Below are 144,179 nucleotides of genomic sequence, written 5' to 3'. Positions count from 1 at the left end.
CCTAACAGGGACTACAACTCCCAGCATACACACACACCTAACAGGGACTACATCTCTCAGCATACACACACCTAACAGGGACTACAACTCCCATCATACACCCACACACACACCTAACAGGGACTACAACTCCCAGCATACACACCCACACTCACCTAACAGGGACTACAACTCCCAGGATACAAACACACACCTAACAGGGACTACAACTCCCAGCATACACACACACACACACACACACACAAAACACCTAACAGGGACTATAACTCCCAGCATGCACACACACACCTAACAGGGACTACAACTCCCAGCATACACACACACACCTAACAGGGACTACAACTCCAAGCATACACACAACTAACAGGGACTACAACTCCCCAGCATACACACACATCTAACAGAGACGACAACTCCCAGCATACACACACCTAACAGGGACTACAACTACCAGCATACACACACCTAACAGGGACTAATACTCCCAGCATACACACACACCTAACAGGGACTACAACTCCCCGCATACACACAAACACACTTAACAGGGACTACAACGCCCAGCATAATCACACACCTAATATGGACTTCAACTCCCAGCATACACACACACCTAACAGGGACTACATCTCTCAGCATACACAAACACCTAACAGGGACTACAACTCCCATCATACACACACACACCTAACAGTGACTACAACTCCCAGCATACACACCTAACATGGACTACAACTCCCAGCATACACACACACCTAAAAGGGACTACAACTCCCAGCATACACAAATCTAATAGGGACTACAACTCCCAGCATACATAAACACACACCTAACAGGGACTACAACTTCCAGCATACACACACACCTAACAGGGACTACAACTCCCAGCATACACACACACCTAACAGGGACTACAACTCCCAGCATACACTCACACACACCTAACAGGGACTACAACTCCCAGCATAAACACGCACACCTAACAGAGACTACAACTCCCAGCATACACACACACCTAACAGGGACCATAACTCCCAGCATACACACACCTAACAGGGACTACAACTCCAGCATACACACACATCTAACAGGGACTACAACTCCCAGCATACACACACCTAACAGGGACTACAACTCCCAGCATACACACACCTAACAGGGAGTACAACTCCCAGCACACACACACAAACACACACACACACCTAACAGGGACTACAACTGCAAGCATACACACACACACACACCTAACAGGGACTACAACTCCCAGCATGCACACACACACACACACACCTAACAGGGACTACAACTCCCAGCATACACACACCTAACAGGGACTACAACTCCCAGCATACACACACACCTAACATGGACTACAACTCCCAGCATACACAAACGTCTAACAGGGACAACAACTCCCAGCATACACACACCTAACAGGGACTACAACTCCCAGCATACACACACCTAATAGAGACTACAACTCCCAGCATACATAAACACACACCTAACAGGGACTACAACTTCCAGCATACACACACACCTAACAGGGACTACAACTCCCAGCATACACACACCTAACAGGGACTACAACTCCCAGCATACACACACACCTAACATGGACTACAACTCCCAGCATACACAAACGTCTAACAGGGACAACAACTCCCAGCATACACACACCTAACAGGGGACTACAACTCCCAGCATACACACACCTAATAGAGACTACAACTCCCAGCATACACACACCTAACAGGGACTACAACTCCCAGCATACACACACACAAACACACACAAACACCTAACAGGGACTATAACTCCCAGCATGCACACACACACCTAACAGGGACAACAACTCCAAGCATACACACAACTAACAGGGACTACAACTCCCAGCATACACACACATCTAACAGAGATGACAACTCCCAGCATACACACACCTAACAGGGACTACAACTACCAGCATACACACACCTAACAGGGACTAATACTCCCAGCATACACACACACCTAACAGGGACTACAACTCCCATCATACACCCACACACACACCTAACAGGGACTACAACTCCCAGCATACACACCCACGACTCACCTAACAGGGGACTACAACTCCCAGCATACACACACACCTAACAGGGACTACAACTCCCAGCATTACAAACACACACCTAACAGGGACTACAACTCCAGCATACACACACACAAACACACACAAACACCTAACAGGGACTATAACTCCCAGCATGCACACACACACCTAACAGGGACTACAACTCCCAGCATACACACACACACCTAACAGGGACAACAACTCCAAGCATACACACAACTAACAGGGACTACAACTCCCAGCATACACACACATCTAACAGAGATGACAACTCCAGCATACACACACCTAACAGGGACTACAACTACCAGCATACACACACCTAACAGGGGACTAATACTCCCAGCATACACACACACCTAACAGGGACTACAACTCCCAGCATACACACAAACACACTTAACAGGGACTACAACTCCCAGCATACACACACACCTAATATGGACTTCAACTCCCAGCATACACACACACCTAACAGGGACTACATCTCTCAGCATACACACACACCTAACAGGGACTACAACTCCCATCATACACACACACACACACCTAACAGTGACTACAACTCCCAGCATACACACCTAACATGGACTACAACTCCCAGCATACACACACACACCTAAAAGGGACTACAACTCCCAGCATACACAAACCTAATAGGGACTACAACTCCCAGCATACATAAACACACACCTAACAGGGACTACAACTTCCAGCATACACTCACACACACCTAACAGGGACTACAACTCCCAGCATAAACACGCACACCTAACAGAGACTACAACTCCCAGCATACACACACACCTTACAGGGACCATAACTCCCATCATACACACACACACCTAACAGGGACTACAACTCCCAGCATACACACACATCTAACAGGGACTACAACTCCCAGCATACACACACCTAACAGGGACTACAACTCCCAGCATACACACACCTAACAGGGACTACAACTCCCAGCACACACACACACCTAACAGGGACTACAACTTCCAGCATACACACACACCTAACAGGGACTACATCTCTCAGCATACACACACCTAACAGGGACTACAACTCCCATCATACACACACACACACCTAACAGGGACTACAATTCCAAGCATACACAAACAACTAACAGGGACTACAACTCCCAGCATACACACACATCTAACAGAGACTACAACTCCCAGCATACACACATCTAACAGGGACTACAACTACCAGCATACACACACCTAACAGGGACTAATACTCCCAGCAAACACACACACCTAACAGGGACTACAACTCCCAGCATACACACACACACACACACCTAACAGGGACTACAACTCCAAGCATACACACATAACTAACAGGGACTACAACTCCCAGCATACACACTCATCTAACAGAGACTACAACTCCCAGCATACACACACCTAACAGGGACTACAACTACCAGCATACACACTCCTAACAGGGACTAATACTCCCAGCATACACACACACCTAACAGAGACTACAACTCCCAGCATACACACAAACACACTTAACAGGGACTACAACGCTCAGCATACACACACACCTAATATGGACTTCAACTCCCAGCATACACACACACCTAACAGGGACTACATCTCTCAGCATACACACACACACCTAACAGGGACTACAACTCCCATCATACACACACACCTAACAGTGACTACAACTCCCAGCATACACACCTAACATGGAATACAACTCCCAGCATACACACACACCTAACAGGGACTACAACTCCCAGCATACACAAACCTAATAGGGACTACAACTCCCAGCATACATAAACACACACCTAACAGGGACTACAACTTCCAGCATACACACACACCTAACAGGGACTACAACTCCCAGCATACACACACCTAACAGGGACTACAACTCCCAGCATACACACACACCTAACATGGACTACAACTCCCAGCATACACAAACGTCTAACAGGGACAACAACTCCCAGCATACACACACCTAACAGGGACTACAACTCCCAGCATACACACACCTAATAGAGACTACAACTCCCAGCATACACACACCTAACAGGGACTACAACTCCCAGCATACACACACCTAACAGGGACTACAACTCCCAGCATACAAATACACACCTAACAGTTACTACAACTCCCAGCAGACACACACACACCTAACAGGGACTACAACTCCCATCATACACACACACACCTAACAGGGACTACAACTCCCAGCATACACACACACCTAACCGGGACTACAACCCCCAGCATACACACACCTAACAGGGACTACAACTCCCAGCATACAAACACACACCTAACAGGGACTACAACTCCCAGCATACACACACACACACACACCTAACAGGGACTATAACTCCCAGCATGCACACACACCTAACAGGGACTACAACTCCCAGCATACACACACACACACACCTAACAGGGACTACAACTCCCAGCATATACACACACCTAACGGGGACTACAACTCCCAGCATACACACACACTTAGCAGGGACTACAACTCCCAGCATACACACACACATCTAACAGGGACTACAACTCCCAACATACACACACATCTAATAGGGACTACATCTCTCAGCATATACACACACCTAACAGGGACTACAACTGCAAGCATACACACACACACACACCTAACAGGGACTACAACTCCCAGCATGCACACACACACACACACCTAACAGGGACTACAACTCCCAGAATACACACACCTAACAGGGAACACAACTCCCAGCATACACACACACACCTAACAGGGACTACAACTCCAAGCATACACACACAACTAACAGGGACTACAACTCCCAGCATACACACACCTAACAGGGACTACAACTCCCAGCATACACTCACACACACCTAACAGGGACTACAACTCCCAGCATAAACACGCACACCTAACAGAGACTACAACTCCCAGCATACACACACACCTAACAGGGACCATAACTCCCAGCATACACACACCTAACAGGGACTACAACTCCCAGCATACAAACACATCTAACAGGGACTACAACTCCCAGCATACACACACCTAACAGGGACTACAACTCCCAGCATACACACACCTAACAGGGACTACAACTCCCAGCACACACACACACACACCTAACAGGGACTACAACTCCCAGCATACACACACACCTAACAGGGACTACATCTCTCAGCATACACACACCTAACAGGGACTACAACTCCCATCATACACACACACACACACACACACCTAACAGGGACTACAATTCCAAGCATACACACACAACTAACAGGGACTACAACTCCCATCATACACCCACACACACACCTAACAGGGACTACAACTCCCAGCATACACACACACCTAACAGGGACTACAACCCCAGCATACACACACCTAACAGGGACTACAACTCCCAGCATACAAACACACACACCTAACAGGGACTACAACTCCCAGCATACACACGCACACACACACCTAACAGGGACTATAACTCCCAGCATGCACACACACCTAACAGGGACTACAACTCCCAGCATACACACACACCTAACAGGAACTACAACTCCCAGCATACACACACACCTAACGGGGACTACAACTCCCAGCATACACACACACTTAACAGGGACTACAACTCCCAGCATACACACACACATCTAACAGGGACTACAACTCCCAACATACACACACATCTAATTGGGACTACATCTCTCAGCATATACACACACCTAACAGGGACTAATACTCCCAGCATACACACAAACACACTTAACAGGGACTACAACGCCCAGCATACACACACACCTAATATGGACTTCAACTCCCAGCATACACACACACCTAACAGGGACTACATCTCTCAGCATACACACACACCTAACAGGGACTACAACTCCCATCATACACACACACCTAACAATGACTATAACTCCCAGCATACACACCTAACATGGACTACAACTCCCAGCATACACACACACCTAACAGGTATTACAACTCCCAGCATACACAAACCTAAAAGGGACTACAACTCCCAGCATACATAAACACACACCTAACAGGGACTACAACTCCCAGCATAAACACGCACACCTAACAGAGACTACAACTCCCAGCATACACACACACCTAACAGGGACCATAACTCCCAGCATACACACACACACCTAAGAGGGACTACAACTCCCAGCATACACACACACCTAACAGGGACTACAACTCCCAGCATACACCCACACACACCTAACATGGACTACAACTCCCAGCATACACACACACACCTAAAAGGGACTACAACTCCCAGCATACACACACACACCTAACAGGGACTACAACTCCCAGCATACACACACATCTAACAGGGACTACAACTCCCAGCATACACACACCTAACAGGGACTACAACTCCCAGCATACACACACCTAACAGGGACTACAACTCCCAGCACACACACACACACACACACCTAACAGGGACTACAACTCCCAGCATACACACACACCTAACAGGGACTACATCTCTCAGCATACACACACCTAACAGGGAATACAACTCCCATCATACACACACACACACACCTAACAGGGACTACAATTCCAAGCATACACAGACAACTAACAGGGACTACAACTCCCAGCATACACACACATCTAACAGAGACTACAACTCCCAGCATACACACATCTAACAGGGACTACAACTACCAGCATACACTGGTACGGCCCACGCCATCACCCCACTGACGCAGAGGATCCACCACCAGTGTCCTCGCTGCATACCAGTCCGGATCCTGACAACCATATGACCTGGAATCGCCAAAAATCTCCGGTCTGAATTGACCAACATGGGGGGGCCTCAGGAGCCCCCCAGGCATTGGCACAGGATGCCTGCTGAATGATTTCAGCAGGAATCCCGTTCCGTTCACCGCCCGGTTACCGGAGGTGACCGGAAACCCTGAGGCCGTACAGGTACGCCCTTGGTCCTAGACAGGTTAATGATTTAATCTAAAACTCCACTTGCTGAATTCTGCAAGTGTAGATTTCAATTGGCGTCCGCCGCCAAAATCAGTTTTCTTCGTACGTCCCTCCTGACATGATTTTCTCTCAAAGCTGCAGTACAATGAACGCTGACATGAAGATCTCTGTAATAACCTTGTGCATCTCTGCTTCCTTGTATGAACCCTGTGCATCTCTGCTTCCCTGTATGAACCCCGTGCATATCTGCTTCCCTGTATGGACCCCGTACATCTCTGCTTCCTTGTATGAACCCCGTGCATCTCTGCTTCCCTGTATGAACCCCGTGCATATCTGCTTCCCTGTATGAACCCCGTGCATCTCTGCTTCCCTGTATGAACCCCGTGCATCTCTGCTTCCCTGTATGAACCCTGTGCATCTCTGCTTCCCTGTATGAACCCTGTGCATCTATGCTTCCCTGTATGAACCCCGTGCATCTCTGGTTCCCTGTATGGACCCTGTGCATTTCTGCTTCCCTGTATGAACCCTGTGCATCTCTGCTTCCCTGTATGAACCCCGTGCATCTCTGCTTCCCTGTATGATTCCCGTGCATCTCAGCTTCCCTGTATGAACCCCGTGCATCTCAGCTTCCCTGTATGAACCCCGTGCATTTCTGCTTCCCTGTATGAACCCTGTGCATCTCAGCTTCCCTGTATGAACCCCGTGCATTTCTATGTCGCTGTATGAACGCTGACATATAAATGCACAGTGTTCATTCAGTGATGTTCATGTCCTGTACAAACCCCATTCATTTCTATGTCCTCTTTATGGGGCTAATGAACACCCCAAGAAAAAGCAGAAGCCAGCCCAGGCAGTTCATCCCCCCCCCCCCTTGCAGCCCGAGGAAACCTGCGTTATACACAGCACATTAATATATATATATATATATACAGCGTTATACACAGCACACTAATATAACTCAGCACTGGTTGGGATACACTGGCATACACACACAAAAGGGACTACAACTCCCAGCAAGTGTCATTCAGGAGTCTTCAGTCTGTGGTATAACACCAGCATGCTGCCTCTGTAGTTTCCTGGGAGTTATAGTTCACCACACCGATACAGGTGCATACACCAGTGTTTACCAACCAGGGTGCCTCCAGGTGTTTCAAATCTACAACTCCCAGCATTCCCTGGTTGGGAAACACTAGCATACACACACCTAATATGGACTACAACTCCCAGTATATACACACACACACACACACGTAACAGGGACTACAACTCCCAGCATACACACACCTAATAGGGACTACGACTCCCAGCATACATACACCTAATAGGGACTACAACTCCCAGCATACACACACCTAACAGGGACTACAACTCCCAGCATACACACACACACCTAACAGAGACTACAACTCCCAGCATACACACACACCTAACAGGGACTACAACTCCCAGCATACACACACCTAACATGGAATACAACTCCCAGAATACACACACCTAACAGGGACTACAACTCCCAGCATACACACACCTAACAGGGACTACAACTCCCAGCATACACACACCTAACAGGGACTACAACTCCCAGCATACATAAAACACCTAACAGGAACTACAACTCCCAGCATACACACACCTAACAGGGACTACAACTCTCAGCATACACACACACCTAGCAGAGACTACAACTCCAAGCATACACACACAACTAACAGGGACTACAACTCCCAGCATACACACACATCTAACAGAGACTACAACTCCCAGCATACACACACCTAACAGGGACTACAACTACCAGCATACACACACCTAACAGGGACTAATACTCCCAGCATACACACACACCTAACAGGGACTACAACTCCCAGCATACACACACACCTAACAGGGACTACAACTCCCAGCATACACACACCTAACATGGAATACAACTCCCAGCATACACACACCTAACAGGGACTACAACTCCCAGCATACACACACCTAACAGGGACTACAACTCCCAGCATACACACACCAAACAGGGACTACAACTCCCAGCATACATAAAACACCTAACAGGAACTACAACTCCCAGCATACACACACCTAACAGGGACTACAACTCTCAGCATACACACACACACACCTAGCAGAGACTACAACTCCAAGCATACACACACAACTAACAGGGACTACAACTCCCAGCATACACACACATCTAACAGAGACTACAACTCCCAGCATACACACACCTAACAGGGACTACAACTACCAGCATACACACACCTAACAGGGACTAATACTCCCAGCATACACACACACCTAACAGGGACTACAACTCCCAGCATACACACAAACACACTTAACAGGGACTACAACGCCCAGCATACACACACACCTAATATGGACTTCAACTCCCAGCATACACACACACACCTAACAGGGACTACATCTCTCAGCATACACACACACCTAACAGGGACTACAACTCCCATCATACACACACACCTAACAGTGACTACAACTCCCAGCATACACACCTAACATGGACTACAACTCCCAGCATACACACACACCTAACAGGGACTACAACTCCCAGCATACACAAACCTAATAGGGACTACAACTCCCAGCATACATAAACACACACCTAACAGGGACTACAACTTCCAGCATACACACACACACCTAAAAGGGACTACAACTCCCAGCATACACACACCTAACAGGGACTACAACTCCCAGCATACACACACCTAACATGGACTACAACTCCCAGCATACACAAACGCCTAACAGGTACTACAACTCCCAGCATACACACACCTAACAGGGACTACAACTCCCAGCAAACACACACACCTAACAGAGACTACAACTCCCAGCATACACACACCTAACAGAGACTACAACTCCCAGCATACACACACCTAACAGGGACTACAACTCCCAGCATACACATACACACCTAACAGTTACTACAACTCCCAGCAGACACACACACACCTAACAGGGACTACAACTCCCAGCATACACACACCTAACATGGAATACAACTCACAGCATACACACACCTAACAGGGACTACAACTCCGAGCATACACACACGTAACAGGGACTTCAACTCACAGCATACACACACCTAACAGGGACTACAACCTAACAGGGACCTAACAGGGACTACAACTTCCAGCATACACACACACACCTAACAGGTAAAACAACTCCCAGCATACACTCACACACACCTAACAGGGACTACAACTCCCAGCATAAACACGCACACCTAACAGAGACTACAACTCCCAGTATACACACACACCTAACAGGGACCATAACTCCCAGCATACACACACACACACCTAACAGGGACTACAACTCCCAGCATACACACACATCTAACAGGGACTACAACTCCCAGCATACACACACCTAACAGGGACTACAACTCCCAGCATACACACATAACAGGGACTACAACTCCCAGCACACACACACACCTAACAGGGACTACAACTCCCAGCATACACACACACCTAACAGGGACTACATCTCTCAGCATACACACACCTAACAGGGACTACAACTCCCATCATACACCCACACACACACCTAACAGGGACTACAACTCCCAGCATACACACCCACACTCACCTAACAGGGACTACAACTCCCAGGATACAAACACACACCTAACAGGGACTACAACTCCCAGCATACACACACACACACACACACACACACAAACACCTAACAGGGACTATAACTCCCAGCATGCACACACACACCTAACAGGGACTACAACTCCCAGCATACACACACACACACCTAACAGGGACTACAACTCCAAGCATACACACAACTAACAGGGACTACAACTCCCAGCATACACACACATCTAACAGAGACGACAACTCCCAGCATACACACACCTAACAGGGACTACAACTACCAGCATACACACACCTAACAGGGACTAATACTCCCAGCATACACACACACCTAACAGGGACTACAACTCCCCGCATACACACAAACACACTTAACAGGGACTACAACGCCCAGCATAATCACACACCTAATATGGACTTCAACTCCCAGCATACACACACACCTAACAGGGACTACATCTCTCAGCATACACAAACACCTAACAGGGACTACAACTCCCATCATACACACACACACCTAACAGTGACTACAACTCCCAGCATACACACCTAACATGGACTACAACTCCCAGCATACACACACACCTAAAAGGGACTACAACTCCCAGCATACACAAATCTAATAGGGACTACAACTCCCAGCATACATAAACACACACCTAACAGGGACTACAACTTCCAGCATACACACACACCTAACAGGGACTACAACTCCCAGCATACACACACACCTAACAGGGACTACAACTCCCAGCATACACACAAACACACTTAACAGGGACTACAACGCCCAGCATACACACACACCTAATATGGACTTCAACTCCCAGCATACACACACACCTAACAGGGACTACATCTCTCAGCATACACACACACCTAACAGGGACTACAACTCCCAGCATACACACACCTAACAGGGACTACAACTCCCAGCATACACACACCTAACAGGGACTACAACTCCCAGCACACACACACACACACACACCTAACAGGGACTACAACTCCCAGCATACACACACACCTAACAGGGACTACATCTCTCAGCATACACACACCTAACAGGGAATACAACTCCCATCATACACACACACACACACCTAACAGGGACTACAATTCCAAGCATACACAGACAACTAACAGGGACTACAACTCCCAGCATACACACACATCTAACAGAGACTACAACTCCCAGCATACACACATCTAACAGGGACTACAACTACCAGCATACACTGGTACGGCCCACGCCATCACCCCACTGACGCAGAGGATCCACCACCAGTGTCCTCGCTGCATACCAGTCCGGATCCTGACAACCATATGACCTGGAATCGCCAAAAATCTCCGGTCTGAATTGACCAACATGGGGGGGCCTCAGGAGCCCCCCAGGCATTGGCACAGGATGCCTGCTGAATGATTTCAGCAGGAATCCCGTTCCGTTCACCGCCCGGTTACCGGAGGTGACCGGAAACCCTGAGGCCGTACAGGTACGCCCTTGGTCCTAGACAGGTTAATGATTTAATCTAAAACTCCACTTGCTGAATTCTGCAAGTGTAGATTTCAATTGGCGTCCGCCGCCAAAATCAGTTTTCTTCGTACGTCCCTCCTGACATGATTTTCTCTCAAAGCTGCAGTACAATGAACGCTGACATGAAGATCTCTGTAATAACCTTGTGCATCTCTGCTTCCTTGTATGAACCCTGTGCATCTCTGCTTCCCTGTATGAACCCCGTGCATATCTGCTTCCCTGTATGGACCCCGTACATCTCTGCTTCCTTGTATGAACCCCGTGCATCTCTGCTTCCCTGTATGAACCCCGTGCATATCTGCTTCCCTGTATGAACCCCGTGCATCTCAGCTTCCCTGTATGAACCCCGTGCATCTCAGCTTCCCTGTATGAACCCCGTGCATTTCTGCTTCCCTGTATGAACCCTGTGCATCTCAGCTTCCCTGTATGAACCCCGTGCATTTCTATGTCGCTGTATGAACGCTGACATATAAATGCACAGTGTTCATTCAGTGATGTTCATGTCCTGTACAAACCCCATTCATTTCTATGTCCTCTTTATGGGGCTAATGAACACCCCAAGAAAAAGCAGAAGCCAGCCCAGGCAGTTCATCCCCCCCCCCCTTGCAGCCCGAGGAAACCTGCGTTATACACAGCACATTAATATATATATATATATATACAGCGTTATACACAGCACACTAATATAACTCAGCACTGGTTGGGATACACTGGCATACACACACAAAAGGGACTACAACTCCCAGCAAGTGTCATTCAGGAGTCTTCAGTCTGTGGTATAACACCAGCATGCTGCCTCTGTAGTTTCCTGGGAGTTATAGTTCACCACACCGATACAGGTGCATACACCAGTGTTTACCAACCAGGGTGCCTCCAGGTGTTTCAAATCTACAACTCCCAGCATTCCCTGGTTGGGAAACACTAGCATACACACACCTAATATGGACTACAACTCCCAGTATATACACACACACACACACACGTAACAGGGACTACAACTCCCAGCATACACACACCTAATAGGGACTACGACTCCCAGCATACATACACCTAATAGGGACTACAACTCCCAGCATACACACACCTAACAGGGACTACAACTCCCAGCATACACACACACACCTAACAGAGACTACAACTCCCAGCATACACACACACCTAACAGGGACTACAACTCCCAGCATACACACACCTAACATGGAATACAACTCCCAGAATACACACACCTAACAGGGACTACAACTCCCAGCATACACACACCTAACAGGGACTACAACTCCCAGCATACACACACCTAACAGGGACTACAACTCCCAGCATACATAAAACACCTAACAGGAACTACAACTCCCAGCATACACACACCTAACAGGGACTACAACTCTCAGCATACACACACACCTAGCAGAGACTACAACTCCAAGCATACACACACAACTAACAGGGACTACAACTCCCAGCATACACACACATCTAACAGAGACTACAACTCCCAGCATACACACACCTAACAGGGACTACAACTACCAGCATACACACACCTAACAGGGACTAATACTCCCAGCATACACACACACCTAACAGGGACTACAACTCCCAGCATACACACACACCTAACAGGGACTACAACTCCCAGCATACACACACCTAACATGGAATACAACTCCCAGCATACACACACCTAACAGGGACTACAACTCCCAGCATACACACACCTAACAGGGACTACAACTCCCAGCATACACACACCAAACAGGGACTACAACTCCCAGCATACATAAAACACCTAACAGGAACTACAACTCCCAGCATACACACACCTAACAGGGACTACAACTCTCAGCATACACACACACACACCTAGCAGAGACTACAACTCCAAGCATACACACACAACTAACAGGGACTACAACTCCCAGCATACACACACATCTAACAGAGACTACAACTCCCAGCATACACACACCTAACAGGGACTACAACTACCAGCATACACACACCTAACAGGGACTAATACTCCCAGCATACACACACACCTAACAGGGACTACAACTCCCAGCATACACACAAACACACTTAACAGGGACTACAACGCCCAGCATACACACACACCTAATATGGACTTCAACTCCCAGCATACACACACACACCTAACAGGGACTACATCTCTCAGCATACACACACACCTAACAGGGACTACAACTCCCATCATACACACACACCTAACAGTGACTACAACTCCCAGCATACACACCTAACATGGACTACAACTCCCAGCATACACACACACCTAACAGGGACTACAACTCCCAGCATACACAAACCTAATAGGGACTACAACTCCCAGCATACATAAACACACACCTAACAGGGACTACAACTTCCAGCATACACACACACACCTAAAAGGGACTACAACTCCCAGCATACACACACCTAACAGGGACTACAACTCCCAGCATACACACACCTAACATGGACTACAACTCCCAGCATACACAAACGCCTAACAGGTACTACAACTCCCAGCATACACACACCTAACAGGGACTACAACTCCCAGCAAACACACACACCTAACAGAGACTACAACTCCCAGCATACACACACCTAACAGAGACTACAACTCCCAGCATACACACACCTAACAGGGACTACAACTCCCAGCATACACATACACACCTAACAGTTACTACAACTCCCAGCAGACACACACACACCTAACAGGGACTACAACTCCCAGCATACACACACCTAACATGGAATACAACTCACAGCATACACACACCTAACAGGGACTACAACTCCGAGCATACACACACGTAACAGGGACTTCAACTCACAGCATACACACACCTAACAGGGACTACAACCTAACAGGGACCTAACAGGGACTACAACTTCCAGCATACACACACACACCTAACAGGTAAAACAACTCCCAGCATACACTCACACACACCTAACAGGGACTACAACTCCCAGCATAAACACGCACACCTAACAGAGACTACAACTCCCAGTATACACACACACCTAACAGGGACCATAACTCCCAGCATACACACACACACACCTAACAGGGACTACAACTCCCAGCATACACACACATCTAACAGGGACTACAACTCCCAGCATACACACACCTAACAGGGACTACAACTCCCAGCATACACACATAACAGGGACTACAACTCCCAGCACACACACACACCTAACAGGGACTACAACTCCCAGCATACACACACACCTAACAGGGACTACATCTCTCAGCATACACACACCTAACAGGGACTACAACTCCCATCATACACCCACACACACACCTAACAGGGACTACAACTCCCAGCATACACACCCACACTCACCTAACAGGGACTACAACTCCCAGGATACAAACACACACCTAACAGGGACTACAACTCCCAGCATACACACACACACACACACACACACACACACAAACACCTAACAGGGACTATAACTCCCAGCATGCACACACACACCTAACAGGGACTACAACTCCCAGCATACACACACACACACCTAACAGGGACTACAACTCCAAGCATACACACAACTAACAGGGACTACAACTCCCAGCATACACACACATCTAACAGAGACGACAACTCCCAGCATACACACACCTAACAGGGACTACAACTACCAGCATACACACACCTAACAGGGACTAATACTCCCAGCATACACACACACCTAACAGGGACTACAACTCCCCGCATACACACAAACACACTTAACAGGGACTACAACGCCCAGCATAATCACACACCTAATATGGACTTCAACTCCCAGCATACACACACACCTAACAGGGACTACATCTCTCAGCATACACAAACACCTAACAGGGACTACAATTCCCATCATACACACACACACCTAACAGTGACTACAACTCCCAGCATACACACCTAACATGGACTACAACTCCCAGCATACACACACACCTAAAAGGGACTACAACTCCCAGCATACACAAATCTAATAGGGACTACAACTCCCAGCATACATAAACACACACCTAACAGGGACTACAACTTCCAGCATACACACACACCTAACAGGGACTACAACTCCCAGCATACACACACACCTAACAGGGACTACAACTCCCAGCATACACTCACACACACCTAACAGGGACTACAACTCCCAGCATAAACACGCACACCTAACAGAGACTACAACTCCCAGCATACACACACACCTAACAGGGACCATAACTCCCAGCATACACACACCTAACAGGGACTACAACTCCCAGCATACACACACATCTAACAGGGACTACAACTCCCAGCATACACACACCTAACAGGGACTACAACTCCCAGCATACACACACCTAACAGGGAGTACAACTCCCAGCACACACACACAAACACACACACACACCTAACAGGGACTACAACTGCAAGCATACACACACACACACCTAACAGGGACTACAACTCCCAGCATGCACACACACACACACACCTAACAGGGACTACAACTCCCAGCATACACACACCTAACAGGGACTACAACTCCCAGCATACACACACACCTAACATGGACTACAACTCCCAGCATACACAAACGTCTAACAGGGACAACAACTCCCAGCATACACACACCTAACAGGGACTACAACTCCCAGCATACACACACCTAATAGAGACTACAACTCCCAGCATACATAAACACACACCTAACAGGGACTACAACTTCCAGCATACACACACACCTAACAGGGACTACAACTCCCAGCATACACACACCTAACAGGGACTACAACTCCCAGCATACACACACACCTAACATGGACTACAACTCCCAGCATACACAAACGTCTAACAGGGACAACAACTCCCAGCATACACACACCTAACAGGGACTACAACTCCCAGCATACACACACCTAATAGAGACTACAACTCCCAGCATACACACACCTAACAGGGACTACAACTCCCAGCATACACACACACAAACACACACAAACACCTAACAGGGACTATAACTCCCAGCATGCACACACACACCTAACAGGGACAACAACTCCAAGCATACACACAACTAACAGGGACTACAACTCCCAGCATACACACACATCTAACAGAGATGACAACTCCCAGCATACACACACCTAACAGGGACTACAACTACCAGCATACACACACCTAACAGGGACTAATACTCCCAGCATACACACACACCTAACAGGGACTACAACTCCCAGCATACACACAAACACACTTAACAGGGACTACAACGCCCAGCATACACACACACCTAATATGGACTTCAACTCCCAGCATACACACACACCTAACAGGGACTACATCTCTCAGCATACACACACACCTAACAGGGACTACAACTCCCATCATACACACACACACACCTAACAGTGACTACAACTCCCAGCATACACACCTAACATGGACTACAACTCCCAGCATACACACACACACCTAAAAGGGACTACAACTCCCAGCATACACAAACCTAATAGGGACTACAACTCCCAGCATACATAAACACACACCTAACAGGGACTACAACTTCCAGCATACACTCACACACACCTAACAGGGACTACAACTCCCAGCATAAACACGCACACCTAACAGAGACTACAACTCCCAGCATACACACACACCTTACAGGGACCATAACTCCCATCATACACACACACACCTAACAGGGACTACAACTCCCAGCATACACACACATCTAACAGGGACTACAACTCCCAGCATACACACACCTAACAGGGACTACAACTCCCAGCATACACACACCTAACAGGGACTACAACTCCCAGCACACACACACACCTAACAGGGACTACAACTCCCAGCATACACACACACCTAACAGGGACTACATCTCTCAGCATACACACACCTAACAGGGACTACAACTCCCATCATACACACACACACACCTAACAGGGACTACAATTCCAAGCATACACAAACAACTAACAGGGACTACAACTCCCAGCATACACACACATCTAACAGAGACTACAACTCCCAGCATACACACATCTAACAGGGACTACAACTACCAGCATACACACACCTAACAGGGACTAATACTCCCAGCAAACACACACACCTAACAGGGACTACAACTCCCAGCATACACACACACACACACACCTAACAGGGACTACAACTCCAAGCATACACACACAACTAACAGGGACTACAACTCCCAGCATACACACTCATCTAACAGAGACTACAACTCCCAGCATACACACACCTAACAGGGACTACAACTACCAGCATACACACTCCTAACAGGGACTAATACTCCCAGCATACACACACACCTAACAGAGACTACAACTCCCAGCATACACACAAACACACTTAACAGGGACTACAACGCTCAGCATACACACACACCTAATATGGACTTCAACTCCCAGCATACACACACACCTAACAGGGACTACATCTCTCAGCATACACACACACACCTAACAGGGACTACAACTCCCATCATACACACACACCTAACAGTGACTACAACTCCCAGCATACACACCTAACATGGACTACAACTCCCAGCATACACACACACCTAACAGGGACTACAACTCCCAGCATACACAAACCTAATAGGGAATACAACTCCCAGCATACATAAACACACACCTAACAGGGACTACAACTTCCAGCATACACACACACCTAACAGGGACTACAACTCCCAGCATACACACACCTAACAGGGACTACAACTTCCAGCATACACACACACCTAACAGGGACTACAACTCCCAGCATACACACACACCTAACAGGGACTACAACTCCCATCATACACACACACACCTAACAGGGACTACAACTCCCAGCATACACACACACCTAACCGGGACTACAACTCACAGAATACACACACCTAACAGGGACTACAACTCCCAGCATACACACACGTAACAGGGACTTCAACTCACAGCATACACACACCTAACAGGGACTACAACCTAACAGGGACCTAACAGGGACTACAACTTCCAGCATACACACACACACCTAACAGGTACTACAACTCCCAGCATACACTCACACACACCTAACAGGGACTACAACTCCCAGCATAAACACGCACACCTAACAGAGACTACAACTCCCAGCATACACACACACACACACACACACACACCTAACAGGGACTACAACTCCCAGCATACACACACATCTAACAGGGACTACAACTCCCAGCATACACACACCTAACAGGGACTACAACTCCCAGCATACACACACCTAACAGGGACTACAACTCCCAGCACACACACACACACCTAACAGGGACTACAACTCCCAGCATACACACACACCTAACAATGACTACATCTCTCAGCATACACACAGCTAACAGGGACTACAACTCCCATCATACACCCACACACACACCTAACAGGGACTACAACTCCCAGCATACACACCCACACTCACCTAACAGGGACTACAACTCCAGCATACACACACACCTAACAGGGACTACAACCCCCAGCATACACACACCTAACAGGGACTACAACTCCCAGTATACAAACACACACACCTAACAGGGACTACAACTCCCAGCATACACACACACACACCTAACAGGGACTATAACTCCCAGCATGCACACACACCTAACAGGGACTACAACTCCCAGCAAACACACACACCTAACGGGGACTACAACTCCCAGCATACACACACACTTAACAGGGACTACAACTCCCAGCATACACACACACATCTAACAGGGACTTCAACTCCCAACATACACACACATCTAATAGGGACTACATCTCTCAGCATATACACACACCTAACAGGGACTACAACTGCAAGCATACACACACATACCTAACAGGGACTACAACTCCCAGCATGCACACACATACACACCTAACAGGGACTACAACTCCCAGAATACACACACCTAACAGGGACTACAACTCCCAGCATACACACACACCTAACACGGACTACAACTTCCAGCATAAACACACCTAACAGGGACTACAACTCCCAGCATACACACACACCTAACAGGGACTACAACTCCCATCATACACACACACCTAACAGGGACTACAACTCCCAGCATACACATCCACACACACCTAACAGGGACTACAACTCCCAGCATACACACACCTAATAGGGACTACAACTCCCAGCATACACACACCTAACAGGGACTACAACTCCCAGCATACACACACACACCAAACAGAGACTACAACTCCCAGCATACACACACCTCACAGGGACTACAACTCCCAGCACACACACACACCTAACAGGGACTACAACTCCCAGCATACACACACACCTAACAGGGACTCTAACTCCCAGCATACACACACCTTACAGGGACTACAACTCCCAGCATACACACACACGCACCTAACAGGGACTACAACTCCCAGCATACACACATACACCTAATAGGGACTACAACTCCCAGCATACACACACACCTAACAGGGACTACAACTTTCAGCATACACACACACCTAACAGGGACTACAACTCCCAGCATATACACACACACACCTAACAAGGACTATATCCTAGCATACACACACACCTAACAGGGACTACAACTCCCAGCATACACACACACACACCTAACAGGGACTACAACTCCCGGCATACACACACACCTAACAGGGACTACAACTCGCAGCATACACACACACCTAACAGAGACTACAACTCCCAGCATACACACACACCTAACAGAGAATACAACCCCCAGCATACACACACACACACCAAACAGGGACTACAACTCCCAGCATACACATACACACCTAACAGTGACTACAACTCCCAGCAGACACACACACCTAACAGGGACTACAACTCCCAGCATACACACACACCTAACAGGGACTACAACTCCCAGCAAACACACACACCTAACAGGGACTACAACTCCCAACATACACACACACACCTAACAGGGACTACATCTCTCAGCATACACACACATCTAACAGGGACTACAACTCCCAGCATACACACACACACCTAACAGGGACTACAACTCTCAGCATACACACACACACCTAACAGGGACTACAACTCCCAGCATACAGACACCTAACAGGGAATACAACTCCCAGCATACACACACCTAACAGAGACTACAACTCCCAGCATACACACACACCTAACAGGGACTACAACTCCCAGCATACACACACCTAACACGGACTACAACTTCCAGCATACACACACCTAACAGGGACTACAACTCCCAGTATACACACACCTAACAGAGACTACAACTCCCAGCATACACTCACACACCTAACAGGGAATACAGCTCCCAGCATACACACACCTGGCAGGGACTACAACTCCCAGCATACACACACACCTAAGACAGACTACAACTTTCAGCATACACACATACCTAACAGGGACTACAACTCCCAGCATACACACACCTAACAGAGACTACAACTCCCAGCATACACACACACACCTAACAGGGACTACAACTCCCAGCATACACACACACCTAACAGGGACTATAGCTCCCAGCATACACACACACACACACACACACCTAGCAGGGACTACAACTCCCAGCATACGCACACAGTAGGCACCCCCCCTCCTCCTCCTCACATAGAAATCATCCCCAAGCAGAGATTTATTCCCAGACCCTGCAGTGTATGAATCCCCAGTCTGTGTACAGTAAACACAGACAGAGTTGAGTGGAGATGAGGAGCGCTGCTCTGGCTTCTAGACCTGTGTCCTCCGAGGGGAGATGCGGGAGCTGTGCTCCTCTCACCCCCTGCTCTGTCTTTCCATGGAGATTTGCATCCTCAGGGAGGGGAGCTCAGGGAGCGGAGATGAGGGAAGGGGCGTGTACTTCTCCCCATGAAGATCTGCAGCCTCAGCTCAGGGAGATGAAGGAAGGGGCTTTTACCTCCTCTCTCCCCTTGCTCTGCCCTCCCCAGCTCTAGCTTCGGAAATCTTCGGAGAGCTGGGGGAGGAGCGGAGGCAAGGATTCACAGGGTCCTCTCTGTATGGCACATGTATAGCCAACAGAGAGGAGGAGTCTGCCGTCCCTCCCCAGTACTCCACCTGTATGCGTGCTCCCGAAAGGGAGCGCAGCATACAGGAAGAAGGGCGGAAGCTGGCCCGGCCAGGCTTCTGATGACTTCGTGCCTGCCGGGCCACGCCCACTTCCTTCCCTTGTATACTGCTCAACACTGTTTTAAACAAAAATAAATACAGGGATAGAGATAGTTACAGTCAGGGACAGATGGGGAGGGGGATTAGGGAAAGTTTAGTTGATGATAGGTGCTCTTTAAATTCACACTGGTGAGTGATCGGAACCAGTTGAGTTTTTTAGACACCATGGTTCAGAAAGATGACAGAGGGGGTCTCAAGACAGATTTATTATGAAAGGAAACGGATCGGAATAGCTTATTACATTATACGAGTCCACATCCCCAGTCGGTTAAAAAATCCATTCCCAGGGCACAAAGACAGAGAGTACAATGAATAGTTTCAGATCCTGAGCTGAGAGAGGCTAGATTAAGAGAATTGGAAGACAAATTTCATCAAAGAGGGTACCCCGAGGGGGTTATTGAGGAAGCTAGAGCCCCCATAAACAGAGATAGGGACCTTAGAAAACAATCCAGAATTCCCTTTGTACGGCAATTCCATCCATTAGTCCATAAAATAGATTCCATTGTTTGTAAACATTGGCAGGTTCTGAGAGATTCATAGCCTAAAATACAGGAATTTGCGAATCCACCATTGATCTGCAATAAGAGGGCCCCTAATTTGAGGGACAAGTTGGTCCGAGCAGATATGGGTTCGCAAAAAAAAATTTGAACTTAAACAAACAGTCCTTAAAAGTCAACGTAAGGGCACTAACCCGTGCCTACACTGTGCACAGTGCAGTAATGTTATCAAAAGTGACACCTTATTATACCCACATACAGGAGAAGCTATCAAATACAAAATTTTCAACACCTGTGACTCAAAAAATGTCCGTGCAGTCTCCTATACATTGGGGAAACAACCCAGCGTGTGGGAGACCACATTAATAGACATAAATCATCCATAAGATGTAAGAATTTGTTGTACCCTATTCCATTTCATTTTGAGAAGGCAGGACATAATATATTGCAATTAAAATTTCAGGTGATAGATCAGGTTCAAAATCCCAGGAGGGGAGGTGACATTAAATCCCTCCTTAGGAAAAAGGAAGCCTATTGGATCCACCGCCTGTCTACCTTGGAACCAAGAGGATTGAATAGGAACTATGAGCTCTCTGTATTTTTGTAGAGATTATCATTTTTTTTTAACACTTGGTTTTTCTACTAATTATAGATACTTCGGTGATGCAACATGACATGCAAGAAATATGAGATCAGTATCATAATCATATTATATTATTTTGTACACATTCTTGGTCGGGATATTGGACCTAAGTGAAATAAGTAAAAGTAGCATGTTATTTGTTTACATACAAGTTGGTATCCATAACAATTACTGAAACAGGAAGGGGAGTGGCTTATGTGTATATATAATGCGATGCTTACATATTGTTGTATGTCATTCTGAGAAAGGCTAGCAATGTGTGACTATCTACTATCGTGTGAATAAACATGCTTTCATTTGCAAAAGGATATTGTGAGTGCCAGGATTTTTTCACCTTCTTAGTACCCAGCTTTTCCGCGGGCACCACTATAGACCCGAGTGCCGACCCTTCCCACCCTGTCTCGTGGCGGCAACAGGTAGAACCTCACCAAAGTAAACATGCTGCCGGAGTCCAACAGTGCTACCACCACAGAATCTTCCACCTTGTCCCAAATCCTTACACCCCCAACACAACAATGGGTCGGGGTCTTGATGGAACACCTCCCAACTGCCTGGGCAAGGGGGGGACCTCCTGGGTTTAACAGCCCCTCTTGTAATTTCCTGGTGGCCTAATTTCGTTCCACCAGGTCTACCATCCCCAGTGCATTGCTAGGGGACACCTGGCCAATCCAGCTCTGGAGGGATTAAGGCAGAGCCCTCCAGAACATACCGGCCAGGAGATGGTCTAGCATGGCAGTGGGACACAATACCTCTGGCTGCAGCCATTTTTGCAAGCATTGTAATAGGTCGTGGTATTGCGGCCTAGTAGGCTTAGCCGGCTTATACTTCCACTGGCATACCCGCTGGGCCCAAACCCACACACTTACCCCCAGTCTGGCCAGGATCTCACCCTTGACAACATCATAGTCGACAGCCTGGTCGTCAGAAAAGTCAAAGTACGCCTGCTGGGATCCAGACGACAGGAACAGAGTGATGACCTCAGCCTACTGCTCTCGGGCTAACTTCTCCCTCACGGCCACTTTTTCAAAGACCGCCAGGTAGGTCTCGACATCATCCGAGGGGGTCATCCTGGGCATCGCCATCTGAACCGCTTTCCTGGCGTCATGGTTGGTCCGGGTCATAACTGCAGCTTGTAGCGCCATTATGTGCTGCAACAGTAGCTTGTTAGTCTCCTGCTGATGCTTATTGGACTCCTGTTGTTGCTTGGAGGACTCCTGCTGTTGTCTGTTGAACTCCTGTTGTTGCTTGGTGGACTCCTGCTGGAGCCTGTTGGTCTCCCGCTGTTGCAAGTTTGCCTCCATGAGTGTTTTTATAACAGCCTCCATTTTGGTAACACTGCGGTCACTGGAACACTGCTTTGCCTTGACTCTCTGGAGAAAACGCTCCCACTGTACGGTCAGTCACTTGTCGGCAGGATCCGAGCCCCTAGCAACAACTCCAATGGGTTAACAGCGTGCTGCAACTCAATTACTGACCTCACTGCGTTGCCCGAATTCTCCACCAAATGTGATAACTCGCTCTTGCAGACAGGTGCAGTTGCAGTATAGAGGAACGGAAACAGGACTTCAACTCAAAGTTCTGCGTTTTATTCACATTTGGCAAACAGCAAATAGTCTTTAAATGCAGAACAAAGGAAAAAGTAACAAAAGTCCACCTCTATTCCTTAGGTGTTCGTTCACACCTGAGTCCATGCCATGCAGCATCAAGCAAGTCTTTTCCAAGCCTCCAGGCACTCTGCTAACCAGTTTCTAAACTCTCAGGGAAGAAGTCCACACTCCCCTCTCTCTGTCAGTGTGAGCTGCAACTAACAAATCCCCCTCAGCTGGTTAAGCAGACTGCCTTTAAGGCCAACAAAAGGCGGCCTGGATTGTGGGGAATGACCCCCACCCAACACTTGACTATTCCCAGTAAGAGCCGTTCCGGATCGGCCTTCCAGCCATACTATAGCAACAGTGTAAGTCTGAATCGCAGCACAGACACTAGATAATTATCGGCTCTTATTTCACCAAGGCCAGGAGCCTTGGTGACACATATCGCGCATCAACCACAATGCCCTTCACCTTCTCACAGCTGCTACATAATACAATCTAAAATCTGGAACAGCTAGTCCTCGTTGTTTAGTTCCTTGCATAAATAACCTAGTTTCATTCTTGTTTTTTTTTCCCCCTTTCCAGACCATTTCTCTTTCCATAGCTTCAATTTCTTTAAAAATTTGTTCTCCCGACCATACTGGACTATTAGACAGCACAAACAGAATCTGAGACAGGATTATCATCTATAATAAACAAATCCTATCTGCCATATTAAGTGGCAAACCTATCCAAATTTTGATTTTTGTTTTTATCTTTCTCTGAATAGGCCAGACATTTAGTTCCACATACTTTTTTACATCCCTTCCAACAGTTATTCCCAAATACCTAAATGTTTCTCCCTCTCCTATTATCTTCAATCTCGTATGAGATATTTGTTTATCCAATGGCATCAGTACAGTTTTATTCCAATTTATGCTCAAACCCGATTTTTCCCCAAACTCTTCTAATTTCTCTATGATACCCTCTAACACCTGTTGCAAATTTCGAATGTATAACAAGATGTCATCTGCAAAGAGTGATATTCTGTCCCCTGTCCCCCGACATCAAGACCCCTCCACCGTTTCCATATTTCTTACTCTTGTTGCTAATGGTTCAATGTAAAGGGCAAAGATGGGGGGGGGGACAGGGGGCAGCCCTGTCTAGCTCCCCTAGATAACTGAAATCCTTCTGACCGAGCCCCATTTAGCAAAACTACTGCCCTAGGGGAACGATTCAAAATTCCCATCCACTTCATAAACCCTTCTCTGAACCCGTATCCCTTCATTACAGTCCAAAGGAAGGAGCACTCCACCCTATCAAAGGCCCCTTTATCTTTAACAGCTGCTATCACCGTTTTATCTTTTTCTTCTTTTATAAACTTGGCTAACCATATTCCCAGCTTTCCCCCTTCCAGATATCTCTTCTGCTCAGACTGGAATATTACTTTTTTAGCCTTTGCTGCTACTAGCTATTTATACCTCCCTATTGCCTCCTCCCACTCTCTTATATCTTTTTCTAGTCCGGTTTCTATAAAATGCTGTTCTGCCTCTCTGAGGCTGTTCCATCATTAATCTCGAAATATGCTTGTATTTTATCACCTATTTCACTATCTTCTCCCCATACTTCTATCCAGAATGGATCTATTCTCATGTTTATCTGCTGTGTCTTTTTAGTTGCCATTTGAAGCATTAACGGTGCATGATCCGATATACTCTGGGGTTCATATTTTAGATCTTCTATCCATGGCATGATCTCCTTATCACCCACAATCTTATATATAGGCGGGATAGTGTTTTCTTGGATTTGTTATAACATGAATATACTCTCGGGTTTTTCTCTCTCCAGTAATCCACCCATCCTAATTCCACCACTATTTTTTTTAAATCCTGTTATTCCACCATTCAGACTCTGTCTCCCTAACTTTAGCCTATCTTTTCCTTCATTAATTACTGCATTAATGTCACCCATCACCATGATTAGAATACCTCCTTTATCGTTAGCATACCCATGTAATTCCTTAAATACTCCAGATGAGAAGGGGGGTGGCACATAGGTGAACAGCAGTCTTCTTCCCTCCCAATTCAATACCAGAAACACATATCTTCCTTCTTTATCTACTTTTGAATTTAACACTTCTACCTTCAACCCTTTATGTATTAACACACTTACCCCTTTAGAGTAACAGGTGTGAGTTGAGTGAAATTGCTTTGCAATCCATTTTCTCTGTAAAATCTGGGTTTTGTCCATTGTTAAATGTGTCTCCAATAGACAAATGATACCTGGTAAATGTTTATCTATCACTTTATAGACCGCCGTCCGCCACACCCTATCCGCCGTCCGCCTCACCCTATCCGCCAACCCCCTCACATTTCATATCAGTACCCTCATTCAAGTAGTAGGAGAGAGAGTCACACACAAAAAAAAAAACAACAACCCCCTTCTGCTATCCCTCCCCCTTCCTTTGAAATTGTCATAAACATTTTCCGACAATTTCTCCATCTTGAGCCCCCCCACCCGGCCAGCCATCTTATCCATTTCTCCCATTAACTTAACTACATTTCAATATTTGTTTACACGAGAGATTGGCTTATTACATTTACTTGATCCCTTCCTTTTCCAGCCATTCATTTGCTTCCTCTACTAAGGCAAAAAACCATGACCTATCTTTATGTATCACTCTTAGTTTGGCCAGAAATAATAATGAGCACCTAATGTTTACTTCTCTTCTTCTCTTAACCTCTTTTTAACTTGTAAAAAATTTAACCTAGCCTGCTGAGTTGCCCACAAATAATTTGAATACAGCATTATTTTATTACCGACAATTTCTTTATCTACTCCTCAAGCTGCCCTCAAAATCGAGTCTCTGCCTGCTGCTGATAGTAACCTAACCAAAATGTTTTTTATTTTTATAATTGTTTATTTGAAAGTTTTTTTTGTATTACAACAATAACACAATATAACGAAGAAAGAAAGTCAACATAATCAACTGCAGTACAAGACATTCTGATGATGGAAAGAACATAACATCTTCAAATAATAATACAGCATTACTTGGATGGGCACCTGGTGGAGGAGGTTTTTACGGCACCCTGTGCGCCCCCTCTACTTCAAATAGATTGGAAAGGCCTTGTTTGTCAAAAATTTTTAATATCCAGTTCTTTACAAACCCTTGGCAATCTTCTCCTTCGTTTTTTTCTGGGATCCCAACTATTCTTATGTTTGATCTTCTCCCTCTATCTTCTAAATCTCTCACTTTGGCACTCAGTTCCTGACACATCTTTGACAATTTACCCACCTCTCTCTCTCTGTCTCGTCTACCTTGTGTTCCATCCCTTTGGCTTTCTCTTTTACCTCATTCAGTCTTTCTCTAACCTCTTCTATCTGGTTTTGAACCTCCCTTATTGCTTCATTTGTTTTTTCTACACCCTCAAATATTTTATTGAGCATTACTTTAGTTGTTTATTCCTCCTGATTATCTTCTTTTATCTCCTCCTCAGAGTCCACTACTGTTTTTTTTTTCCGACTCTTGTTGATTCGCCTTTTCTCCTTTAGTCCCTGGAGATCTAAAGAATTTACCCATTGAGCTTCCACCCACCTCATCATTCCCCTTCTTCTTTTGATGGGTCGATGTCCAATTCCCTGACATGCATTTGGGCACCGAGTCGTCTTTCCCTGCGTTCTTTTTCCCACGCATTATTCTATCCTCCAGAACCGTCTTAATCGTCTCACTTGATGGTCATCTTTACCGTCTCCTCACTCTCACCTTTCCACCAGACCACCCTAACAGATTAGCTAAGCCAAACCCACCGTTATTTTAACTCCAATAACTCCCCAATTGACCTCAGTTACTGTATACCGTTACCGGATCCTACAAATCATATGTTAAATATTCAGGTACAGAGGTGAAATTCCAAACTCCAGGTCCCTAATAGCACAATATTTTACATTTCTGATCTCAATAGTTAGTGGAAAGTTCTTGTATACATACAAAACATTTTAGCCTAGCAATGAAAGATTATCATTGAAAGCCCCAAAGTTTGTTATTGAATATTAAAGCATGGAGAAAAATTAGTTAGTCACTTAAAATTATACTGCATCAATTCTAAAGTTCAGCAATTGTTTGCAGCTTTTATATAGGTGTAGATTATAGCCAAAAGCTGATGTTAATACTCCAGGGTCCGACACAACAAAAAGAAAATAGAAGAGTTGATCACAGATTGTAGTACAACAGTACAAAAGTGGAAGCCAACTTAGCAGGTCAAGTTATTAACTATTTGTGAGAGGGGTCTCCAGAGAACACAACTAGCTGTAAGTTCAGCCTTTCTTGTAGGGGCCGGCAGATGTACACTAATAGTGAAGCATCCCCCTCATCAGGGTCTAGCAACCCCCTGTAACCCACATTTAAGAAAAAAAGTCCCCTCTCAATTAGAAACATCCATATCCAAAGAACTTTTTTAGTGCTTTATTTTTTTAGTCCCACTGAGTCCCAAGGGTTTATACACAGCACTCTGGAGTAGAGATGAGCGAACTTCCAGTAATTTCAGTCCTAGGAGAGAGTCTCCTAGGACTGTATCCACCTTTTCCAGCCCACCGGAGCACCTGAAAGCTGAACTAATTTATGCAGGCTAGTCATAGTCTAATGAGTCCTTGACAAAGCCGAGTCCATCAGTGAAACGTTGGACAGGCTAACAATGCGATTTTAATCAGCAGAGTGTAATACCGACAATACCTCAGTAGTACTTCCAATTAAATGCACATCTCTCATCTAGTGACCGCTGCGGCGATACAGTTACTATGCAGCATATCACATGCTAATGTTACGTGTGATGTGCATTCTGACACTCAGAAAAAAGGAGAGAAAAAAGCTAGTGGCCATGAATTATTGCACACCATCAAACATGATCATATATAATGGATGTTTATTATACACAAATTATCACAAAGACCCGAGAAAACACATATGATTAAAACCATTTAAAACAGAAATGACACCTGGGTTAGGGAAAGTAATCCCACTCCCCACCCCCCTCGGCCCTGCTCCAATAGTAATGTGGTATGAAGATATACTATAATACACAAAAACACCCACAAACCTGCCTGTATGCACCAAGCTGCTGCTATGACACAGGTCGTAGCCTATAACAACAAAAAAGGGGGAAAAAAAACAATGTAAAGTGCAAGTGCAAGCTTATGAGGAAGATATAGTACCACTATACTAGATATACCCAAACAATCAAAAAAAGTGTACTAGTGTCATGTAAAAAACCTTCAAGCAATGTGCAGACGCCGATACAAACAAAGGCAGGGCAGGTAGCAACCATAGCAAAATAAAGGAAGTATATCACCACGGGACATTTCAACAGTTTTCATCCAGGACACACACGACGGGGTATCCCAACAGGACAGTTTTTGTGTATCCGTCGCAATTGTGCCAAGATTGATGATTTTAAGAGACATGCAGGGGAGCTCACTGACCGATTGAAGGATAGAGGTTACCCGAAGAAGGTGATTTCTAGTGCATACCAAAGAGCAAAGAACACTGGGAGGGAAGATCTCTTGTAACCACGTAGGCGACTGAATGATGAAAGTCTTCGTTTCGTGACGGCATATAATAATCAATGGGGTCGGATTCGCGACCTTCTGAATAGACACTGGGGCATACTCAAATCTGACCAACGGGTTGAAAAACTGATTACTTCTGCTCCGATGTTGACAGCTAGGAGGGCACGCAATTTGAAAGACATGCTCACAAGGAGCCATTTAACTGAGAAGCAGGGAACGAGACAGCCTTATGTTGGATCATACCCATGTGGGGAGTGTTCGATTTGCCAATATGTGGAACCCACTAGGGAGTATGTACACCCTGGGGATGGCTCAAGACATGGGCTACGACACTACATTAATTGTAAGTCACGGAATGTAGTTTATGCTATTGTGTGCCCCTGTCAACAGGTGTATATAGGTCAGACAACACAAGAATTACGTAAGAGGATACAGAAACATCTGTCTACCATTACCCTGGCAGAAAGGGATTTCAGAAGCGATCGCACATTGACATCAGTGGCAGCACACTTCAGGAACAGACACTCAGGTAGGCCTCGGGGGATGAGGATTGTAGGGTTGGAAAAGGTATCCTGTGGGATTCGGGGGGGAGATGTTGCCCCCTTCCTTTTGAGGCGGGAATCCAAATGGATTTTTGACTTAAATACAGTTATGCCACAAGGCCTCAATGAGGAGTTGTTGTTTACCGTTTTTTTGGGTTGAGCATGTGTTTTTATTATTTTAGATAAAATATTATTTACTTATGTCTCCCTTTCTTTTTTTTTTCCCACATTTTTACATACATTCATATTTATATTTCTCACATATGGGTAGATAGATCCAGGTTCATACATTCATTCACACTTACACTTAGTGCAGTTTTTCTAATAGTTTGTCCGATTACGGTTCACTTCCTCTCTCTATCTTCCTCTCTCTCACACACATTTTTCCTTTTTCTCTCTTTCATGTTTTTCACCGTTGCATATTGTTACGCCGAGCGCTCCGGGTCCCCGCTCCTCCCCGGAGCGCTCGCAGCGTTCTCTCATTCACAGCGCCCCGGTCAGACCTGCTGACCGGGTGCGCTGCGATATTACTCCCAGCCGGGATGCGATTCGCAATGCGGGACGCGCCCGCTCGCGATGCGCATCTCGGCTCCCGTACCTGACCCGTTCCCCGTCTGTGTTGTCCCGGCGCGCGCGGCCCCGCTCCTTAGGGCGCGCGCGTGCCGGGTCTCTGCCATTTAAAGGCCCGCTGCGCCACTGATTGGCGCAGCAGGCCTAATCAGTATTCTCACCTGTGCACTCCCTATTTATACCTCACTTCCCCTGCACTCCCTCGCCGGATCTTGTTGCCATTGTGCCAGTGAAAGCGTTTCCCTGTGTGTTCCTAGCCTGTGTTCCAGACCTCCTGCCGTTGCCCCTGACTACGATCCTTGCTGCCTGCCCTGACCTTCTGCTACGTCCGACCTTGCTCTTGTCTACTCCCTTGTACCGCGCCTATCTTCAGCAGTCAGAGAGGTTGAGCCGTTGCTGGTGGATACGACCTGGTTGCTACCGCCGCTGCAAGACCATCCCGCTTTGCGGCGGGCTCTGGTGAATACCAGTAGCAACTTAGAACCGGTCCACCAGCACGGTCCACGCCAATCCCTCTCTGGCACAGAGGATCCACCTCCAGCCAGCCGAATCGTGACAGTAGATGCGGCCATGGATCCCGCTGAAGTCCCACTGCCAGTTGTCGCCGACCTCACCACGGTGGTCGCCCAGCAGTCGCAACAGATAGCGCAACAAGGCCACCAGCTGTCTCAACTGACCGTGATGCTACAGCAGTTATTACCGCAACTCCAGCAACAATCTCCTTCGCCAGCTCCTGCACCTCCTCCGCAGCGAGTGGCTGCTTCCGGCCTACGTTTATCCTTGCCGGATAAATTTGATGGGGACTCTAAGTTTTGCCGTGGCTTTCTTTCACAATGTTCCCTGCACTTGGAGATGATGTCGGACCAGTTTCCTACTGAAAGGTCTAAGGTGGCTTTCGTAGTCAGCCTTCTGTCTGGGAAAGCTCTGTCATGGGCCACACCGCTCTGGGACCGCAATGACCCTGTCACTGCCTCTGTACACTCTTTCTTCACGGAGATTCGAAGTGTCTTTGAGGAACCTGCCCGAGCCTCTTCTGCTGAGACTGCCCTGTTGAACCTGGTCCAGGGTAATTCTCATCCAATTCCGTACTCTTGCCTCCGAATTATCCTGGAATAATGAGGCCCTCTGCGCGACCTTTAAAAAAGGCCTATCCAGCAACATTAAAGATGTGCTGGCCGCACGAGAAATTCCTGCTAACCTGCATGAACTTATTCATCTGGCCACCCGCATTGACATGCGTTTTTCCGAAAGGCGTCAGGAGCTCCGCCAGGATATGGACTTTGTTCGCAACGAGGCGGTTTCTCTCCCCGGCTCCTCTCTCCTCTGGTCCTCTGCAATCCGTTCCTGTGCCTCCCGCCGTGGAGGCTATGCAAGTTGACCGGTCTCGCTTGACACCTCAAGAGAGGACACGACGCCGCATGGAGAATCTGTGCCTGTACTGCGCCAGTACCGAACACTTCTTGAAGGATTGTCCTATCCGTCCTCCCCGCCTGGAAAGACGTACGCTGACTCCGCACAAGGGTGAGACAGTTTTTGATGTCAACTCTGCTTCTCCACGCCTTACTGTGCCTGTGCGGATATCTTCCTGGATTCCGGATCTGCAGGAAATTTTATTTTGGCCTCTCTCATAAACAGGTTCAACATCCCAGTGACCAGTCTCGCCAGACCCCTCTACATCTTTACCAAACTGGACTTAAGGGGGGCTTATAATCTCATCCGCATCAGGGAGGGGGACGAATGGAAGACTGCATTTAACACCAGAGATGGACACTTTGAGTATCTGGTCATGCCCTTTGGCCTGTGCAACGCCCCTGCCGTCTTCCAAGACTTTGTTAATTAAATTTTTCGTGATCTCTTATATTCCTGTGTTGTGGTTTATCTAGACGATATTCTGATTTTTTCTGCCAATTTAGAAGAACACCGCCAGCATGTCCACATGGTTCTTCAGAGACTTCGGGACAATCAACTTTATGCCAAAATGGAGAAATGTCTCTTTGAATGTCAATCTCTTCCTTTCCTAGGATACTTGGTCTCTGGCCAGGGACTACAAATGGACCCAGATAAACTCTCTGCGGTCTTAGATTGGCCACGCCCCTCCGGACTCCGTGCTATCCAACGTTTTTTGGGGTTTGCCAATTATTACAGACAATTTATTCCACACTTTTCCACTATTGTGGCTCCTATCGTGGCTTTAACCAAGAAAAATGCCAATCCCAAGTCCTGGTCTCCACAAGCGGAAGACGCATTCAAACATCTCAAGTCTGCCTTTTCTTCTGCTCCCGTGCTCTCCAGACCTGACCCATCTAAACCCTTCCTATTGGAGGTAGATGCCTCCTCAGTGGGAGCTGGAGCTGTCCTTCTACAAAAAAAATCTTCCGGGCATGCTGTGACTTGTGGTTTTTTTTCTAGGACCTTCTCCCCGGCGGAGAGAAACTACTCCATCGGGGATCGAGAACTACTGGCCATTAAATTGGCGCTTGAGGAATGGAGGCATCTGCTGGAGGGATCAAAATTTCCAGTTATCATATACACTGATCACAAGAATCTCTCCTATCTCCAGTCTGCCCAACGACTGAACCCTCGCCAGGCCAGGTGGTCGTTGTTCTTTGCCCGTTTTAACTTTGAAATTCATTTTCGCCCTGCTGACAAGAACATTAGGGCCGATGCCCTCTCTCGTTCTTCTGATGCCTCTGAAGTAGAGGTCTCTCCGCAACACATCATTCCTCCGGACTGTCTGATCTCCACTTCTCCAGCCTCCATCAGGCAAACGCCTCCAGGGAAGACCTTCGTTTCTCCACGCCAGCGTCTCGGGATTCTCAAATGGGGACACTCCTCCCACCTCGCAGGCCATGCGGGCATCAAAAAATCCTTGCAACTCATCTCTCGTTTTTATTGGTGGCCGACTCTGGAAACGGATGTTGTTGATTTTGTGCGGGCCTGTACTGTCTGTGCCCGGGATAAGACTCCTCGCCAGAAGCCTGCTGGTCTCCTTCATCCTCTGCCTGTCCCCGAACAGCCTTGGTCACTGATTGGTATGGACTTTATCACAGACTTACCCCCATCCCGTGGCAACACAGTTGTTTGGGTGGTCGTTGATCGATTTTCCAAGATGGCACATTTTATTCCTCTTCCTGGCCTTCCTTCAGCGCCTCAGTTGGCAAAAAATTTTTTGTACACATTTTTCGTCTTCACGGTTTGCCCACGCAGATCGTCTCGGATAGAGGCGTCCAATTCGTGTCTAAATTCTGGAGAGCCCTCTGTAAACAGCTCAGGATTAAACTAAACTTCTCTTCTTCTTATCATCCCCAATCCAATGGGCAAGTAGAAAGAATTAATCAGGTCCTGGGTGATTATTTACGGCATTTTGTTTCCTCCCGCCAGGATGACTGGGCAGATCTTCTACCATGGGCCGAATTCTCATACAACTTCAGAATCTCCGAATCTTCTGCTAAGTCCCCATTTTTCGTGGTGTACGGCCGTCACCCTCTTCCCCCCCTCCCTACCCCCTTGCCCTCTGGTTTGCCCGCTGTGGATGAAGTGACTCGTGATCTTTCCACCATATGGAAAGAGACCCAAAATTCTCTTTTACAGGCTTCATCCCGGATGAAAAGATTTGCCGATAAGAAAAGAAGAACTCCCCCCATTTTTGCTCCCGGAGACAAGGTATGGCTCTCCGCTAAATATGTCCGCTTTCGTGTCCCCAGTTACAAACTTTGACCACGCTATCTTGGTCCTTTCAAAGTCTTGTGCCAGATTAACCCTGTCTCTTACAAACTCCTTCTTCCTCCTTCTCTTCGTATCCCCAATGCCTTCCATGTCTCTCTCCTTAAACCACTCATCATTAACCGCTTCTCTCCCAAACTTGTTTCTCCCACTCCTGTTTCCGGTTCTTCTGACGTCTTCTCCGTGAAGGAGATTTTGGCCTCCAAGACGGTAAAAAATTGTTTCTGGTGGATTGGGAGGGCTGTGGCCCAGAAGAGAGATCCTGGGAACCTGAGGACAACATCCTGGACAAAAGTCTTATCCTCAGGTTCTCAGGCTCCAAAAAGAGGGGGAGACCCAAGGGGGGGGGGTACTGTTACGCCGAGCGCTCCGGGTCCCCGCTCCTCCCCGGAGCGCTCGCAGCGTTCTCTCATTCACAGCGCCCCGGTCAGACCTGCTGACCGGGTGCGCTGCGATATTACTCCCAGCCGGGATGCGATTCGCGATGCGGGACGCGCCCGCTCGCGATGCGCATCTCGGCTCCCGTACCTGACCCGTTCCCCGTCTGTGTTGTCCCGGCGCGCGCGGCCCCGCTCCTTAGGGCGCGCGCGTGCCGGGTCTCTGCCATTTAAAGGCCCGCTGCGCCACTGATTGGCGCAGCAGGCCTAATCAGTATTCTCACCTGTGCACTCCCTATTTATACCTCACTTCCCCTGCACTCCCTCGCCGGATCTTGTTGCCATTGTGCCAGTGAAAGCGTTTCCCTGTGTGTTCCTAGCCTGTGTTCCAGACCTCCTGCCGTTGCCCCTGACTACGATCCTTGCTGCCTGCCCTGACCTTCTGCTACGTCCGACCTTGCTCTTGTCTACTCCCTTGTACCGCGCCTATCTTCAGCAGTCAGAGAGGTTGAGCCGTTGCTGGTGGATACGACCTGGTTGCTACCGCCGCTGCAAGACCATCCCGCTTTGCGGCGGGCTCTGGTGAATACCAGTAGCAACTTAGAACCGGTCCACCAGCACGGTCCACGCCAATCCCTCTCTGGCACAGAGGATCCACCTCCAGCCAGCCGAATCGTGACACATATATTATACATACATATACCATATAAATATAAATAATTTTTTTATTTTTTTTATATATTTTTTGTGTGAGCAAGTGTGTGTGATTTTGTATTTTTCACTTTGTTTTATATTTCCCTTTAGTACAATAATTAAAAAAATTTTTTCCTCTATATTCTTTTATATTGATTATAAAAAAAAATTTTTTGTTGTATTTAGCCATGCACATCCTTGACCACGGGGATACCTACATTACAGCACTCATCCTGGGACTTTAATTTGGATACTTGGAGGAGGGTTAGTTTACTCTCCAGCAGCTACAAGGGGCTCCTCTACCTAGTGGGAGTATTCTGCTCCGTATCAAGCCTCCCCAGATTCCAACGGGCCATATACATCCTTGACTATGGGGATTTCTACATTACAGCACTTATCTTGGGACCTCAATTTGGATACTTGGAGGAGGGTTAATTTACTCTCCAGCAGCTACATGAGGCTCCTCTACCTAGTGGGAGGATTCTGCTCTGTATTAAGCCTCCCCAGAATTTAATGGGGTGAAGTGTTTCTGTTTATTTCTTGCGAGTGATATATGGACAATCGAATGTGGTGGAACTTGGGGTGGAACATCTTACATTCCTTTATGGAGCGATCCTGAATATAGATTGGACTGTGCCTGATCTTTTGGCCTATTATGTGGTCTTAATTAGCACTACTCTTGAGAACTACAGAAGAATATTGAAAGGGACTCTGTTGCCGGATTGGACCTTTTTCTTGCCTCTCTTTTGTTTTTCCACATATATGGAAGCGTCTATTTGACGCACCCGAGGATGCATACTCCTAAGATACAGGATAATAGTGCCTTTATGTTATCATATAAAGTTGGTTGTGATGCATTTTTCGGGAGATATGTTGTATTTTATTTATATTGTCATGGGTTATATACACTCCGTTGCATTGCTCCTCCTGTTGTCCATAGTGTACACCAATGGTGGACATTAGGCAGTCTAATATACTTTTTGCACCAATCCCCATGTTACTGATTATTGGGGGTTTATCATTTATTATTTTTGCATTATGTGACTTAATGATTATTATTGTTCTAACCGTATGTGCAGGTGCAGGAGGGAACTCTTTGTGCAGGCGCAATTGTCACGGGCTGGGCACTGACAAGTGCACTGGCTCGACCTTGTTTGATATGCTGCGCAAGCGCACCAGGTTTTTACTGGTGCGCAGTGTAATGTAGGCGCAGCGGTTCATACTCTGCCACACTTACGGCGGAGGTGAACGTGCTGCCTGCCCCATTTCCGGCGGCAGTGACTTTGGTGAAAACATGGAGGATTGGTGCAACTGAGGTATTACGCGGTCTATGGACAGGTGAATGTGATGATTGTTATAGATCTAGCATTATAAAACTGACCTTGGAGAACTCATTATCACTTCTGATGAAGCTGCTGTAGTGAGCGGCGGAACGCATAGAGCGAGTTGGTTTCCCCCCCCCGGCCTGTGGTGATATACTTCCTTTATTTTGCTATGGTTGCTACCTGCCCTGCCTTTGTTTGTATCGGCGTCTGCACATTGCTTGAAGGTTTTTTACATGACACTAGTACACTTTATTGATTGTTTGGGTATATCTAGTATAGTGGTACTATATCTTCCTCATAAGCTTGCACTTGCACTTTACATTGTTTTTTTTCCCTTTTTTGTTGCTATAGGCTACGACCTGTGTCATAGCAGCAACTTGGTGCATACAGGCAGGTTTGTGGGTGTTTTTGTGTATTATAGTATATCTTCATACCACATTACTATTGGAGCAGGGCCGAGGGGGGTGGGGAGTGGGATTACTTTCCCTAACCCAGGTGTCATTTCTGTTTTAAATGGTTTTAATCATATGTGTTTTCTCGGGTCTTTGTGATAATTTGTGTATAATAAACATTCCTTATATATGATCATGTTTGATGATGTGCAATAATTCATGGCCACTAGCTTTTTTCTCTCCTTTTTTCTAGATATTTGTATTAGTGGTCCTTTTTTGCACCCAGGTATATTTATTGGCGGTGCCCATTGTTTTTCTTCTTTTTTGCATTCTGACACTCAATCATTAATGCAGTAGCATCGGATCGGTAGCACTCTGTGTTTTTAAACAAGTTTGCACTTTTGGGTTTTATGCTCTACGGAGCTTAATAAAGTTTATCATTATTAGTGGGGGTATCCTATTTTGAGGAATTTAGTCTGAAGATTTACCCTCAGTTGTGTTAAATAAAATATTGCATTGACATAAGTATTCAGACCCTTTACTCCGTATCAGTTAAAACACCTTTGCAGCAATTACAGCCTCCATTCTTCTTGAATATGATAACACAAAGTTTGTACACTTAGATTTGGGGATTTTCTGTCATTCTTCTCTGCAGATCCCCTTAAGCTCTGTCAGGTTGAATGGGGACCATCAGTGAAAGCCATTTTCAGATGCTGGATTGGGTTCAAGTCAGAGCTCTGGCTGGGCCACTCAAGGACATTCACAGAATTATTTTGTCTTGGCTGTGTGCTTAGGGTCATTGTTTTGTTGGAAGATGAACCTTTGGCCCAGTCTAAAGTTCTGAGCATTTTGGATCAAGTTTTAATTGAGAATATCTCTGTACTTTGCTCCATTCAGCTTTTCCTCAACCCTGATCAGTCTTCCTGTCCCAGTCGCTGAGAAACACCTCTACATGCTTTACTTTAGGGATGGTATTGGTCTGGATGATGTGCAGTGTCTGGTTTCCTTCAGACATGACGCTTAGAATTGAAGCCAAAAAGTTAAATTTTTGTTTCAGATCAGAGAATGTTGTTTCCCAGTCTGTGAGTCCTTTATGCATTTTTTGCAAACTCCAGGCTGGCTTCTTTCTGGTCACTCTGCCTTAACCCCTTAACGACGCAGGACGTAAATGTATGTCCTGGTGCGGTGGTACTTAACGAGTATAGAAGCTGTGCAAAAGTGTTCAGCTCACCTCCGTGTCCTGCAGCGCATGGACTAGTGTGGACCGCACCACAATAAAGTATATAGAACAAAAACGATGTCCAGCGCTGCTCCCGTATAAAACAAATTCCTTTATTTTCTCACATACACCATGGGTACAGAAGACAGGGTAGTCACAGGTGATGCGTTTCAGCCCTTCAGAGAGCCTTAGTCATACAACAAATATGAGCAAAATAAATCTATTTATAGGGTTGAAGGGGAGTTTCCTCCCACAAGGTAGGTAAGGTATCCTCCCCTTCCTACCAGGTGCAAACGTGCTGATATGTGAATGAAATGTAACTATTCATGCACCGTTGCACCCTATACATCTAAATAAAACTGCATATCGTTATTGCATACATGATCAAGTGATTCCTGGGAATGATCACCACAAAAATAAAATAAAATAACATAAACTTATACCATAATTATTACCTTCTCCCAGGAGCACTCATTGCCGCATGTATTACCGCATGATGTGCACAGGTTGTTAAAACCTACAACTAACATGATGCGTCTTCTACAAAAAATATCTTAACCTTAAGGACACATGATGTACCGGTATGTCATGTGTCCGCTCCCGATCTATAACGCAGGGCCACGGCGTGATTTTTTAAAGGCAAGGAGGAAAAAACGAAAATGCAAAATCGGAAAAACCCTCGGTCCTTAAGGGGTTAAATAAGGTGCTCAATATCCGCAACATGGCTTTATATAAATACCAAGAGCATACATGTTGGTTCTGATGTGGTACATAAACATGAGTAATTATGAAAGAAATTATTAAAATTCTCGGAAAAATAAAGATAAAAATAAAAAGTAACTGATATAAGAGGAACGCCATGTACAAACACATACTATGTATCCTGAGTCGATACACATAAATTAAATTCACCGATATAAATGTATGTGTAAAGAAGGCAAATTAGATAACAGTGTGGATATATGCCACACTATCGCATAAGTAAAACATTTTGTGTAGTGTGGCATATAACTCCGGGCAATATAGCAAAATAGAAAACCAGCAACAACCAGAAAAAATATTATATATACCATTGGATAATGAACAATTCACCTAATCAAGGGATTATTCTGTTTTATTATATATCTAGCTAGCCTAGATGAATATTATCAAACTTAATAATGCAAGATGGTATCTAAACTTTTATTTATGACCTTTCGGCATACGACTATCTAGTTTCAAAATCCAATAGACCTCGCGATCCACCTCTGATTGGCACTGCGATCCTCTCCAAACCCTATTACTCTAAGTGATCCAGTGTTCCCTGCATGCTTTTCTGCGCAATGTCGGGACACCATTGATACATGCCGAGAGTTGAAGTGCAGTATGTCGGATTGAGGACATCTTTCATAATTACTCATGTGCATGTACCACATCACAACTAACATGTAAGTGCTTGGTATTTATATAATGCAATGTTGCTGATATTGAGCACCTTATTTAAGATATTTTTTGTAGAAGACGCATCATGTTAGTTGTAGGTTTTAACAACCTGTGCACATCATGCGGTAATACATGCGGCAATGAGTGCTCCTGGGAGAAGGTAATAATTATGGCATAAGTTTATGTTATTTTATTTTATTTTTGTGGTGATCATTCCCAGGAATCACTTGATCATGTATGCAATAACGATATGCAGTTTTATTTAGATGTGTTTGTGTGGAGATAAATGAATTGTATAGGGTGCAATGGTGCATGAATAGTTAAATTTCATTCACATATCAGCATGTTTGCACCTGGTAGATACCTTACCTACCGTGTGGGAGGAAACTCCCCTTCAACCCTATAAATAGATTCATTTTGCTCATATTTGTTGTATGACCGAGGCCCTCTGAAGGGCTGAAACGCGTGACTACCCTGTCTTCTGTTCCCATGGTGTATATGAGAAAATAAAGGAATTTGTTTTATACGGGAGCAGCACTGGACATCGTTTTTGTTCTATATACTTTATCGTGGTGGTTAGAGATGAGCGAACTTACAGTAAATTCGATTTGTCACGAACTTCTCGGCTCGGCAGTTGATGACTTTTCCTACATAAATTAGTACAGGTTTCAGGTGCTCCCGAGGGCTGGAAAAGGTGGATACAGACCTAGGGGACTCTTTCCTAGGACTGTATCCACCTTTTCCAGCCCACCAGAGCACCAGAAAGCTGAACTAATTTATGCAGCAAAAGTCAGCAACCGCCGAGCCGAGAAGTTCATGACGAAATGAATTTACTGTAAGTTCGCTCATCTCTAGTGGTGGTACTTAACGCACCAGGACATACATGTACGTCCTGTACATGACCGCGAGCATCGGAGCGATGCTCAGGTCATGCGTGGCAGTTCCCCGCTGCTGATAGCAGCCAGGGACCCGCCGGTAATGGCCGACATCCGCGATCGTGCGGATGTCTGCCATTAACCCCTCAGATGCCATTATCAATACAGATCACAGAATCTGCGGGAGTGCGGTCAGAAAAATGCATGATCGGATCGCCTGCAGCACTGCCGTATGGAGGTCCCCTCACCTGCGTCCGTTCGTCTCCCAGCATCTTCTGCTCTGGTCCGAGATCGAGCAGACCTGAGCAGAAGATCGATAACACTGATCAGTGCTATGCCTTATGCATAACACTGAACAGTATTAGCAATCAAACGAGTGTAAATATAAAAGTGTAAATATAAAAGTTAAAAAAGTTAAAAAAATTAAAGTAAAAAAAATGTGAAAAATCCCCTCCCCAAATAAAAATGCAAATTGTCCCTTTTTTCCCATTTTACCCCGAAAAAGTTCAAATTTTTTTTTATAAACATATTTGGTATCGCCACGTGCATAAATATCTGAACTATTAAAATATAATGTTAATTTTCCTGTATGGTGAACGGCGTGAACGTAATAAAAGAAAAAAGTCCAAAATGCTGCTTTTTTTAATAAAATTTTATTCCAAAAAATAATTGATAAAAAATGTATTAAAAGTTTTACATATGCAAATGTGGTATAAAAAAAAAGTACAGATCACGGCGCAATAAATGAGCCCTCGTTATAGGTTATAGGTCAGCAAAATAGAGGGACTTTAAATGCAATAATTTGGTTAAAAGTTTGCGATTTTTTTAAAGAAATACAATAATAGAAAAGTATGTAATCATGGATATCACTTTAATAGTATTGACCCACAGAATAAAGAAAACATGTCTATTTTACCGTAAAGTGTACAGTATGAAAATAAACCTTCCAAAATTAGCAAAATTGCGGTTTTCTTATGAATTTCCCCACACAAATAGTATTTTTTTGTTTGTGCCATACATTTTATGGTAAAATGAGTCATGTCATTACAAAGGACAACTGGTCGCGCAAAAAACAAGCCCTCATACTAGTCTGTGGATGAAAATATAAAAGAGTTATGAATTTTAGAAGGCGAGTCCTTAAGGCCCAAATGGTCTGAGTCCTTAAGGGGATAAAACACAGATTGGTGAAGTGCTGCAGTGGTTAAATTGGTTGTATTGCTTAGCCCCAGCACCAAGAGCATGTGTGTTAGGTCTTTATGTGGTATCCATTGTGACAATTACCAAGCACAATTGTACATGTTTCCCTCTTACTAGTAGGGGAAGCAGTCATGACCATTAGTTACATCTGCTTCCCATTTTTTACATTTACACATATAATAGGTTTAAGCCAACTTTCAATACAAGGTGGGCTTGCACAAAGGCATTGTAACTGGGCTGAAGATCAACATGCCCAGGGCCAGATTAAGATCATCATGGGCCTGTTGCTGTGTATACAGTTATATCTATTGATGTCTTCTATGTTTGGAGTCATTCTCTTTCCCTTTTATTCTGCATCTCACTAAGACGGGCATGAAGACTTCTCCCAAATGCGGCTTGTATCTGCCCCCATTGGTGTACCATGAAGTAATAATGTCCCCACCAATATTGTCCTATGTATGCCCTCTCACTAATAATTCCCCAAATATACCCCCTCACAAAAAATGCCGCTCCTTTGCCACCCACTCACAATGGCCTCTACTGTTCCCCTGACTCAATAATAAAGCCCCTATTGTGACTACATTCACAAATAATGCCCCTCCTTTGCCACCCACACAAAAATCCACCTTTGTGCCTTCATGCAATAATAATGCCTCCTGTGCCTCCCCATATAGTAATATTGTCCCCTGCCTCCCTTTGCTTCCATATGGTAACAATGGCCCCTGTGCCACCATGCCATAAAAATGCCATTTGTTTCCCATTTAGTAATAATCCCCCTGTGCCTACATGTCATATTCATAATAAAAGTAATGCCCCACATTCCCACAATATAGTAATAATGCCCCCTGTGCATCAACAGAAAAAATGAAGTCCTAATTGCTATGATGATTGAAGCTGTTGTTTCTCTGACCACTTCTGCTGCTGCAGCCTGTGAGCCAAAGGCAAGGATCCCCTGGCAGATGCAATGATGTCATATAATTGCGCTGGCAAACCCGGGGATCACAATCAGGCAACTGGCAGGTTTATGGCTGAATGGTGGAGCGGGCATCTTACAGCTTCTACAATGCCATTCTGTATCCCTGGATATTTAAGGCATTGGGCTAAAAAGCTGGGCATTTTGCCTGGGTTGCCTAGTATTAGAAACGGGCCCTGGAGCTGGGCCAATTTTCACGTAGGGGCCTAGAACTGTAGTTCCAACAGCCCTTATGTTAATCTGGCCCTGAACGTGCCTTGTATGAGGTGATAGTGGGCTGCATAGGGTGAAATGTGGCTGACATAGAGGGTATTGTGGCTGGTATGGGCCATTTTGGTTGTTATTGGGATTAAAGCAAGGAAACTGGAAAGCAAAGTATACAATGTTCCCTCATAGCTGGAATAACCCTTCTATCAGAGCCAGCAGCATCTCCTTCTGGCAGCCTCAGCGCATCTGCTCCCTCCCAGTAAATGCTCTTTACTTCCTTCAGCAGCCAGTGCTGGCACTTACAGATGACATGGTCCCCAGAGGGCTATTTAAAGGGGAACTTTTCCTGACAGCACTGTCTGCAGAAGGTGCATTTTATTAATGTTTGATCCAGACTCTGACCCTGACCTTTGCATCAGCTCTGGATTCTCCTTCAGATTAAGTACTTGTAATCCTGACCTCCTGGTCAACCCCTCCTGGCTCAGTTCCTATATCCTGACCCATTGTACGTGCTACTATGGGGCACAACCTAGTAATCTACAATTCTTTAAAGTTTTAAATGTTGCAATGACATGTCAAACGTTAATAGGATGGCTACTAGGGAAGATAATGAGGGTTATTCTGGGTTATTGGTACTATTCCAATGTTCCTTTGTGACCCACAATCTTTTGTCAGTAAGGCTGTTTCTGCATAGTGCAGTGCAGGAATGAGACCTCTAAACAGGATTTTGTGAAAAACTATACTAAACTCCTTTTTGCAAATCCACTGAAATACAAATGCTTGAATACAGCTTTGTTGTTACAACTTTGGAGTCAAAAGAATAAAGATTTGGTTACTGCAATTTTAAGTGCAAAAATTTTGCGCGCTGCTCTTTATGAGGTGCTACTAAAAAACCTGCCCTTAAAATAGCAGCAGAGATGTCTGGCAGAGGCTTACCCCTCCTCTCTCCATTCAGAACAGCAATTTTTTTGTATGGGTATCTTAACAACTTCTGCTCTTTATGTTTTCAGTCAAAACAAGGAATGTCACTGTTACACAGAAAACCAATATAGAATACTCTGAGACATACGAAATATACTATTCTAATACTTTTGACGTTTGAGCTAATAGCTGGATACAAAAATGACACAATTGTTGATATGTCTGATGTGTTTATTTTTAATATTTGTCAACATTTGATATCTAAATTTTCCAGCTGTGGGTTGTTCTTCAATATTGGGGTGGACTTTTTTATTCTGAACGTATCTCAGGGCACTTTTAGATGGGCTGCAGATACTGATCGCTGATCTCAGTGATTGGGACTTGTTTGCTGACCCTTCCCAAGGCTGGATCAACTCTTTAAATGCTTCAATTTCGGCGACACATCACCTGTTTGCAATCAGCTGATGAACGAGCATTTGCACCTTTGTTGGCTGATTGCTGGCCCTTTTACATGGATCGATTATTGGGAACAATTGTTTTTAGGAACACCCATGTAAAAGTTATTTTATAGTCCTTAACATATGTCGAGTCTTACCCCAAATACTTTGACACTGGACACTTGAGCATAATAGCATGCATAGACAAGTACATACCAGGCTCATTGGATAAAGCTGCTGTTATCAGGTTGAAGTCTAGCCACAAGAGTGTAAAAGAGCACAATAATCCAAAGTTTGTCAGATTGAAATTAACTACTTAACAGCCAGCATGCCATACCCAAACAAATATAGGCAAACAGTATAGACCTTAACTACATAGTTAGCCATTTTTAAGTACACATTACAGTTTATACTTTATTAATGTCAGCAAAAGGAGGAAAGGTTAACTATTTGCTACCCTATCCTAATCGGAGGAGTTAATGTCAGGCAGAGGCGTGAGAGGGGAGTGGAGGAGGCAGTGTCCTTAGAATACTCAGCAGGCTTATAAATAGAGTGAGAGCATTAGACTAGAGAACAGATCTCACACCTCACAGCCTGTGGCCATACAACAGTTCTGGGAGCTCTCCTGATCTGCAGTTCTGTGCCAAGGGGAAACTAAGAAGAGCAGACATGTGTGAGTCATACTCCAAGGAGAAAACCATTGAAATGAGGAAACGGCATATAGGGTGAGTACAAATAAAATACAATCTTGGTTCATAAATATAATATCTTCTTATACAGCGTCAGAGATATTGTTTTACTGTAGAAAATAACCAAGATAAAGATTTTATTATATAGGGGCATAATGATTTTGTTCTGCATGATAGCATATGTAACTATTTACTTGTATACGTTACATAGCAATATAAGATTACAGACATTTGACCCACGAAGATTGAAATTTATACAATGATTCTTACAAACTCAAGAAATAATGTAAGTGTCCACTTAACTCTGAAGGTGACTTAGATTAAATGGTAAATAGCAGTAACATTAAAAGGCAGGATGCCAAAGCACTGGGTCAGGGTACCCAAAATTAGATGAGTCCTAATAGCGGACAATCCAGGGGACCTAAAACAGAACCTGGTGTACACAGATAACAATCATCTGTATTTATTATGTGCTGTCACCCCTAAATAGATCACCTATAAGAATATTTATGGTATTATATTTTAGAGTGTTTCAATATAACTGTTTGCTACATAAGAGTTAAACATAGCAATAAAGTCAGTAACATCTGTGGTGGAGAAAGCTGCAGCACACAAACCACAAGTGAGGCATTTCCTAAAAGAACCAACACAGCAGTTCACTGAGTTCATTATAAAAGGAAGAAGGCGGCTCACATTTCTGCATATATAAACACATATGTTCCATAGTTTAAGAAACAGAGAGGGATAACTTCACTTCCATGACCACTATTTGCAAACTGCAAAACTTTTCTTATGAAGGAATGATCAGATCCAATATCGTATCCTTGAGATGTTTAATAGTTTGTAACATTGTGCTAGAAAACCAGCTATAAACTTATTTCACTGAAGGCAGACCCAAAAAGGACTAAACAGGTTATGTGGTAGAATCATCCTCAGGGCTAATTCTTCTACAGTACAAAGTGTTATTTGTACTGTGCCAAGAAATACACAAGGTACACATAGACCTAGCCACCAAGCAAGAAGGCACAATTTACACCATCTGTTTTGCCCCATGTATTGCTTCTCATGATATCAAAAGTTGCCGGCCTTCTACAGTCAAGCAGCCAGGGCTGTATGTCATTAGCTCCTTTGGGCCTGTGCCTAAGGCTACAGGGCTGAGGGGGCAGCACTTAATTGAGTAAAAATATGATAAATACTATAGTTGCTGCCACCACGCTGTGGTCTGAAGAAAAAAAATATTTCCACCCCTCTGAAGGTTGGAGAATCACCCTAATGGGTTGTATACACAAGCGGTGCACTCCGGCTCTCCCAAGGAGATTCATGGAGGAGGTGGGTTGACCCCAACTTTGTCCACTAAAAGAGCCAAAGGAGGAGATGGTGGAGGTCCCAGTGGTTGGACCCCCTGCGATCAGACACTTATCCCCTATCCTTTAGATCGGGGATAGATTTTCTTATACCGGAGTAACCCTTTAATATCTCTGATGCAGGGCATTTGAGTAAGGAAACTAACTAAACAGGGTGTAAAATCCTCAATAATGTGTGTCTTGTGAATCACTTTTAAGAGAGAAGAAAACAGAGGTAACTTCTATAGATGTTATGAGCAAAATGTTAATCTTTACTTTATTCAAATTCAGTATCTTATGCCTGAGATCTTATATATATTGTGTAACCGTATTATATAAAAAAGAGATGATGATAGATAGATAGATAGATAGATAGATAGATAACTTTCCTTGGATAATTTGTTATTTACTAGAATCTATGGTTCTGCTTATGGAGTAGAAAAAAACAGGCTAAACATGGGGTAATCTCCCGCCTTCCCCACATCTTGTTTTTTTGCTCATCATAGCTTTAATAATGTGGTAATGGTAAATGTCAGCTAGTCAACTAGAGATGAGCGAATTTACAGTAAATTCGATTCGTCACGAACTTCTCGGCTCGGCAGTTGATGACTTATCCTGCATAAATTAGTTCAGCTTTCAGGTGCTCCGGTGGGCTGGAAAAGGTGGATACAGTCCTAGGAAAGAGTCTCCTAGGACTGTATCCACCTTTTCCATCCCACGGGAGCACCTGAAAGCTGAACTAATTTATGCAGGAAAAGTCATCAACTGCCGAGCCGAGAAGTTTGTGATGAATCGAATTTACTGTAAATTCGCTCATCTCTATTGTCAACCATCTCATTCATTTAAAGCCAGTGGCAGTCCATGTCAATGAAAGAAAATGAGAAGTTAAACAGGAAATTCCACATTTCTCATAGCTAATAGCAAGGTTCTGTAACTCAAGAGACAGAGAGAGGAAGCTCCAGGGAAAACAAAGATGATACCAAGACTCCATGGTGATGGGTGACAACAAGCTTTCTTATGGCAGCCTTTTCTCTGCGCTTTACATTGAAGGCACAACTGTGGGTCTAGGTCCAAACATTGCTTCCCGCAGTTGATTTGTAGAAAGGCTGAAATCTCACATTTCAATTAAAAACCAGCAATAATGGAAAAAACAGCAAACCCTGTAGACGGACTCTCTTCACTGCCAACCAGTTGCTTTTCATTTGAGCAGAAGCCTCACATTGTAAGCATTTCCTATGCTCTCCTCGTTCCAAACCTCCCAGCCAGTAAACAAGCGGGTTGTTGCTTAGTAAAAGCTCATTTTAATGATTATAAACAGCTGAAGTAGCAGCTAAGACTGTCTGCGCAACTCCGGTATGTCCATAAAGACCTGAAGGGCGGATTTTTATTAAGTCTGGAAACTTTTAAGAAAACCACTCTATGAGGCTTCAGGAAAGTCCATCAATCCCAATGTATGTCCTGTCTTCTTGAGTATAAGGGTATCTTCTTTATAGGGATTTCATTTGCATTGTTTATTTTATTTTATATATTCTCTTTTATATTTTCCTGGTTTATTGTAAGTAACTCTTTTTTTTTATATTATTGTTGTAAGGTTCAATATATATTTTAGTGAACAATCCAAAAAATAATGTTGATATAGAGAATCATAAAAGGCATGTCATTTTTGAAGACATACGGTTATCCAGGATTAGGAAAACAAACCTGAAAAACCGCCCCGCCTCTGTCCTCAGGCTGTGTGTGGTATTGCAGCTCAGTTTTATTGATGTCCGTAGAAATCAAGTTGTAATACCACACACAATCTGAGGACAGGGGTGGTGCTGTTTTAAAGGGGTACTCCGCTGCTCAGCGTTTGGAACAAACTGTTCCGAATGCTGGAGCCGATGCCGGGAGCTTGTGGCATCATAGACCCGCCCCCTCATGATGTAACATCCTGCCACCTCAATGCAAGTCTATGGGAGGGGGCGTGACTGGCGTCACGCCCCCACCCATAGACTTGCATTGAGGGGCGGGGTGTGACGTCATGAGGGGCGGGCTATAATGTAGAGAGCTCCCGGATAACCCTTTTATAGAACCTTTCGGGAAAACAGCTTTTATCTCCTGGCCTTAACATGATAGGCACAGCCCCTCTCTCATACCAGGCAGCATGGTAACCCAGATATGATGCCAGTTAGGCTCTCTGATTGTTGTGCGGACTGGAGTGACTATCTCTCCATAACTGTATGAGACGCTACAAGTCTACAGTGTAGAATGTAAAGTGCAAAAATGCAACATCTGGACTTCTCTAATAAACAGAAAAGATAAAGCTGGCCTGGTATAATATAAAATGCAAAGCCTCAAAAGACTTGCTCGACCATCTTTCAATGTAGTAAAATAAGAGAGATAATAGTATTCACCAAGTACAGGATTTCAGCTCACCGTATAGCCTCCACAGTCGGCTGAAACTTTGCATTATGTGGCATGGATGACTGTATGATTCCTGCCCCTCTCTCTTCTCTTGGACTTAGCCTATGAGATAGTGTTTGTATGAATTCAAACTTTATCAGACTGGTGTCTGGAATATGTCCTGTTATTATTGGTGAAAGACTATTTGTCTGTTATTTATCCTCTGTGACGGCTGACTGCAGTTATTTCGTGCTCTACAACCAGTCTGATCTGGTTTTGCACACACCAGGATAAAGAGCTAAAGGGAGTAGTCTGTGAAAGGGACAGATGAGAGACGCTGAGTATTGTGACTACAAGAGACATTTCTATTCCTCTTCTTCGGTTTTATTGTCTTAGAGCTCAGCTCATAGCTTGGGTTGTGGCCCCTACATTGATATTAAACAGGATACTGCTTGTTTTCAAAAGATCCCTACAACAAGCTTAGATCTTATGTTTCTTCAGACTTCTAGGCAATGTAAACTTTAGAATACTTTACTTTTCCATATTGTTCTGTGGGGCCTCTCTTTTTCTTCTGGGTAGGGCACTCTGCCTAACCTCATAGCCTAGTGCTCTCATGTGACCATGGCCCTCAATGTTTAACCCCTTAAGGACTGAGCCTTTTTTCACCTTAAAGGGGTACTCAGGCCCTTAGACATCTTATCCCCTATCCAAAGGATAGGGGATAAGATGCCTGATCGCGGTGGTCCCGCCGCTGGGGACCCCCCGTGATCTTGCACACAGCTGTCACGCCCCCTCCCATAGGCTTGCATTGAGGGGCGGAGTGTGACATCACACAGGGGCGGAGGCGTGACGTCACACGCTGCCGGCCCCATGGTTGCCTGTAATCAGAGACGGAGCGAACATGCTCCGGGGACTGATTTTAACTGGGGTGCTGCGTGCAAGATCATGGGGGTCCCCAGTGGCGGTGGCGGGACCCCCGTGATCAGGCATCTTATCCCCTATCCTTTGGATAGGGGAGAAGATGTCTAAGCTCCGGAGTACCCCTTTAAGGGCTGAGCCCTTTTTTGCAATTCTGACCACCGTCACTTTAAGCATTAATAACTCTGGGATGCTTTTACCGATTATTCTGATTCTGAAATTGTTTTTTCGTGACATATTCTACTTTATTTTGGTGGTAAATTTTTGTTGTTACATCCTTTCTTGGTGAAAAATCCCAAAATGTCATGAAAATTTTGATATTTTGAAATTTTTCTAACTTTGAAACTCTCTGCTTGTAAGGAAAATGGATATTCCAAATAACTTTTATATTGATTCACAAATACAATATGTCTACTTTATGTTGGCATTAGTGTTGAGCGGCATAGGCCATATTCGAATTCGCGAATATTCGCGAATATATGGACGAATATTCGTCATATTCGCGAATATTCGCATATTCGTAATGTTCTCTTTTTATTTTCGCATATGCGAATATTCGCGTGTGCGAAAATTAACATATGCAAAAATTTGCATATACAAAAATTGACATAAGTTAAAATTCGCATATGCGAAAAGTATCATATGCACATTTTCGCATATGCGAAAATTCGCACACCAGTCTCACACAGTAGTATTAGAGCCTTCTTACACCACATAAGCTGGAAGCAGAGAGGGATGATCACTGTGATGTGTACTGTGAAGAAAAAAAAAAAAAATTCGTAATTACGAATATATAGCGCTATATTCGCGAATATTCGCGAATTCGCGAATATGCGATATTCGCGAATAAAATTCGAATTGCGAATATTCGCGAGCAACACTAGTTGGCATCATAAAATGGACATATTTTAACTTTTTAAAAACATTAGAGGGCTTCAAAGTATAGCAGCAATTTTCAAAATTTTTATGAAAATTGCTAAATCTGAAGGGACAGATGTTACAGAACTACAACTCCCAGCATGCCTGGGCAGTCTAGGCATGCTGAAAGTTGTAGTTTTGCAACATGTGGAGGTCTACTGTTTGGGCACCACTGTAATAGTGGTCTCCAAACTGTGACCCTCCAGATGTTGCAAAACTGCAACTCCCAGCATGCCCAGACAGCCTTTGGCTGTCTGGGCATGCTGGGAGTTGCAGTTTGGCAACCACTAGGAAGGCAGCGGTAAAGATTGCTTTACTGACACCATTCTTGATGATCCATGCCGTTGCCTCCCTACCTGCACCGCTGATCTCCGCTGATGCCACCAATGATCGCCGGTCCCCACCGCATGTTCTCCCCCCGTTCTGCCCGACATCCAGGGGTGGGCATACTGGGGGTTTTCATGGTAACCCCCCGTCTTCAACTGCCATTGGTCAGTACTCAGTGCTGACTAATGGCAGGGGATAGGAGGAGGTTGCACCACTGCAACCTCGATCCTATCCCTTAGGATGATCGGGGCTGTCACTGACAGCTCCAATCATCCCTATTTTCCGGGCGATCGGGTCACCAGAGACCCGATCAGCCCGAAATAGCAGAAAATCGCATTGACATGAGATTTCCTGCGATCACCGATATGGGGGGTCTCAGGACCCCCCTCAGCAATGTGCCGGGATGCCTGCTGAATGATTTCAGCATGTCCGCATGTCCCCGACCTTGGACATGCTATAAATATGTCAAAAGCTTAGATCAGTGGGGTTTCAGGTGCTGAGATGATCACTGTTTATTCCCACTATTCCCTTGGTACTGAAGATCTTTAGAAAGTTTATTAGCTTATTTTTATCATGCAAGGAGACAGCGGGGAGATAAAGTGCTCAGGTGACCCTTACCGATGTAACCTTTTGACATGACTCTATGATACGTCATGATATGTTTTCTTACATAGTACCTGTCATGATCTTGTAAAATTTTATAATCCTCCCAGTTCACTGCCCCCATCATGATAAACTACCCTCTGTCTTTATTATTTTTTTTTTCTACCTTGATATTGCTCTGTATTTTCTGCTCAATCAGATTCACAGACTGGAAAGGGGTGATAGCCAGTAGGCGTGACATCATCTGAAGCCATACAGGGGAGAACTTCCTCCCTCACTCTGCTACATACAGCTCAGAGCAGTTCAGTGTGAGATGAGCAATGATTGGCTAAGGATGTATCCCCCCCCCCCCTTCAGCACTTCAGACTGCATTTCCTAATTTAGGACTAAAGAGTCCAAAGTCTGTGCAAGAGATGGGGGGGAAACGTGCTCTGGACAAATAGGGAGACACCTTGTGGCAGCTTTTTTTAAACACAAATAAAACATAAAAAGCTTTTTTTTTTTTTTTTTTTAAACAAAATACTTTAAAAAGATTTTTTTATTTACCAAAAGGAGTGCAAAAACTTTGACAATGCCCATTTAAAGGACAGTTACATTTTAAAGTGTTGTTGTTATTTGTAAATACTTTTGCCATGTCCTGAGATGCCCTCCAATCATAAGTTATAGCCAAGTGAAGCATGCAGCAGTGTGCTTCATCCCTGGGCTGGCTGCCTTATCTAACTGACTACAGGCTTTATAGACTATAACGGAGCCCATCTCCTGAAATGAACTGGATGGGGCATAAGGCCATATGCTTTACCGGGGTATAACTAATGATTACAGATAGCGAGTTAAAGTGGTGTGATCTAAACTTTTAACATGTCTGGTCAACATGTCAAAAGTTCAAGTGTCATTTGAAAATCTTTGCATATATCAATAGTACAAACAAATAAAAGAAAATTTGTAATATATTTTTGTCCTCTGTCTATGGAGGGGATAGGAGGACCACCACTGTGAGAATTGCAAATTAGAGGTGAAGCCTGCAGAGCAGAAATCTGCTGAAAGATGCCTAGTACTAGTTATACAATGCCCAGAAATAGTGCTGATCCTTGTGTGTACACACAGTGCATGTTATCCTGAAAAGACACCTGAAATGACAGGTACGCTTTCAGTTCTACCTATACTTAACATGAGACATTCATCCATTCAGCACTACTCAAAATTGAATACTATACACAGGCATTAGTATCAACACTGGTGTCCCACCGTTCAGTGAGGATATATGTATTTGTGATTCATGTTGTATGGATCTGTAATATGGTGTTATAGGTTCACACTTTATGTGCACCCAATACACTGTAGTTTAAAGGGGTATTCCAATAATTTTTGTGTGACGCTTTTCTCACAATTCTTCTGTGATTTTCACCCCAATATTTATGTTTAACAGCATACAAAATGACTGTTGTCTTAGATTGTTCCCAGGTTGCAATGCGGCCGAGACCTGACATCACTAGTCAGCTGACGACAGGGAGCATGTTTGCTTCAATGGGTAGAGCGATCGCTTGGTGGGAAAGAGATCAATCTGCAGCTGTAGGCACCCTGATTGAAAACCACAGGTCTTTTGAATGGATGCAGCTCATTTATGTTTCAATGGGTGGGGTGGCTGATGTGTGGGAGGAAGGAAAAGGGAATTATGGGATTTGTAGTATACAAAAAAAAAAGAAAACTCAAACAGGAAATACCAGTTCACAAAAAGCTAGCACAGTGTTATGGTAATCTCACAACATAGCCATTTAGCCCCAAGACAAGCGCAGATCCTTACTAAGCATGTCCATTACTGTCTGCCAGGTACGTACTAAAATCACCTTATGGTGGATAACCCCTTTAAATAAATTACACTATCCACTGAATAGCCTTAAGCAGAAGCAGGATAAAAACAAGTTAAAGGTTATGGACACATTTGAAAGGATTTTTTATTATTGCTTTGCTCTCCAATTGGTGTAAAAAATATTGTTTTCCAATAGGTCTTACATTTGTGGCCTAATGTTTTCTGCACAGCCTGCATATTTTCACACATAGTGCAGGCCCAGTCTACAGCTCCTCAGTCTTTCCCTCTCCTGAACATCTTTTAACCCCTTAACGACGCAGGACGTATATTTACATCCTGCGCCGGCTCCCGCGATATGAAGCGGGATCCCGCATCATATCGCGTCGGTCCCGGCGCTCATCAACGGCCAGGACCCGCGGCTCATACCACACATCGCCGATCGCGGCGATGTGCGGTATTAACCCTTTAGAAGCGGCGGTCAAAGCTGACCGCCGCTTCTAAAGTGAAAGTGACCCGGCTGCTCAGTCGGGCTGTTCGGGACCGCCGCGGTGAAATTGCGGCGTCCCGAACAGCTGACCGGACACCGGGAGGGCCCTTACCTGCCTCCTCGGTGTCCGATCGACGAATGACTGTTCCGTGCCTGAGATCCAGGCAGGAGCAGTCATGCGCCGATAACACTGATCACAGGCGTGTTAATACACGCCTGTGATCTGTGTAGAAGATCAGTGTGTGCAGTGTTATAGGTCCCTATGGGACCTATAACACTGCAAAAAAAATGTAAAAAAAAAGTGTTAATAAAGGTCATTTAACCCCTTCCCTAATAAAAGTTTGAATCACCCCCCTTTTCCCATAAAAAAAATAAAAAAGTGTAAAAAATAAAAAATAAACATATGTGGTATCGCCGCGTGTGTAAATGTCCGATCTATAAAAATATATCATTAATTAAACCGCACGGTCAATGGCGTACGCGCAAAAAAAATTCCAAAGTCCAAAAGAGCGTATTTTGGTCACTTTTTATATAAAAAGTGATCAAAAAGTCAGATCAAAACAAAAATCATACCGATAAAAACTTCAGATCACGGCACAAAAAATGAGTCCTCATACCGCCATGTAAATGGAAAAATAAAAAAGTTATAGGGGTCAGAAGATGACATTTTTAAACGTATAAATTTTCCTGCATGTAGGTATGATTTTTTCCAGAAGTACGACAAAATCAAACCTATATAAGTAGGGTATAATTTTAACCGTATGGACCTACAGAATAATGATAAGGTGTAATTTTACCGAAATATGCTTTGCGTAGAAACGGAAGCCCCCAAAAGTTACAAAATGGCGTTTTTTTTTTCGATTTTTGTCGCACAATGATTTTTTTTTTCCGTTTCGCCGTGCATTTTTGGGTAAAATGACTAATGTCACTGCAAAGTAGAATTGGCGACGCAAAAAATAAGCCATAATATGGATTTTTAGGTGGAAAATTGAAAGGGTTATGATTTTTAAAATGTAAGGAGGAAAAAACGAAAGTGCAAAAAGGGGTTAAGGAGTCCTTAAGGGGTTAAGCTGATTTATGACTAATTCAAAAGTCAATGTTCACTAACACAATTAGCATTTGTGCAGTCTCTAGCTCTAAATTTGAACTGAAAAATATGAACATAACTTTTAATGGTATCTGGGCTCTTTCTAATGCAGCTAGGTAAGAACCAGAGAACAACATAGACTATAATGCTTTTCTTTGTGTTGTTTTCTCCCTTTCAGGCCATCCTGCAAAGTATTTTTTGCAAAAGACCCAATTAAAATTGTACGTGCAAAAGGGCAGTATATGTTTGATGAAAGCGGAGAAAGATACCTGGACTGCATAAATAACGTGGCTCACGGTAAGTTCATCAATTATATATAACGCAGAGTTAAGTCAATATACGCATATACGCAATGGATTGTATAACACAACTGCTGGATCCTGTTTGTCATTAGATCATTGTGTTCTTCTGGCAGCACTTGCCTATGAATAATGCATTTTCTTCCTCACACTTAGTTGGACATAGCCATCCCGAGGTGACAAAGGCTGCAGTCAAGCAGATGGAGTTACTGAATACAAACTCTAGATTCCTGCATGACAACCTTGTCCAGTATGCTGAACGCCTGACAGCTACCATGCCCAAGAAGCTCTCTGTTTGCTACTTTGTTAACTCAGGGTATGTTTGCAAATGTTTCATGTTTTCTCTGTACGCAATGACCCGAATTTATCTGAGTTCCGCATAAATTGTGGTAAAACAAAACGCATGGGTAAATGCATTTTAATCTATTTATTAAGGTTGTGTGACAAACATGCGCCAAAATGTAATCGTTTTTTTTAGAATTTAGAAAATCAGCACTTTTAGCTATTTATCTGAAATTAGGGCAGTCAAACTTTCTCTCCTCTGAATTACTTAAAGTGGTGGTACTGCTAAAAGATACCTGTTAATGCAGAATGTGTGCTATGTGGTTATCTGCAGTATAGCTGCTCTGGAGAGAATTTAGGATGAGGTGACAAAAAGGTGGCATATCATATATTGAAATATCATGGTCAGATGGAGGCCCAAAAGGTCATTGTTTTGACTTACTTTGGACAATAGACCCCTAAGAACATGTTAACCCCTTAACGACGCAGGACGTATATTTACGTCCTGCGCCGGCTCCCGCGATATGAAGCGGGTCGCACCGATAACACTGATCACAGGCGTGTTAATATACGCCAGTGATCAGCATAGGAGATCAGTGTGTGCTGTGTTATAGGTCCCTATGGGACCTATAACACTGCAAGAAAAAAGTAAAAAAAAAGTGTTAATAAAGGTCATTTAACCACTTCCTTAATAAAAGTTTTAATTACCCCCCTTTTCCCATAAAAAAATAAAACAGTGTAAATAGAAACAAAATAAACATATGTGGTATCGCCGCGTGCGTAAATGTCCGAACTATAAAAATATATCATTAATGAAACCGCATGGTCAATGGCGTACGCGCAAAAAAATTCCAAAGTCCAAAAAAGCGTATTTTCTTCACTTTTTATATCATAAAAAAATTAATAAAAAGTGATCAAAAAGTCCGATCAAAACAAAAATCATATCGATAAAATTTTCAGATCACGGCGCAAAAAATGAGTCATAGGGGTCAGAAAATGACATTTTTAAACGTAGAAATTTTCCTGCATGTAGTCATGATTTTTTCCAGAAGTACGACAAAATCAAACCTATATAAGTAGGGTATAATTTTAACCGTATGGACCTACAGAATAATGATAAGGTGTCATTTTTACCGAAATATGCACTGCGTAGAAATGGAAGCCCCCAAAACTTACAAAATGGCGTTTTTTCTTCGATTTTGTCGCACAATGATTTATTTTCCCGTTTCGCCGTGAATTTTTGGGTAAAATGACTAATGTCACTGCAAAGTAGAATTGGTGACGCAAAAAATAAGCCATAATATGGATTTTTAGGTGGAAAATTGAAAGGGTTATGATTTTTAAAAGGTAAGGAGGAAAAAACGAAAGTGCAAAAACTGAAAAAACCCTTAAGTCCTTAAGGGGTTTAAGGGTTACTCGATGGAAAACTATTTTTTTTTAATCAACTGGTGCCAGAAAGTTGAACAGATTTTTAAATTATTTCTAGTGAAAAAAATCTTAATCCTTTCAGTACTTATCAGCTGCTGTATACTACATAGGAAATTCTTTTCTTTTCTGTCTGTCCACAGTGCTCTCTGCTGACACTTCTGTCCATGTCAGGGACTGCCAGAAGCAGGAGAGGTTTGCTATGGGGATTTGCTCCTGCTCTGGAAAGTTCCTGACATGGACAGAGGTGTCAGTAGAGAGCACTGTGGTCAGACAATAAAGTCCTCTTTAGTATACAGCAGCTTTACATAGAAGTAATTTACAAATCTGTTTAACTTTCTGGCACCAACTGTTTAAAAAAAAAAAAAAAAAAAAAATTGTTTCCACCAGAGTACCCCTTTAAGTGTGTATGTTGGGAGCTTTCCGACTTACATGTTAAACAGGGGCATACCTAGAGCATTTGGCACCCGGGGCGGACCCTTTGTTATGCACCCCCCCCTTAATTACACCCCCCCTCCCTCTCCCCCTTTATTTACCCCCTCCCTCCCCCCCCCCCCCCTTAATTACATCCCCTCCCAGGAGCTGACTGACAACACTCGGGGCCTACGGACAAAAAAAAAAAGCAAGGGCCCCTGCTAGTCTCTGCAGCTCGTCAATCTTCTGCCATGCCCCTATTCCAGTTAAATCCTTCACACAATAAACTAAAATTTATATATATAAGAAACACTTCAACATGGGTAAATTTCCAAGACCAATAATACTGGTATACAAGGAGCAAATATATACCACCACACAATAACTGGATAATACCGCCATACTGTACTGAATAAAACCACTATACACAGACCAGTATGCTATAAAGAATCTGTATAAGTGATTATATACAGGACCATATGGCGGTAGATATCAGCTGCACACAGGATGTGTATACCATATAAGTTATTGCAGTTACATTTTGGGACTCACAATTACGTCTTTTCTGATCAGCGGCGTCCTCTTTCCTTTTCTTCTCCGTCCGGATAAGACCGCCATGTGGATCTCTTAACATCTGCAGGACAAACATGTGAGACTCTGCATTCTTCCAGTGCCCTCCCCTCCTCTACACAATCTTTCCATCTATTGGCCCACAAACTGTAATAATGCCCTCCTTGGTGTCCTGCACAGTAAAGGGGCAGGTAGGTAGGTAGCCAGGTAAATAGGTAACTAGGTAGGTAGATCAAGAAGCCAGATATGTAGGTAGGTGACAAGTTAGGTAGGTAGGGGGCTAGCTAGGTAGTTAGGCAGTCATGTATGAAGGCCAGGTATGTACATAGTTAGGTAGCTGGGTATGTAGGTAAGTAGTTAGGCCTCCAGGTATAAAGTTAGGCCCTTCCCTGTAGGTATAGGCAGCAGAGTTAAACCCCCTTCCCAATATGTATAGGAACAGAGTTAACCCCCCTTTCTCCTTAGGTATAGGCAGCAGAGTCCCCCCACCCCCTTTCCCCGTAGGTATAAGCAAAGTAAAAAAAAAAAACTCCCCCCGTTTCCCATAAGTATAGGCAGAGTTAAACCCCTTTTTTCCCATAGGTATAAGCAGATTCTCCCCCCCACCTCTTCCCAATTGGTATAGGAAGTTACCCCACCCCCCCTTTCCCCATAGGTATAGACAGAGTTACCTTCCCCCTTCCCCTCTTTCCCATAGGCATATGCAGTTACACCCCCCCTCTTTCCCATAGGAATATGCAGTTACACCCCTCCCCTTTCCCATAGGTATATGCAGTTACACCCCCCTTTCCCATAGGTATATGCAGTTACACCCCCCCTTTCCCATAGGTATATGCAGTTACACCCCCCCCCTTTCCCATAGGTATATGCAGTTACACCCCCCTCTTTCCCATAGGTATATGCAATTATACCCCCCTCTTTCCCATAGGTATATGCAGTTACACCCCCCCTCTTTCCCATAGGTATATGCAGTTACACCCCCCCTCTTTCCCATAGGTATATGCAGTTACACCCCCCTCTTTCCCATAGGTATATGCAGTTACACCCCCCCCCTCTTTCCCGCAGGTATATGCAGTTACACCCCCCCTGTTTCCCATAGGTATATGCAGTTACACCCCCCCCTTCTTTCCCATAGGTGTATATGCAGTTACACACACCCCTTCCCATAGGTATATGCAGATACACCCCCCCCCTTTGCCATAGGTATATGCAGTTACACCCCCCTTTCCCATAAGTATAGGCAGAGTTAAACCCCTTTTTTCCCATAGGTATAAGCAGATTCTCCCCCCCACCTCTTCCCAATTGGTATAGGCAGAGTTACCCCCCTCTTCCCCATTGGTATAGGCAGTTACCCCACCCCCCCTTTCCCCATAGGTATAGACAGAGTTACCTTCCCCCGTCCCCTCTTTCCCATAGGTATAAGCAGGTACACCCCCCCTCTTTCCCATAGGCATATGCAGTTGCACCCCCCTCTTTCCCATAGGAATATGCAGTTACACCCCCCCCCCTTTCCCATATGTATATGCAGTTACACCCCCCTTTCCCATAGGTATATGCAGTTACACCCCCCCCTTTCCCATAGGTATATGCAGTTACCACCCCCCTTTCCCATAGGTATATGCAGTTACACCCCCCCTCTTTCCCATAGGTATATGCAATTATACCCCCCCTCTTTCCCATAGGTATATGCAGTTACACCCCCCCTCTTTCCCATAGGTATATGCAGTTACACCCCCCTCTTTCCCATAGATATATGCAGTTACACCCCCCTCTTTCCCATAGGTATATGCAGTTACACCCCCCCTCTTTCCCGTAGGTATATGCAGTTACACCCCCCCCTGTTTCCCATAGGTATATGCAGTTACACGCCCCCCCTTCTTTCCCATAGGTGTATATGCAGTTACACACACCCCTTCCCATAGGTATATGCAGACACCCCCCCCCCCTTTGCCATAGGTATATGCAGTTACACCCCCCTTTCCCATAGGTATATGCAGTTACACCCCCCTCTTTTCCATATGCATATGCAGCTACACCCCCCCCCCTCTTCCCCACAGGTATATGCAGTTACACCCCCCCCTTTCCCATAGGTATATGCAGTTACACCCCCCCTTTCCCATATGTATATGCAGCTACAACCCCCCCCTCTTCCCCATAGGTATATGTAGAGTAAACCCCCCCTCCCCATAGGTATATGTAGAGTAACCCCCTCCCCTTCCCCATAGGTATATGTAGAGTAACCCCCCCTCCCCTTCCCCATAGGTATATGTAGAGTAACCCCCCCTCCCCTATAGGTATATGTAGAGTAACCCACCCCCTCCCCTTCCCCATAGGTATATGTAGAGTAACCCCCCTTCCTCCCCTATAGGTATATATGTAGAGTAACCCCCCCTCCCCCATAGGTATATGCAGAGTAACCCCCCCTCCTCCCCTATAGGTATATATGTAGAGTAACCCCCCCTCCCCCATAGGTATATGTAGAGTAACCCCCTCCTCCCCTATAGGTATATGTAGAGTAACCCCCCTCCTCCCCTATAGGTATATGTAGAGTAACCCCCCCTCCTCCCCTATAGGTGTATATGTAGAGTAACCCCCCCTCCCCCATAGGTATATGTAGAGTAACCCCCCCCCCCGACCCTTCCCCATAGGTATATGTAGAGAGTAATGCCCCCCCTCCCCTATAGGTATATGTAGAGTAACCCCCCTCCTCCCCTATAGATATATGTAGAGTAACCCCCCTCCTCCCCTATAGGTATATGTAGAGTAACCCCCCTCCTCCCCTATAGGTATATGTAGAGTAACCCCCCTCCTCCCCTATAGATATATGTAGAGTAACCCCCCTCCTCCCCTATAGGTATATGTAGAGTAACCCCTCCCCTTCCCCATAGGTATATGTAGAGTAACCCCCCCCTCCCCCATAGGTATATGTAGAGTAACACCCCCCCCTCCTCTCCTATCTCCTATAAGTATATATGCAGAGTAACACCCCCCCCCTCCCCATAGGTATATGTAGAGTAACCCCCCCTCCTCCCCCTATAGGTATATATGTAGAGTAGCACCCCCCCCTCCTCCCCTATAGGTATATATGTAGAGTACCCATAGGCATATGCAGTTACACCCCCCTCTTTCCCATAGGAATATGCAGTTACACCCCCCCCCCTTCCCATATGTATATGCAGTTACACCCCCCTTTCCCATAGGTATATGCAGTTACACCCCCCCCCTTTCCCATAGGTATATGCAGTTACACCCCCCCCTTTCCCATAGGTATATGCAGTTACACCCCCCCTCTTTCCCATAGGTATATGCAATTTTACCCCCCCCCTCTTTCCCATAGGTATATGCAGTTACACCCCCCCTCTTTCCCATAGGTATATGCAGTTACACACCCCCTCTTTCCCATATGTATATGCAGTTACACCCCCTCTTTCCCATAGGTATATGCAGTTACACCCCCCCCCCCTCTTTCCGGTAGGTATATGCAGTTACACCCCCCCCCTGTTTCCCATAGGTATAATGCAGTTACACCCCCCCCTTCTTTCCCATAGGTGTATATGCAGTTACACACACCCTTCCCATAGGTATATGCAGATACACCCCCCCCCCCTTTGCCATAGGTATATGCAGTTACACCCCCCATTTCCCATAGGTATATGCAGTTACACCCCCCTCTTTCACATATGCATATGCAGCTACACCCCCCCCTCTTCCCCATAGGTATATGCAGTTACCCCCCCCTTTCCCATAGGTATATGCAGTTACACCCCCCCCCCTTTCCCATATGTATATGCAGCTACACCCCCCCCCTCTTCCCCATAGGTATATGTAGAGTAAACCCCCCTCCCCTTCCCCATAGGTATATGTAGAGTAACCCCCTTCCCCATAGGTATATGTAGAGTAACCCCCCCCCTCCCCTTCCCCATAGGTATATGTAGAGTAACCCCCCCTCCCTATAGGTATATGTAGGGTAACCCACCCCTCCCCTTCCCCATAGGTATATGTAGAGTAACCCCCCTTCCTCCCCTATAGGTATATATGTAGAGTAACCCCCCCCTCCCCCATAGGTATATGTAGAGTAACCCCCCTCCTCCCCTATAGGTATATATGTAGAGTAACCCCCTCCTCCCCTATAGGTATATGTAGAGTAACCCCCTCCTCCCCTATAGGTATATGTAGAGTAACCCCCCTCCTCCCCTATAGGTATATGTAGAGTAACCCCCCCTCCTCCCCTATAGGTATATATGTAGAGTAACCCCCCCTCCCTCATAGGTATATGTAGAGTAACCCCCTAACCCCCCCCCCCCCGACCCTTCCCCATAGGTATATGTAGAGAGTAACGCCCCCTCCCCTATAGGTATATGTAGAGTAACCCCCTTCCATTCCCCATAGGTATATGTAGAGTAACCCCCCCTCCCCTATAGGTATATGTAGAGTAAACCCCCTCCTCCCCTATAGGTATATGTAGAGTAACCCCCCTCCTCCCCTATAGGTATATGTAGAGTAACCCCCCTCCTCCCCTATAGGTATATGTAGAGTAACCCCCCTCCTCAAATATAGATAAATATAGAGAGTCCCCCCTCCTCCCCTATAGGTATATGTAGAGTAACCCCTCCCCTTCCCCATAGGTATATGTAGAGTAACCCCCCCTCCCCCATAGGTATATGTAGATTAACACCCCCCCTCCTCTCCTATAAGTATATATGCAGAGTAACACCCCCCTCCCCATAGGTATATGTAGAGTAACCCCCCCTCCTCCCCTATAGGTACATATGTAGAGTACCCCCCCTCCTCCCCTATAGGTATATATGTAGAGTAGCACCCCCCCTCCTCCCCTATAGGTATATATGTAGAGTACCCATAGGCATATGCAGTTACACCCCCCCTCTTTCCCATAGGAATATGCAGTTACACCCCCCCCTTTCCCATATGTATATGCAGTAACACCCCCCTTTCCCATAGGTATATGCAGTTACACCCCCCCCCTTTCCCATAGGTATATGCAGTTACCCCCCCCTTTCCCATAGGTATATGCAGTTACACCCCCCCTCTTTCCCATAGGTATATGCAATTATACCCCCCCTCTTTCCCATAGGTATATGCAGTTACACCCCCCCTCTTTCCCATAGGTATATGCAGTTACACCCCCCCCTCTTTCCCATAGGTATATGCAGTTACACCCCCCTCTTTCCCATAGGTATATGCAGTTACACCCCCCCCTCTTTCCCGTAGGTATATGCAGTTACACCCCCCCCCTGTTTCCCATAGGTATATGCAGTTACACCCCCCCTTCTTTCCCATAGGTGTATATGCAGGTACACACACCCCTTCCCATAGGTATATTCAGATACACCCCCCCCCTTTGCCATAGGTATATGCAGTTACACCCCCCTTTCCCATAGGTATATGCAGTTACACCCCCCTCTTTCCCATATGCATATGCAGCTACACCCCCCCCTCTTCCCCATAGGTTATATGCAGTTACACCCCCCCCCTTTCCCATAGGTATATGTAGTTACACCCCCCCCCATTTCCCATATGTATATGCAGCTACACCCCCCCCCTCTTCCCCATAGGTATATGTAGAGTAAACCCCCCCTCCTCTTCCCCATAGGTATATGTAGAGTAACCCCCTCCCCTTCCCCATAGGTATATGTAGAGTAACCCCCCTCCCCTTCCCCATAAGTATATGTAGAGTAACCCCCCCCCTCCCCTATAGGTATATGTAGAGTAACCCACCCCCTCCCCTTCCCCATAGGTATATGTAGAGTAACCCCCCTTCCTCCCCTATAGGTATATATGTAGAGTAACCCCCCCTCCCCCATAGGTATATGTAGAGTAACCCCCCTCCTCCCCTATAGGTATATATGTAGAGTAACCCCCCCTCCCCCATAGGTATATGTAGAGTAACCCCCTCCTCCCCTATAGGTATATGTAGAGTAACCCCCCTCCTCCCCTATAGGTATATGTAGAGTAACCGCCCCTCCTCCCCTATAGGTATATATGTAAAGTAACCCCCCCTCCCCCATAGGTATATGTAGAGTAACCCCCCCGACCTTCCCCATAGGTATATGTAGAGAGTAACGCCCCCCCCCCCCTCCCCTATAGGTATATGTAGAGTAACCCCCCTCCCCTTCCCCATAGGTATATGTAGAGTAACCCCCCCTCCCCTATATGTATATGTAGAGTAACCCCCCTCCTCCCCTATAGATATATGTAGAGTAACCCCCCTCCTCCCCTATAGGTATATGTAGAGTAACCCCCCTCCTCCCCTATAGGTATATGTAGAGTAACCCCCCTCCTCCCCTATAGATATATGTAGAGTAACCCCCCTCCTCCCCTATAGGTATATGTAGAGTAACCCCTCCCCTTCCCCATAGGTATATGTAGAGTAACCCCCCCCCTCCCCCATAGGTATATGTAGAGTAACACCCCCCCTCCTCTCCTATAAGTATATATGCAGAGTAACACCCCCCCCTCCCCATAGGTATATGTAGAGTAACCCCCCCTCCTCCCCTATAGGTATATATGTAGAGTACCCCCCCTCCTCCCCTATAGGTATATATGTAGAGTAGCACCCCCCTCCTCCCCTGTAGGTATATATGTAGAGTACCCCCCTCCTCCCCTATAGGTATATATGTAGAGTAACACCCCCCTCCCCCATAGGTATATGTAGAGTAACCCCCCCCTCCCCCATAGGTATATGTAGAGTAACCCCCCTCCTCCCCTATTGGTATATGTAGAGTAACCCCCCTCCTCCCCTATAGGTATATATGTAGAGTAACCCCCCTCCCCCATAGGTATATGTAGAGTAACCCCCCCCCTCCCCTTCCCCATAGGTATATGTAGAGAGTAATGCCCCCCCTCCCCTATAGGTATATGTAGAGTAACCCCCTCCCCTTCCCCATAGGTATATGTAGAGTAACCCCCCTCCCCTAAAGGTATATGTAGAGTAACCCCCTCCCCTTCCCCATAGGTATATGTAGAGTAACCCCCCCTCCCCCATAGGTATATGTAGAGTAACCCCCCCCCTCCTCTCCTATAGGTATATATGCAGAGTAACACCCCCCCTCCCCCATAGGTATATGTAGAGCAACCCCCCCCCCCTCCTCCCCATAGGTGTATGTAGAGGGGGGGGTTGTAAACACATCCAATGATATATGCAATGATATATGTCTATAGGTCCCTATAGTTATCATTCATGAGATCAACTTTTGGGAATCAAGTTTAGCCACATTTAAAAAGAACTACAAACATCACAAAAAATGTTTCTTTGATCCGCAATAGAAGAATGCCTCATCCATAATATTCATCCTAGTTTTCACATTACACTTTCAAGTACACAGTTCACCAAAACTATAGATTAGGTTTTATATATGATTGAACTAGTCACTACGAAAACAAGATAGCAGAAGGAAAATAGGCTCTGTAATCTCTTTCCTGTTATTGATTTTTCTGCCCAAGCACAGAACACGTGGCAGGTCTAACTATAAGAAGTCTATAGTGAAGACTATATATAACCTTGGTACAATGAAGACAAGAGAAATCCAACAGCTCTGCTCCATAGTTTCCCAGCGAATCATCCTCAATATACTGATCTGTGACCCATAATATGCAATGAAATAACAAAACTAAGAATATTTTTTTATAAATAATACCGTATATGGATCTACAATATAGATATCTAAACGTTTGTACTGTATGCAGGAAAGGAAACAAGGGTGAAAAAACTAAAGTGGCAAACTAAGCAACTATTATATGGATGACTTAAAAGCCTAATGCTATTTCTAAAGCATTCTGCTCATAGAGAGAATATACAGGTGTTCCACCTCTTTGTAACTTTCTCTTGCAGGTCAGAAGCAAATGACCTAGCCTTACGTTTGGCACTGCAGTACTCTGGACACAGCGATGTGATAACCCTTGACCAGTAGGTGTTCAAATGTCAATATACCATAGAACATTCACTTTTGCTTGCTCACTAAGACTGTAATACAGTAGAGAAGATGCTGTCAATTCATAGTTTCTCCTTGGAAACAGTTTTTACTTTAGCATTGTATAACCGCATATAAATAAAAATAGGCAATGAGCAAAAAAGAGCCATCATAAAAGTAGCATTGTAGTAAAGTCATATGTCAAAGACAATTTACTTATACTTGTCATTCTATGCTTCAGCGCTTACCATGGACATGTGACATCTTTGATTGACATAAGTCCCTATAAATTTCAACAGCTTGGAAAAGAAGCCAAAAAAGACTACGTCCATGTGGTGAGTGTTCCTTCACATTTAAATTTGGTAACATTATTCTGATCATCATCCTACTTCTTCATTCTTCATGTTACTTATACTTACACTGCTATTTGTGGTCGTTGCTACATGACTGATATGCGTACAACCCTAGTACTAACCTAACAACCAACTGTAACCAATAACCTATCAACCTCAACTAAGCAGTCTGAAGTGTGCCATAACTGCGGCGTAAAGAATATGCCTGGAAAAGAGGGCAAAACCCGGATTTAAACAAACATTTGTTTATTGCGGATTACAACACAAGAGACTGGAATGCGCTAGCCATTTCTTTGCGAGGGTTAGGGAAATACTGCATGTAGCATCCGCATTTCCAACATCCTAATTTCATGATTACGTGGGTTGGGACCCCGTGCTTAGAATTGGCTGTAGCTGCGCCAATACGGAAGGAGTGACCGGATAATGAAGTCGGGACTCCTCCCAGCGACCCGACGGAAATGCGTAAATGTTTGATGAATTGAGAAGTAGTTAGCGGGTTGGACCTGAAATGGAGTAAAAGGTCGTCAGCTGATTAACACAGGCATTCAACAATTCACGGAGGACTGTGGCAGGACACCCTTTGTGCACGGTGGGGAAAACCGAACAACCACAGTTTGACCCGGTGACGAGGTCTTGGTCTGACTGGGGGACAGCTGGAAATGATCAGAGACATGTGACAGCTGACTGACCTTAGGATAGGGCGCGTTAATGGTCCGAGTAGTACACTCACCCGGTCTGAGAAACCCATAATAGGCAAGGTACATGGCCGCTTTTAATGTGAGGCTATCACGGATACCCAATGGTGTGGAGTCTAACAAGTCGGACAACTGCCTGAACATGTTGCCTGTGATTGGTTGTCTGACTGGGCTGCGAGGGACTTCCTTCTCAAGGATGCCCTTCAGAGCGGACTTCACCAAGCGAGAAGAGAGTATAGAGTAACTACGGGTATTGGTCAAGGATAAAGGTGTTGAATACCGGCTAGATAACTCTTAATAGTATTGTGGGATAAATGCAGTGTGGAATGGCAAAACCCGACATATGCTAATAGGAAGGGAACTGAAATCTTGTCGCCCTCGGCGTGCTTGGATCTGGATTTGGAAAACGAGTTCCACGCCGTACCATAAATTTTTGCGTATTTGCGGACAAGGCATCTGCTGCAATATTCTGGACTCCTTCAACGTGAGCACATGTGAAAGTAAATGTATGTAGTAGGGACAGCCAAACTAACCGTCTAGCCAAGCTCATTTATCTATAACATAGCTGACCGTCTAACACCAGGACAGAGAGAGAGTATCCGAAGACGTGACGGATGAGAATTGTATACGTGACTGGACCTAGACAAGTATGTGCCCGGTGACAAGAGCGAAACGTTATACAAGTACCTTAACAACCTAGAACACCCTGAAGAGCATCTTTAGGAACGAGACTACACAGAGAAAGGAGCGCATCGACAACGCAAGCAATCACAACCTGAAAACGTGTCAGGTTCATGAGGTGATTACTTGGACAATAATAATCAACTCTTTAAACCAGGACAGAGGGAAAGTATCCGAAGACGTGTTGGACGAGAATCGTATGCGTAACCGGGCCTAGACGAGTATGCGCCCGGTGACAAGTGCGAAACGTTATACGAGTATCATATCAACCTAGAACACCATGAAGCACATTTTTGGGACATGACTACACATAGAAAGGAGCGCATCGACAACGCAAGCAATCACAACCTGAAAGCGTGTCAAGTTCATGAGGTGATTACTTGGAGAACAATGTACGACACTTTAAACCAGAACAGAGGGAAAGTATGCGAAGACGTGTCGGACGAGAATCGTATGCGTAACCGGGTCTAAACGAGTATGCGCCCGGTGACAAATGCGAAACGTTAAACGAGTACCATATCAACCTAGAACACCATGAAGTACATTTTTGGGACATGACTACACAGAGAAAGGAGCGCATCGACAACGCAAACAATCACGACCTGAAAGCGTGTCAGGTTCATGAGGTGATTACTTGGGCAACAATAAGAAACTCTTTAAACCAGGAGAGAGGGAAAGTATGCGAAGACGTGTCGGACGAGAATTATATGCGTAACTGAGTCTAGATAAGTGTGTGCCCAGTGGTAAGTGCGAAAGTTCATACGAGTACCATTACAACCCAAAACATCGTGAATTCCGTTTTTGAGAACGTGACTATATCGTAAAAGAGGTGCACCGACAACACAAGTAAACACAACCTGAAGACGTGTCAGGTTCATGAGGTGATTACTTGGATAATAAAACAAATCTTATCACCTATGTGTGGCGTTATTGCTGTTCTGAAGGCGTGTCAGTAACAACCGTGCAACGTACTCCCTGCAGGCGTGGGAGGCATGATGGGTATACATCACCTATGTGTGGCGTGTCAGTCATAACAATTATGCGACGTACCCTTTCTGTAACATGACAGGCTTAACAGGTAAATACCACCTATGCGTAGTGTCAGTGTCGTTCAGAAGGCATGTCAGTACCAACGATAATGAGACATACCCCGTCTGCAATGGTTTACTGGGTCAGCCCCGCCTGTGCGTCGTGTAATAGTCGTTCTGAATATGTGTCAGCAGCGACAACTGCTATGTATCACCCTGCCTATATAAAGATGCGTGCAGAACGACTACGTGTGAAACTGTCGTGAACCGCTAAGCATGGCTATACCACCAACTTGATGAACCTATACTCGGGCCAACCATATACACGTATAGACCACCAGTGAATGCCTGAAGCTAACCACGACCTGATGGCAGAGAATATTACGGCAAGTAGTAACTATTATAACCACATACCTGCGTACAGGGCCACACCCCATGTGCTGTATGAGCATGTGCGCTGCACAAAACTGCGGGTGTACGAACTTCACAAATAGCGCAAGTGCATGTACAGAACACATGCCACGAGTGCACACGCAGCCTGATTCCCGCGTGCACCCGAGTAATATAACCCTACAAACACGCGTGATACAGGTCCTGCGAGCGGGTGTGCAGCACGAACCTTATGAGTGCATGCTCAGTAGTAATCCTATGAGCGTGGGCCATGTAATACTATAAACGTGCGTACAGTGTGACTCGTATGAGCGTGTGCAAGGTATGAATCCTATGAGTGTGTACAACATGACTCCTACAAGAGTGTGTGTAGTATGAACCCTGCAGGCGAGTACAAGCGTGTATACCACGTAAACCTACGAGCAAGTGTACAGAATGGATGCTACATTGGTAAGCACCGCATGAACTTTATGAATTATGCAAGCGAGTGTACCGTATAAAAGCTACCGCGAATGTACTGCATAATCCTAACCCGTGTAAAGTAAGAATCCAACAAGCGTGTGTACAGTGTGTACTGTGTACAGCATGAATCTTATAAGTGTGTACGCAGCATAATGCTACAAGTATGTACAAGCGTGTGTATAGAGTAAATGCTACAAGCATGCACCCCCCAACTATGCGCAAGTGTGAGTGCAGTATGAATGCTACAAGCAAGCGTACAGCATGAACCCTAAGGGTGAATGTACAATACAATCCTACAAGCGAGTGTACAGTATGAAACCTGTAGGCAAGTAAACGGTATAAACACTACAAGTGTGTACTGTATGAATCTTACAAGCGTGTGTGCAGTATAAACCTTACAAAGGGGGCGTACAGTATGACCCTAAAAGCGTGTGTACGGTATAAAACTACAAGTGCGTAGAGAACGAATGAACCCTAAAAGCGTGTGTGGCGTATAAATGTAACCGGCATGAATCCTACCAACGTGCATGGGTACCAGGATGTGTACAGCATGAACCCTACGGCATGATTCCTATAAGTGAGAATCGTAGCTTCACAACAGCTGGAGGCACACCGCCCGGAAAAACAGAAATATAAAATAAATGAAAAGAAAACTGTGAGGAAGTTAGTTAAGAGACAAAGATTGGAAGTGAGCGCAGCTGTTGGTGTAGCGTGCCTTAGACTGACCAGATTGGCAGCTGTGGGGGTGAAGCATAAGCCCACAGGGTGGGGCGGAGCGGTGAGACCGATTGAGTGTAAAGGTGTGCGAGTCTCAGTATACCGGAGACACATATAGATCCTCCCAGCAGCACAGAACTACAAAATGTGATAATGATATATATGTGCAGGAGACTGTTCACATAGTGCAGTATTGTTATACATGTGCAGGAGACTGTTCACATGGTGCGGAAATGATAAAATATGCAGGAGACTGTTCACATAGTGCGGTAATGATATGCATGTGGAGGAGACTGTTCACATAGTGCGGTAATAATATGCATGTGCAAGAAGCCTAACACATAGTGCGGTAATGATATACATGTGCAGGAGACTGTTCACATAGTGCGGTAATGATATGTATGTGCAAGAAGCCTATCACATAGTGCGGTAATGATATACATGTGCAGGAGACTGATCACATAGTGCAGTAATGTTATACATGTGCAGGAGACTGTTCACATAGTGCGGTAATGATAAACATGTGCAAGAAGCCTAACACATAGTGCGGTAATGATATACATGTGCAGGAGACTGTTCACATAGTGCGGTAATGATAAACATGTGCAAGAAGCCTAACACATAGTGCGGTAATGATATACATGTGCAGGAGACTGTTCACACAATGCAGCAATCAAATACATGTGCAAGAGGCCTAACACATAGTGCGGTAATGATATGCATGTGCAGGAGACTGTTCACACAATGCAGTAATCATAGTGCAGTAATGATATACATGTGCAGGAGACTGTTCACACAATGCAGCAATCAAATACATATACAAGAAGCCTATCACATAGTGCAGTAATGATATACATGTGCAGGAGACTGTTCACACAATGCAGCAATCAAATACATATACAAGAAGCCTATCACATAGTGCGGTAATGATATACATGTGCAGGAGACTGTTCACACAATGCAGCAATCAAATACATGTGCAAGAGGCCTAACACATAGTCCGGTAATGATAAGCATGTGCAGGAGACTGTTCACACAATGCAGTAATGATATACATGCGCAGCAAGCCGTTCACATGGCGCGGCAATGATATGCACGTGCAGGAGGCTGTTCACATAACAAAGTAATCGTATGCATGTGCAGCAAGCCGTTCACATAGTGCGGTAATGATATGCACGTGCAGGAGGCTGTTCACATAACAAAGTAATCATCACATAATAAAGCAAGCCATAAGAAAACACATACATGCGCAGCAAGCCGTTCACCTAGTGCGGTAATGATATGCACGTGCAGGAGGCTGTTCGCATAACAAAGTAGCCATATACATGCGCAGCAAGCCGTAAGTAATCATATACAGCCGAAGACCGTATAAATGCTACCGGCGAATGCCGAATGCCGATATGTAATACGATAACCTGGGGCCGGGCTGACCAAGGGTTTCCCTGAACTCCGGCTCACCTCCGGAGTCCGGGAACCGCCAGCGTTACCCCCGGTCAGCCACGGCCACTTACCCCCACCATGCCGGCTGAAGCGAGGTTCCTGTCAGCTGACTCGTGCAGTCAGCTGACCGGTGGGAACGTGACTCCACTTCCTGCCGACATCACGTGACACCCTCAAGCGAAGAACCCACGGTTGAAGGGGGTCATTGAAGGGGGGAGAGCCGTGAGTTTTATAGTCATCCCGCTCCTCCCACAATTACAGGCCAGCTGCGCAGGCCTTTCCATTTATTGTGGCAAAACAAGATCAAACAAGCACAATAACCATCTTTAGTTTGTGGTATTTACTTGACCTTTAAGTTTGCACAGATTTTTCATTTACCACTTTTTTTTGCAAAAGGCTCCATCACCTGATATCTACAGGGGCAAATACAGAGAAGACCATCCTGATCCTGGGGCAGCATATGCTGATGAAGTAAAAGACATAATCGAAAAGGCTCACAAAAATAATCGACAGGTTAGTGACATAAACATTCTACCTGACACATGTATAGCCATCAATGTATCTGGCAATTCAGGGAGCTATCCCACAGCACACCTGGGGTAGTGAAAATCAATGTGTAAGAAGATGCAATGTGTCAGCTACCAGTTGCAGCCTTTTTTCAAGCTTCTTGAAGGTGTATAATCATCTTAAAATTTTCAAAAGTTTGTGCTTATGATTTTGTATTTCTTTGGACAAGGTATTTCATACAGGACAATATAATACGATTGCAGAACTATTGACCATCCAATGTATTTTTATTCAATTTATATCTCAGTTGTTTCACTTTACCTTCAAACTTCAATTCCTGACCGTGCTTCAGATCCAGCATGAAGTGACTCAGTCTACTCTGGGCAGTAAAGTTGCTGTAGCAACCTTACGATGCCCAGCAAGTTCCATGCACAAGCCCTTTTTTTTATTAATAGGAATCGTGCACAGAACTCACTGGGAGTCGTACAGTTGCCTTGGATTGTGTCTATCAACACGTGATCAGAAAACCAGATGGGAGTTGAACTTTGGAGCCACGATTTCAACATTCACTGAATAGAAATATTATTGTATGACTATTTTGCTTAAAACATCTGATCTGGTTGTTACATTTATAAAGTCAATTTATTTCTACACTGTATGCAACAGTTCAGTCAATATACAGCATAACTGTATATAGGGCTGGACTGGCACACCAGAGGACCTGTGGACCAGTCTGGGATCCAGATTTTATAGCCAAATCTATATTATATGTTTTGTTTTTAAAAATAACATTAGATGCTGATGACCTTTGTGCGGAGTCATAACAGAAGTTTTGAAGATGTACACTTTTCCTATATAGCTATATAGGAGGCTTTCACTTTTATATTAATGGGTACCTGTCACCACACTAAACTTTTAATATATTGTTCCTTATGTAATTATATGACACTTTGCAATTTATTTGCTGTTAACATTTTCAACCTTTATATGTCTTTAATGTTATTGAAAAAAATGGCCACTAGGTGGCTCTGCTCTGCTCCCTGCTGCAAGTCAAGCAGGTCGTATGGTCTCCTCCGGGCCTGTCAAGAGACTAAACTCAGGAAGTGCATGTGGGGCATGTGCGCAAGCTTCAGTGATGTCGCGCCTGCTGGAGAACACCCACTTTCTCCTTCGAGAGCTCACACAGTGTGATCAAGGGTAAAGGTATGATACAGAGCTTTTTAAAGCTCGGAAAGGGGGAAGGGTGTTAGGAGTAGTAAGGAGATATAATCTGAAATAGTTTAGAAAATATTGTTTGATGACAGGTACTCTTTAACATACAAGTGAACTCTTCTCTTACTGAATACTGTCATTTACTTAACAATGTTGCATGCATGATAGCACTGTAATATCATGGAGACATCTGTGAAAGGTTAGCTTGACATTTTATACATACCTTAGGTTCACCCGGTTTTACATTCCTAGGGTGGACATACCTAATGGGATAAAGACATTGTAATGCTGTAACTATGGAGAAATAGTCACATCAAAGAAAAACAAAAGAGGTTGCTATTTGGTATAGATGGTTTAAGGGACATCTTTTTTTATTTTAGGGAGGCTCTAGTGTTCTGTTTAACTTGTTTGCTTTTTTTAGGCCTCTTAATATTCCTGTCCCCGGTTCAGGGTGTTACCCTTCTGAAAATATTTAATAACCACTGCTCTTTTGGGACTGGATTTATTATTCTTTGCTGGTACATAAATTTTCCAAGTATGTTAAGGAAATGTTCCTACGCATCTGCTAAAAAAAACAAGAATATCCTGTGATCTGGTTTAGGCCCTAATAATGAGTCTTTCTTCTGCCAAGGGCTTTGGATTTGTAAAACTGTAATAATCATCTGTTCCTTAGAACATTCACACAGACAGAATTCTGTTGTCCCTCTATGTTTAAAGCTATTATTTCATTAAGTAAAAGATACAAAATTCTTAGATAATCCCACAGCATTACAAGGACCATATATAGGAAGCAGACGCATAGGTCTCTGGGTATAGTCGTGATTTCTGTTTAATGTAAAAGTGCTGTAAAATAAATGAAATGCAAAAAAAATACTGCCATATAGTTAAAGATTTAGGCAGAGAAAACAAGAGTACTGATATGCTGTTTATTCTTTAGGTCTCATAAAAAGTCTTTGTTATAGCGAAAGAAAGACTTGTATTCATGTGAAAGACAAAAGGATGGTTATTATCCAACGCAGCCTTTCTAACCCAGAACACTTGTTTCGTACTTGAGACTGATATAATGCTGTAAAATACTTCTTCACTAAGGAATTAATGGATCAACCTTACAAAACCTTCTTTCTAATGGTCAGTTTTTTTTCCCCTTTCTCCTTTTTGCTTATTGTAGGTGTTGCTGACGTTGCCCAGTTGCTGACCAAGCTGTGCTAAAGACTTATATCTCTCCTTTGGAATTCCCCATGATGTTGCACTATAGTGCTCTCTGCAACTGTATAATGTATAGTGCATTTCTTTATTCACTGCTTTCTGTTTTCAGATTATGGATGATGATACTTTACCCGTCAATGTGTTATAGTGTCTAAGAAAAACAATACAGTCTAGTCTATCCTAAAAATATAATACAGACCAAAGACATCTGAATGAAAAGAAAAGGTCGATCTAAATGTCTCCATATAAAGAGAACAATGGGCTTCATATTTCCTTGGTTTGTGGATTAGTTTCTAATGGTCCTATGCAATGGAACCCATACACATATTTTAACACAAGTTATAAAAGTGTTTTCAATAGAATAGCAGTTTTCATTATTTTTGTGATAAAGTGAACTTTACTCTATGTAGAACAGGGGTCTCAAACTCAAATTATCTGGGGGCCACTGGAGGTAGCGGCTGAGTGAGGCTGGGCCGCATGTGCCCCTCACATATAATGCTCCCATCATACGCCCCTCACATATAATGCCCCCATCATGCGCCCCTCACATATAATGCTCCCATCATGTGCCCCTCACATATAATGCCCCCATCATAGCGGTTTCCCCACATTAGGAAGGTTGCATGTTCCCCACATTAGGAAGGTAGCGGTTTCCCAACATTAGGAAGGTAGTAGTTTCCCAACATTAGGAATGTAGCAGTTTCCCAACATTAGAAGGTAGCAGTTTCCCCACATTAGGAAGGTTGCATGTTCGCCACATTAGGAAGGTTGCATGTTCCCCACATTAGGAAGGTAGCGGTTTCCCCACATTAGGAAGGTAGCATGTTCCCCACATTAGGAAGGTAGCGGTTTCCCCACATTAAGAAGGTTGCATGTTCCCTACATTAGGAAGGTAGCAGTTTCCCCACATTAGGAAGGTAGCATGTTCCCCACATTAAGAAGGTAGCAGTTTCCTCACATTAGGAAGGTTGCATGTTCCCCACATTAGGAATGTAGAAGTTTTCCCACATTAGGAAGGTAGCAGTTTCCCCACATTAGGAAGGTAGCAGTTTCCACACACTAGGAAGGTAGCAGTTTCCCCACATTAGGAAGGTAGCAGTTTCCCAACATTAGGAAGGTAGCAGTTTCCACACAATAGGAAGGTAGTATGTTCCCCACATTAGGAAGGTAGCATGTTCCCCACATTAGGTAGCATTGTGTCCCACGACCCGACACACACACACATATGCACACACACATAGCTTACCTGTCCTACGCTGTGCTTCTGCTCTCCGGCGGCGTCCTGACGAGTGACGTCACTGGTCTGCGGAGGGACGTCACATGCGCAACGTTCCTCATCAGACTCGGGCCGGCAGACCAACCGGAGACGGGGGGAGAAGGGTGGGGTAAGTGAAGTTAATGGGCTCTATCGGACGGAGCAGGGGGTTTTGATCGCAAACGCAGATGATGCACCCCCATCAAGTTTTGTGTGAAGTCTTCTGGCATTTAGCGCTGCTTGCCCGAAGCAGGGCTAAATGCCTGAAGAAGTCACCTGCCTGGTGCCCATAACTGCATGTCCCGTGCATCAGGCAGTACAAATTACATATCCCTGGTGCGGGCCGCAAAATTTCGTTCCGCGGGCCGAGAGTTTGAGACCCCTGATGTACAAAGACTTGTGGACCACCCCTTTTTTGAGTATATATTTTAAAGTATATGTACCAGTCAAAGGTCTGTTACGAACGTAATAAACACTGCAATGCCTTGGGGAATATAGGTGATTCGTTATTGGCATACATCTCTCTCTGTGCTTATGTTTGTAAAACATATGTATAACCTTCACATGTTAGAAATCTGTACAACATTTACATAATTACTGTTATGCAAAATAGATCTTTCATTGTTTTTTTTCTTAGTTGGAGATTTATTGATGACTTATGTAAGAAATTGTAAAATTATTGTTTTATTCGAAATAACCCTGATTTTTCCTTCCCAGAACTAAAAAATTATAATAATGGTACGAAATGCATATTTCATACAGTCTATGATTGTAGCTAGGATTAGATTAAACAAACACTCAGTCAGTGCTCTTGTGAATCAAATGAAGGTCTCTTCTTGGTTGATGGCAAGTGACATTGGAGAAGGACAGTAGCCCATGATTTCAAACCATCTAACCACTAAATTGTGACCTTGATGGGTTTTAAGATCCTACATTTGTATATCTTAAACAATTATTTTAAACAACCTGGACCCAAGAAATGTTAACAGTGCATTGGAGCATTGCCTTGATCTTCTCTTCTTTTATATAGATTGCTGCATTCATTGCTGAATCCATGCAAAGCTGTGGAGGTCAAATTATCCCACCACCTGGCTATTTCAAGAAAGTGGCAGAGTATGTACCTGGTTTAAGAGGGATTTGTTTGGGTAAAAAATATTGTTATCTAAGAGTTCTTCTTTATGACAGCATCACATCCAAAACATAATGATTGTGTAATTGAAGACATTGAAGAGTAAATTACATTAGGAATAAACTATGAATATCTTTCAAGAGTCTAGGGGTGGTGAATGAGGACCATAAACAGAGGTAAAAAAAAAAGTGTGGGAACTCACCCAAGATTTCTACTCAAGGGCTGGTCTGCTGCTAATGGGCACAGTGTTCTTGCTGTAAAAAAAAATACAGGAACTCAGTTCCCATATGTTCCTGCAGGACTTGAGCCCTGGCCATAACTATAGGCATTTCTTAATAATGTATTACCAGAAAATTATACATTATTTACAGCAGGTTCATATTATAACATTTTATATTATTTATAAATAAAATTGTAAATTACTTTTCCTATAAAAATTCCGACATATTCCAATTTTCACAAATTCAAATTGCCTTCATATTGTCATTAGAGGTATTTTTCATACCACACCACATTACACTATGAGCAAACTTGGTTCTAGGTCTATGAAGTATCTTTCCTGTCATTTCATGGTTTAGGGGATGGGTTATGTTTCACCAATTCTTGGAGACTATATTGGTATATTGGCATTTTTTCTGTCCATTAAATCCCATTCATCGTGGGTGGTTGCCATAAAGCATGAGCACCCTGCTGTACCATAAATATAGACATTTAACAAAAGATGTTTGCCACCTGGAACGTTAGTAAACATTTGCTTTAAAAGTAACCAAGGCATTATTTCTCTTCTAAATATTAAATAAAATGTACTGAAATAAAACAGAACAGTGCGACACTACATGTGCAATTACTCCAATACACCATCTGCAGTGTTATTAAAAGAGAAGATGTATGCTTACCTTTTTTGGTCATGCTCGGGGCACAACACTACAATAGGCATTATACAAACAGTTGCCGAGGTGCCGCCCCCACCGCCTAAAGTTCCTATAAAATCACTATAAATCTGGTTCCCTGGGAATGGATTTTTTCTTGACTGATTCTTGTGCATATTTCAATGTAAAGAGATAGCATAACTAGGCATGACAGTAAGACTCAGTAGCTTCCACAGTAGTTTCCGTAGCTCTTTACAATTCTGAGGGTAGAAATAAAGTTATATATCAGACATTACAAAACGGCACACTCCTCATTTATTAAACAGGAGTGAGGGCCCTGCATGTAATCTACTTAGAATGGGTAATACATGGCCATCGGTGTGATCATTTCAATTTCACAGGCTCCACTGACTGCAAAAAAAATGTGACTGACGACCAAATGCCCTACATACATACCCTGAAAGCTTATGTATTTCTTTCCATGTTCGACTGCTATATTTCATTCTTTCCAGGTATATACATAAAGCTGGAGGAGTATTCATAGCTGATGAAGTGCAGGTTGGATTCGGCCGTGTTGGAAAACATTTTTGGAGTTTCCAGTTACAGGGTGAAGACTTTATACCAGATATTGTCACCATGGGAAAGCCTATTGGTAATGGACATCCAATGTCTTGTGTGGTGACAACTAGAGAAATTGCAGAAGCCTTTGGGGCAACTGGCTTGGAATACTTTAACACGGTAAACTTGTGTAGAAAGTTATGTCATTATGCCATTTAAATGGGTATTTCGGGTATATACATCTTATCCCCTATCCAAAGGATAGGGGATAAGATGTTTAAACCCGGAATACCACTTTAAGGGTAGGGACACACAGGGGGAGATTTATCAAAGCTGTCTATGTCCCGCATCAATATAGACCAAACTACAGAGGGTTAGGCTGGTCTATTGTGCGCCTAATGTATCAAAAGGCGCACGGCTCTTGATAAATTCTGTGCACAGACTTTGGTATCTATGCTTTAGACTGTATTTAAACCTGCTCCAGCATGGTCTGATATTTCGGCGTACTTTCAGCCGATGCGATGTGTCGCTGAAAAGTCGCTATTGATAAATGCAGCACCAATGCATTTTTCTGTCTAAGGCTGGGTTCACACTACGTTTTGGCCCATACGGGAGCGCATACGGCAGGAGGGAGCTAAAAGCTCGCGCTCCCGTATGTAACCGTATGCGCTCCCGTATGCCATTCACTTCAATGAGCCGACCGGAGTGAAACGTTCGGTCCGGTCGGCTCATTTTTGCGCCGTATGCGCTTTTACAACCGGACCTAAAACCGTGGTCAACCACGGTTTTAGGTCCGGTTGTAAAAGCGCATACGGCGCAAAAATGAGCCGACCGGACCGAACGTTTCACTCCGTTCGGCTCATTGAAGTGAATGGCATACGGGAGCGCATACGGTTACATACGGGAGCGCAAGCTTTTAGCTCCCTCCTGCCGTATGCGCTCCCGTATGGGACAAAACGTAGTGTGAACCCACCCTAAAATAGATTAGAATGCATCATGTTCTAAAAATCCTCTATACAAAAGTCCCGAAAACGTTGCACATATTTAGACTGTGACTTTCTGTGCGACAGCTAGTCGCACAGAAAAAACAGTCTAAATCCTTTGATAAATATCCCCCACATAGTGTATTTTGCTGCATATTTGCTGCTGCGTATTTCCTTACCCATTGAGTTCAATGGGAAGGAAAATATGCAGCAGCAAATATGGTACATGTGACCCTACCCTGAAAGTTATGCATGCGTTTCATTGGTTCTCTTTATTTTGTTACTGGTTTACTACTTCAGTTCTATATAGAAATGTGTAGTGACACTAAGATATTTAAATTAATATAATCACATAATAGTATTAATAATAGCTATTTATCAAACTGAAAAGCATTTTTTATGGGGGGACTATTGGTACATAGATCTGTGCAGGGCCAGATTTTTTAATAAAGGTTTAAGGGGTACTCTGGTGGAAAACTTTTATTTATTTTATTTATTTTTTCATCAACTGGTGCCAGAAAGTTAAACAGATTTGTAAATGACTTCTATTAAAAAAAATCTTAATCCTTCCAGTACTTATTAGCTGCTGAATACTACAGAGGAAATTCTTTACTTTTTGGAATACAGAGCTCTCTGCTGACATCACGAGCACAGAGCTCTCTGCTGACATCTCTGTCCATTTTAGGAACTGTCCAGAGCAACATATGTTTGCTATGGGGATTGTCTCCTACTCTGGACAGTTCTTGTCTAAAAAGTATGATTGTCTTGTATAGGAAATCAAATGTCAAATGATCTTTTAGGGAATTTAAAGTAAATAAGGTGGTGGGGAGGGGTTTGGCCATGCTGCAACACAACTGAAACATAGGAGCAAAGCCTAATAAATGGCAAATGGTCAAAACTTTAGGTAATTTGGGACTAAACAAGATGCAACACTGGGCTACTGCACTATCTACAATTATATTAGTTTCTTTAATTAAATAAACATGGGTGTACTTAGGTGTATCAAGTTTGATTTTAAGTTCATTTTGCTTGAAAAATTTTTTATTTGTTTTTAAAGAAGTTCAGGCTTTATTGTTTTCTGTTATACTTGCAGTTTGGAGGAAACCCGGTGTCTTGTGCTATTGGTCTGGCCGTGCTTGAGGCTATTGAAAAAGAAGATTTGAGAGGAAACGCTACTAGAGTAGGAAACTATCTTGTAGAGCTTCTGGAGGAACAGAAAGGAAAACACCAGATGATAGGCGATATCAGGTAACTGCCACGAAAGCAATCTGTCTTAATGCTAAAATACATTACTAAAACACCTTGCTGCAGGGCCACCAGCTGTCCCTCTCCAGGGCCATATTTCTTTTCTTAACTTTACTTTCCATCCTGACTGACTGATGGCAATTCCTAAATATAAACTCATATACTCACAAGTGAAAAGAATAGTATCTGGCTGTCCTATAACTGTTCAGTTTCCTCAATGTTCAATGGAATGTTGTCATTTTATAACAATGATTTATTCCAGTGGTAACATGTTCTCTTAACAGGTGTGCACAAAATGCTTCATGGAATGTAATGCAATAAAATAGTTCCTGATGAGACACTTACTCTGGAAAAACAACAGATTTTTTCTTTTATCTCTCTGGCAACATACAATATTAAAATGAGCACTTTACAGATACCATAAATTCTTCATCTGCCAAGTGCTACAATAAGAACTAAATGTCATACTGTAAACAGTCATCTCACCAGGGCGCAGTCCATGGCCTGCTCCCCAGTAATGAAAAACAATCCAAATGGCCAGTACTTCTTCATAACACAAACTTATTTATTACAAATTCATTAAAACAGCGTAACAGCAAAATAAAATAAAATAAAACAATTCAAAGAAAACCATGAAGGACAAGTTTTGGATGACATGTTACTTAATTTTAATCACCCCGGCAATAGAAAAAATCCCTTAATGTAATATCATGTAGGAGGAAACCAGGTTCACTGGATCAAGCCGTCCCCATGCCCAACACTAGTAGATAACTAACAACATACAAATAATATTTTTATTCTGGTGGAAAAAGTTCACAACATACAGAAATAGCTGAAAACACAATACAGGATATGTTGTACCCTGTGCAATTTGTTGTATGTGAGCAGTACAAAACTTTCAGAATGTGAATGTATCTAACGTATCTCTTCATTTCGGTGACATACATATGGAGAATGTATCTTCTTTTCCATTCTATGGTATGAAAGAGGTTGGAAAAGTAAAGGAATGAGCAAGTGAACAACAATGTTTCCTAATTTAGACTGCTAGCAGTTCCCTTTGACGTAAGAGTAATTTTCCTTATACCAAGGACATACTGTACATACCACACAGGCAGACCATAGAACTGTTATCCAAACACAGAAGGGAAAATGCTCTAGCTCTGAAGTGAATAAAATATAATTTTAATTTTCACGATCATAAAATCCACAACTCCATAAAAAATTCTTGTAGCAATATATGTAAAAAAACAAACACTGATGCGTTTTGAATGTACCATGCTCTAGTTTTCAGAATCCATGAACAATGCTGTGAAGAAGAGCATAGTACACTGGAAACATGTCAGTGTTTTTTTTATTTTTTTTTTGTTTTACAAACATTGCTATAGGAATTTTTATAGAATTGTGGATTTTATTAATGTGAATTTTTAATTGTCTTTAATTTTATTTTCATGGAAATAAAAGTTATGATTTATTTACCATTTTATCAGTGGCACTCAGAAGCCAGAGAAGAAGATTAAATTAGCTGCAATAAGGGGGAGAGTTGGAAAAGTTGTGTTTGTAGGATTCCTACAACTGCTAGAGGGCCCTTAGACAAGGAACCCAAGACTTGGTTGGTCCCATTCTGTTGGCTGTTTGGTATAAAGAAAGTCCCCTTCACTTTTATGCACATTGTTGACTTATGCTAAACACTTTCAGTCATTATCAGGAAGTATTACTTTACTGAGAAAGTAGTAGATGCATGGAATAGCCTTCCTGTAGAAGTTGTAGCTGCAAATACTGTAAAGGAGTTTATGCATCTATGGGATAGACATAAGGCTAGCCTTCATATAAGATAGGGCAAGGGACTATTGATAGTATTCAGAATATTGGGCAGACTAGATGAGCCAAATGGTTCTTATCTGCTGACACATTTTATGTTTCTATGTTTCATTACCTCTCAGTAAAAAACAGTGTTTGCTGAAATACATACACAATGACTAGAGATCCTTACAACTGATTACATTAAATTATGAAGTGGACATTTTTGGACCAAGAGCCTAGGTATGCCCATTAATGTTTTTCAGTTTGATTCTTATAGATAAGGTTGCATGTCAGTCCATGTGTGCTGCACTGTACTTGTGGTGACACAGGGTGGTGTTTATGGGAATACCTGATCACTTCGTGATGCCAGGGCACCTTTATCCTATACACGGTCCAAGGATGGAGACAGCTTCTCCTGGGCCAGACACAGGGAGGAAATGAACACACTGACATCAGGTTACAGATAACTGTCTTCACTGAGCTGGTGCAGATGGTAATACAAAAACAGCTGGCCTTGGTGTGAGAATGCAGCATAACCCCTTGGGAGCCCTGTTATCCTGCTGAGACTTTCACCAAACAGATTAATACTATACTGACTTGTAATACAGAAGATTGAGTCCTGGTAGCTAGGGTCCTGTCAAGGTACTGCAGACCGTCCTGCAGAGGCTTGAAATTCCTCCTTCTGAGTAAACCTTGTAGAATGACCAGTTGAGATATTAGATTTGAAGTAGGCCCCTCCTTAGAGCACATGACACACAGCACACCTGAGCTACGTGGGGTTCATTGCTCACAATTAAAGGCACAGTAACAAGAAAACATATGTACATACAAAATGTATTCATAAAAATATATTATCTGTCATTATAACTCTCACATAATCATTGTCACAATGAATCTCTGGTGGGCCCAACACCCTGTGCTGACAAGCTTTCCGAGACCAAAGCCACGGGATAGCTTCTGGTGCTGGGAAACCACATACTTAGAAGGCTTTTTATAGGACGTGTTCCTATGAAGAAAATGGGTTTTTAATACAACACAATTTAATCCATTTACAGACTGTACTGTAGTAGAAATTATCAACATTGGCTGATTTTAACAATAGATAAATACTTTAGTAACTGAAAGGCTGTAATGAGGATAACAATTCAGATTTGCATGCATACTGTCTATATGTATTGTAAAAATAGATGAAAATTCCTTCACAATATCCTTCATTATTTCAGAGGTGTTGGATTGTTTGTTGGTGTAGATCTGGTAAAAGACAGGCAACTGAGGAATCCCGCTACAGCAGAGGCCCAGCACATTATATATAAGTAAGTAACATCAAGTAAAGTAATTCATATGTTAGGAAATGCTTCTATTTTACAATTGTTGCACAAAACTTGCAAAAACACAAATTTCTACTTCTGAACCCAATTTATTGACAGATGGATTTGGTTTAATATGGGTTACATTTATTAATAAGCATTATGTATATATTCATAATTAGAGTTATGGCTCCTAGAAGGCGAGGAGGAAAAAATTGCCCAAAAAAAAACCAGTGTGGACATTGGCTTACTAGTATTGTCTGCTTTGCACAATTCCTACTTGACAGGTCCATTAACAATAAACTGATCACAGGATTCCAGGAATTACTTGTATTCTGTGTCTAATCTCTCTGCAGCACCTCCTCAGGTAACATGAAGCATTACAGAGTTCCCATTTAAAGGGGTACTCCGGCGCTTGGACATCTTATCCCCTATCCAAAGGATAGGGGATAAGGTGCCTGATCGTGGGGGTCCCGCCACTGGGGACCCCAGTGATCTTGCACGCCGCACCCCGTTAAAACCAGTCCCGGAGCGTGTTCGCTCCGGGTCTGATTACTGTCGATCACGGGGCCGGGTGTTGTTATGTCACTGCTCCGCCCCTGTGTGCCGTCTCGCCCCCTCCTCTAGACTTGCATTGAGGGGCGGGGCGTGACGTCACACGGGGCGGAGCCATGACGTCACGCTCTTTCGCTCACGTGGTCGGGATCCGAAGACTCCAGCATTGCCGGAAGCCGTTGAGGTGGGCGCTGCAGATGAGATCCCAGGGGTCCCCAGCGGCGGGACCCCCGCGATCAGGCATCTTATCCCCTATCCTTTGGATAGGGGATAACATGTCTAAGCGCCAGAGTACCACTTTAAATCAATGAGTCTGTGTAGTACAAGACAGAAAACCTCCTCCATTAATAGGGAGAGGATCTTTGTAACCACTCTCCAAAACATTCAAGAGATGAGGATTCCAACTTTACAGTAGAGCCTATGAAAAAGGCTTTTATTGAAAAAAGAAAGACTAGCAGTCACCCAGAATGTTAAATAAAGTATCATATTGGTTCCTCCCTCTTTGTTATGTTAATGTCATGGTTTTGCATTTATAAGTTTTATGACATTTAAGGCAGAACATTTTGTACATTTTAGGTTGAAAGAAAAACGGATTCTTCTGAGTGCAGATGGTCCACATAGAAATGTTCTGAAATTTAAGCCTCCAATGTGCTTTACCAAGGAAGATGCTAAGATGGTGGTGGACTGCATAGATGAACTGCTTACTGGTAAGGATATAGCAAGAGTACATACAGTAATATTATAATCTCCATGGCTGTATATTGCTTCGGAGGTCTTGCAGCCCTTCTTCCTTTGCGACCCACACGCATGCGATAAGTAATGTCATCCTACATTTGTGGGTCCTGAAGAGTTGACACCAGACCTCTAGTGGCTGAAGGCATAAAGCCGTCTCTGGCCTACAAGATGAGAGTTGCTTTTAGCTGTAAGCGCATCCCTAGAACATGCTTACAGTTAAAAGCGGCGCTCATGCAAGTAATCCGCCATAGTGTTCAACTGTATAGGTGGAAAACCGTGAAGCCGCGAGTTACGGTAAGGCAATGCTGGGAGTTGTTGTTTTACCCACCAGCACTGATGGAGCATAGTCAGGCAGAATACACAATAATATTGGTGACATCTTCTCTGCAGTTGTTCCTTTTCTTCTTCCTCTTCTCTTTTTTTAACCACATTTCCTCTTTTCTGAGATTTCTGTCCAGACATCTTTAGCTCCATACCCTGGGGCTATTAAAGGGGTACTCCGGCGCTTAGACATCTTTTCCCCTATCCAAAGGATAGGGGATAAGATGCCTGACCACGGGGGTCCCACCGTTGGGGACCTCAGTGATATTGCAAGCCGTATCCCGTTAGAATCAGTCCCCGGAGCGTGTTCGCTCCAGGTCTGATTACTGTCTATCACGGGGACGGAGCATTATGATGTCACGGCTCCGCTCCCATGTGACATCATGCTCCGCCCCCTCAATGCAAGCCTATGGGAGCTGTCACGCCCCCTCCCATTGACTTGCATTGAGGGGGCAGAGCGTGACGTCACACGGGGTGTGGCATGCAAGATCACGGGGGTCACCAGCGGCGGGACCTCCGCGATCAGGCATCTTATCCCCTATCCTTTGGATAAGGGATAAGATGTCTAAGGGCCGGAGTACTCCTTTAATCCATTATAAGAGACATGTATGACTAATTTCAATCAATAAGGCAAGCAATATAGCAAGATGGTTAAAAATTCCTACTTCATAGACGTATGGAGAATAATAAACCTCCTGTTTTTGTTAATGTATTTTTCTTATCTCTATGTGTCTATGCACGTCAGTCCAGATAAAGTTTATTGCCTTGGAAACTAGTGATCTGGGCAACAATCAGCAATGAGCAAGGTTAGACAGATTGCTATGGCATTTTTAGTAATTCTTTGATCATTTCTTTTAAGCTCCAGTTTGTTTATAATGTTCATAAACTACATACGTATTCAGTGCAGCGTGCATGTATGACTCCGGCGCCATTCAAACAGGGGGCACGCCTTGTAGCAATTGGCAGAAGACCCAGCAATCAGACCCCAACATATCTATCACCTATCCAGCTGAATACTCCTTTAAATAATTTGTGTTTTAACTTAATACCAGAATTATTAATTAAATAACATTAGCCTATTCCTCAGTCTGCCAGAGTTTTACAATATCGAAAAGTTACATGTAAGGAACTAAATGGAAAATTTAAGGACATTTCCTGTATGGTAGTTTTTTTTTCTTCAAGCCCAGATATGTATGAACCCACATTGCATTGGATCATACTTTAAAGCAGTGGTCTCCAACCTGCGGACCTCCAGATGCTGCAAAGCTACAACTCCCAGCATGCCCGGACAGCCAACGGCTGTCCGGGCATGCTGGGAGTTGTAGTTTTGCAACATCTGGGGGTCCGCAGGTTGAAGACCACTGCTTTATAGCATACTACCATTCCATGAACATGTGTATTATGTAAAACTGTGATCTCAAACTGTGGCCCTCCAGATGTTGCAAGTTTTGCAACATCTGGAGGGCCACAATTTGAGACCACTTATGTAAAATGATGATGACAAAAACATGTTATTTGCTATTTGTTATCTACAGCTCTGGAAAAAGCAACAGAAACAAAACAGGCCACTGCGAATGAACAGTCAGTGAACAAAAGAAAAGTAAGTAGATTTTTAGCATCGTTCGATTTCAGCAATATCAATAAAGTTTTAACATTGAGCTGGTAAAAAATACTTGACAATGTGTTTTGGGCCTAAATATATAACCTGCTGTATTTATTGACCAAACCTGGGGACCAGTTATCTTCTGGGACCGCCATCTGCTGGGTAAGAGGGTTGGTGTATTACGAAATTCTTACTCCAACATAGTGGATTCGGGTAACAACTGGGCATAACTTTATTATGTACTTAAAGGGGTATTCCGGGTTTATACATCTCATCCCCTATCCAAAGGATATGGGATAAGATGTATGATCGCAGGGGTCCCGCCGTCACGCCCCCTCCCATAGACATGAATGGAAGGGGCATGGCATGACATCACTAGGGGCGTGGCCATGACTTCACGTCTCAGTCTCGGAGGTATTATCTGGCACAGAGTGTCGGGGGCTGCACCAAGATCGTGGGGGTCCCCAGCGGCGGGACCCCTGCAATCGTACATCTTATCTCCTATCATTTGGATAGGGGATAAGATGTATAAAGCCCTTTAATATATTTATCATAAGTTATTTTGACATATACATTTTAGCAGTGGATCCTAACATTTCCTGTGCGACCCTTGGACAATATCTGAGAGAGCTATAGTTTTTCAGCAATGATTCCATGAGACGTGGCATTGTGGGAAAGAAGGCTTGTACAGGTTGCCTTTTGACCTGTTAAGCTAGAGATAGGTGGTTTTAGAAGACAGTTTTATGGCCGGCATGTCAAAATACAGCATCAGACTAAACCACACAGACATAAGGCCGATTATTGGCTAAATAAGCATTTCTTTCCCCAATAACTGACCTGTGTACAATGGCCAGTGAATAGTGATGAACAGAAAAATGCATTTAAAGGGGTACACCAGTGGAAAACACATTTTTTTAAATCAACTGTTGCCAGAAAGTTAAACAGATTTATGAATTACTTCTATTTAAAAATCATAATCCTTCCAGTACTTATCAGTTGCTGTATGCAGCAGAGAAAGTTGTATTTCTTTCCTCATAGCAAACCTATCCTGCTCTGGACAGTACCTGACATGGACAGAAGTGTCAGCAGAGAGCACTGTGGTCAGACAGAAAAGAACAATTCAACTTCCTCTGTAGTATGCAGCAGCTGATAAGTACTGGAAGGATTAAGATTTTTATATAGAAGTAATTTACAAATCTGTTTAACTTTGTGGCACCAGTTTATTAAAAAAAAAAAAATAGTTTTCCACTGGAGTACCCCTTTAGAGGTGCTGTCCTAGAGGTGTTTTTACTTATTATGTATAGAATAGGAAATCATACACTTTTCAAAAAATAAATATGTATTTAAAATTCTCCCATACCTTTCTTATGCTAGTGCAGTAGACTTCATGGTGTATCATGACAGTAATTCTGCCAACCCATTAAACATGTGTATGCCATGTTGAATAGCATAAATGTTGAGTAGTTGATAAAACAAAATTATTTATAGTAGCAGAACCATTCCTATTGACCAATTTGTAGTCATGGAAACTTTTGGGTATGTCATAAATCGCTTACAGCATAAAACAGATATGTTATTTGTTACAGATGTGCAAGTCTCATCTACATTAAGCATTTGTCTTTACAGGAGGCCAGCCAGGGACAAGAGAGCATTAACAACATACACAGCAATGCTTGCAGATCCCAAGGCAGTGGATTTCACTCGGAGAACCATACTGTAAGCAACAAAAGAATAAGAACATAACCCAGATTGAAAATGTTATATTAATGATCGACGCTTCCAAAATTACAAAGAAATGCCAGTGTATGGTCGGTTAATGGAAGAGCGACATGGTTTTACTACAACTTGTATATGTGCCTTTAATTTCAATATGTCTTATTGGAATAAAAATTATCCATGTTTTAATGGCTTAAACATATAACACAATCTAACATATTTTTGGTTTAGGAACAGTAGATTTGGGAGTCCAATGCCATTGGATGACCTTATCATTATATATGGCCTAGTTATAATATTTCATCATGTTATCAGGTTTGCAATCTAAAGTCTAACCAATAAGTCATGTAACTGTGCTACAAACACAAACCCTCACATAATATGGCAAAAAACTTACAATATCGTATAGTTCCTGCAATCATGAGAAGAATTATTGGTGATATCCTTAACTTGTGTATGGAAATGGGTTATGCATGCTGAATACTACTGTAACATTTAGCCTTTTCTTATTTCTTATAATACCAATAAACTATTTCATTTAACATTGTTATGTGATGAGCATTATTTGACATGAAATTATCTTTCTATCTATCTATCTAGTCAGAGAAAAGAAGGGCGATTGCAGCACACCAGGAGTTTCAAGTGGAAAAAAAAGGTTTTATTCCAAGTGAACAAGCTACGTTTCTGTGGTCTCACACCACCTTTGTCAAGCTGGACAAAGCCTGACAAAGGTGGTGTGAGACCAAAGAAACGTAGCTTGCTGGCACCCACCCACGTAGATTGCTGGCACCCACCTATTTATTGCAATTTGGAAGTGCTGCTCTTCCACATATGAAATATCTATCTATCTATCTATAGTAGAGAAGCAGCAAAACCAGGCAAGGTAGAGGTGGTGCTCGCAGGTTCTGTGGACTTTGGTCAGAAATCCTCCATACAAAAAACAAATAGGGTCCCACAGCACACAAAATAAAGTGCAAAAACGGGATGTATTTGATGGAATAAATACATCCAGCTTTTGCACTTTATTTTGTGTGCTGTGGGACTCCATTCGTTGATCTATCTATCTCAACAATAGGAGAGCAGTAGAGATGAGCAAACTTACAGTAAATTCGATTTCACGACCTTCTCTGCTCGGCAGTTGATGACTTATCCTGCGTAAATTAGTTCAGCTTTCAGGTGCTCCGGTGGGCTGGAAAAGGTGGATACAGTCCTAGGAAAGAGTCTCCTAGGACTGTATCCACCTTTTTCAGCCCACTGGAGCACCTGAAAGCTGAACTAATTTATGTAGGAAAAGGCATCAACTGCCGAGCCGAGAAGTTTGTGACGAATTGAATTTACTGTAAGTTCGCTCATCTCTAGAGAGCAGCACCATACTATTATGAAGTGAACAAGGTGTCAGGAAAAAAGGAGTTTAATGCAAAAGGTTTAACTTCAAAGACCACCAAAGGATGACAGTGATCTCTTCAAAGTAATCCAATGTGATTTATTTTAAAAAAGTGCATCCTATGTTATGCAACATTTCAGTCTAAACATACAAAACAAAGACTACATATGATGCACCGTTTTAACGAAATAATTTTGGATTACACTGAAAAGTTATCACCAAAAAGTTCCCAGGATTTCCCTCCCCTACAGCACAAAAGCTGTCAATCAAATGCAAGAGGAGGAGACAAATGTGATATTTGATGGAAATGCTGGAAACTTTAGGCAATAAACTCCGCCTTGTGGTCGCTTGCTGCTTATTTGCATATATGAAAAATAGTTACAAGAAGAAGTTTAGAATTCTAAAGGTAAGCCTGTGAAGGTGGTTTCAACCCCTTAAGGACGCAGCGATTTTTCATTTTTGAACACTTTTCTTCCTCCTCACCTCCTAAGATCCATAACACCTTCAATTCTCCAACTACAGGCACATGTGAGGGTTTGTTCTTTGCATCACAAATTGTACTTTGTAATGAAAACACTTATTTTACCACAAATTCTATGGCAAAAATTATTTGTGGGGCAAAATTGCAACAAAGCTAAATATTACATTTTATCTTTATTTTGTGGGTTCATAAGGTTAAAACGATACCCAATTTATATCTCTTTTGTTTTATTTTACTACTTTAAAAAAAATGTTTTAATTTTTTGTACAAAAATTTGTATGCTTAAAGTATTGCCTTCTTCTGATGCCTATGACATTTTTAATTCTCCATAAACAGTGTTGTACGAGGCAAATTTTTTGTGCCATGATCTTTAGTTTTTTTTTTTGTGTAGCATTTTTGTTAATATACCGCATGTTTATTTTTGCTTATATCATTTTATTAGAAAAATGGAAAAAGGGGGGTTATTGAAACTTTTATTAGGAAAGAGGCTTATTCACATTTATTAACTTTTTTTTTTTTACATTTTACTCATAAAGGAAATGTATGTACCCAGCAATAACACGTTTTCTTTTTCCGTTTTTGCAATTTTATTTGAAAAATGGGACAAGGGGGTGACTTAAACTTTTATTAGGAAAGGGGCTTATTCACATTTTTTTTACATTTTACTCACAATTTTTTAGTCTTCATAGAGGATTATTTCATGCAATCTTTTGATTGTAAAGACTGAACAATGCTATCCCATAGAACAGTACTGTCCAGTAGAATAGTATTGATCAGTATTATTGGTGTTCCATTAGCACAGGCTGCTGAGGCTGCTGGGCACTGTTGGAGGGACTGTTGGAGCACTGACCGCACAGGTGGAAGCAAAGTAAAAGACCTGCGACTGTGATGTCAGCTGATCGGGACCTCGTGATTTTGTTGCAATGGTCCTGATCAACTCCCTGAGATAACCACCTACAATTTTGAGCACTTTTAGGTATCATAATCAACTTTGATTTTGGTGTCTAAAAGGGTTAATGCCGGACATAAGCCCCTTAGGCTGATAGCAGGCTGGAGCCACTGGGTATGAAACGTGTTCAACTTCTGAGCATGATTGATAGGCTGGGAACGGGCGCAAGGTTTACATATACGTCCTGCATCTTCTGAGAGTTAAACCCTACCTGGTGCTGTGTTTTAGGGCCCTATAATATTGGGCAGTAATCAACCAAACTCGACAATATCACCCTGTGTAATAGGCACAGCTGACACATCCTTTTGACATGTCAAAACATCCTTATTTGTCAGTCATTGAATGATAGAAGGGCTGCACAAATGGTCCAGTCATCAGTAGCCCTGCCTGAACAGTAGAGAAGACATGTAACAAGCTACCTAAGGAAGAGCTAGTCTATAAGATTTGTGCTTGTTTAGAATGCGGACTGGGGAGTCTAAAAGGGCCTTTACAATATGTGAACCCATACCATAAATTTCCTTTAAAGTAGAAAGTAACTTTGGAAGCAAGTAGGACTCCCCTCTTCTCAATGCGGTTGCTTTTTTTTAGCATGCATATGGATTTCTCTAGGCTCACAGTTGGAGATATGTCTGAAATAATTCTGCTATATGTGAATATACATTACATCTAGCCAAAAGCAGGATTTTCAGTTTTAACATGGGGTTAGATTTAATTGGAATTGTTCATATTTAACTTGTGACCATCATGTCATTGACTCTGTTCACATCTGCATCGTGGTGTCTGTTTATAGTGGAAGACACAATGGAGTCTAAGGTACCTAGTTGACTTATAATAGGATCCATCTGGGTTTCATCAAGGTTTCAGTCACTGTGACACCAAGACTATCACTGCAAGCAGTCCTGATGGAACTGCTGATGGAGTCTCTGAATGATGGTGCGAACAGAGCTTTTGTTATAAAATGCATGTTTTCAGTTCCCAAATATGTGACTTGCCAAGACTGGTTGTAGTGCCAAGTAAACCTCATGCATATGGCTGTAAGTAGGGCAGCTATAATGTGGTACTGCCATTAATTGAACTATTTTAAGCTAATAAATAGGCACTATTATCTGAGATATGGAATCTGATGCAGTATGGTGTGACATTTTAACAGGGCCATTGTATTGTTATGTGAATCCCAAAAATGAATCCATGCATGAGCCCTAAGACATTGAATGGGTGGCAATGGGACTATGGTAAACTCTTTTTCATAAAAAGGTTGTCGCTTTAGTAGTTCAATATTTTGGTAACTTAGTTAGACTGGTATACAAAGAATTTTAAACATGCATATAAATAACCTGAAGACAAAATAAGATAATAGAGAATGTTATGGTTTGGGTAGAGTTCCTTTTAAATTGTGGATAAAGAATAAAGCCAATGTTTTTTTGTTATCATAGTCCAAAGTCATAAACAGATTAGAGCATGTGATGTTGTATTATGCAATCAACCTCCTATTTTTATTTTGTGTCTTGTCCCGTGACTTCCCCCGCTGTCCTGACATGAACTACTCATCATAAGCATACATGACTTTTCATACTGTTTATTTCTCTGTGGTTAGGAACAGTTCTTGGATCCTCTTCTGACTTGCATTCTTCCAAACTATGATTCATGCTAAGCTGATATGGACTTGTAGGAACAACATTAAGCCACACATGGTTATACTATAAAGTTTCTACTGTCTTTTACATTATCACTACCTAGTGGGTTATCCAAAGGATAGGGGATAAGATGTCTGACCGCGGGGGTCCTGCCGCTGGGGACCCCCACAATCTTGCATTCGGCACCCACCTTTTTGAGCTGCACACCGCACTGCCAGCTCACAAACTGCAGGGTGCCAACCACGGGGCCAGAGGATTGTGACGTCATGATACTCCCATGGACTTGCATAGCGGGGGGTGACGTTACATGGGGGCGGAGTCGTGATGTCACGATACTCTGGCCCCGTGGTTGGCACCCTGCAGTGGCACCCTGCAGGTGGGTGCCGAATGCAAGATTGCAGGGGTCCCCAGCGGCGGATAGGGGATAAGATGTCTTTGGGCCTGTCTTATACCCCTTTAATAGCTGTAAATGTAGAATAACCTAAATGCAAATTTACTATAAATTATATTTCAACTTAGATATCTTTAACTAAATATCTTTATATAGCATATGGTACACAAGGTTTTTCTAGCTGAAGGATGATTCCACACCACTTTTTCTCTATTCGTATAAAAAGAAATCCAGAAATCCCCACACGAAGAGGGGCCAACACACCCCCCCTCCTGGGGACTGCCGGGGTGCCGTGCAGGAGATCGCGGGGGGCCCAATGGTCAGACCCCATGATCTAAAACGTATCCCTTATTCGTTGGTTAGGGGATAAGTTTTACTGCATTGGAGTAATCCTTTTGCTAAATGTATTAAAGGGGTACTAAGATGCTCAGCATTTGGAACAAACTGTTCCGAATGCTGGAGCCGATGCCGGGAGCTTGTGACATCATAGCCCCACCCCCTCATGATGTCACGCATCGCCCATTCAATGCAAGTCTATTTGAGGGGGTGTGGCAGCTGCTCCCGGCTCCAGCGTTCAGAACAGTTTGTTCCAAATGCTGAGCAGCAGAGTACCCCTTCAACCAGTTTGCAGTCCAAACTCTTTAGCTGGATTAGAGGGGTGCTATGGTGTAGAGAAAAGACACAGAAAAGTTGCAGTATCACAAGGTTAGAAAGCATTTTGGTTAAATTAAGGATCAGTAAACATTGGATCCGAGAGATGTTATTTTTCTGGAGGCAACTGAAGATTATTACAAGTTTAACGGTCTCTAATTCAAAAAGGAAAAGCCTATGGAGACCAAAGTATCAGAAACTCATTAAGCTTTATTAGTACAGAGTGCACAATAATAAGACAAACATTTAAAAGCACATAAAATAAGAGATACAACTCCAAATCCACAGGGGCAGGAAGGAGGGATCTGGTTAGGGCACATCAGATTCATATGTACATTGCCACAGGTACAAAGATGGGTAAGCATTGGGGAAATACAACAAAATGCCCAGAGTAGATAAATCAGTAAGCCAGGAAAGGGTTAAGTCCTGGGTAATAGCCCTATGATAAGGTGCATAGAAACTAAGTAGATTTCACCCGTAGAAAAATAATGCAGGCTAAAACTGAAAACCCAACAAAACGTAAATTAAGTATAAACAATAAATTACCTAGTGGAAAGGGTGAGAGAGTGTGAGACCAGACCGCCGTGGCCCGACATTTCACCAAGATAGGCTTCTTCCGGGGCGTGTCCTTAGGTTAAGGAATGACTATGTTTATATACAAGTGTAACCAATCAGATGCCTGAATTAAACCCATGTGACCCGACTTGAGAACGCATCATACCGTGACGTCCATGACATCCCGCATCGCGCAAGAGTACGCTAGATAAAAAGCAACCTGGGCATCATAGCGCAATGTGTGTATCACAGTGTGTTCGCCTCACCTCAAACAATGTCAAGGTGCATGCGCAGGCTCGTGAAGTTACGGAACGTATTCCCAACATTGGGCGATTGACTGCGCATGCGCCCGGCACTGCGGACAGAGAGCGATCGCATGCTCTACTAGGAATGGGCAACTTAAAGAGACCGTATTCCTAAAGACCTCTAAAGAGACCAAGATACCTGATAAATAAATTAATATCTGCCAAGAAAATGGACAGTATGCCATAAAGAAAATTCAGAGACCTAAAGTGAACAATGAAATTACATCATTCTAAGACAATGGTTAGAGGGTAAAATGGAAATAAAGTGGCAATGTTAAATTGCATATACCATATCAAAAAACCAAATTAGTGGATATACAACAAATTTAACCCAGGCCATAAAGGAGCAACATGATGGCCTCATAGTTACATAGTAGCAATGGAATAAAGTAGAAAATATATAAATTAACAGGTAGCATTAACGAGGGGCAGGGCCGGCCTTAGGTGTTCAGGCACCCTGTGCGAGCTAACCTTGTGGCGCCCCCCCCCCCTATTACCCCATAAACATACTCAAAGAGTATAATCATTCCCCTGCCCCCTTAATCAGTCCCCTCCCCCCCTTAATCAGATGCAGTATAGTTCCCCCACATTAGGTGTAGTATAGCTCCCCACATTAGGTGCAGTATAGTTCCCCACATTAGGTGCAGTATAGCTCTCCACATTAGGTGCAGTATAGTTCCCCACATTAGGTGCAGTATAGTTCCCCACATTAGGTGCAGTATAGTTCCCCACATTAGGTGCAGTATAGTTCCCCCACTTTAGGTGCAGAATAGTTCCCCCACATTAGGTGCCATATAGTTCCCCACATTAGGTGCAGTATAGTTCTCCACATTAGGTTAGCAGTATAGTTCCCCACATTAAGTGCAGTATAGTTCCCCACATTAGGTGCAGTATAGCTCCCCACATTAGGTGCAGTATAGCCCCACATTAGGAAGAAGCAGGCTCCCCACATTGGGTAGTAGCAGGTTCCCCAAATTCGGTAGCATTGTCGTCAATATGTCATTTTCATAATGGACTGGTAAATGTTTAAGAATAATGTTTTTTATGTTAACAAATTCCATGCTGTAAGCTGTGGAAACACCACAGCAGTATTCATTCCAGAAGCGTTCTTTTATGTATTTTATCATAACGTTTTAAATACCTCTCTCTTGACTTGGATTTGACTATGTGTTCTGCTCTATTAAGGATATTACTGGGATAACCCCTTTTAGAGAGCTTTTGTTTTATATCCATGTACGTACCTTCATAGGCCTCATTACTTGTTGATGCACGCTTTGCCCTAACGAATTCTCCAACTGGAAAATTCATCACCACGTGTATGGGGTGGCAGCTACTGGAACACAAAATGTTATTTCCCCAAGTTGGTTTTCTGTACAGTTGTGTTTGAATGTTATTATGTATGGCATCACCTGTCAATGTGATGTCTAAGAAATCGATAGAGCTGCCACACCATTCAAGTGTGAATTTTAAAGGGTACCTATCATCAAATAAACTTTTGATATATTTTAGATTAAGGAATGTTGAATAACTTTCCAATAGCATGTTAATGAAAAACATGCTTCTTTCTATTGTATTTTTCCCGATCAGTCCTGTCAGCAAGCATTTCTGACTCATGCTGGAGTCCTAAACCCTCAGAGCTGCCAGCCTGCTTTGTTCACAGCCAAACAGGCTGTGAACAAAGCAGGCTGACAGCTCTGAGTGTTCTCCTTTGTGAACAAAGCAGACTGGCAGCTCATAGTGTTTAGGACTCCAGCATGAGTCTGAAATGGTTGCTGCCAGGACTGGTAGGGAGACCCCTAGTGGTCATTTCTTCAAAGTGGAAAATTAAATAGAAAGAAGCATATTTTTTAATAACATGCAATTGTAAAGTTATTCTGCATACATTAATCTATAATATATCAAAAGTTTTTTTGATGAGAGGTACCCTTTAATCTAAGATCATTTTTGTTGATCTCATTCAAGAAGCAACAAGCCTCATCTTTTGATCCCAGTCATACTATCAGAAGATCATCTATATATCGGCCATATCATATCATGCAGTGGGCTGGTGGCCGAATACAGATGTGTCTCTTCCCAGAAAGCTATGTATAGATTGGCTAAAGTAGGGGAGAAACTCACTCCCATTGGACAGCCTGTGACTTGTAAGTAGAATTTTTGATGGAAACAGAAAAAGTACCTGTATGATGTAATTACTAAGATCAGGACTGTATACACTGTATTTATGTATATGATATTCTATTGGTATTAATGCTTTGTTGTGTGGAATACATGAGTACAGGGATGTGACATCACACAATAGAAAATAATCACCTTCTTGCCATGGTAACTTATTTACTGCATTTAGTAATGACTTGGTGACTTTTATAAATCCTACTGTACGACATACCAGTGGTTGCAATAGTGAATCAATCCATGAACCTAACCTTTCCAACAATGACCCTATTCCCTCTACTAAAGGGCGGAGCGGAGGTGGGAAACAATGTTTGTGTGTCTTAGGGAGGGCATGAAAAACAGGGCATTTAGGATGGGATGGACATAGGAATTCTTTTTGTTGTGAAAAAATTCCTTATGTGAACCCTTCCTCTAATAATCTTTTCAGCTTAGTTTGGATTAGTGCAGTAGGATCTGATGAATTTTCCCTGTACGTTGATGTGTCATGAAGCATTTCCAGTACCATCTTCTCATACAGTAAAATGTCCAGAATAACAACGGACCCCACCTTATCCACATTTTTTATTATAATATTGGGATTCTCTTTTAGGGTTTTTATAGAAATGCGTTCCTGTTTGATTAAATAGTTCGAGTTCGAAATAGTTCATTTTAATTTGTTGCTCCAGGTTCTGTAGGTCATTTTCAACCCGTAGTTGGAATATTTCCATAGATGGAGTTTGGGAATTAACGGGATAGAAGGTCAGATTAGATATAAGAAAACTATTTTTTGTATTTCTCATTTTTATTATGGGTTTCTTCTAAATCTTCTAATTCCATTAGATGGAGCAAGCAATTTTGATCCACAAATAACATATGCAGGTGTAACTTGTTCTGGCCAATTGTATTTAATGAAGATGGTGTAGAAGCAAAATCATGATCTAAAAATTCACATTCAGAATATTGTGCATCAGAACTCAATTCTTCTGTATTATTTATGGCAAAAATCCTTTATGGTTTCGTACAGATTGAATGATTGATTAGGTACAACATTGAGCCCTTTTGAAAGGACATTTACTTGTGTCGTAGAAAGTATAGTAGCTGACATGTTTACTTTGGGTGATGCCATATGTTTTTCTGTTTCTATTTTTTTCTTTTGACAGGATCGTGTTCTTCCGATGCTTTCATCTCCCTCTATGTCCTCAGTTTCTCTGGCTGTTCGTTTTTTTGTTGCTGTTGTTGAAGGCTTTTTGGTTTTCCCTCTTGGAAAACGCTCCTCTTTTTTTGATGATGAGGCTTGTGACGGGCGGTAAGCTGGGTCATTTTGGTCATATTTGGACTAGTCAGAGTAATTATCAGTTGTATCCAGGTCAGATAAGCTGAAATTCAGACTTTGTTCCTCAATTATAGCCACTATTCACATTGCTGCATTTTTTTTTTGGAGAATTGATTTTGTTTTTTGGTTTCGGCGATTTTTATACCATGTATACACTGAATTAGTTGCATAATCACGAAGATCACGACTAAACTTAGTCTGTTTCACTGTGGCTATAGTTTCCTCCAAATCCTTTAATTTTTTTTCCATTTTGGCATGTAAATTGGAGAGCTCGGTTAGATCTTTATAAGGTTCCAATGTTTTAGTCCTGGTTTTTATACTGTCCTCAAATTCTGATATTTTTCTTCAAAATCGCAATTAGTTTAAAAGAGCATTCACATAATGGGTTATTCCACCTGTCTGCGTATTCATCATCATTAGCAGCAGATTAAGTTTTTCGGATTCTGAGACCACGTGGAATCATTTTTTTCAGTGTATTGTTTTAAGGTGGTTACATCCCACCGTATGCTCAATTGTTTTGATTTTAGATGTTCCAGATCCCATTGAGTTTTCTTCAGATCAAATGGAAGAGTGGAATTTCCTTGGCCCGAGAATAGATTGGCCACCCGTGTGAGGAGTTCCACATTGTCCAAGCTGACATTGAATGATGCATTTGTATCAGACACAATGTTGGTATTGCTAGCTTGGGAATTCATTGTCTTAAATTTCGTAATATAGTTACAACAAATATAATAACGTGAGTAAATAAATAAATACAGTCCTCCAATTCAGTTGCACCTTAGTGGTGTATATGTGGGTGGGCACAGTCAAATGTGGAGACAAATGCAAATAAACGAAGAATGAATAGACAAGCTCACCGCCTTGTAGTCACTGTGGATCAAAGGGCCTTTCGTGGTTAGGAAGCATAGAACATGGATCCAAGCCGCATACTTGGTGTGAACAGGTCTGTATAAAAAATGTGCATGTTCCAGCTTCCAATTGGTGAAAGTCCAAAAATGTTATTCACATAATTAAAAAGAATGAAAACCAAAAGTGATTTAAAAGCAAAGCAGAAACTCTGACGCATTTCAAACCATCATGGTTCTTAATCATGGCACAATTAAGTATGCTGCATGCATCTCTTATATACCGTGAACAATGAACAAACACTTACTTGAATATAGCGCATTATATGTCCGTTGCATCTATGTGCACTTTCTAATGTCCACATTGATGTCATGTGGCACGTTCTTTGGTTTCGAAAATTCCAGTATACATATATTTTATTGAATTATATAACACATGTAGGCTGAATTGTTAGATGCACACATACATATTTCCTAACAAAGTTTCATGTTGAAACTTATACAAATATGCCTTCTTTATAAATCGAATGGTATGTGATACTCACCTGGTCAAATATGTCATGTGTTCCACCCCCAGAATTTTTGTCACTGGCCGGCGTTCGCACATTCACGCAAGTGTTTGTTCATTGTTCACAGTATATAAGAGATGCATGTAGCATGCTTTGTTGTGCCATGATTAAGAACCATGATTGTTCGAAACACGTCAGTGTTTCTGCTTAGCTTTTAAATAACTTTTGGTTTTTATTCTCTTTAATTATGTGAATAAACATTTTAGACTATTACCAATGGGGAGCTGGAACCTGCATGTTTTTTTTATATGGACCTGTTCACACCAAGTATGCGACTTGGATCCATGTTCTGAGCTTCCTAACCACCAAAAGATCCTCTGATCCACAGTGACTACAAGGCAGTGAGCTGGTCTATTCATTCTTCATTTATTTGCAGACCATCTTTCTGCCTGTCTTCTTAGTATCTCTATATGGTCAGGTAATAGATCAGATGAGAAGTCTATCTACTTACTGCAATTTATCGGGAGAGAGATGAGATGGGTACTGGTGAACTCTGCTATCTCCCTGCGATGCTGGCATTGCGGGGCAGGTGTTGAATCTACTTACAACATATTTAGGTCCTGTCCATTATTTACGGGGTATTGGTCTAAAGTCGAGTGCCTCAGATGTATTCGCTGTCTCTGTCTCCTTGGACCCGTAAATTTTGGAAGAGGTCTGCTCCCCCTTCAGTACATGACCTTCTTGTCCGCATCCGGGAGATTTGATCCCTGGAGTCACTCACTGATTCTTTGAATAACACTGTTGCCGTGTTCTCCTCTGTTTGGGAGCTATGGGACCGCTTTTCTGATCAATAGCCTCCCTTGATCCTTCGCTTGCTCAACTGTAATGCTTACATGTATGACTTTGCATGATGTTTAGTCTTGTACAGTAACCTCTTTTCAGAAGACCACCTCTTTGAGAAAACCAATCTATTTTTCAGTCTACTATACATTATGCATAGTGGCCATTTTCTTAGAGATGACCATCCCCATAGACCTCAAAGACCACTTTTTTTTATCCAAATTAGGGTGGGCTTCTCAAAGTGGTTTTCCTGTATTTTTACATTTTGCAATGTCAATTCAGAAAGACATTTGCTTTATAATGGAAATCCATTCATATTTGTAGATAAAGAAAAAACAAGTTCAGATTGCTTAGTGAATGTTCAGTTGTCATCGTGAAGTACATGTGCATTATTTTGTTTACCAGACTGAACATTGACCTCTTACGTTAAAGTTGTTCCCAAGTCTCTGACACTTGATCATTGCCCTCTGCTAAATACCAGGTGACAAGCTGGTTATATCCAGATCAGTGTGTACAAGTTGCTTCTAGCATTCCCTTGTGACATAGGAACAATGTTTTTCGAAATATTTCACAAAGTCAGCAGGCAATTTTAAGAGCAAGAAGAAAAATTATATATTTATATTCTGATAACCAAATATTTATACCCACATTTTATACTACATAAAAAAATTCTGGTTCAGCTTCTTTATCATACGGAAATCTAAAAATAGGCTTTACTCTTATGCACGTAATACAGTTATGTTCTCTATGGAGCTGTAATAGGGCTCTCAGTGGCAGTGGCTGAGTGACAGACAACAGAGGGTGGTTGTGAGACTCATCGAAGGTAGCTGGTGGTGGATCCACTGAGCCCACGTGGAAGGTGTAGAGAGCCGTACCAGGGAGCGGAATCTAAGACGCCGCTGGTCTTCACCAGAGCCCGCCATAAAGCAGGATGGATTTGCTGCGGCAGGCGACGTCCAGGTCGCAACCTCTGGCACGACTCGTCCATGCGGGTAGCCGAGGTGTTACTTGGCACGGAGGTGAGGAAAGCAGGTAGCGAGCAGGCGGCCAGACAGAGGAGATAACTCGGAGTCAGGAGAAGCCGTAGATCAGGGGCAGGCGGCACAGATTCATAGTCAGGACTAGCAGTAGGTCAGGGGCAGGCGGCACAGATTCGCAGTCTGGAAACGTAGCTAAGGTCTGGTACACAGGTAGGTTAGGAACAGTAACTATGGGTACGCTTTCTCTAAGGCTAAGGGCACAAAGATCCGGCAGGGAACCATGGGAAGTGACTTCCTTTAACAGAGGTGGAGAAAACTGGGACCAATGGAAAAAGGGCACTGTCCCTTTAAATCAGGTGAGTGACGCGCGCGCGTCCTAAGGGGAGGACGCGCGCACAGCATCAGTGGAGGACGCACGGGAGGTGCGCAGGGAACTCTGCAGGGATGCGGCTCCCACACCGGCAGGAGGAGGAAGCCGCAGACAGGGGAAGCCCCGGAGAGCGACACCGGAGACCCGTGGTGAGCAGCGGGGAAGAGACCGCTGACTCACCGGCACGGGGAAGCAGGGGAGAAGCCGCAGGCGGCCCCGTGCAGGGCAGCGGGACGCGGCGCGGGCCGTAACAGTGGTAGTTAGAGATGAGCGAATCGAATCTGACGAATCCGAATTCATTACGAATTTCAGGAAAAATTACATTTGCAATGAATGCGAATATCGCCATGATTCTATCGTGCGAATCGCTTCATTAAACTCCATTTAGTGCGGTCCAGGCTTCAGGGCATCTAAAATGGCAGATCCATATATGAGGATATGGGGCAAGAAATCCTGGGAAGGCAGGAACAAGGGTAGGTGGGATGACCCTGCATCACATGCAGCATGCAGACTATCAGAAGCCAGTCACCCCTGTGATGTCACAGCCCTATATAATCGGCAGCCATATTGCAGCCAGTCACTTCAGCCTTTCACTGCAGAGAGATAGAGAGGGACAGACAGTGCTGAGTGTTGCACAAAAAAGTTTTTTTCCAGCAACGATTCACCTCCTAGTCAAGTCAGCGTTCTGTTGCACAAAGAGAGGGACATAGAGCAGTGTGTGTTTCACAGAAAAGCATTCTTACTGCAGGGATTCACCTCCCAGTCACTGTCTACAGCGTTCTATTACAAAGAGGGAAAGAGAGCAGTATGTTGCACAGTGTGTTGCACAGAACATCAGCGATTTAACTCAAGCACAAATCCTGCCTAGAAGCACTGATAGGGAAAGGAGTGAGATTGAGAGAGAAAGTGCAGTTTTGGATGTAGTACACAGCGACAGTGTGCTGCAGCACTGGTGTGTATTGCTGGTATTGTGCACAAATACTTTTTTGAGAGTACTGTAGCACATTTTTCTCCCCTCATAAGTGTATACCACATCTAAGTGGTGTACTAAGTGGTGTACTATGGTGTACATCTAAGTGGTGTACTATTTTGTTCTTGTTAAAGTCTCAAGGGCCTAGATACTGTAAAAGGCCAGGCAAAAGTACTCACTGGCTGGTGTACACAAATACTTTTTAAGCGTACTGTAGCGCATTTTTCTCCCCTCATAAGTGCATACAACATACGTACATCTAAGTGGTGTACTATTTTGTTCCTGCTAAAGTCTTAAGGGCCTAGATACTGTAAAAAGCCAGGCAAAAGTATTCACTGGCAGGTGTTGTACGCAAATATTTTTTTAACACGTTAACGACCATGGACGTGTATACACGTCCAGGCAGGATGCACGTTCCCACACCAGGACGAGTATACACGTCCATGGTTCTCGTGGGTGCTGCCCAGTGCACCCACGAGATTGCGGCAGGGACTCGGCTATAACACACAGCCGGGACCCTGCCGCACTGCCAGGACTGAAGTAAACTTCAGTTCCGGCAGTTTAACCCTTACAGCCGTGGTCAGAAGCGACTGTGGGCTGTAACATAGTAACATAGTTAATAAGGCTGAAAAAAGATCAGAGTCCATCAAGTTCAACCTATATCCCTAATGAGTGCCTACTGAGTTGATCCAGAGGAAGGCAAAAAAACCTTATATTAGAGGTAAAAATTCCTTCCCGACTCCAAATATGGCAGTCAGAATAAATCCCTGGATCAACGTTCTGTCCCTATAAATCTAGTATACATAACCAGCAATATTATGACTCTCCAAAAATGCCTCCAAACCCCTTTTGAATTATATTACAGAGTTCCCCATGACCACCTCCTCTGGCAGAGAGTTCCATAGTCATGCATTTGCCATGCGCCAGTCCTGGGGAACAGTCCCTGTCACTATAGAGTCCCTGAATATTAAAAATAGGGGTCTGTCTATTACATTACTTAATTCCTTTAGAAGACAGGGGTGAATGACATCTGGGCCTGGTGATTTGTGTATTTTGATTTTTTTTGTAGGCGGCACTGTACTTCTTCCCGGGTTAGACAGGTGACCTGTACAGGGGAGTTTACCTTATCTCGCTGTATTTCACCTGGCATTTCCTTTTCATTTTTGAATACAGTGGAGAAGAATTTGTTTAATATATTTGCTTTTTCCTGATCCCCGTTTAAAATGTCATCTTTATCGTTTTTAAAGGGCCAACACTTTCATTTTTAACCTTTTTGCTATTTATATGGTTACAGAACATTTTTGGGTTAGTTTTACTCTCTTTGGCAATGAGTCTTTCTGTCTCTATTTTTGCGGCTTTTATCTGTTTTTTACATATTCTACATTTTTGTCTATAGCTTTTTAAAGGAAATATCCAGTGGTGAAAAACGTATCCCCTATCCTAAGGATAGGGGATATGTTTCAGATCGCTGGGGGTCCGACCGCTGGGGCCCCCGCGATCTCCAGTACGTGGCCCCAACAGCCCACGGGAAGGGGGCGTGTTGACCACCGCACGAAGCGGCAGCTGACACGCCCCCTCAATACAACTCTATGGCAGAGCCGGAGCGCTCCCTTCGGGAATCTCCGGCTCTGCCATGGAGTTGTATTGAGGGGGCATGTCGGCCGCCACTTCGTGCGGTGGTCAACACGCGCTTTCTGGCCAGTGAGCCGAAGCCCCGTACAGGAGATCGCGGGGGGCCCCGGCGGTCGGACCCCCCGCGATCTGAAACTTATCCCTTATCCTTAGGATAGGGGATAAGTTTTTCACCACTGGACTACCCCTTTAATGCTTCTTCACTGTCGTCCTGTTTTAGTAGTATAAATGCTTTATTTTTTAAATTTATTGCCCCCTTAACATTTTTATTCATCCATATTGGTTTTCTTTTATTCCTGACACTTTTATTCCCATAAAGTATATACATCTTACAGTGAGAATATAAGACAATTTTAAAAGTCTCCCATTTAGTGTCAGTATTCTTGTTTTGAGGAAATTATCCCATTTTATATTGTTAAGGGCTTCTCTGAGTAGATCAAACTTTGCCTTCCTAAAGTTCATTGTTTTTGTGGCCCCTCGTAAGATTCCCTTATTGACTATCACCCAACGCCCCCCCCTCTCCAACAAAATAAACCAGTTTTTTCAAGATTTTTTTTTTAATGCCCAGTGAGTGGGTGCTTATTCTTAAAACATGGCGGATATATCCATCAGGAACTTTAACGCTCACAGACAGCCACACGTCACTGCTAGCCAACCAAGGACCGATCAGAGCGGTCCCTGGTCCAGCCAATACCCTTGTAGGGGCGCGATATTGTTCTGACAGCTCCGATCCTTTGCAGGCATGGGGTGGGGTCTATAATTCATATAATTATGCCCTGAAAGCTAAAGGGGGCTCCTCTCCTTCTTGGTCCTACCAGGTGGTCAGGCAACCAGATATGGCCTAAGTAGGGGTACTGCCTAGCCCGGGACGAACAGTGTGATTAAATATGGGGTGCATTTCCTCCATTTCAAAAGCGACTTACCAAAATGATATCCCACAAATAAAGAATTTGTGGGGAAAAAAGCTAATTGCTATTTTTTTCCAATGACTTTGAAATGATTCTAGCCCAGACAATAAGGGCTCAACGTACTCACTTTTGCCCTAGTGTTGTTTCGAAAATGGAGTCATTTCTGGGGGTGCAGTATTGTTCTGACTGCTAGAATGCTTTGTAAGATGAAGTGCGGCCTATAATTTGTATAATGATATCCTGAAAGCCAAACGGTGCTCCTCTCCTTTTGGGTCCCACCATGTGCCCATGCAACCTAATATTGCCTAAGCGGGGGTATTACCGAACACAGGACGAACAGCATAATAAAATATGGGGTGCAATTTCTACTTTTCAGATGCATTGTACAAAAAATATGTCCCACAAATGATGCATTTGTGGAAAAAAAAGAAAATTTAAATTTTTTCACTGACTTTGTATCTATTCCAGCCACAAAAAAAGGACTCACTTTTGGTCAAGGTGAATACTTTATGGGGTGTAGTTTCCAAAATGGGGTCACCTTTAGGGGTTCTGTATGGTCCTGGCAGCTAAAACCCTTTGCAGGCATGAAGTGCGGCCTATAATCCATCCGGCCTAAAATGATGCCCTGAAAGCCAAATGGCGTTCCTCTCTTTCTGGGTCCTACCACGCAGCCAAGGAACCAAATATGGCCTAAGCTGGAGTATTTCCAAACACAGGCCAAGCAGCTCAATAAAATTTAGGGTGCATTTCTTTCAATATCAGAAGCGATGTACAAAAAATATGTCCCACAAATGATGCATTTGTGAAAAAAAGCATTTTTAACACTGACTTTGTAATAATTCCTACCAAAAAACTACGGTGTTGGAATACTCACTGTACCTCCTAGTGAATACCTTTAGGGGTCTAGTTTTTAAAATTGGATCATGTGGGGGGCTCCTATGTTCTACCACATTCAAATTTTTGCAAACCTTGCAGAGCACTTAAAAAAAGATGTACTTTCTTCTAAGTCATTAATTGGTTAACTCGGTCATCCACTTCATCCCAAGTGACATCTGACACCCCCAGTCAACAGTCAGTGGGTTGTATAGCAATTACTTGTTTAAATTATATTAAATATTACCGTATTTAAAAATGTACAAGTCACATGCAGATTACAGGCTTCGCTATTAGAATCACTGCCACAGAGCGTCCGGATGTGGCAGCAGGGTCGGGAGACCATATGGCGTCACAATTGAAGAGATTAAAGAGATTTTTTTTATTTAATTTAATTTTAATTCATTTTAATTTTTTAAAAACCTTTTTTGAGGACCCATTGATGACCTTGTCACATATAATACTACCTCTTTTTTGATAGCACTGTTATCACAGATTTTAGTGTTTTTTGAAGTTTGTGTTCTTTCCACTTGTATGTTTTAAAATCAGGGCTATAGCTCTGATGAGGCAAGTGAGACGATAGCCTCACATGCGCTGTTGCAAGGGGGCACAAGGGGGGTTCAGCACACATTAACCTGAGGCATTGATTCCCAGCCAGGGTGCCAGGACACTCTGGTGGGAAATATGGTGCTAACATTTTTAGATTTTTCTGCCCAGGCCTGCACACCTGTGAGTCACAGGCATCCAGGCCAGGTGGGAGAGAAGTCTGTGTGCAATGCTGGGACGGGTGATGCTGCAGCTCCAATCCTTGTTTATCTTTCCTCTCCTATGGAGCAGCTCTGGACTCTGTATTCTCCCTGGTCCCTCAGCAGAATGATGTGAATGGAGGGAAGGAGCAGGGGCAGCGCTGACAGAGGCCTACTCAGCTTCAGGTAGTGCAACCCCACCCTCCTTTCACTCCTCTAAACCTCTCTGTCACCCCTCATAACCTCTCTGTAACCCCTGGACATCCCTCTGTTATCCCATACACCCCTCTGTCACCCCTCTACACCCTTCTGTCACCCCATTGTTATCCCATAAACCCCTCTGTCACCCCTCTTTCACCCCCGTACACCCCACAGTTACCCTGTACACCTCTCTGTCACCCATGTACACCCCTCACTGTGTGGGGTAATGCAAGAGGCATTGTGTGTGCTTGTGGGGGGGGGGAGGCTGGAGGCATTTGAGTGAGGCTGGACACATTGGAGAGATTTATCAAAACCTGTGCAAAGGAAAAGTTGCCCAGTTGCCCATATCAACCAATCCGATTTCTTATTTCATTTTGCAAAGGTCTTGTTAAAAATGAAAGAATCAAGCTGATTGGTTGTTATGGGCAACTGGGCCACTTTTCCTCTGCACAAGTTATGATAAAACAATGTTTGGAGGAAAAAAGTTTTTGGGAAGATTTGGCGAATCGGCCAAATACATTTTTTTTTTAAATTCGCTCATCTCTAGTTGTAGTCAATGAAGTATATTCAGAGCAAGGTCTTGTCACCAGTGGGGTACCTCAGGGATCTGTACTGGGACCAACTTTGTTTAATATCTTTATCAGTGATATTGCAGAAGGTCTCGATAGTAAGGTATTGGTCTTTTAGCAGATGACACAAAGATATGTAACATGGTTGATGTTCCTGGCGGAATACGCCAAATGGAAAAGGATTTAGGTAAACTAGAAGAATGGGCAGAACTCTGGCAACTGAATTTTAATATGGATAAGTGCAAGATAATGTACCTGGGGCGTAAAAGCCCTCGGGCAGAGTATAGAATATGTGATACAGTTCTAACCTCAGTATCTGAGAAAAGGGATTAAGGGGTCATTATTTCACCAGACTTAACCTCTTCAGGACGCCGGGCATATGCATACACCCTGCATCTCGAGTCCTTAAGGACGTGGGGTGTATGCATACGCCCGTTGGAATTCTGGTCCCCGCCCCTAGCCGGTTGGGGACCGGACCGGGATGCCTGCTGAAATCATTCAGCAGGCATCCCGGCACATCGCCCAGGGGGGTCCTGGGACCCCCCCATGTCGGCGATCGCAGAAAATCGCATGTCAATTCAGACATGCGATTTTCTGCTATTCCGGGCTGATCGGGTCTCAGGTGACAGCGATCATCCTGAGGGCTAGGAGCGAGGTCGCAGTGCTGTGATCTCCTCCTATCCCCTGCCATTGGTCAGAACTGATTCTGACCAATAGCAGCGCAGGACAGTGGGAACCCCCCGTTCTGCCCACCCCTGGATGTCGTGGGGAACGTGGGGAGAAGATGGAGGCCGGTACCTGGAGGAGAAGATGCCTAGGGACCCTTGATCATCGCTGGAGACAGGCAGGTAGGGAAACCACGTTGCGGGGGGGGGGGGGAGACCATTGTTACAGTGGTGCCCAAACGGTAGCCCTCCAGATGTTGCCAAACTACAACTCTCAGCATGCCTAGACTACCCAGGCATGCTGGGAGTTGTAGTTCTGTAACATCTGTCCCTTCAGATTTTGCAATTTTCATGACATTTTTGAAAATTGCTGCTCTACTTTGAAGCCCTCAAATTTTTTCAAAAAGCAAAAATATGTCCATTTTATGATGCCAACATAAAGTGGACATATTGCATTTGTGAAAAAAAAAATAACATTTATTGGGAATATCAATTTTCCTTACAAGTAGAGAGCTTCAAAGTTAGAAAAATGCTAAATTTCCCAAATTTTCATAAAATTTTTGGATTTTTCACCAAAAAAGGATGCAAGTAACGCCGAAAATTTACCACCAAAATAAAGTTGAATATGTCACGAAAAAAGTATCTCAGAATCAGAATATTCGGTAAAAGTGTTTTCGAGTCATTAATTCATAAAGCGACGGTGGTCAGAATTGTGAAAAAGGGCTCAGTCCTTAAGGTGAAAAAGGGCTGCGTTCTTAAGGGGTTAAAGGGGTACTCCTCTCCTAGACATCGTATCCCTTATGCAAAGGCGATCTCGGGTGCGGCACGCAAAACATCCGTTGCACGGACCGAACTTCGCTCTGTGCCGGATGACTGGCGATGCGGGCGGAGGCTCGTGATGGCACGGTCACGCCCTGCTCATGACGTCACGGCCATTCCCCCTCAATGCAAGTCTATGGGAAGGGGCGTGATGCCTGTCACGCCCCCTCCAATAGATTTGCATTGAGGGGGGCATGGCCATGATGTCACGAGCCTCCGGCACTGCACCTAACGCTCTAAACGAATGCCGGGTGCAGCAGGGAGATCGTGGGGGGTCCCCAGCAGTGGGACCCCGCGATTAGACATCTTATCCCCTATCTTTGGATAGGGGTTAAGATGTCTAGGGGTGGAGTACCCCTTTAAAGATAGGCAGACAATATCAAAGAACAGCAGGAAAAGCTAGCAGAATGCTTGAGTGTATAGGGAGAGGTATTAGCAATAGGGAGAAAGTGCTCATCGGTGTATAGGGAGAGGTATTAGCAGTGGAAAGAAGGATGTGCTAATGCAGTTGTACAGAGCACTGGTGAGACCTCAGACTATTGTGCGCAGTACTAAATAACATATCTCCAGAAGAATATAGATACTTTGGAGAGTTTAGAGAAGAGCTACTAAACTAGTACATGGATTGCAGGATAAAACTTACCAGGAAAGGTTCAAGGACTTTAAAGGGGTACTCCGCCCCTAGACATCTTATCCCCTATCCAAGCATAGGGCATAAGATGACTGATCGCGAGGGTCCCGCTGCTGGGGACCCCCGTGATCTCTCCTGCAGCCCCTAGTCATCTGCAGCATGGAGCCGAAGTTTGCTCCGTGCCTGATGACTCACGATACAGGGGATGGCAGTTTATGTCATCACGACCCCGCCCCTCATGACATCCCGCCCTGCCCCCTTAATGCAAGTCTATGAGAAATGACTAGGGGCTGCAGTAGAGATCGTGGGGGTCCCCAGCAGCGGGACCCCCGCGATCAGACATCTTATGCCCTATCCTTGGATAAGGGATAAGATGTCTAGGGGCAGAGTACCCCTTTATTATATATGGCTTGGAAGAAAGATGAGACAGAGGGGATATGAAAGAAACTTTTAAATACATAAAGGGAATCAATACAGTAAAGGAGGAAAGTATATTTAAAAGAAGAAAAACTACCACAAGAGGGCATAGTTTTAAATTAGAGGGGCAAATCTTTAAAAGTAATAAGTATTACTTTACTGAGTGATTAGTGGATGCATAGAATAGTCTTCCTGCAGAAGTGGTAACTGCAAATACAGTGAAGGAGTTTAAAGGGGTACTCCAGCCCTAATATATCTTATCCCCTATCCAAAGGATAGCGTGATGACCACGGGGCCGGAGTATTGTGACGTCACGACTCCGTCCCCGTGTGACATCATGCCCCTCAATGCAAGTCTATGGGAGTGGGCATGGTGGCCATCAAGCCCCCTCGCATAGACTTGCATTGAGGGGGCGGGGCATGATGTCACATGTGGGGCGGAGTCCTGACATCACAATACTCCGGTTCGTCATGCTGCACACCTCCAGTGCTGTAGAGAGCTCACAAAGGTGGGAGCTGAATGACAGATTGTTTTCACACCCCCCCCCCCCCCCCCTCTTAACTGTTCATAGCTATGGGGAGTCCATATAACAAAGTGAAGATGGACTTCTAGCTTCTTGAGAGATCAGGTTACATACACAGCCCACAATAGTCTATGGAAAGGGTATGGGAAGGAGGATGAGGAGGAAGTACGAGGAGAGGGCATTCATTCTCCACCATGTGAACATACCCTAAAGGTAAATTTACCCAGGCCCAGGACTCAAGCAATCACATTATGTGGTGAAAATTAGGGTGATTTTAATTTTTATTAAGGGCTTTTTAATATTTTTAATTAAAATTTTATACTTTTTAAGTCCCTCTAGGGGACAAACCTAAGCAATCAATTCCATGGAATACTATTACAGATGCCATCATTGATAGTGAGTATCCGCCATCATAGACTTACCGCACTACCATGATGTACACGCAAAGGGTTGAGGCAGCAGCTACATAGAAAGTATCCACATTTTTTCTCACTAAGTCTTACCACCCTAAGCAAATTCCAGCCCTGTGTCTGTATAGTCATCCTCTGCTTATTTCACATAGCTAGCTAGCTTTCTGCTTGTCTGGGATGGACGAGATTTTTGCAGTATGGCTGAGAAAACTCTTTTATCTCAACTAGTGATGTCGCTAACATAAAATTTTCGGTTCGCGAACGGCGAACGCGAACTTCCGCAAATGTTCGCGAACCGCCATTGACTTCAATGGGCAGGCGAATTTTAAAACCCACAGGGACTCTTTCTGGCCACAATAGTGATTTAAAAGTTGTTTCAAGGGGACTAATACCTGGACTGTGGCGTGCCGGAGTGGGATCCATGGCAAAACTCCCATGGAAAATTACATAGTTGATGCAGAGTCTGGTTTTAATCCATAAAGGGCATAAATCACCTATTATTCCTAAATGGTTTGGAATAATGTGCTTTAGCCCCCTTTAGGCAGCACATAGAGCCCCCCTTTAGGCAGCACATAGTTAGATCCCCCTTTAGGAATCACATAGTTAGATCCCCCCTTTTGGCAGCACATAGTTAGAGCCCCCCTTTAGGCAGCACATAGGTAGAGCCTCCCTTTAGGCAGCACATAGAGCCCCCTTTAGGCAGCACATAGTTAGATCCCCCCTTTAGGCAGCACATAGATTCCCCCATGTTAGGCAGCACATAGAGCCCCCCTTTAGGCAGCACATAGATTCCCCCATATTAGGCAGCACATAGTTAGAGCCTCCCTTTAGGCAGCACATAGAGCCCCCTTTAGGCAGCACATATTTAGATCCCCCTTTAGGCAGCACATAGATTCCCCCATATTAGACAGCACATAGTTACAGCCCCCTTTAGGCAGCACTGGTTTTATTTCACAGCCAAAAAAGTTTTTTTTTTTTTAACAACTGTCACACCAAATGTGATTTGCACTAGTGTGACAATGAGCAAAAAAGGTTGCCAGTGGAGTTCCCCTTTTAAGCAGAGGTCCCCAACCAGGGTGCCTCCAGCAGTTGCAAGACACACGGACTGAACTTATATCCCCTTTAATACTGTAGTTAGTTGCTTGAAGGAAATTAAGTTTTACACCGGAGTACCCCTTTTAACCAGCGGTTCCCTCCCAATCAGGGTGCCTCCAGCTGTTGCAAGACACACAGGCTGAACTTATAGCCCTTTTAATACTGTAGTTAGTTGCTTGAAGGAACTTAAGTTTTACACTAGAATACCCCTTTTAACCAGCGGTTCCCTCCCAACCAGGGTGCCTCCAGCTGTTGCAAGACACGGACTGATATTACTCCACCTAGCAGCAACCTAGCTATCGCTTTCCCTATACAGCAGGAGCAGCTTCTCTGTCCCTCCACTTTCTAAGCCTGCAGCATGCCGAATGAAGGTAAAATGGCGTCCATGCAGGAGGTAGGAGGGTCTGGAAGGGAGGGACTGCTGCTGATTGGCTGTAATGTGTCTGCTGACTCTGACTCACAGGGTCAAAGTTTACCGCAATGTTAAAGTATAGGGGGCGAATCGAACTTCACATATGTTCGCCCGGCGATGCGAACGCGAACATGCTAAGTTCACCGGGAACTGTTCGCCGGCAAACAATTCGCGACATTTCTAATCTCAACTTGTTAGCATTTTAAAACTGGTTTAGATAGTAAGGAGCTATACTTTCAGTTGCCTGAGGGGGAAGGAGACTGATTCTGCCTTAAACCCACTCCCTGAAGCACCAAAGGTAGCACATAAAAGCAAAAAATTATGAAAACAGTATTTTGTTATAAAAAGCAATGAAAATTACTTTAAAACAGCTATCACTAGTCTTCTAAGACTTTTGGTTTGAAATGAATTACTTGCATAACCCAATTAATCTGCTGCAGGTACAATTAGGAGAAAGTCCTGAAACCGTCACAGATGACTTGCTCCAAACAGGGTCAAACTAGCCAACCAAGGTATTAGATGACCCTTCATTGGGACCAATCACAGACACAATAATGAGCCCCAAAGGTCAAGCAGAGATCTGACTTTGGAATGATTTGCCATTTGATTAACTAATTATACCTTCGAGATGCCGGGCTCTGTGTATGCAATGATAACAGCACAGTTTACAATACAAGTAAGTGTTCATGCCCAACGCCACGTGTCACTCAGTACAGTGAGACAGCGCCTGAGAGGAGATATGTGCATGTTCTGTATCAATGGATACAAAATACCAATCTGATAATATTTGCATTGTATTAAAATCTGCAGCTAATCTGCAAGAAATCTGTCACAAATTGTTCTTGGTGGAGATTTTTATCTCCAGCATGTCTTGAAATTCTTTCAAAATGTTTCCACATTTTGTTAATGTATTTTTATCTAGTAAAACATCATTCAAAAACATATGCTAAATATGCTATTTGTAAACAGGGCCATATTTACAGCTTGTTCTGTCCTAGGATCTCGAACTGAATACACCCCATGTGGGTGATTCTGCAAGCGTCAGATTCACAGTGGATCTCACCCCTACACACAGTACATGGTGAAAGCATTTACAAATCTACAACATAGTGAGCGGCTGTGGTGGAAATCTGCAGGTCAAATTTGCAGCTGTTCTAAAGCATGTGGATTCCCCCAAATAGGTAACATTTACTTTTTTTTCTCTCCAAGCCATAGCATGGTGGCAGCCGCTACATCAAAAGTATTTATCATTTTTTTACTCACTGAAGTGATGCCCTAGGCACAGGCCTATGGGTATCTAATGGCAAATACAATGCTGTTTGTAGACTTAGACTAAATACATTTTGAGTTTGAAAAATGATGTGTTTAGTACAGCTAGGCATTACTGTACTACACGTTTACTACACCTGGTGTATTTATGGACCACATAAAAACTCAAAGGTTTCCTCTTCATATGCAGGTGTTTAAACTTGTGTGCCCCATTAATCTCCTTTAAGGGTCAGACCTTGAATTAGCTAGTTGACAGCTTCGATATAAAAGGTCAATGACAGATATCAGACATATCGGGAAATGTCGCTGTCATTTTAAACAACTTCCCTCCATTTGATATCCTATGTGATTCCTTACATATTTACTAAATCACTCCATTCACCAACAATGATCCCTTACCCCAGAAAAACAGCCTTAAAGTCTTGGCCCCTAGGTGTCTCACTTTCCTCCCATCTACTGTCTACTGCCTGTTGTAAGGGGAATTTTGTCTCTAGTAAGAGCTAGATCAGGACAGCATAGGGGAAGTGGGGGCAGGGTTTAGCATATGTTTTGTGCAGTAGAGAGAAAGATTGGCTTGTTTACCTGAAAGCTGAGCCAGTATGCTGTGCAGTGTAAGCCTCTCAACAGCTTAATGTAACCTCTTCATGCTGTGTATCTGTTGTCTTTTATTTCTGCTCACCTTGTAAACCCATTTCATCAGTAACTCTTTCTCACTCCAGATGCCATCTATAGTATTGTATTGTGTAAATCGCCCCCCAGCACAGTGAATTCTGTTCAGTACAGTGCACTTTTACCAACATCATGGCATAGCAGAGAGGAGTAAGTACCTGTGTGTGTGTACTACTGGCAACCAGTCCAGCACATTGGAGAGAATAAGCCATTACTGTGCACAACAGAGGAGACTCTCAGGAGTTAATAACAACAGAGAGAGAACACTTAAATCACCTTGTTACCACTATGAAGGGTTTTCAAATTATCTTATAAATGATTGTAATTTTGTATATGTAAAATAAATCTGCTCACTGTGACTAATCCATTTATGTATGAGGAAGCTATAACAAGGATGGTTTGTTATGTTCTCTGGTGCAGACACTGGTCTGTTCTTCTACTGCAGACTGCTATAAAAACAGTGGCAAAATACATAATACATATAGTAATAAGTAGACTGCTATGAATGTTAAAGGTAAAAGAGCAGTCACTTTGGCTGACATTAGCTTTCTAGCCAGACCTGGGGGCCTTTCATATGTACATAGCTGTCAGTATAGAGATGGTTTCACACACAGTATTTTGTTCAATATTTGTAACTCATTTTGGTCAGTAAACCACAGCAAAAGGCAAATCTTTCCCTCATATTTTTTTTTCCTTGTTGGTTACTATACTTTTAGCATGCTGAGCTACAAATGACACTGGTCCTATAAGCACCACTAAAATGCCACAAACCATGAGGTGAGGTGATGACTTCACTCAGGGGGCGGGGCTTGAGTAATGTCATGATCTTTGAGCAGCCCCTATATACACATATATCATTATTGGGACATTTAGGGAGAATGATGTGTGTTTACAACATGCTGCCTTGTGCTTAACCCCTTAAGGATCGGGTTTTTTCCCGTTTTTGCATTTTCGTTTTTTGCTCCTTGCCTTTAAAAAATCATAACTCTTTCAATTTTGCACCTAAAAATCCATATGATGGCTTATTTTTTGCACCACCAATTCTACTTTGTAATGACGTCAGTAATTGTGCCCAAAAATCTACGGTGAAACGGGAAAAAAAATCATTGTGAGACAAAATTGAAAAAAAAACACCATTTTGTAACTTTTGGGGGCTTCCGTTTCTACGTAGTACATTTTTCGGTAAAAATGACACCTTACCTTTATTCTGTAGGTCCATATGATTAAAATGATACCCTACTTATACAGGTTTGAATTTGTCGCACTTCTGGAAAAAATCATAACTTCATGCAGAAAAATTTATACGTTTAAAATTGTCATCTTCTGACCCCTATAACTTTTTTATTTTTCCGTGTATGGGGCGGTATGAGGGCTCATTTTTTGCGCCGTGATCTGAAGTTTTTAACGGTACCATTTTTGCATTGATAGGACTTATTGATCGCTTTTTATTCATTTTTTCATGATATAAAAAGTGACCAAAAATGCACTATTTTGGACTTTGGAATTTTTTTGCGCGCACGCCATTGACCGTGCGGTTTAATTAACGATATATTTTTATAATTCGGACATTTCCGCACGCGGCGATACCATTTATGTTTATTTTTATTTTTATTTACACTGTGTTTTTTCTTTTATGGGAAAAGGGGGGTGATTCAAACTTTTAATAGGGAAGGGGTTAAATGATGTTTATTCACTTTTTTTTTGCACTTTTTTTTTGCAGTGTTATAGGTCCCATAGGGACCTATCACACTGCACACACTGATCTTTTACATTGATCACTGGTTTCTCATAAGAAACCAGTGATCGATGATTCTGCCGCATGACTGCTCATGCCTGGATCTCAGGCACTGAGCTGTCATTCGGCGATCGGACAGCGAGGAGGCAGGTAGGGGCCCTCCCGCTGTCCTGTCAGCTGTTCGGGATGCCGCGATTTCACCGCGGCTATCCCGAACAGCCCACTGAGCTAGCCGGCATGCTTTCGGTTTCACTTTAGACGCGGCGTTCAACTTTGAACGCCGCGTCTAAAGGGTTAATAGCGCGCGGCACAGCGATCAATGCCGCGCGCTATTAGCCACGGGTCCCGGCCGTTGTTAGAGACCGGGCCCGAACCGCTATGACGTGGGGCCACGCCGTGGCCCCGCGTTATAGATCGGGAGTGGACACATGACGTTCCAGTACGTCATGTGTCCTTAAGGGGTTAAAGCATACCTGTCATAGTAAAAAAAAAAAAAAAAAAAGTGATATGTTACTCAGTACCTAATCCTGATCGTGTACATATATGTTTTATGTCTCTAAGATCTTTATATCCAGAGATAAAAGCATTTATCTGCTGCTCAGTTATATCTGTCAGTCTATCTCCCTCACAGTGATGACTCTTCTGCTCTGAGTCTCCGGAGCAGCCCGGGCAGTCAGCCAATCACTGCACTCTACTATGTAACCCTTTCCACCCTGGTTTCATGCTGTACATATTACGCAGCGGAAGATGCTAGGAGCATCTATACAATACATTTTTTATCTGTTTTATCTTTTCCTAGTAAAGTTGGATGGTAACCAACATAGCTTTCACTGGCTGGCATCGGAGTTCCCCCACAGTAGGTACAGGCATCAGAATTCCCCCACAGTAGGTTCAGGCACCGGAGTTCCCCACCGTAGGCACCTGAGTTCCCCCACAGCAGCTACAGGCATCGGAGTTCCCCCACCCCCCATATTATGCGCAGGCACCTGAGTTCCCTCACAGCAGCTACAGGCATCAGAGTTACCCCACAGTAGGTACAGGCATCGGAGTTCCCCCACAGCAGCTACAGGCATCAGAGTTTCCCCACAGTAGGTACAGGCATCGGAGTTCCCCCATAGTAGTTACAGGCACCCGAGTTTCGCCACAGTAGCTACAGGCTTCAGAGTTCCCCCACAGTAGGTACGGGCATCAGAGTTCCCCCACAGTAGCTACAGGCATCAGAGTTCCCCCACAATAGCTACAGGCATCAGAATTTCTCCACAGTAGGTACAGGCACCGGCGTTACCCTACAGTAGGTACAGGCACCAGAGTTCCCCAACAGTAGCTACAGGCATCAGAGTTCCCCCCACATTAGCAAAGTTTCCCCACATTATGTAGCAGTTCCCCCACATTAGGTAGCAGTTCCCCAACATTAGGTAGCAGTTCCCCAACATTAGCATAGTTTCCCCCACATTAGCATAGTTTACCCTCCATTAGGTAGCAGATTCCCCACATTAGCGCAGTTTCCCCTCAATAGGTTGTAGCTCCCCCACATTAGCATAGTTTTCCCCACATTAGCATAGTTTCCCCCACATTAGGTAGCAGTTTCCCCACCTTAGGTAGCAGTTCCCCCACATTAGCAGTTCACCCACATTAGGTAGCAGTTCCCCCACATTAGCATAGTTTCCCCCACATTAGCAGCTCCCCCACATCAGCATAGTTTCCCACACATTGGCAGTTCCCCCATATTAGGTAGCAGTTCCTCCCACATTAGCATAGTTTCCCCCACATTAGCAGTTCACCCACATTAGGTAGCAGTTCCTCCACATTGGCAGTTCCCCCACAGTAGGTAGCAGTCTCCCAACCCCCTTAACACACACAGACAAACATACACAGAGACACACACACTCACCTGTCCTGCACAGTGCTTCTTCTCTCCGGCGGCGGCCTGACGAGTGACGTCACTGACGTCCTCCTGCACAGGCCGGCCGCCAGTGCTGCTGAAGACCGGGACTTGGAGGAGGAGGTAATGGGGTGCCATCGGATGAGGGGGGTTCTACTGGACAGGATCGGGCACAGCTGAAGACTGGGGGGGGGGGGTTAGGGGGGCTCCCGGAGGCAGGTGGGGGGGGATGTTTGGCTCCTCTTCTTTGTTTACACAGTGGGATTACTCTGCAATGCCTGTGTATGCATGCTCCCTGAGCTCGTTCACAGGCAGTGTGTGCCGGTGTATAAGCTGTATGGCAAAAATCTGAATTTCCAGTCACTGGTAATCTGCCTAGAGGGCTGCACCTACCGGTCCCACAGCAGCTGTTCTTCTGTTGGTTCTGTAAACACAGCCTGCATAGGTCCTTATCCTTACATGCTATACAGGGCATAGTTAATTTACTCCCCCTATCAATACCACACTGCATCTTCTTCTTCTTCCTCCTGCTTTTGACTGATGGCGGTGTGGTAAAGTTTTTTGCCAGTCTGTAGTAAGCTGTGAGCGCATGCTCACAGGCAGTTAGGAACCCTCTGCCCATCTTCTCGGCCTGTGGAGTAATATTGACAAAAACTTCAATTTACTGGTCAGTACAATAATAACAGCAAAATACTTTTTTTACTACTTAAAAAAAAAATTAAAAAAATCAGATGCAATATGGACCAATGCTTTCTTTTAACCTCATATGTGGAACTTCAACAGAAGACAATAAAGAGACACATTTAATGTAGTTGTTTTTAGTTCAGGGTTTGTTAATTTTTCTGAAAAGTATGGCCTTCTCTATGAAGATCTATAAGCTTGAAGCCAAGTGCTTAAACTGCAGAAAAATATGGAACTCAGCAAATTTTTCTTCCATGGGAAAATCACCAGTAGTTGTTGGCAGAATAGTCAGGGCATATGAGGTTGTCCTGGCCCTATCGCTGAATCATTTTACTGCAAACTGACTAGAAGAAAAGTTATCACATGAGGGTAAACATGATAATGCTTCAAGTGCTGGCAACAGAACTGGAAATATCTGCAGAAAGAATTATATATATATATATATATATATATATATATATATATATATATATAAACACACAGTATACACAATATATACACTCATGGCCGTAAATGTTGGCACCCCTGAAATTTTTCAAGAAAATGAAGTATTTCTCACAGAAAAGGATTGCAGTAACACATGTTTTGCTATACACATGTTTATTCCCTTTGTGTGTATTGGAACTAAACCAAAAAAAGGAGGAAAAAAAGCAAATTGGACATAATGTCACACTAAACTCCAAAAATGGTCTGGACAAAATTATTGGCACCCTTTCAAAATTGTGGATAAATAATATTGTTTCAAGCATGTGATGCTCCTTTAACCCCTACAGGACCCATGACGTAACGGTACGTCCCGACACCCTGGATCTTAACCCCTTCAGGACCAAGCCCATTTTGGCCTTAAGGACCAGAGTGTTTTTTGCACATCTGACCACTGTCACTTTAAACATTAATAACTCTGGAATGCTTTCAGTTATCATTCTGATTCCGAGATTGTTTTTTCGTGACATATTCTACTTTAACATAATGGTAAATTTTTGTGGTAACTTGAATCCTTTCTTGGTGAAAAATCCGTAAATTTGATGAAAAATTTGAAAATGTTGCATTTTTCTAACTTTGAAGCTTTCTGCTTGTAAGGAAAATGGATATTACGAATACATTTTTTTTGATTCACATATACAATATGTCTACTTTATGTTTGCATCATAAAATTGACAAGTTTTTAATTTTGGAAGACATCAGAGGGCTTCAAAGTTCAGCAGCAATTTTTCAATTTTTCACAACATTTTCAAACTCGATATTTTTCACGGACCAGTTCAGGTTTGAAGTGAATTTGAAGGGTCTTCATTTTAGAAATACCCCATAAATGACCCCATTATAAAAACTACACCCCCCAAAGTATTCAAAATGACATTCAGTCAGTGTTTTAACCCTTTAGGTGTTTCACAGGAATAGCAGCAAAGTGAAGGAGAAAATTCAAAATCTTCATTTTTTACACTCACATGTTCTTGTAGACCCAATTTTTTTTATTTTCGCAAGTGGTAAAAGGAGAAAATTTTTACTTATATTTGTAGCCCAATTTCTCTCGAGTAAGTACATACCTCATATGTCTATGTAAATTGTTCGGCGGGCGCAGTAGAGGGCTCAGAAGGGAAGGAGCGAAAAGGGGATTTTGGAGAGTACGTTTTTCTGAGATGGTTTTTGTGGGGCATGTTGCATTTAGGAAGCCCCTATGGTGCCATAACAGCAAAAAAAAAAAAAAAAAAAAAAACACATGGCATACCATTTTGGAAACTAGACCCCTCGGGGAATGTAACATGGGATAAAGTGAGCCTTAATACCCCACAGGTGTTTCATGACTTTTGCAAATGTAAAAAAAAATAGTAATAATTTTGACCTAAAATGCCTGTTTTCCCCAAAATTTTACATTTCAAAAAGGGTAATAGCAAAAAATACACCTCAAAATTTGAAGCCCAATTTCTCCCGATTCAGAAAACACCCCATATGGGGGTGAAAAGTGCTCTGCTGGCGCACTACAGGTCTCAGAAGAGGAGTAGTCACATTTGGCTTTTTGGAAGCAAATTTTGCTCTGGGGGCATGCCGCATTTAACCCACATGGCATACCATTTTGGAAACTAGACCCCGCTCGGGGAACGTAACAAGGGGTTAAGTGAACCTTTATACCCCACAGGTGTTTCATGACTTTTGCATATGTAAAAAAAAAAATTTTTTTTTACCTATAATGCTTGTTTTCCCAAAAATTTATCATTTTTAAAAAGGGTAATAGCAGAAAATACCCCCCAAAATTTGTAACACAATTTCTCCCGAGTACGGCGATACCCCATATGTGACCCTAAACTGTTGCCTTGAAATACGACAGGGCTCCAAAGGGAGAGCGCCATGCGCATTTGAGGCCTAAATTAGGGACTTGCATAGGGGTGGACATAGGGGAATTCTACGCCAGTGATTCCCAAACAGGGTGCCTCCAGCTGTTGCAAAACTCCCAGCATGCCTGGACAGTCAACGGCTGTCCGACAATACTGGGAGTTGTTGTTTTGCAACAGCTGGAGGCTCCGTTTTGGAAACAGTGGCGTACCAGAAGTTTTTCATTTTCATTGGGGAGGGGAGGGGGGCTGTGTGGGGGTATGTGTATATGTAGTGTTTTTTATTTTATTTTATTTTTTGTTAGTGTAGTGTAGTGTTTTTAGGGTACAGTCACACGGGCGGGGGTTCACAGTAGTTTCCCACTGGCAGTTTGAGCTGCGGCCGAAAATTTGCCGTAGCTCAAACTTGCAGCCGGATACTTACTGTAAACCTCCGCCCATGTGAGTGTACCCTGTACGTTCACATTGGGGGGGGGGGGGGGGGTAACATCCAGCTGTTGCAAAACTACAACTCCCAGTATGCGCTGACAGACTGTATATGCTGAGAGTTTTAGTTTTGCAACAGCTGTAGGCACACTGGTTATGTATCACTGAGTTTGTGACCTAACTCAGTGTTTCACAACCAGTGTGCCTCCAGCTGTTGCAAAGCTACAACTCCCAGCATGTACGGTGCATGGTCTACGGTGACTGCTGAGAGTTGTAGTTTGCAACAGCTGGAGGCACACCGGTCGTGAAATACTGAGTTAGGTTAAAAAAACCTCTGAGTTTCACAACCATTGTGCCTTCAGCTGTTGCAAAACTACAACTCTCAGCAGTCACCGACAGCCAACGGGCATGCTGGGAGTTGTAGTTATGCAACCAGCAGATGCACCACTACAAATCCCAGCATGCACTTTAGCTGTTTGTGCAAGCTGGGAGTTGTAGTTATACAACAGCTGAAGGTACACTTTTCCATAGAAAAAATGTGCCTCCAGCTGTTGCAAAACCATAAGTCCCAGCATACCCATAAGGGAATGCTGGGAGTTGTGGTTGTCAGCCTCCTGCTGTTGCATAACTACAGCTCCCAGCATGCCCTTTTTGCATGCTGGGAGCTGTTGCTAAGCAACAGCAGGAGGCTGTCTCTCACCTCCTGCTGCTGCTCCGAGACCCAGGTCAGTCCCTCACCACCGCCGCCAACGCCACCGCTCCTGGGGCCCCGATCCCAAGATTGACGCCGGGGATCGGGGTCCCTAGCTCCCGGGGTCCACGTCCCGCACCCGCTCAAGTCCTCCGGAAGAGGGGCGGAGCGGGTTGCGGGAGTGACACCCGCAGCAGGCGCCCTGATTGGTGGGCCGGTAAACCGGCCGACGAATCACTGCGATCGTGAGGTGGCACCAGTGCAGGCTATGGCTGTTCGGGGCCGTAAGAGACGGCCCCGATTAGCCAGTAATTCCGGGTCACCGGGTCACTGGAGACCCGATTGACCCGGAATCACCGCAGATCCCTGGACAGAATTGTCCAGCGATCTGCGGCCATCGCCGACATGGGGGGGCATAATGACCCCCCTGGGCGATATGTCGGGATGCCTGCTGAACAATTTCAGCAGACATCTGGCTCCGGTCCCCAACCGGCTAGCGGTGGGGACCGTAATTCCCACGGGCGTATGGATACGCCCTCGGTCCTTAAGGACTCGGAATGCAGGGTGTATCCATACGCCCTATGTCCTGAAGAGGTTAAGGACCAAGGACGTACAGTTACGTCATGGGCAGTTCTGGTCCCCGCCGGGCGGAGATCGGACCAGGATGCCTGCTGAAATCATTCAGCAGGCATCCCGTACAAATGCCCAGGGGGGTCATCAGACCCCCCCCATGTCGGCGATCGCGGAAAATCGCAAGTGAATTCACACTTGCGATTTGCGCGATTCCGGGTCATTATGGGTCTATAGTGACCCGGTGACCCGGAATGTAAGGGGAATCGCGGGTGTCTAAGACACCCAGGATCTCCCTGAAGCGATAGGAGTGAGGTGGCACGGGTGCCACCCCTCCTATCCCTGCTATTGGTGACCATCTAGAGGCGACCACCAATAGCAGATCGGGGGCGGGGGGTTAACTTTCGTTTTCCCCGTCCTGCCCTCCCACAACAGGCGGGGCAGGACGGGGAAACAACGGGGACCGGCGCTGAAGATCCACTTACCGATCCGGGAGGGTGACGGAGGCTGCGGGCGACGGAGATCGGTGGGCGCCGATGACGGGCGGCTGGATCCGACGGAAGCTGGTGAGTTGCCTAGCAACATCTGGAGGGCACAGTTTGAGACCATTATACAGTGGTCTCTAACTATAGCCCTCCAGATGTTGCAAAACTACAACTCCCAGCATGCCCAGACAACTGTTTGGGCATGCTGGAATATGTAGTTTTGCAACAGCTGGAGGGCTACAGTTCGAGACCACTATATAGTGGTCCCTAAACTGTAGCACACCAGATCTAGCCCTCCAGATCTAGCATGCCCAAACAACTGTTTGCTGTCAGGGCATGCTGGGAATTGTAGTTTTGCAACAGCTGGAGGACCACAGTTTGGAGATCACTTTGCAGTGTTCTCTAAAATTGTAGCCCTCCAGATATTGCAAAACTGAAAAAAAACAGCATGTCCAAACAGCAATCAGCTGTCTCGGCATGCTGGGAGTTGTAGTTGCGTACCTCCAGCTATTGCATAACTACATCTCCCAGCATGCCCTTCGGCGATCAGTACATGCTGGGAGTTGTAGTTTTGCAACAGCTGGAGGCACACTGGTTAGAAAATACTGAGTTAGGTAACAGAACCTAACTGAAGGTTTTCCAACCAGTGTGTCTCCAGCTGTTGCAAAAGTACAACTCCCAGCATGCACGGTCTGTCAGTACATGCTGAGAGTTGTAGTTTTGAAACAGCTGGAGGTTTGTACCCCCCTGTGAACGTACAGGGTACATTCACACAGGCAGGTTTACAGTAAGTTTCCTGCTTCAAGTTTGGGCTGCGGCAAATTTTTCAAGCGAGAAACTCACCGTAACACGTCAGTGTGAATGTCAGTGTGAATGTACCCTAAAAACACTACACTAACACATAATTAAGAGTAAAACACAACATATACACCCCTTACACTGTCCCCCCCCCCCCAATAAAAATGAAAACCGTATTGTATGGCAGTGTTTCCAAAACGGAGCCTCCAGCTGTTGCAAAACAACTCCCAGCATTTCCGGACAGCCACTGACTGTCCAGGCATGCTGGGAATTTAGCAACAGCTGGAGGCACCTTGTTTGGGAATCACTGGCGTAGAATACCCCTATGTCCACCCCTATGCAATCCCTAATTTAGTCCTCAAATGAGCATAGAGCTCTCTCACTTCGGAGCCCTGTCGTATTTCAAGGAAACAGTTTAGGGCCACACATACTCGGGAGAAATTGCACTACAAATGTTGGGGGGCTTTTTATCCTTTTACCCCTTATGAAAAAGAAAAGTTGGGGGCTACGTACTCGGGAGAAATTGCACTACAAATGTTGGGGGGCTTTTTATCCTTTTACCCCTTATGAAAAAGAAAAGTTGGGGGCTACACCAGCTTGTTAGTGTAAAATGTTTTATTTTTCTACACTAACATGCTGGTGCTGCCCCATACTTTTTATTTTCACAAGAGTTAAAAGGAAAAAAAGACCCCAAAAATTTGTAATGTAATTTCTCCTGAGTACAGAAATACCCCATATGTGGGTGTAAAATGCTCTGCGGGCACACAACAAGGCTCAGGACACCATGTACATTTGAGGCCTAAATTGGTGATTTGCACAGGGGTGGTTGATTTTACAGTGGTTCTGACCTAAACGCAAAAAAATAAATACTCACATGTGATCCCATTTTGGAAACTACACCCCTCGCGTAATGTAATAAGGGGTACAGTGAGCATTTACGCCCCACAGGTGTCTGACAGATTTTTGGAACAGTGGTCCGTGAGAATGAAAAATTTTATTTTTCATTTGCACAGCCCACTGTTCCAAAGATCTTTCAAACGCCAGTGGGGTGTAAATACTCACTGCACCCCTTATTAAATTCTGTGAGGGGTGTAGTATCCAAAATAGGGTCACATGTGGGGGGGGGGGTCCACTGTTCTGGCACCACGGGGGGCTTTGTAAACACACATGGCCCCTGACTTCCATTCCAAAAATGTTTTTCCCAAAAGCTCAATGGCGCTCCTTCTCTTCTGAGCATTGTAGTGCGCCAGCAGAGCACTTGACGTCCACACATGGGGTATTTCCATACTCAGAAGAGATGGGGTTACAAATTTTGTGGGGTCTTGTCTGCTATTAACCCTTGCAAAAATGTGAAATTTGGGGGGAAACACACATTTTAGTGAAAAAATATATATATTTTTTACATATGCAAAAGTCTTGAAACCCCTGTGGAGTATTAAAGGGGTAGTCCAGTGGTGAAAAACTTATCCCCTATCCTAAGGATAGGGGATAAGTTTGAGATCGCGGGGGGTCCAACGCTTCGGCTCTGCCATTGAGTTGTATTGAGGGGGCGTGTCGGCCGCCGCTTCGCGTGCAGGTCGACACGCCCCCTTCCCGCGGGCTGTCGGGGCTCCGTACAGGAGATCGCGGGGGGCCCCAGGGGTCGGACCCCCGCGATCTGCAACTTATCCCCTATTCTTAAGATAGGGGATAAGTTGTAAACCACTGAGTCACCACTGGACTACTCCTGTAAGGCTCACTTTATTCCTTGTTACGTTCCTCAAGGGGTCTAGTTTCCAAAATGGTATGCCATGTGTTTTTTTTTTGCTGTTCTGGCACCATAGGGGCTTCCTAATGCGACATGCCCCCTGAGCAAAATTTGCTCTCAAAAAGCCAAATATGACTCCTTCTCTTCTGAGCATTGTAGTTCGCCCGTAGTGCACTTCAGGTCAACTTATGGGGTACCTCCATACTCAGAAGAGATGGGGTTACAAATTTTGGGGGTATTTTCTGCTATTAACCCTTGCAAAAATTTGAAATTTTTTTACATATGCAAATGTCGTGAAACACCTGTGGGGTATTAAGGCTCACTTAATTCCTTGTTACGTTCCTCAAGGGGTCTTGTTTCCAAAATGGTATGGCATGTGTTTTTGTTTTTTTTTTGCTGTTCTGGCACCATAGGGGCTTCTTAAATGCAACATGCCCCCCAAAAACCATTTCAGAAAAACGTACTCTCCAAAATCCCCTTGTCGCTCCTTCCCTTCTGAGCCCTCTACTGCCCCCGCCGAACTATTTACATAGACATATGAGGTATGTCCTTACTCGAGAGAAATTGGGATACAAATATAAGTATACATTTTCTCCTTTTACCCCTTGTAAAAATAAAAAAATTGGGTCTACAAGAACATGCGAGTGTAAAAAATGAAGATTGTGAATTTTCTCCTTCACTTTGCTGCTATTCCTGTGAAACACCTAAAGGGTTAAAACGCTGACTGAATGTCATATTGAATACTTTGGGGGGGGGGGCAGTTTTTATAATGGGGTCATTTGTGGGGAATTTCTAAGATGAAGACCCTTCAAATCCACTTCAAACCTGAACTGGTCCCTGAAAAATAGTGAGTTTGAAAATTTTATGAAAAATTGGAAAACTGCTGCTGAACTTTGAAGCCCTCTGGTGTCTTCCAAAAGTAAAAACACATAAATTTTATGATGCAAACATAAAGTAGACATATTGTGTATGTGAATCAAAAAATGTTGTATTTGGAATATCCATTTTCCTTACAAGCAGAGAGCTTCAAAGTTAGAAAAATGCTAAATTTTTCAATTTTTCATCAAATTTTGGGATTTTTCACCAAGAAAGGATGCAAGTTACCACAAAATGTTACCACTATGTTAAAGTAGAATATGTCACAAAAAAACTATCTCGGAATCAGAATGATAACTAAAAGCATTCCAGAGTTATTAATGTTTAAAGTGACAAGTGGTCAGATATTCAAAAAACACTCTGGTCCTAAGGTGTAAAATGGCCTGGTCCTTAAGGGGTTAGGGACGCAGCCCTTTTTCACCTTAAGGACTGAGCCCTTTTTTGCAATTTCGTGACATATTCTACTTTATTTTGGTGGTAAATTTTCGGCGTTACTTGCATCCTTTTTGGGTGAAAAATCCCCAAATTTCATGAAAATTTTGGAAATTTTGCATTTTTCTATCTTTGAAGCTCTCTACTTGTAAGGAAAATGGATATTCACAATAAATGTTATTTTTATTCACAAATACAATATGTCCACTTTATGTTGGCATCATAAAATGGACATATTTTTACTTTTTGAAAAAATTAGAGGGCTTCAAAGTAGAGCAGCAATTTTCAAAAAATTCATGAAAATTGCTAAATATGAAGGGACAGATGTTACAGAACTACAACTCCCAGCATGCCTGTGCAGTCCAGGCATGCTGAGAGTTGTAGTTTGGCAACATCTGGAGGGCTACCATTTTGGGCACCACTGTAACAGTGGTCCCCAAACTGTGACCCTCCAGATGTTGCAAAACTACAACTCCCAGCATGCCCAGACAGCCATTGGCTGTCTGGGCATGCTGGGAGTTGTAGTCCGGCCTTCCTAGTGGTTGCCACAGTAAAGATCACATTACTTTCACTTTCATTTCTCCCCCCCACTGTCGATTCCCTACCTGAGCCGTGATCTCCGCTGGATGTCTGCGATGATCGCCGGGCCCCACGCATCTGGTCCTCAGGTAAAGGCCTCCATCTTCTCCCCCCCCGTTCTGACCGACATCCAGGGGTGGGCATAATGGGGGGTTTCCATGGCAACCCCCTGTCCTGCGCTGCCATTGGTCAGAACTCAGTTCTGACTAATGGCAGGGGATAGGAGATCGCACCACTGCGACCTCACTCCTATCCCTTAGGCTGATCGGGGGTGTCACTGACAACTCCGATCATCCCTATTTTCCGGGTGATCGGGACACCAGAGACCCGATCAGCCCGGAATTGGAGAAAATCGCATGTCTAAATTGACATGCGATTTTCTCCAATCGCCAACATGGTCTCAGGACCCCCCTGGGCGATGTGCCGGGGTGCCTGCTGAATGATTTCAGCAGGCATCCCAATCCGGTCCCCAACCGGCTAGCGGTATCCATACGCCCTCAGTCCTTAAGGACTCGGGATGCAGGGCGTATGGATACGCCCTGCGTCCTGAACAGATTAAACTCACCTGTGGCAAGTAACAGGTATGGACAATATAAAAATCACACCTAAAAAGGAGAGAAGTTCACTTAGTCTTTGCATTGTGTTTCTGTGTGTGCCACACTAAGCATGGACAACAGAAAGAGGAGAAGAGAACTGTCTGAGGACTTGAGAACCAAAATTGTGGAAAAATATGAACAATCTCAAGATTACAAGTCCATCTCCAGATCTAGATTTGCCTTTGTCCACAGTGCGCAACATTATCAAGAAGTTTGCAACCCCATGGCACTGCAGCTAATCTCCCTGGGAGTGGATGGAAGAGTAAAATTGATGAAAGGTGTCAATGCAGGATAGTCCGAATGGTGGATAAGCAGCCCCAAACAAGTTCCAAAAGATATTCAAGCTGTCCTGCAGGCTCAGGGAGCATCAGTGTCAGTGCGAACAAAATGTTGACATTTAAATAAAATGAAACGCTATGGCAGGAGACACAGGATGACCCCACTGCTGACACAGAGACATAAAAAAGTAAGACTACATGTTGCCAAAATGAACTTGGGTAAGCCAAAATCCTTCTGGGAAAATGTTTTGTGGTCAGATGAGACCAAGATTGAGCTTTTTGGTAAAGCACATCATTCTACTTTTTACCAAAAATTGAATGAGGCCTACAAAGAAAAGTACCTACAATGAAATATAGTGGAGGTTCAATTATGTTTTGGGGCTGTTTTTCTGCCTCTGGCACTGGGTGCCTTGAATGTGTGCAAGGCATCATGAAATGTGAGGATTACCAAGGGATTATGGGTCGCACTGTACAGTCCAGTGTCAGAAAGCTGGGTTTGCGTCCGAGATCTTGGGTCTTCCAGCAGAACAATGGACCCCAAACATACCTCAAAAAGCTCCCAAAATGGATGGCAACAAAGCGCTGGAGAGTTCTGAAGTGGCCAGCAATGGGTCCAGATCTAAATCCCATTGAACACCTGTGGAGAGATGTTGAAATTGCAGTTGGGAAAAGGCGCCTTCCAATAAGAGAGACCTGGAGCAGTTTGCAAAGGAAGAGTGGTCCAACATTCCGGCTGAGAGGTGTAAGAAACGTATTGATGGTTATAGGAAGCAACTCATTTCAGTTATTTTTTTTCCAAAGGGTGTGCAACCAAATATTAAGTTAAGGGTGCCAATAATTTTGTCCAGACCATTTTTGGAGTTTGGTGTGACATTTTGTCCAATTTGCTTTTTTTCCTCCCTTTTTTGATTTAGTTCCTTTACACACAAAGGAAATAAACATCTGTACAGCAAAACATGTGTTACTGCAATCCTTTTCTGATAGAAATACTTTGTTTTCTTGAAAAATTTAAGGGCTTCCAACATTTACATTTACACAGGCTGTAAATCAGGACAGTTCAGCTTCAAGTTCTCTTCACTGCTCATAGAGGCTTTCCTGCTACCAGCACTGGATCTTGTTCATCCTGCTAAGCTGACCACTGACAGCCGCTTGCTCCTCTCCCCAATCTGTGTCTATGTGACCATCTTGCTTACATGCTATATGCACACATTTCTTCCTGCATGTTCTACTGATTGGTCGTGGTCTGACCGATCAAAACTTTTGATGGGAATTAAGACACAATGGGGGATATTTATCAAAGCTGTCTATGTCCCGCATCAATATAGACCAAACTACAGAGGGTTAGGACGGTCTATTGTGTGCCTAATTTATCAAAAGGCGCACGGCTCTTGATAAATTCTGCGCACAGACTTTGTGATCTGTGCTTTAGACTGTATTTAAACCTGCTCCAACATGGTCTGACATTTCAGTGTATTTTCAGCCGATGCGACTTGTCGCTGAAAAGTCGCTTTTGATCAATTCACCACCAATGCATTTTCCAATGCATTTTCCAATGCATTTGCCTCTAAAATAGACTAGAATGCATCATGTTCTAAAAATCCTCTAGAGCAAAAGTCACACACATTTAGACTGCGACTTTCTGTGCAATAAATTAAGACAGGAAAAACCAGTCTAAATCCTTGATAAATATCCCCCAATGCATTCTATGCCTGCTGGGCTGAGGAAACCGCAAAACATCACCAAGCTCAGCCTCCTTTTTCTAAGGCTAAGTTTCCACTTGTATCAACCAAACTGTGTATACGTAGGACCACACAGAAGGTCCAAAATTATAATCTTAATTCCCAAATTATATAAACAAAATAGAAGATAGGGAAGTGCATATTAAAACGTAACTTTTACTGTAAATTGCATAAAATTGCACCACTAAAGTGAATAAATTGCATAAAATTGCACCACTAAAGTGAACCCTGTGATATCATGGCACTAGTTAGTGCCTCTTGTACAGATATCCTTTGTGTACTACAATTATATGTAGACAACCCAATGTGTTTCCACTGCTTACAGCGGTTTTATCAGGGGTTAGTTAATAACAGTACCTCAGTACAAGACAAAGTATAATATGTAAATAATATAGAAACGGGTCCCCAGTATACAGGATGTGTGCATTACATTTGTGCACCAAAGACCTGATACTTAAGTTGCATAACTACACACGGACTTCCAGGAATTCATAGGCACCTGCAAAAGAAAGAGAAAATACCAACATAATCAGGATGCCGTGAATGTAGAAATGTATTCCAAGTCAGGCAGCTAGAAAGGACCTCCTACCTAGCCTTCTCCTGTGGTACCTAAAGAGAAAGGCACAGATATAGCTCATATTAGGACTATTGTCCAATATCCAAGTTGCCTGTGAAATGAAAGCATGGCCCAAGGCCAAACACTCACGTTTCTGAAGTCCGGGTACGATATGAAAGCGGGGAGCAGAGCGCACCTGCAATGGCAGGGAGCCAGACTTAAGGCTACTGGCGCTCTGCCCGCTATATGCCGGCACTCCAGTTATATCTGGAACGCCAGCGATCATGTGACCGCATATCGGTCAGCTGGTATGCTGAACCGGAAATACGTCATCGGGTTTCCGGGGGAGACCGGAAGCGTCCCGTGGAACGCACAACACAGGTCCACGCATGCGCAGGGGATCCCGTGTGCGTTCCAATAAGCCGCAGCCTCATGACAGGGAATGGGTGCCGGGGAAAGTCCCCGCCCTTCAAGATCTGATTGGAGCAGCTCACATACCGTTCAATAACAGAGCGGCATATTCATCATACATGTGATTTCGGCTGGTAAGGAAATGACTAAGTCGCTGGTAAAAAAAACAATAGTAAATCCTATGGAACAACCTCACCCAGGTAGTAGGACTAAAAAGACAAGTAGAATATTTCAAAAAGGTTATGAAATGATAATTATCATAATTGCAGATAGTGAGTATGTTCCAACATGTTCATTCAAAAGTATGTACATTGCAAGAACGACATTCACAATGTAACACTGTTTCCAGGGCACAGCGCAAGGATAATAGAGGGCTAAACCCCTTACAAGAATTGTGAAGAATAAAAGTAAAGATGATAGCATCTTCACAATAACCTAAAGATGAATTATAACAATAAGTGATCATGAACAAATCATGAAAGATAAGGAACTAACATCATCCTGGCCCCCGTGATTAAGGGGGATCCCTATTTGAGGGCGTGAGGGTAATGAGCATGGGCCTAGTGAAATTAAGCTAGTGCCCTAAAACACCCTATCATGAGCCCTACTGCCTAGGCAGGGTGGCCGCCCTAAAAAGGGCAGTCCCGCTCTGGAACCTCCTGATGACCCCTATTCTACACTTTCTAGAGCACCCAGCTTACTTAGGACACCTACTAAGGGTCCACTAGCTACCTATAATGGTGCTCAGTTGACGGGGGCCAAGATGATCATCTCATAAAAAACAGGAGTAGTTAATTTGTTCACTAAGCCCTCTGGGTGCAGTGGAATTAAGCTTGTGAATCCACCTACACTCTCTCTGTAGGAGTAGACGATCTATGTCATCCCCTAGTGGCAGTGGTCTGGCCATTCCACTGCCACAAAGGTCAAGCCTGTTGTACAGCCCCCATGTATTTCATTTATGTGGGTTGCCAAAGATGTATCCCTTTTATGGCGAATATCCCACAGATGTTTGAGGATTCTCTTCTTAAAGGCCCTGATGGTTTTACCCACATACTTCTTATCACAGGAGCATATGGCCACATAAATCACACCACACGAGTCACAATGAATGAAATCTCGAATGGCGTGACTTATGTTATTTGTCGTGTCCTCAAAGATTTTTGTCCTTCTAACCAACTTGCAGGCCTTACATCTGCCACATTGGAAACAGCCCTTGGGTCTCGATGACACACCCAACCACTGATTCCTGTTGCTAGTAGCTGGTGGAAGATGGCTCTGTATCAACATATCCCCAAGGCTCTTCCCTCTCCTGTAGGTGATTGAGGGCCTGTAACCTATCACTTCAGAAATGTCGCTGTCCATTTGAAGTACATGCCAATATTTGGCCAGTATGTCTCTAATCGAGCCAGATGCTTCACCAAAAGTGCCTATCATTGTTAGAGGAGCGTTGGTCTCTTCTTTTGGTCGTGGGACCAATAGTTCCTCCCTCCGTTTACTTGTAGCATATCGATAGGCATTGCGTAAAATATAATCTGGGTAGCCTCTATTCCTGAAGCGGGTACGTAAGTCTCGGGATTGTGTAATGTAATCAGACCTATGGGAGCAGTTCCTCCTTAAGGCAGAGATACTGGCCCCGTGGAATCCCCCTTTTTAGGGGGCCCGGGTCCAAGCTTTCCCACCTCAGGAGACTATTGGTTGCTGTATCCTTGCGATGTACCCTGGTCCGCAATGTTCCACTGTGTTCCTTCTCTATCTTAAGATCGAGAAAAGCCAGTTGTGATTGGCTTATCTCGAATGTAAAGTAAAGCCCTATCTGGTTAAAGTCATCTTCAGAGCCCTGCCACAATATTAGGATGTCGTCAATGAACCTTGCCCATAATAGGGCAAGGTCACCGAATCTCTCTCTTTCATCCACAAAGACAAGGCTGGCCTCCCACCAGCCTAGGAGCAAATTGGCATATGTGGGGGCACAAGGGCTCCCCATAGCCATGCGCCTAAGCTGGTGGTATATTTGGCCATTGAAGATGAAATAATTTTTAGTCAAAACAAATTCCAGTAGGCGTATTACAAGTTCATTATGTAATTGCAGATGGTTACCTCTCGTAGACAAAAAATATGAGACTGCTCTAATTCCCACCTCATGAGGGATGGAAGACTAGAGTGCCTCTACGTCAATACTTGTCAGAAGAGTTTCTTTATCAAGCGTGAGGCCCTCTAGTTTACCCAGCAAGTCCATTGAATCTCTTGTGTAGGACAGTAAGGAAAATACAAAATCCCTTAGGACCTTATCGAGGTAAATGCCAATGTTTTGACCAATGCTACCAATCCCTGAGACTATGGGGCATCCCTTCAGGGGGTTCACCCCTTTATGTATCTTAGGGAGAGCATAGAAAGTAGCAATAACTGGTTTATTTGGTAACAAAAATTGACATTCCCTGTCGCTGAGTAGTTTCTTAATTTTGGCCTCAGAGATGATTTCTCTCAATTCAAGCATGTACTCCCGGGTGGGATCTCTCACTGGGATCTCATAAGTGGACCTGTCATCCAGCAATTTTCTACACATCTCAATGTACCCCATCTGGTCCATCACGACAATATTGCCTCCTTGGTCGGAGCTTTTTATGATTAGATCTTTATTATCTTGTAATTGTTTCATAGCCACTCTTTCTTGTTTTGTTAAATTGTGGTGATGTGACGGCAGGGAAACACTAAGTGTCCTTAATTCCTGCTGGAACAGTTGTAAAAAGATGTCAATGCAGGAGGTTTCTCCAATGGGGGGGGGGGGGGAAATATTACTCTTGGGTCTGCAGTTGGTGAAGGGCCCTTCACCTAACGGTCTTGTCCCTTCCTCTAACAAATCTGCTAGGGTCCTGGTGGTGAAAAGATCACCCACATGGATACCCAACTCCTGACACTCACGTCTTTCTTTAAGTTTGTGAAATTTGTGCCACTTAATTTTTCTAATGAAGAAGTGCAGGTCCATAGTCCATGTAAAAGGGTCATATGTGACTGTTGGTACAAATGATAGCCCTCTACTAAGGAGCCGCACCTGTTCATCAGAGAGTACATGCTTTGAGAGGTTTACCACCTGCAAGGTGTCACTAGATGACACATTTGTCACTGTTTGTTCTTGGGACATAAGGGTAGGGTTCCCTGATGTGGTCCCTGCTGTTCACCCCTAAAAAAAAGTTGTGCATTGGAGGACGAGGCAGATCCTGAGCCATCTGAGCATGGTTGGGTCTTAGGTTTAGATTGTCCCCTCCCTGTGCCTTTACGACCACGAGAGCCCCCTCTATTGGCTTGTTGCCCTCTACCTCTATTATTCCCCCTCCTACCCCTACCACCCACTCGTTCTTAGTTAGTTCATTATCTTTCATGATTTGTTCATGATCACTTATTGTTATAATTCATCTTTAGGTTATTGTGAAGATGCTATAATCTTTACTTTTATTCTTCACAATTCTTGTAAGGGGTTTAGCCCTCTATTATCCTTGCGCTGTGCCCTGGAAACAGTGTTACATTGTGAGTGTCTTTCTTGCAATGTACATACTTTTGAATGAACATGTTGGAACATACTCACTATCTGCAATTATGATAATTATCATTTCATAACCTTTTTGAAATATTCTACTTGTCTTTTTAGTCCTACTACCTGAGTGAGGTTGTTCCATAGGATTTACTATTGTTTTTTACCAGCGATTTACCAGTCATTTACTTACCAGCCGAAATCACATGTATGATGAATATGCCGCTCTGTTATTGAACGGTATGTGAGCTGCTCCAATCAGATCTTGAAGGGCAGGGACTTTCCCCGACACCCATTCCCTGTCATGAGGCTGCGGCTTATTGGAACACACACTGTGTTGTGCGTTCCACGGGACGCTTCCGGTCTCCCCCGGAAACCCGATGACGTATTTCCGGTTCAGCATACCAGCTGACCAATATGCGGTCACATGATCGCTGGCGTTCCGGATATAACCGGAGTGCCGACGTATAGTGGGCAGAGCGCCAGTAGCCTTAAATCTGGCTCCCTGCCATTGCAGGTGCGCTCTGCTCCCCGCTTTCATATCGTACCTGGACTTCAGAAACGTGAGTGTTTGGTCTTGGGCCATGCTTTCATTTCACAGGCAACTTGGATATTGGACAATAGTCCTAATATGAGCTATATCTGTGCCTCTCTCTTTAGGTACCACAGGAGAAGGCTAGGTAGGAGGTCCTTTCTAGCTGCCTGACTTGGAATACATTTCTACATTCACAGCATCCTGATTATGTTGGTATTTTCTCTTTCTTTTGCAGGTGCCTATGAATACCTGGAAGTCCGTGTGTAGTTATGCAACTTAAGTGTCAGGTCTTTGGTGCACAAATGTAATACACATATCCTGTATACTGGGGACCCGTTTCTATATTATTTACATATTATACTTTGTCTTGTACTGAGGTACTGTTATTAACTAACCCCTGATGAAACCGCTGTAAGCGGTGGAAACGCCTTGGGTTCTCTACATATAATTGTAGTATACAAAGGATATCTGTACAAGAGGCACTAACTAGTGCCATGATATCACAGGGTTCACTTTAGTGGTGTAATTTTATGCAATTTACAGTAAAAGTTATGTTTCAATATGCACTTCCCTATCTTCTATTTTGTTTAAGTTTCCACTTGTTTTTTTTTCTGGCAGTTTTTGGAGATCTGCCACTGCAGTTTTTGAGCCAAAGTCAGAAGTAGATCCGTAAGGGAGGAGAAGTCTAAGTCCTTCCTTTATATGTCCTATTCCTTTTGAATACACTTCTGGCTTTGGCTCAAAAACTGCAGTGGCAGTATTCCAAAAACTGCCAGAAAAAAAAACAAGTGGAAACTTAGCCTAAAAATGGGCTGAGTGAAGAAAAAAAGTAAAAGTAGCAATGTCTTTGCACAAAATAGGAACAAATTGGCAAAAAAATATGGTGGGTTACCAATTATTGCATCTCTGGATTATGGTGACTGAGTTATAGAACAAACCTAGAAGAAATGACACCAGAAACCCCTTTTTTTTAGATGCTCATCTTTATTAAAGACTTTTTAAGCACTCTATTATATTTTTATTAGGGTGCTTTTACAGGGGCATTAGTCGCATTTCCCTAAAGCAGTGGCCAGTCCAGCTACAAATAGCTATAAATCAAGCGCTAGCCATAGCCGCTGATGCCCTTCTAAAAGTGTCCTTAGTTACAGGCTGAGGTCTATCACTTAAAGGGGTACTCCGGTGGAAAACTTATTTTTTTTTAATCATCTGGTGCCAGAAAATTTTACAAATTTGTATATGACTTCTATTAAAAAAGCTTACTCTTTCCAGTACTTATTAGCGGCTTTATACTACAGAGGAAATTCTTTTCTTTTTGGATTTCTTTTCTGTCTGTCCACAGTGCTCTCTGCTTACACCTCTGTCCATATCAGGAACTCTCCAGAGTAGGAGAAAATCCCATACCAAACATATGCTGCTCTGAACATTTCCTAAAATGGACAGAGGTTTCAGCAGAAAGCACAGTGGACAGAAAGAAAATAATTTCCTCTGTAGTATACAACAGCTGATAAGTACTGGAAGGATTAAGATATTTTAAAGGGGTTCTCCGGTGCTTACACAGCTTACATAGCTATCACGCCCCCTCCCGTAGGCTTGCATTGAGGGGCGGAGTGTGACGTCACACGTCGCCGGCCCTGTAGTCGCCCGTAATCAGACTGATTACAATCAGGGTGCCACGTGCATGATCACGGGGGTCCCCAGCGGCGGGACTCCCGCAATCAGGCATCTTATCCCCTATCCTTTGGGGACAAGATTTTACAAATCTGTTTAACTTTTTGGCACCAGTTGATTTAAAAACAAGTTTTCCACCAAAGTACCCCTTTAAGCCCCAGAGATCTTAATCTCAGGGGAAAAAATTATTCCTTCCTGACCCCACAAGTCGTGATCAGATATCCCCCTGGGTCATTCTTATCATCTGTTTCATGCTGCTTAGCATGACTCTTATAAACTTTAAAAATGATGCTTATACATCTCTATGTAATACATTGACTCTAATTGTCTAACCTCAGTAAAGCCTCCGTTAACCATAACCTGGTTGTGGACTCTTCTTGTCCTGCCTAACCTCGGGATAACGGGGATATCGTTTGGCTGGTTACCGATCCCCAAAAACCACTCACAAACATTAGGGGTTAATAACATCTTGCCCGATCCACCTACACCCTTCACGCCCCATGGTCACCACACAACTTTGGGTCACCACACTAACATTGTATGGCATCATGGAATACAAGAACATATGACATCACAAGCTTTTTATGACATCACAATAATTTACTTGCATAAAAGGAGAACACAGCTGAAGCTGCTCAGTTGCAACTGAAGAGGCTGAAGATTTAGCTGATGAAAGAAGCAGCTAAAATATAGTTGAAGAAAGCGGGATGCCTTTTACAATATTCTACGCATATTTGATGTGCAGGATTTGAAAGCTGCAGTTTTATAGCTGTGCTCAGTTATTATGTTTAGTTTGAAATCTGCTGCGTAAAATATATAGCTTCAAATCCTGCACATCAAAGATGCGCAGGATACTGTACGTGTGAATAGACCCTTAAAGGGGTACTCCGGCGCTAAGATATCTTATCCCCTATCCAAAGGATAGGGGATAAGATGCCAGATCGCGGGGGTCCTGCCGCTGGGGACCCCATCATCTTGCACGCAGCACCCCGTTACAATCAGTCCCTAGAGCATGTTCTCTCCGAGTCGGATTACTGGCGATCACAGGGCCGGAGCATTGTGACGTCACGGCCCCGCGTGACGTCACACTACGCCCCCTCAATGCAAACCTAGGGTCGGGGGCCTGACAGCTTTAACGTTATAATTCTAGTCACAATAAGCAATCCCCTGTGAGCTACATGAGCTACATGTGAGATTATAAAACCCTGGAGTCTGTGGTGTTGCAGAGTCCTTTTCTAGTAGAGAGGTACTCTTTCCGTGAAGGGGTGCTTTTATGAAAGAGGTATACATAAAAGGTACAGAAGAGGGTAACTCTGATTCATAATACTTCAAAATGCATTAAAGGGCATCTCAAGTAATCCTGTAATCCAAATAGGTACAAAATCTTCCTTTAGATCTGGAGGTACCTGTTGAATTAGGATGCCATCTTGTGGTCAAAGATAAGCATTGTTAGTAAATATATTTTTTCATTGACCATACATTTCCTGCTTTGCACTGTAAGCAGGAGTCAGGGTCCATCTACTGGCTAGTATTCATAGTCGCCAACTTTCCAGAAACACTTTTGCCAGTCATCTTGTTGCAAGGTATATTTGTAATTCGTACTCAAGTAGAAAACAGACATGGTGCACATCTACAATCTTGCACAATGATCCAATTGCTTCTCAGCATAATTTCAAAAACTAACAGGTTGTTAGTATATACGTTTTGATCAAAAAGTACAAAGCCCACTCGCCACGTCAAGGCCACCTATTTAGAGTGGGTCCCTAACGTCCCTAGCATAAAATGGCGTAGCACTGGGCGGCGACCACCACCACCGCGACACCAGTGCCCACAGGGGGAACGAACCACTGGCAGAGCGGCCCCAACGCCACTCAAACCAGTCTATGGGTCGCACCTCCCCGCAGACACGGCGCCACGGCAGCAACAGACGCCGCACAGCACCACACCAGTGTGAACAGGATGTTATAGCCCACTTACCATGCTCTCCCAGTCAAACTGGGAGGCTGCAAGGAAAGAAAAGGCCCATGTGTAGCTAACTACTACTTATATAGGGTTGGGCTGAGGGGGTGGGGAAGAGTGCAGACAACATATTCAAACAAAAAAAAAAGGGGATAGAAAACACAATGTGTACTCAAGTAGAAAACAGACATGGTGCACATCTACAATCTTGCACAATGATCCAATTGCTTCTCAGCATAATTTCAAAAACTGACAGGTTGTTAGTATATATCTTTTCATCAAAAAGTACAAAGCCCACTCGCCACGTCAAGGCCACCTATTTAGAGTGGGTCACTAACGTCCCTAGCATTTTTTTTTTTGAACATGTTGTCTGCACTCTTCCCCACCCCCTCAGCCCAACCCTATATAAGTAGTAGTTAGCTACACATGGGCCTTTTCTTTCCTGGCAGCCTCCCAGTTTGACTGGGACAGCATGGTAGATGTGCTATAACATCCTGTTCACACTGGTGTGGTGCTGTGCGGCGTCCATTGCTGCCGTGGCGCCGTGTCTGCGGGGAGGTGCGACCCATGGACTGGTTTGAGTGGCGTTGGGGCCGCTCTGCCAGTGGGTCGTTCCCCCTGTGGGCACTGGTGTCGCGGCGGTGGTGGTCGCCGCCCAGTGCTATGCCATTTTATGCTAGGGACCCACTCTAAATAGGTGGCCTTGACGTGGCGAGTGGGCTTTGTACTTTTTGATCAAAACGTATATACTAACAACCTGTTAGTTTTTGAAACTATGCTGAGAAGCAATTGGATCATTGTGCAAGATTGTAGATGTGCACCATGTCTGTTTTCTACCTGAGTACACATTATATTTGTAATTCCTTGACTCTGCCCTTGCTACACAACTTAACCGCCCTTCACAAACGTATGCTTTCCTGTGTACCAGGATCATTTCAGCTGGAATCTAGTTGTCAAAAACTGGAAATTAATTTCTATTTATACTAAAAGTCTAAAGCACAGACAGTTCCATACAGGAAGTTAATGACATGACCAAAAATACTAAAATGACAAAACAAAAAAGCCAACCTCATTTTTCCAAACATACATCCTTTTACCCCTTTGTATCAACAGGTGTAAATGTTTTTTTTAAAGATGTCCTGTAATAAAAATTCAAATTTCAATTCCCACTTTTCTAATTAAAAAAATAAAATAAAATAAAAGTCTAAACTCCACAAAAACAAACATAATTGTGCAAAAATGTCTAAACTATTGAAATATGATGCAATTTTTCCTGCATGGGGAACACAATAAAAGATAAATTTACCCAATGCAGTTAATTTTTTTTATTTTTATTAAAAAGTGATCAGAAAACCTCATCTACTCCAGAATGGCACCAGCAATAACAGCACAAGAAATGGGCCCTCAAACAGGTTACTTTATTTAAATTTTTTTTAAAACATAACTAGATAAATTGGGTATTGCTGTTAGAGATGAGCGAATTTACAGTAAATTTGATTCGTCACGAACTTCTCGGCTCGGCAGTTGATGACTTATCCTGCATAAATTAGTTCAGCTTTCAGGTGCTCCCGTGGGCTGGAAAAGGTGGATACAGTCCTAGGAGACTCTTACCTAGGACTGTATCCACCTTTTCCAGCCCACTGGAGCACCTGAAGGCTGAACTCATTTATGCAGGATAAGTCATTAACTGCCGAGCCGGGAAGTTCGTGACGAATCGAATTTACTGTAAATTCGTTCATCTCTAATTGCTGTAATGGTACAGACCCACAAAATAAAGTTAACATGTCTGCTTTTACCGCATGGTGAATGGCATAAAAACTAAACACACAACATTAAATAATCACTCCAAAAATACAGTGCTGGAATCTAGGCACACAAAATTATAGAAACACTCAATTTCTTTTTAACCCTTTAAGGACTGTCACTTTAAGCATTAATAACTCTGGGATGCTTTTACCTTTCATTCTGATTCCGAGACCGTTTTTTCGTGACATATTGTACTTTATGTTGGTGGTAAAATTTAATCGATACTTGCATCATTTCTTGGTGAAAAATTTCAAAATTTGATGAAAAAATAGAAAATTTTGCATTTTTCTAACTTTGAAGCTCTCATTCCAAATAAATTATATATTGATTCCCAAATACAATATGTCTACTTTATGTTTGGATCATAATGTTGACATGTTTTTTTACTTTCGGAAGACATCAGAGGACTTCAAAGTTCAGCAGCAAGTTTCTAATTTTTCACATTTTTCATGGACCAGTTGAAGTTTGAAGTGGATTTAAAGGGCTTTCTTATTAGAAATACCCCATAAATGATCCCATTATAAAAACGGCACCCCTCAAAGCATTCAAAATGACATTCAGTAAGTGTGTTAACCCTTTAGGTGTTTCACAGGAATAGCAGGAAAGTGAAGGAGAAAATTCAAAATCTTCATTTTTTACACTCGCATGTTCTTTTTTAATTTTTACAAGGGGTAAAAGGAGAAAAATTATCTCAAAATGTGTAACCCATTTCTCTCGAGTAAGGAAATACCTCCTATGTGTATGTCAAGTGTTCAGCAGGCGCAGTAGAGGGCTCAGAAGGGAACGAGCGACAATGGGATTTTGGAGAGTGAGTTTTTCTGAAATGGGTTTTAGGGGGCATGTCACATTTAAGAAGCCCCTATGGTGCCAGAACAGCAGAAAAAAACCCACATGGCATACCATTTTGGAAACTACACCCCTCAAGGAACCTTAACACCCCACAGGTGTTTCCCGACTTTTCGTTGAAAAAATATTTTTTCACTAAAGTGCAGATTTTTTCCCAAATTTACCATTTTTACAAAGGGTAATGGGAGAAAATGCCCCCCAAAATTGATAACCCCATCGCTTCTGAGTATGGAAATACCCCATGTTAGGACGTAAAATACTCTGCGGGCGAAGTACAATGCTCAGAAGAGAAGGAGTCACATTTGGCTTTTGGAAAGCAAATTTTGTTAAAATGGTTTTTGCGGGGCATGTCACATTTAGGAAGCCCCTATGGTGCCAGAACAGCAAAAAATCCACATGGTATACTATTTTGGAAACTACACCCCTCAAGGAACGTAACAAGGGTTACAGGGAGCCTTAACACCTCACAGGTGTTTGACGACTTTTTGTTAAAGTTGGATGTGTAAATGAAAAAAAATAATTCACTAAAATGCTGTTTTCCCCCCCAAATTTTACATTTTACAAGGGGTAATAGGAGTAAATTACCCCCAAAATTTGTAACCCCATTTCTTCTGAGTATGGAAATACCTCATGTGTGGACATCAAGTGCTCTGCTGGCGCACTACAATGCTCAGAAGAGAAGGAGCGTCATTGAGCTTTTGGAAAGAGAATTTGTTTGGAATGGAAGTCAGGGGCCATGTGCATTTACAAAGTCCCCCGTGGTGCCAGAACAGTGGATGGGGGGTCCGCTGTTCTGGCACCAAGGTAGGCTTTATAAACGCATGTGTCCCTATTTTGGAAACTACACCCCTCACAGAATTTAATAAGGGGTGCAGTGAGTATTTACACCCCACTGGCGTT

The 144,179-nt window shown here is 43.8% G+C and overlaps 1 protein-coding gene across 1 annotated transcript; it reads left to right on the top strand.

Moving 5' to 3' along the window:
* The first annotated feature begins 46,264 nt into the window (after positions 1–46,264).
* On the top strand, positions 46,265–90,485 carry ETNPPL (ethanolamine-phosphate phospho-lyase). The gene is made up of 13 exons (XM_056564473.1): positions 46,265–46,422; positions 56,437–56,555; positions 56,714–56,873; positions 67,098–67,172; positions 67,418–67,511; positions 73,339–73,455; positions 78,153–78,235; positions 79,633–79,858; positions 81,755–81,909; positions 84,930–85,019; positions 86,145–86,275; positions 88,160–88,224; positions 89,854–90,485. The coding sequence occupies exons 1-13, from the start codon at positions 46,367–46,369 to the stop codon at positions 89,968–89,970; spliced, it is 1,488 nt and encodes a 495-aa protein (XP_056420448.1). The 5' UTR covers positions 46,265–46,366; the 3' UTR covers positions 89,971–90,485.
* The last annotated feature ends 53,694 nt before the right edge of the window (positions 90,486–144,179 follow it).

Source organism: Hyla sarda, chromosome 1 (assembly GCF_029499605.1).
Source record: "Hyla sarda isolate aHylSar1 chromosome 1, aHylSar1.hap1, whole genome shotgun sequence".
Taxonomy (NCBI): Eukaryota; Metazoa; Chordata; class Amphibia; order Anura; family Hylidae; genus Hyla; species Hyla sarda.
This window is presented reverse-complemented; position numbering and strand designations above follow the sequence as displayed.

Excerpts from the sequence above, each read along its gene's own strand:
- ETNPPL (XM_056564473.1), top strand. The coding sequence starts at position 46,367 with ATGTGTGAGTCATACTCCAAGGAGAAAACCATTGAAATGAGGAAACGG. Across the intron at positions 73,456-78,152 it reads CTCACAAAAATAATCGACAG|ATTGCTGCATTCATTGCTGA; the intron begins GTTAGTGACATA and ends TCTTTTATATAG. Across the intron at positions 88,225-89,853 it reads AGTCAGTGAACAAAAGAAAA|GAGGCCAGCCAGGGACAAGA; the intron begins GTAAGTAGATTT and ends TTGTCTTTACAG.